The sequence below is a fragment of the Bufo bufo genome, chromosome 3 (genome assembly GCF_905171765.1).
Source record: "Bufo bufo chromosome 3, aBufBuf1.1, whole genome shotgun sequence".
NCBI lineage: Eukaryota > Metazoa > Chordata > Amphibia > Anura > Bufonidae > Bufo > Bufo bufo.
Genome location: NC_053391.1, coordinates 194,389,405 through 194,533,583, shown reverse-complemented (window position 1 = coordinate 194,533,583; position 144,179 = coordinate 194,389,405).

Below are 144,179 nucleotides of genomic sequence, written 5' to 3'. Positions count from 1 at the left end.
TTTGTTTTTAAGCAAAAATGAGGAGTGCATATTTTGTGGATTACACATAAAATACACTGTGTGAACAAGACCTAACAATTATTATAATGCAGCAAGTTTATATTCAGTTCTACAGAAGACCGTAGATAAGATGTTGTTACTTGATTCCATGCACATAGCCGTATCACCTGCACAAGACCTGTAAGGTAGCACATTGAGGTCATAAGGTCACTCTTGGTATGGTGTCTCCAACTAGTGATGGACGAACATCGGCCAGAACAATTCGCAAACACAATCAAATGTTCGTGGAATGCAAGTTCGCGGCGGGCACCATTCACTTTAATGGCAGGCGAACCTAAAAAACCTTCAAGTCATTATTGCAGCCACCAAATACTTACAAGAAGTGCACAAATCGTCCCACAACATGGACAGTGACATACCAGACATACCAGAGGGGGATCAATGGCAAAAATTCCCACAAAAAATATGTATTTTAATCATGGGCCATTTTTATGAGTCTTAAAGGGAAACTGTCAAAAATGTGGCCTGCTGTAGCCTATTAAAATTGTATTTTAGGCCACGGGAGTACAGGCCCCAAACATTAGGCATTCACCGGACAGAAAACATCAAGTGATTATGTGGCTGGAGCTATATTAGACGGTCATTGGATATCAATTTTACTGCAGACTAGTACAAATACATATCAAATACATATTTTTAAAAGAACAAAAAATATTAAATTTGATTAAAAACATGGCTAACGAAATCCCCTCTCTTAAATAAACCTCAAATGATAATAGGTGAAATTCGATAACATGTGGTCATCACAGATGTTGTATTCCTCCGAGGCCCCAACAATTAGGCATTCACCGTACAGAAAAGATCAAGTGATTATGTGGCTGGAGGTATATTAGACGGTCATTGGATATCAATTTTACTGCAGGCCATTAGACTATAGGCCCCAAAAATTATGTATTTACGGTACATAAAAGATTAAGTGATTATTTGGCTGGAGATATATTAGACGGTCAATAGATATAAATTTTACTGCAGGCCAGTGGACTATAGGCCCCAAAAATTATTCATTCACCGGACAGAAAACATCAAGTAATTATGTGGCTGGAGGTATATTAGATGGTCATTGGATATCAATTTTACTGCAGGCAGTATAAATACATGTCAAATACATATGTTTAAAAGAACTAAAAGTACAAAATTGGATTAAAAACATGGCTAATGAAATCTCCCCTCTTGAAAATATATAATGATAATAGTTGAAATTCGATAACACATGGTCATCAAAGGTGTTGAATTCCTCCGAGGTCCCAAACATCCAATACATTAAGCATTCACCGGACAGAAAAAGCCTTTTATGCCGCTGTATTTACCTAAGACAGGGACCATTCTTTGTTCTGAGTGGTGGCAGATATGTGTAGGCTGGCATGAGGAAATTTAATTAAACGTGGTCGTCACAGATGTTGAATTCCTCCGAGATCCATGCCTCATTCATTTTTAGAAATGTGATGTAGTCCACACTGTCGTGAGCTAGGCAAGTGCGCTTATCGGTCACGATCCCCCCTGCTGCGCTGAATGTCCATTCGGATAGGACACTCGATGAGGGGCAAGTCAAGAGATCCATGGCAAATTGTACCAGTTCTTGCCACAGGTCAAGCCTGCACACCCAGTAGTCAAGGGATTCCTTGCTCAGAGCGGCCGTTAACCCGATGTAGTTGGACACCTGTCGGTCTAGGCGTTCCCTCAGGCTGGATCTGGAGTGAGGCTGTTGATGGGTTGGCTGAAAGAATGATCTCATATCCGAAGTGACCAACAAATCTTCAAATCGCCCTCTTCTTGCATGCGCTGTAGGACTGGTACTCACAACTGTTTCTCTGTGGGTGTCAATTCCTCTGCCAGCGCCGGCAACAGCAGAATGCAGCATCTCTCGCAGCAAGGCCTGGAAATGCTGCATCCTGCCAGCCCTCTGTGATGCTGGTAACATGTCTGCCATTTTGTGTTTGTACCGGGGGTTTAAGTATGTTGGCACTCAGTACTGGTCCTTGTGCTTTATGCATTTTATACGGGGGTCCCTCTTCAAACACTAGAGCGGTGGAGCGGCCTGGCTCCGGCTTATCACCCATGAGTATGTAATCCTTGGTCTCCTCCCCCCATCCACGGACACCAGGGATCACCGAAAAGTTTAAAGCCTGCTCTTCTTGCTCCTCCTCCCCCCAGGCACCATCCTCCTCTGACTCCTCTTCAGACTCCTGATGACTTGTCTCAGATGGAGTAGCCCTCCCTGGGAATTCATTCAGCATTGCGACTTCCTCATCTTCCTGCTACTCGATGGTTTGATCAATGACACAATGCAATGCATGCCCCAGAAAGAAGGCGTAAGGTACAATGTCACTGATGGCGCCCTGGCTGCAACTGACTAGTTTGGTGATCTCATCAAATGGCCGCAGAAGTCTGCATGAGCAGCCACTGGCGCGGTGAAAAAAAAAACAAGCTCCCCAGAACCTGTCCTGCCGCAGAATTCGTACAGGTAGTCGTTAATGTCACGTTTTTGCTGTAGCAGCCTATCAAGAATATACAAGGTGGAGTTTCAGCACGTCGGGCAGTCACAAATCAGACATCTGAAGGGCAAATGGTGTCGCAGCTAAACATCAGCAAGGCGAGCCATGGCCGTGTAAGATCTTCTAAAATGGCCAGAGATTTTCCTGGCCTGCCGCAAGACGTCCAGGACCCCAGGGTATTTGGCAACGAATCTCTGCACGACTAAGTTCAGGACATGTGCCATGCATGGCACGTGTGTCATTTTGCCCTGTTTCAGCACGCTCAACAGATTGGCACCATTGTCGCATACGACTTTACCAACTGTTACTTTACCACCATTTTACCAACTGAGTGGGGTTAGCCACTGATCGGCCTGTGATCGCAGAGCTGAAAGCAGTGCAGGACCGGTCTGGCTCTTGGCTTCCAGACACAACAGCCACAGCACAGCATGGCAACGTCTCACTTGGCACGTCGAATAGGTTCTGGGGAGCTGCGGGGTGCAGCAGAAGAGGCGGTAGCAGTGGAAAATGAGGAGTCAGCCGAGGAGGAGATGGAGGATGGAGTAGGAGGAGGAGAAGAACAGGCAGGCCTGCATGCTGGTAACACCAAATCTACATGGGTGCCACGGGTAGCATGTTTGACAGCCATCAGAGGGTTCACCCAGTAGGTAGTAAAAGTCATGTACCTTCCCTGCCCGTGTTTTCTAGACCACGTGTCCCTGGTCAGATGCATCTTGGCAACGAGACTGTGTGCCAGAGATATATTCACTTGCCGCTGAACGTGGCAATATATCTCTGGAATAACCTTCTGGGAGAAATATTTCCTCACGGGGACCTTCCATTGCAGTGTGCCAGTGACCACAAATTTTCTAAAGGCCTCCGAGTCGACCAGTTTATATGGCAGTAGTTGGAGGGCTAACAGTTCCGACAAGCCGGCGGTTAGCCGTTGGGCAACAGGGTTAGGCTACTTTCACACTAGTGTTCGGGGCTCCGCTTGTGAGTTCCGTTTGAAGGCTCTCACAAGCGGCCCTGAACGGATCCGTCCAGCCCTAATGCATTCTGAGTGGATGCGGATCCGCTCAGAATGCATCAGTTTGGCACCGTTTGTCCTCCGCTCCGCTCAGCAGGCGGACCCCTGAACGCAGCTTGCAGCATCCGGGTGTCCGCCTGGCCGTGCGGAGGCAAACGGATCCGTCCAGACTTACAATGTAAGTCAATGGGGACGGATCCGTTTGAAGTTGACACAATATGGCTCAATTTTCAAACGGATCCGTCCCCCATTGACTTTCAATGTAAAGTCAAAACGGATCCGTTTGCATTATAATTATTTTTTTTTTTGTTCATGGTAATGCAAACGGATCCGTTCTGAACGGATCTAAGCGTTTGCATTATAGGTGCGGATCCGTCTGTGCAGATACCAGACGGATCCGCACCTAACGCAGGTGTGAAAGTAGCCTTATAGGGCGTCACCATCTTTTTACACTTGAACATTTGGGCCACGGAAGCCTGCCTTTTGCCAGATTAATGCAACGACTGCACAGTGGAAGGTGGAGTGGAGGACAAATGGGAGGAGAGAGGAGAAGGAGAAGAGGCAGGACGCAGAGCACCAGGAGTGTGTCTTTGTGGGTTCTGACAGTGTTGCTCCCACTGGGCTCAGTGATGGAAGGCCATGCACTTTCTTAAGGTGGTCGTCCCTGGGTGAGTGTTGGGCTTACCGCGACTTATGCGTTGAGAGCACAGGCTGCAGATGGCAACACTATTTTCAGCAGCAGACACGTTAAAAAAAAAAAACACACTGTGGAGCCATGTGCCAGCGTTATTGGAGTGCCAGATGTGACCGTGCATGGTGGATGGCGCGTTCCAGATTCATTAGCAGTCTGCTTTTTGCCTCCTGTGCACCGTAAGTTATGCCTGCTTTTTCTCCTTCTACTCCATACCTGCTGCTTCGTCTCTCCCTCTGAACTCCCATCCTCTTCCTCTCTTGTGGGCACCCACGTGGCTTCCATACATACGTCATCATCTTCCCCTTCACCACCACTGTCTTTGGAGATCTCGGAGTAGGCAGCAAAAGCAGGTACCACTCTCCTTGGGCTGATCTTGGTACTGTCAGACCCCTGGGTGGCGGCGGTTGCTACCTCCTCTTCCTTCCTGCGCATCAGTAAGGTCTGGGAATGGATGGGAAAATAATTCCTCTGACTCGAGTGGAGAGGCTATGTTGGTGGTGGTGGTGTCTTTGGGGGTGCACACAGCAGAGAGTGAAGAGGGTGCTAAAACAGAGGATGAGGAGGGTGCAGAAGTGGAAGGCTGAGTGAGCCACTCAACCAACTCTGGTGCATCCTTTGACATAATTGCATGCACCTTCTCCAATTTCCCAGTTAGGCTTCGGCCTGGTTCACCTTCCCGACCGCTACCACCCCTGTGGAATGGCCTGCCTCTTCCTCTGCCTGTCATTTTCAAAATGACCCTGTGACTGTTAGTCCAGCGGCCCATGCCGGTGCTGCTGCCCCTATCCTCAGGCACAGGCGCCAGGCTCCCACTTTTCCATCCTGCTGCCCAGCTGACAAACACGGGCAGCAACTAACTTAACTCTGCTACATGTGATCCATGCCAGTGTTTCCTTGCTGCTGGAGACTTGCACTGGTGCTGAAGCTTGCGTGGGTGTGTCTCTTTTTCCTATGTGGCAACACATACACGCCCTCTGTCTCAGCAGCCAATGGCCGGATTGCAGCAAGTATTTAAAGGCACTTCCTACGACAGGAAGTTGCCTGAGCAACCTCAGGTGTTTATCTTGTCTGCCTTCCTGTGTATAGAATCCTGCTATTGTAGTCCTGGACTTTGCTTTCTGCCACCTGCCTCTGACCTCGGACTTTGTTTATGGACTATGCCTGTTTGCCGCCTGCCCTTGACTTCGGATCCTGTTTGCTGACTTCGCTTGATTGCCGCCTGTCCTGACCCGTACCTCCAGGCCTTGTAAGTTCCCTTGGTGCTTGCACCGAGCACTCTGACCCCCTGGTCAGCTGCCACTGACTTGGGGACTACTCTGGAGTGGCACCTGGCAGCTACCCTACGGCCCAAGCCTATCCCCACCATCAGGGGCTCTAGTGAATACCAGGTAGCTGCTTAGTTACGCCCCTCCGTAGTATACTTAGTCAGTGGCGCAGTGGGTCTATACCCGCTTGCATAACAGTGACAAAGTCCCTATAGAAGAGCAGTATTTCCTGGAAGAAAGTATATCAAACCCCTTAATCTGTTTATTTTGGGGCAACAGGTGCAATTAGTTATTCCAATTGCATTTGTCCCTCTGTATAGCTGCTGTATCTCAGCAGAACAGCACACAAATGCTGCACAATATAAATGCACTATATAGAAAGTATATTATAGGTATATCACACCCCTACCATAATCAGGTTTTTTTGGGGGGGCAACTGGTATATCACACCAGTTGCAATTAGTTGTTATAATAGCGTTTGTCCCTCTGTATAGCTGCGGTATCTCAGCAGAACAGCACACAAATGCTGCACAATATAAATGCACTATATAGAAAGTTTCAGATTGGTAAAAGACCCTCACGGCGGATGGTATGCAGCCCGGGATTAATACTTCTGATCAGGGATGCCTGGAATCCCTCAGAAAGCCAGTAGTTAAGTAGAGAATAGGAATGTCCCACGGCGCAAAGACCACCCAGTGGTTGAATTAGATTAAGGGTTCTTTTTATTGAGCAAGCGGTACAACGCGGTTTGGGGATAAACCCCTTCTTCAGGTACAAATGACTTGGGGTATATCCCCGAAACGCGTCCTATTCTCTACTGAACATCTATCGATAGCACACCTATACCAGTCCTTAAAATGACTTTTGTGGCCCTATTAGCTAGTGTTTGGTGTCTCTAACAGTCTGTCCCTGCTCCACACAGCAACAACTCCCTACATTGGCAAAAGACTGAATGTAAAATGGCGGCCAGATCGGGTTTATTCATAGGGTAGGGGGTGTGTCCATCTGCTAAAACGTCTCAATTGGCTGTCCTGTCCCACCTGATGGATGTGTCATGGGTCAAAGTTCGGCACAATGCAAAAGAATATGGCGCTGGCGGACATGTTCGGCGAACCGCGAACGAGCAAAGTTCACTGCGAAACGACCGCCGGGTGAACCGCAAGGCAATTTCTATCTCCAACCTAACTTTTTAGAGGAGAATTTTTTGTAGTAACGGTGGTTTCAGAATATGTACATCTATTTAAAAAAAAAACTAAAAAAACTTATTTTTAATACAGCGTTTTTTCGTTTAGATTTCACATGCTAGAATAGGAAATTTCGGTATAAAACACCCTACAAAAACACAGCTTTTTTTGTAGTGGTGTTTTATGACAGTTTCCACATGGTTTTTGGATTGTGGCTCTGTTCAAGGCCTTCACTGAAGTGGCAAACAAGATTTATCCATCTATCTATCTATCTATCTATCTATCTATCTATCTATCTATCTACTGAATCTATCATCTATATATCTGTCTGTCTGTCTATCATCTATCTGTATATCATCTATCTATCTAATCTTTATCTCTCATTAAGGCCTCATGCACACGGCCGTTGTGCGGCCATTCCGTGCATTGGGGACCGCAATTTGTGGTCCCCAATGCACAGGCACCATCTGTGCGGCAGCCACAACGGATCCAGACCCATTCAACTTGAATGGATCCGTGATCAGTCCGCACTGTAAAAAAATAGAACAGATTCAATTTTTTGCAGTGCGGAGGCACGGACAGAAACACCACGGAAGGACTCCGTAGTGGTTCCATGGGATTCCGTGCCTCCGTTCCGCACTGCAGCTCTGGATTACAGACCCATTCAAGTGTATGGGTCTGCATCCGTGGTGCGGGGTGCACATGGCCGATGCCCATGTATTGTGAAACCGCTGTATGCAGTCAGCAATACAGCCACGGCTGGGAAACGGTTGAGTCCTATCTATTTGGACAGAGAAAACAAAGACAAAACAGTGTATTAGCTGGGAATTCATTGGGGAGACCTCATGGCAATACCAAGACTTATCAGCCGTTAGAAGCGCAAACCTAAAATGAACAGAATACTAATTGCAAGAAATGAATGGTTGCCTTTTGTCAAAGTCTACTTTTAGATAAACTGCTTGTTAGAACAAATTGCTTGACTTTCACATGCCTCTTGTCCACATTCACTGAAAGCATGTGGAATATATCAATATTATGCTCCAAGTCTACTATTACCAGTAATATATTCCTGATTTCTAGATCCATTTTCCAAGGAGAAGTGATAAAGAGCTAATTTCTGAGGTAGCAGAGATCCAAATCTATTCAGCCATAATTTTCGGAGCATGATCACTCCTGCAACCTTGGACAGTCTATTTAATTTTCCAATTTTTTATTGACAGTCAATAAAAGAGAAGGCATTTAGGCTAATGCTGCATGGTGATCTTGCCATGGGCACCGGTTTCATGATCATAGATAGAGTTGAGCGGACACCTGGATGTTCGGGTTCGATGGGTTCGGCCGAACATCACAAAAAAGTTCGAATTCGGGACCCGAACTTAACCCCGAACCCCACTGAAGTCAATGGGGACACGAACTAAAATGGCTCTAAAAAAGTCATGGAAAGGGCTAGAGGGCTGCAAATGGCAGCAAAATGTGGTTAAGAGCATGGCAAGTGCTCTGCAAACAAATGTGGATAGGGAAATGACTTAACCACCTCAGCTCCCCTAGCTTAAACACCCTTAATAGGGACCTGTGAAAAACATTATGGATCTTCCAAGTCTGAGGAAGATCAAGACGGAAGGCAACGGGATTGATGACGGACAAGATCTTGTAAGGCCCAATAAACTTAGGACCCAACTTCCAGGAGGGAACCTTCAGTTTGATTTTCTTTGTAGACAACCACACCAGATCTCCCACATTCAGGTCCGGACCAGGCACACGTCTCTTATCCGCCACACGCTTATATCTCTCACTCATCCTCTTCAGATTACCCTGAATCTTTTGCCAAATAAATGACAAAGACGAGGAAAATCTCTCCTCATCAGGTAAACCAGAAGACCCCTCTCCAGAGAATGTCCCAAACTGTGGATGAAACCCATATGCACCAAAAAATGGTGACTTATCAGCGGACTCCTGGCGACGGTTATTTAAAGCAATCTCAGCAAGGGACAAAAAAGAACACCAATCCTCCTGATTCTCTGCCACAAAACAGCGCAGATATGTCTCCAGATTCTGATTGACGCGTTCGGTCTGACCATTTGACTGTGGGTGAAAAGCAGAAGAGAACGACAACCGAACCCCCAAGCGAGAACAGAAGGCCTTCCAGAATCTGGAAACAAATTGTGTGCCCCTATCAGAACGATGTCTGAAGGAATGGCATGCAATTTGACAATGTGATCAACAAATGCTTGCGCCAGCGTCTTAGCATTGGGTAACCCAGGAAAGGGAATGAAATGCGCCATTTTGCTAAAATGGTCCACTACTACCAGAATCACAGTCTTCCCTGAGGAACGAGGCAGGTCCGTAATGAAGTCCATGGACAGATGCGTCCAAGGACGGGAAGGAATGGGTAACGGGAGGAGAGAACCCGATGGCCGTGAATGAGAGACCTTGATACGAGCGCAGGTCTCACAGGCTGCCACAAAACCCTCAACCGTCTTACGAAGAGCCGGGAACCGGAATCTCAGAGCAATGAGATCCACTGTAACTCTACTCCCCGGGTGCCCAGCAAGGACAGTATCGTGGTGCTCCTTAAAAACCTTGTCGTAAAGCGAGAGGCACAAACAACCTCCCAGAAGAACAAAGATTAGGAGCCTCTGCCTGGGCTGCCTGAACCTCTGCCTCCAAATCAGGATAAGGAGCAGAGACGACCACCCCTTCAGCCAAAATGGGACCCGGGTCTTAAAAGTTCCCCCCTCCAGGAAAAAAACATGACAGGGCATCAGCCTTCACATTTTTAACCCCGGGGCGGAACGTGACAACAAAATTAAACCTAGAAAAGAATAAAGACCATCTGGCCTGTTTCGGGTTCAGACGCTTGGCTGATTCCAAGTAGGCCAGATTCTTATGGTTGGTAAACACGGTAATAGGGTGTCTGGCTCCCTCTAGCCAATGGCGCCATTCCTCAAAAGCTAATTTGATGGCCAACAACTCCCTATCTCCCACATCGTAATTTCTCTCTGCGGAGGAGAGTTTCCTTGAGAAAAAGGCACACGGTCACCATTTGGCAGGAGAGGGCCCTGAGAAAAGACCGCACCCACACCCACCTCAGAAGCATCCACCTCAACAATAAAAGGTAGAGAGACATCAGGTTGTACCAAAATGGGAACGGAAGCAAAACTCTCTTTGATACAAGAAAAGGCATTAAGCGCATCTACCGACCAGGAGGAAAAATCTACCCCCTTTTTAGTCATATCAGTGAGTGGTTTAACAACAGAGGAATAATTCAAAATGAACTTTCTGTAATAATTGGCAAAACCCAAAAACCACATCAGCGCCTTCTGATTCTCAGGAAGCTCCCAATCAAGCACAGCGCGGACCTTCTCAGGGTCCATGCGAAAACCAGAAGCGGAGAGAAAACCAAGAAATGGAATCTCCGGAACTGCAAACACACATTTTTCCAGTTTAGCGTACAATTTATTCTCCCGCAGAATGAGCAAGACCTGACGTAGGTGGTCCCTATGAGTTTTGAAATCAGGAGAAAAAATCAAAATGTCATCTAGATACACCAGTACAAATTTTCCCATTAAATGATAAAAAATGCTGTTCACAAAATGTTGGAAGACGGCCGGAGCATTCATCAAACCAAAGGGCATAACCAAATTCTCTAAATGGCCCTCAGGGGTATTGAAGGCTGTCTTTCATTCGTCCCCTTCCCTGACCCTGACTAGGTTGTATGCCCCTCTTAAATCCAACTTAGAAAAAACTTTAGCCCTAACAATCTGGTTGAACAGGTCCGGGATCAGAGGAAGCGGATATGGGTCACGAATTGTGATACAGTTCAGCTCCCTGAAAATCTAGACAAGGTCTCAGGCTCTCAGAGATATAAGTCCGCATAGCGACTCTTTCAGGTTGGGAGAGATTGTATATAAACGTGATTTTGGCAGCTTGGCGCCTGGGATGAGATTAATAGGGCAATCGTACTCACGGTGAGGGGGCAGCTCCTGGACACCACTCTCGGAAAACACATCCAAAAATCCACAGAGAAATGATGGTACTTTCTTGATAGAAACCTCTGAAAGAGACGCCGTGAGGCAATTCTCTCTGCAAAAGTCACTCCAACCATTTATTTGCCTTGCTTGCCAATCAATGGTGGGGTTATGTTTAGTGAGCCAGGGTAGCCCCAACACTAGAGGAGTAGGTAATCCGCTTAGGACGAAACATGACATATCCTCAACATGAGCATTACCCATAGTCAAACGGATATTGTGAACTATGCCCTTTAACGATTTTTGAGAAAGTGGAGTGAAATCAATAGCAAAAACAGGTATATCCTTTTCCAAAGTGCATACCTGGAAACCATGTGTTATAGCAAATTGGTTATCAATGAGACAGCTGCTCCACTATCTACAAAAATCTCACAAACAATGTTCTTGCTATCTAGCGCCACCCTGGCAGGTAGGACAAAACGGGAACTACAAGCTAACGGCAAACCTTCAATGTCCGCATCAACCTTGCCAATAGTAGCAAATGGAAAGTTTTTAGAGGTTTTTTTTTTCTTTTTGTTTCTTTATTACCCTCAGAAAACTCCCTGAATCTCCTAGAGGGGCAAACATTAGCCAAATGATTTATACCCCCACAACAGAAACAAACCCTCCTCTGAGAGCTGAATCCTCTACTATCAGAGGCAAGCAAACCCAGCTGCATGGCCTCCTGCTCAGAGGGGATTGAGAGAGACTGAGGCCCCTGCGCACTGAATGAGACCGCCCCACTGTCCTTGGACTGAATATGACAGGAAGGAGTGATCTCTCCTCTCTCTCTAAGACGCCTGTCAATACGAACAGCTCGAGACATTGCAGACTCCAACGAGGCAGGTCTCTCATGAAAAGCAAATGCATCTTTCAATCCCTCCGAAAGACCATGGCAAAATTGACTTCGGAGTGCAGCATCATTCCAACCAGTATCAGCTGCCCATCTCCGAAATTCAGAACAATATATCTCTGCGGACTGTTTACTCTGGCATAAAAGACGCAGTTTAGATTCAGCCAGAGCAATACAATCCGGGTCATCATATATCTGCCCCAGGACTACAAAAAAATTAATCCACCGATCGGAGGGGCCGTGCCCCCACCGGCAGCGTAAAGGCCCAAGACTGGGCGTTATCCCTGAGCAGCGAGATGATGACCCCCAACCTCTGCTCCTCATCACCAGAGGAATGGGGAAGTAGGCGAAAATGGAGTTTGCAAGCCTCTCTAAAGCGAACAAAATTCTCACTACCCCCGGAGAACGTATCCGGGAGTGAGATCTTAGGCTCGGAACAAACTCCATGAACGCCAGCAGAACCGGTCACCTGAAACTGAGACACAGTTTTACGGAGATCTGCTACCTCCAGTGAAAGACCCTGCATGCGGTCAATCAAGGCTGAAACCGGATCCATGCTTAAGACGGTAATGGCGGTTTATAATGTCAAGGATGATGTTGCAGATAGCTGGGAGTTATGGATAAACATCCGACTGGCTTGATCCCAAACTAAGGAGCATAAAGGTGACCCCTATAAAACCCTAAGAGCTCACCCTGACTGCTAAGCACATACAAGGGTCTCAGAGGTAGATGATTGCATGCCCTCGTACCTAGACTGTGTGACACCTGAAAACCCTATAATAGTGAGGGGACACAACCACCGGCTCCCTGCACTTAATACGGAGGGAGTCAGGGTCACCTGGAATCAAGCCAGCAAGGAAACACAAAACATGAAAGGACTTATCTGAACAAGCAGTAGCAGGAGTCTCCAGCAGTGAACACTTCAATCCAGGAAGTTGTATAAACCGCAAAGTGAGGCAGTATGGGAGGGAATATAAAGGGAGGCAATTAGTGTAAATAGGTGACAGCTGGGAGAAGGAAAGGAGATGACAAAGTGAAACCAAAACAAAGAACATCATGCAAGAGGTACAGAAGAACGTCTGCCAGACCTTCTCAGAGAGCTGGCGGTGACACTGTGATGCTGGTAACATGTCCGCCATTTTGTGTTTGCACCGGGGGTCTAAGTACGTTGCCACCCAGTACTGTTCCTTGCTTTTTATGCTTTTTATATAGAGGTACCTCTTCAAGCACTGGAGCATGAAAGCCCCCATTTGCACTAAATTTGAAGTGGTGGAGCGCCCTGGCTCCTGCTCATCGCCCAGGAGAATGTCTTCCTCGGTCTCCTCCCCCCAGCCACGGACAACACCAGGGATCCCAGAAAAGTTTAAAGCATGCTCTTCTTGCTCCTCCTCATCCTCCGCCGCGGCACCATCCTCCTCTGACTCCTCTTTCGACTCCTGTTGACTTGTCTCAGATGAAGTAGCCCTCACTGGGAATTCATCCAGTATTGCGACTTCCTCAACTTCCTGCTCCTCAACAGCTTGATCAATGACACAATGCAATGAATGCCCCAGAAAGAAGGCGTAAGATATGATGTCACTGATGGCACCCTGGATGCGACTGACCAGTTTGGTGATCTCATCAAATGGCCGCAGAAGTCTGCATGCATTGCGCATGAGCAGCCACTGGCGCGGTGAAAAAAAACAAGCTCCCCAGAACCTGTCCTGCCGCAGAGTTCATACTGTTAGTCATTAACTGCACATTTCTGCTGGTATATCACACCAGTAGAAATTATTTTTTCCAATAGCGTTCGTCACTCTCTGTAGCTGCAGTAACACAGCAGAACCGCAAACAAATGCTGCACTACCCAAATATACTATATAGAAAGTATATTATTGGTATGTCACACCCCTGCCTCAATCACTTTTTTTTTTTTGGGGGGGGGGGGGGGCAACTGGTATATCACACCAGTTGAAATTATTTGTTCCAAGAGCATTTGCCCCTCTGTATAGCTGCAGTTTCACAGCAGAAACGCACACAACTTCTGCACAATACAAATGCACTATAATATTCTTTCTATGTTAGAAAGTATATTATAAGTATATCACACCCTTCTGTAAGTCACACCTATCGATAGCACACCTATATCAGTCCTTAAAAGGACTCTTGTGACTCTATTAGCTAGTATTTGGTATCCCATATGGTATCGCCATATGTTCGCCCGTTCCGCGAACCGTGAACTAGCAAAGTTCACCGTGAAACGATCGTCGGGCGAACCGCAAGGCCATCTCTACTCCTCATGCTACTGCCACCTCCAGACTATGTCACCTTGCCACTAGGTGGCCTCCTGATGCTGCCGCCACCTCCACACTATGTCACCTTGCCACTCTGTGGCCTCCTGATGCTGCCACCACCTCCACACTATGTCCCCTTGCCACTCTGTGGTCTCCTTATGCTGCTGCTGTAACGCCTTGCCACCTTTTTGCGCACTCCCCACTATCTCCTAAGGGTCATCCTGCGTCATCTTACATATTTACTTCCATGTCCTGCGCAATGTATATTTATATTCCCTTGCAAATGTTTTGTTAAAGTGTGCCTGGTTCACCAGCAAATGGCAGCATCTATTGCAGAGCAAATTTTTCTAGAGTGGAACCTGCTTTCCATTCTATCCCCCTCTGTAGAGAGGGAGGAGTGTAGTTAGTGAAAGTTAGTCGGACCTTCTCCTTGTGGAGAGGTTGTGCATAGAGTTCAGAGTACCCCCTGCAAGGGGAAGGCTGTGTTCCAGCCAGCAGAGCCCTGTCTGCTCTGCTGGGCATGGAGGCCTAAGCCTAATGCCGAGTCAAGAGAAAAGTTCCCTGAATAAAGACAGGACTAAAGAGAAAGATAAAGAGAAAGATACTGTGCAAATCAAGATCAGTGCAGTTTCTAGGTAAAATTTCTCTTAGGGTGAGTGTCAAAAAAACTCTTCCCCCCCCCAATCAAAACTGCTCGATGAAATCATATCAGAAGAGTACTTGCAACCGTCTCACCATATTTATATATTTTTTTATATTAATTGAGAGCAAAATATAATCATAAATTACTGCTTAAACTGCTAAAAGTCGCAGGCAGAGTGGTACAGGAGAACTGCAGTATAAAGGAAGGCAATACCCTTAGAAGAGTAGTCATGAAATACAATCATCAATAATGTGCAAAACCAAAAAACGGTCATGTTAGCATTTAATTAACTAAAACCCAATCACAGCAGGTATCAACTAGCACACGCAAGTAAATGTACAAAAACCAAGTAACATATAAAACCAGATTCAAAGCATAGATGGCAAGGCAGATTACTGTATACTGTACATAAAATGTATGGAGGTTACACCATGCCGGACAATATAACCTCTGTGCCATGCTTTACAATAAACAGTATAACCCCTACCCAGTATTGGCTGTATAACATAAACATACTCCACATGAAAACTTACAATCACTTGGCTTGGCCCTTGGGGATCTCGGACACCACTTCAACACTTGGCTGGGGGGCTCGGTGGAGCTGATGTTGTGCTTTATCCTAATGAGAAAGATTTCATAATAAGAATTTGGAGAAAGGGCAGAGGGATAGCAGAGCAGGGAGAGGCTGGTGCTGCTACTAGGGGGTCATACCATGGGGGAGTAATAAAGCCCACCATAATGCCGCCCCAGTAGAAATAATTCTCCTTATAATGTGCAAAACATACCCCCTTGTAATGCCCCCAGTTGAGCTAATGTTCCCATAATGTGCCAATATAAAATACCCCTTCTCAGTGCCCCCGTAGATGACCCCATAGTGCTCCTCTCCCCCCTTCCCCATAGTACCCACAATAATGTGTCCCAGTATAAAATGCCACTATACAGAGCCCCCCATATAAAATACCCCTTCTTTTTAACCTCAGTAGATGCCCCTATAGGGCCACCCAATAATGTGCCAGTAATAAGTGCCCCAATAGATGCCCCCCAATCATGTGGCAGTAAGATGTGCCCCCATAGATGCCCCCAATCATGTGCCAGTAATAAGAGCCCCCATAGATGCCCCCCAATCAAGTGCTAGTAATAATAGCCCCCCCACCATCATGTGCCAGTAGCCAGAGTGCCCCCCTATCATGTGCCAGTCGCCCCCTATCATGTGCCAGTAGTCCCCCCCTATCAAGTGTCAGTAGCCCCCCTTATGTGCCAGTAGCCCCCCTTATGTGCCACTAGCCTCCTATCATGTGCCAGTAGCCCCCCTTATGTGCCAGTAGTCCCCCTTATGTGCCAGTAGCCCCCTATCATGTGCCAGTAGCCCCCTATCATGTGCCAGTAGCCCCCTATCATGTGCCAGTAGACCCCCTTATGTGTCAGTAGCCCCCCTTATGTGCCAGTAGTCCCCCCTATCATGTGCCTGTAGCCCCCCTATCATGTGCCAGTAGTCCCCGTTATGTGCAAGTAGTCCCCCTTATGTGCCAATAGTCCCCCTTATGTCTGTGCCAGTAGCCCCCCTTATGTGCCAGTATTGTAATTTGTACATATATATAAAAAATAAATAAATTATACTTACCTCCTCCAGCGATGCGATGCAGGCCTCTTCTGGCCTGTGTCCCTCGCTGGCTCAGGCAGCGCGATGACATCATCGTGCCGCCTGCACCGGCCTCTGATAGGCTGCCAGCACTAGGCTGGCAGCCTATCAGAGGAGCAGGGAGGGGACACATCTCTCCCTCCCCTGCCTCAGCACAGACATTTGTATCGCTGTCCTGAGGACGGCAATACAGATGACTATGGAGATGAGTGAGCGCTTCCACAATGGAAGCGCAGCGCTCATCTCCTGCTGTGCCCTGCCGGCGCCCCCCTTCTGACAGCACCCCGGGCGGCCACCCGGCCCACCCGGTCCAAGAAACGGCCCTGATCAAGATAAAGACCGAGTCAGACTACAGAAAGCTAAGTTGAAGCTTACAGCAGAAAGGGAAAAGTTCCTATTTAATCCATCCAGCATAGCAGAGCTGAAAGAGAACATATGTAGCAGAGCTGATTGATTTTGCCTGCCAAAACTTATGCCAAAATTTGCTTATAACCAAGATAAAGTTTGGAAGATTGTTTCCTGATGCAAGTTTATTCAAGTAAAGCTTTTTCAACTTAAATAAAAGTCTGCAGTCCATTCATTCTTCAAATCCCTCAACTATTCACCCTATTATCACTGCCACGGACGACCACGCTTGCGTTCTGGATATCCAGGTAGGAGCACCGTAACAAGTTTAAAAGCCACACCCAAAGGCACACTATAGGCAACCGTTACACCAATCTGGCATTCCTACACCTGGGTTCCACCATCACCTTCTACATAGGGGGACTTAGTCCTTTGTTGCTGAAATGCAGCTGGTGTCACGACAAAAACTCTAAAAACTCACATAACACCTATAGAAGAGACCCCTGGCGCGGGACCTTCCTGCTGCACTGCCACCTCCACACTATGTCACCTTGCGACTCTGTGGTCTCCTCATGCTGCTGCCACCTCCACACTATATCACCTTGCCACTCTGTGGCCTCCTGATGCTTCCACCACCTCCACACTATGTTACCTTGCCACTCTGTAGTCTCCTGATGCTGCTGACTCTTCGACAATATGTCACCTTGCCACTCTGTGGCCTCCTAATGCTGCCGCCACCTCCACACTGTGTCATAGGGCCTTTCTGTGGCCTCTTCATGCTGCTGCCACCTCCATAATCTCCTGTCGTCATGCAACTCTGTGGCATCCTCATGTTGCTGACACCACCACAATCTCTCAACGTCGTGCCACTCTGTGGCCTCCTGGTGCTGCCGCCACCTCCAAACTATGTCACCTTGCCACTCTTTGGTCTCCTCATGCTGCTGCCACCTCCATATTATGTCACCTTGCCACTCTGTGGCCTCCTGATGCTGCTGCCACCTCCACATTATGTCACTTTGCCACTCTTTGGTCTCCTCATGCTGCTTCCACCTCACCACTATGTCATATAGCCACTCTGTGGACTTCTCATGCTGTTTCCACCCTCCCCACTTCATGACAGGGCCACCATTTAGCCTTTTTGGCTTGGCTGACATCATCATTATTTGACCCTTCTTCTAAACTGTCAGAAGGAAGGTAAAATGACAAGCACAAGGGATCCTCTCTATGTAACAGCTGTAAGGCCTGTATGGTCCCATCAGAATTGGCTTATGATTTGGTAGCCAAAAGCAGGAGTGATTACAAAACACAGAAGACATGCAAATATTCCATTCATGTGTCATCTCTGTTTTGGATCCACTCCTGTTTTTTTGGCTTTAGCAATACTGATGGATTACTGACCAAATGCTGACCGAATGAAAGCAGATGCTCCACAGACTGGATCCGTTTTTTGTGGGTTGCTGTTCTGATGGATCAGAGGAAGGGCAAAATAATCAGTGGCATCAACCCAAACTTACTGCTGACACCCTCTCTACTCTGTTGGGGGGGCTCTACTTGTATAAGTGTTTAATAGAACAGTTTCTGTTGACATCTATGTGGAATCATCTGATGACAGTGTAAAAGGAGTGCGCTTCTTCTTGGCGCTAACATCAACCTGTAAGGCTGAGTTCATGCTTGAGTTATTTGGTCAGTTTTGGCCCTGTGACTGCCCAAATAAGTGAAGTGTGCAGTGATTCTAAGAGTGACGCCAGTCATCTGCTTGTCGTATGGACTCACAGTATTATTTCACTACCAAAGCAGACTCCCTATGCGTGTTACTGCAAGGCACAGTGCTCTACACCACTATAAAGGCTCTCTGCAGACAGAAAATAGCTGTTTTTTACCAAAATTCTCAGCAAGTATATTCAGATCAAACCAAATTTTTCCCAAAAAATTCATCGAACCAGCAAATAGAATTTTAGAAAAATTTGTTTATATATAATATTCAGTAAAAAAATGTGTACAAACATAGGAAAAAAATAATGAGGTCACAATGTAGGTACAATGAAAACAATGATGTCACAGTGCAGGAATAATGCAGTTAGAGTATTTGTTAAGAGAATTGGAAAAGCAGCTGTAATTACAGTGTGCCGCAGCTGCAAAGGATGCAAGTAATTTTGAAGAGGAAACAGCATTTGCACAAGCATCATGACTCCTTCAAACAGCTGATCGGTGGGGATGCTGGGAGTCAGACCCCTGCAGATCTGATATCGATGACCTATTGTCACCGCCAGATCTCTGAGAAGGTCTGATAGACGTTCTTCAGTACCTCCTGCATGATGTTTTTTTGTTTTGGTTTCGCTTTGACATCTCTTCTCCCTCTCCCAGCTGTCATCTATTGGCAGTGATTGCCTCCCTATATATCTCCTCCCATACTGCTTCACTGTGCGGTTTATACTACTTCCTGGATTCTGTTCACTGCTTGAATTTGCTATTGCTGGTTCCTCAGATAAGTTGATTTCTTTATTTGTGTTTTCCTGTTGGCTTGATCCTAGGTGACCCTGACTCCCTCTGTATTAAGTGTAGGGAGCCGGTGGTCATGTCCCCTCACTATTATAGGGTGTTCAGGTGTCACACAGTCGAGCTACGTGGACATGCAACTTTCTATCATTGAGATCTTTGCATGGGCTGAGCAGCCAGGGAGAGCTCTAGGGCTTTAATAAGGCTCACCCTTTTGTTCCTTAGTTTGGGATCAAGTCAGTCGGATCTTTATTTGTTACTTCTTGTTTTCTGCAACACCATCCGTGACATTATAAACCGCCAAAACCATCTTAAGCATAAATCCGGTTTCAGCCTTGATTGACCACATGCAGGGTCTTTCACTGGAGGTAGCAGATCTCCGTAAAACTGTCTCTCAGTTTCAGGTGACTGTTTCTGCTTGCGTTCATGGAATTTGTTCTGAGACTAAAATCTTGCTTCCGGATACGTTCTCCCTCCGTTCAGTGGATGAATTTTTTGTAGCCCTGGGTCAGATATATGATGATCCGGATCGTATTGCTCTGGCTGAGTCTAAGCTGTGTCTTTTGTGCCAGGGTAAACAATCCGCAGAGATATACTGTTCAGAATTTCGGAGATGGGCAGCTAATACTGGTTGGAACAATGCTGCACTCCGAAGTTAATTTTGCCATGGTCTTTCAGAAGGATTGAAAGATGCGTTTGCCTTTCATGAGAGACCTACCTCCTTGGAGTCCGCCATGTCTCAGGCTGTTCGTATTGACAGGCGTCTTAGAGAGAGAGGAGAGATCACTCCTTCCTGTCATACTCAGTCCAAGGACAGTGGGGTGGTCTCATTCAGTGCACAGGAGCCTCAGTCTCTCTCAATCCTCTCTGAGCGGGAGCCCATGCAGCTGGTTTTGCTTGCCTCTAACAATAGAGGATTCAGCTCTCAGAGGAGGGTTTGTTTCTGTTGTGGAGGTATAAATCATTTGGCAAATGTTTGTCCCTCTAGGAGATTCAGGGAGTTTTTAGAGAATAATAAAGAAACAAAAAGAAAAAAGTCCTCTAAAAACATTCCGTCTGTTACTATTAGCAAGGTTGATGCGGAAATTGAAGGTTTTCCGTTTGCTTGTAGTTCCTGTTTTGTCCTACCTGCCAGGGTGGCGCTAGACAGCAAGAACATTGTTTGAGATTTTTGTAGATAGTGGAGCAGCTGTCAATCTCATTGATAATCAATTTGCTATAACACATGGCTTCCAGGTATGCACTTTGGGAAAGGACATACCTGTTTTTGCTATTGATTCCGCTCCACTTTCTCAAAAATCATTGAAGGGCATAGTTCACAATATCCGTTTGACTGTGGTTGATGCTCATGTTGAGGATGTGTCATGTTTTGTCCTAGGCGGGTTACCTACTCCTCTAGTGTTGGGGCTACCCTGGCTCACTAAACATAACCCCACCATTAATTGGCAAGCAAGGCAAATAAATGGTTGGAGTGACTTTTGCAGAAAGAATTGCCTCTCGACTAGGGATGAGCGAACCCTGAACCTTTCATAAAAGTCTGGGTTCGAGTTTGGTGTTCGGCGCTTTCTTGGCGCTTTTTGAAAGGCTGCAAAGCAGCCAATCAACAAGCATCATACTACTTGCCCCAAGAGGCCATCACAGCCTTGCCTACTATTGGCATGGCTGTGATTGGCCAGTGCAGCATGTGACCCAGCCTCTATATAAGCTTGGGTCACGTAGCGCTGCACGTCACTCTGCTTATACAAGTGTAGGGAGAGGTTGCAGCTGTGACGTTAGGGCGAGATTAGGCAGATTAACTCCTCCAAAAGACTTCATTCAGTGATCGATCTACAGCTGTGGATCATTGAACTGCTGCTATTCAATTGCTCAGTGTTTTTAGGCTGCCCAGAGCGTTTTTCAGTCACTTTTTTCTGGGGTGATCGGCGGCCATTTTGTGGCTTGTGGTGCGCCAGCACAAGCTGCCACCAAGTACATTTAACCATCAATAGTGTGGTTATTTTTTGCTATATCCTACATCAGGGTCAAGCTTTCATCAAGTCCATTTAACCATCAATAGTGTGGTTATTTTTTGGCCATATACTACATCAGGGGCAAGTTGAGCCTGTCACAAAGTGCATTTAACCATCAATAGTGTGGTTATTTTTTGGCCATATACTACATCAGGAGCAAGTTGAGCCTGTCACCCAGCGCCTAAAAAATAAGCCTCACATTTATATTCATCCAAATCTGTCATTACTGCTTTAGCTGGTCAAGTTATTTAGTGTCCGTCAAAGCACAGTTTTTGTTCTGGATTGAAATACAATTCCCAATTTTGCAATTCTCAAACTTAGTGGTTTCTGCTGTATCAGGCCTACTTTAAATCTATCCCTAAAAGGGTATATTAGATTCAAGGTGCTGATAGGGTAATTCTCAAGAACTTCACACACACGCTACAGTGCAGATCCAAGTCTAATTCTGTGATTAAACGTATACCTGTCACCCAGCGCCTAAAAAATAAGCCTCACATTTATATTCATCCAAATCTGTACTGTTTTAGCTGGTCAAGTTATTTTTAGTGTCCGTCAAAGCACAGTTTTTGTTCTGGGTTGAAAAACAATTCCCAAATTTGCAATTCTCAAAATTAGTGGTTTCTGCTGTATCAGGCCTACTTTAAATCTATCCCTAAAAGGGTATATTAGATTCAAGGTGCTGATAGGGTAATTCTCAAGAACTTCACACACACGCTACAGTGCAGATCCAAGTCTAATTCTGTCCGTAAACGTATACCTGTCACCCAGCGCCTAAATAATAGGCCTCAAATTTATATTCAGCTAAATCTGTCATTACTGGTGTGCCTGTATTAGTGTAATACGGTACCTAAATAGATAGCCAGACAGTGTTAGGTGTCTGTAAAAAAAGGCCTGAATTTTAATTCAATACATTGGCCTGAATAATATTTTTCTTATTGTGGTGAACGGTAACAATGAGGAAAACATCTAGTAAGGGACGCGGACGCGGACATGGTCGTGGTGGTGTTAGTGGACCCTCTGGTGCTGGGAGAGGACGTGGCCGTTCTGCCACAGCCACACGTCCTAGTGTACCAACTACCTCAGGTCCCAGTAGCCGCCAGAATTTACAGCCATATTTGGTGGGGCCCAATGCCGTTCTAAGAATGGTAAGGCCTGAGCAGGTACAGGCATTAGTCAATTGGGTGGCCGACAGTGCATCCAGCACGTTCACATTATCTCCTACCCAGTCTTCTGCAGAAAGCGCACAGATGGCGCATGAAAACCAAGCCCATCAGTCTGTCACATCACCCCCATGCATATCAGGGAAACTGTATGAGCCTCAAGTTATGCAGCAGTCTCTTATGCTGTTTGAAGACTCTGCTGGCAGGGTTTCCCAAGGGCATCCACCTAGCCCTTCCCCAGGGGTGGAAGAGATAGAATGCACTAACGCACAACCACTTATGTTTCCTGATGATGAGGACATGGGAATACCACCTCAGCACGTCTCTGATGATGACGAAACACAGGTGCCAACTGCTGTGTCTTTCTGCAGTGTGCAGACTGAACAGGAGGTCAGGGATCAAGACTGGGTGGCAGACGATTCAGGGGACGATGAGGTCCTAGACCCCACATGGAATGAAGGTCGTGCCACTGACTTTCACAGTTCGGAGGAAGAGGCAGTGGTGAGACCGAGCCAACAGCGTAGCAAAAGACAAAGAGGGAGCAGTGGGCAAAAGCAGAACACCCGCCGCCAAGAGACTCCGCCTGCTACTGACCGCCGCCATCTGGGACCGAGCACCCCAAAGGCAGCTTCAAGGAGTTCCCTGGCATGGCACTTCTTCAAACAATGTGCTGACGACAAGACCCGAGTGGTTTGCACACTGTGCCATCAGAGCCTGAAGCGAGGCATTAACGTTCTGAACCTTAGCACAACCTGCATGACCAGGCACCTGCATGCAAAGCATGAACTGCAGTGGAGTAAACACCTTAAAAACAAGGAAGTCACTCAGGCTCTCCCTGCTACCTCTTCTGCTGCTGCCGCCTCGGCCTCTTCTGCTGCTGCCGCCGCCTCGGCCTCTTCCTCCGCCTCTGGAGGAACGTTGGCACCTGCCGCCCAGCAAACATTGGATGTACCACCAACACCACCACCTGCGTCACCAAGCATCTCAACCATGTCACACGGCAGCGTTCAGCTCTCCATCTCACAAACATTTGAGAGAAAGCGTAAATTCCCACCTAGCATTTCTAAACTACTGGCCTATGAAATGCTGTCATTTAGGCTGGTGGACACAGACAGCTTCAAACAGCTCATGTCGCTTGCTGTCCCACAGTATGTTGTTCCCAGCCGCCACTACTTCTCCAAGAGAGCCGTGCCTTCCCTGCACAACCAAGTATCCGATAAAATCAAGTGTGCACTGCGCAACGCCATCTGTGGCAAGGTCCACCTAACCACAGATACGTGAACCAGTAAGCACGGCCAGGGACGCTATTTCTCCCTAACTGCACACTGGGTAAATGTAGTGGCGGCTGGGCCTCAGGCGGAGAGCTGTTTGACGCACGTCCTTCCGCCGCCAAGGATCGCAGGGCAACATTCTTTGCCTCCTGTCTCTTCCTCCTCCTACTCAGCTTCCTCCTCCTCTTCTTCCACCTGCTCATCCAGTCAGCCACACACCTTCACCACCAACTTCAGCACAGCCCGGGGTAAACGTCAGCAGGCCGTTCTGAAACACATATGTTTGGGGGACAGGCCCCACACCGCACAGGAGTTGTGGGGGGGTATAGAACAACAGACCGACGAGTGGTTGCTGCCGGTGAGCCTCAAGCCTGGCCTGGTGGTGTGCGATAATGGGCGAAATCTCGTTGCAGCTCTGGGACTAGCCGGTTTGACGCACATCCCTTGCCTGGCGCATGTGCTGAATTTGCTGGTGCAGAGGTTCATTCACAACTACCCCGACATGTCAGAGCTGCTGCATAAAGTGCGGGCCGTCTGTTCGCGCTTCCGGCGTTCACATCCTGCCGCTGCTCCCCTGTCTGCGCTACAGCGTAACTTCGGCCTTCCCGCTCACCGCCTCATATGCGACGTGCTCACCAGGTGGAACTCCACCTTGCACATGCTGGACAGACTGTGCGAGCAGCAGCAGGCCATAGTGGAGTTTCAGCTGCAGCACGCACGGGTCAGTCGCGCTGCGGATCAGCCCCACTTCACCACCAATGACTGGGCCTCGATGCGAGACATGTGTGCCCTGTTGCGCTGTTTCGAGTACTCCACCAACATGGCCAGTGGTGATGACGCCGTTATCAGCGTTACAATACCACTTCTATGTCTCCTTGGGAAAACACTTAGGGCGATGATGGAAGAGGAGGTGGCCCAGGAGGAGGAGGAGGAAGAGGGGTCATTTTTAGCACTTTCAGGCCAGTCTCTTCGAAGTGACTCAGAGGGAGGTTTTTTGCAACAGCAGAGGCCAGGTACAAATGTGGCCAGACAGGGCCCACTACTGGAGGACGAGGAGGACGAGGATGAGGAGGAGGTGGAGGAGGATGAGGATGAAGCAGGTTCACAGCGAGCTGGCACCCAACGCAGCTCGGGCCCATCACTGGTGCGTGGCTGGGGGGAAACTCAGGACGATGACGATACGAGGACGATACCTCTGGGCAGCCTGGCACACATGAGCGACTACATACTGCAGTGCCTGCGCAACGACAGCAGAGTTGCCCACATTTTAACGTGTGCGGACTACTGGGTTGCCACCCTGCTGGATCCACGGTACAAAGACAATGTGCCCACCTTACTTCATGCACTGGAGCGTGATAGTAAGATGCGCGAGTACAAGCGCACGTTGGTAGACGCGCTACTGAGAGCATTCCCAAATGTCACAGGGGAACAAGTGGAAGCCCAAGGCGAAGGCAGAGGAGGAGCAAGAGGTCGCCAACGCAGCTGTGTCACGGCCAGCTCCTCTGAGGGCAGGGTTAGCATGGCAGAGATGTGGAAAAGTTTTGTCACCACGCCACAGCTAACTGCACCACCACCTGATACGGAACGTGTTAGCAGGAGGCAACATTTCACTAACATGGTGGAACAGTACCTGTGCACACCCCTCCACGTACTGACTGATGGTTCGGCCCCATTCAACTTCTGGGTCTCCAAATTGTCCACGTGGCCAGAGCTAGCCTTTTATGCCTTGGAGGTGCTGGCCTGCCCGGCGGCCAGCGTTTTGTCTGAACGTGTATTCAGCACGGCAGGCGGCGTCATTACAGACAAACGCAGCCGCCTGTCTACAGCCAATGTGGACAAGCTGACATTCATAAAAATGAACCAGGCATGGATCCCACAGGACCTGTCCATCCCTTGTGCAGATTAGACATTAACTACCTCCCCTTAACAATATATTATTGTACTCCAGGGCACTTCCTCATTCAATCCTATTTTTATTTTCATTTTACCATTATATTGCGGGGCAACCCAAAGTTGAATGAACCTCTCCTCTGTCTGGGTGCCGGGGCCTAAAAATATCTGACAGTGGCCTGTTCCAGTGGTGGGTGACATGAAGCCTGATTCTCTGCTATGATATGAAGACTGATTCTCTGCTGACATGAAGCCTGAATCTCTGTTATGGGACCTCTCTCCTCTGCCTGGTTGCCTGGGCCTAAATATGTGACAGTGGCCTGTTCCAGTGGTGGGTGACGTGAAGCCTGATTCTCTGCTATGACATGCAGACTGATTCTCTGCTGACATGAAGCCAGATTCTCTGTTATGGGACCTCTCTCCTCTGCCTGGGTGCCTGGGCCTAAATATCTGACAATGGACTGTTCCAGTGTTGGGTGACGTGAAGCCTGATTCTCTGCTATGACATGCAGACTGATTCTCTGCTGACATGAAGCCAGATTCTCTGTTACGGGACCTCTTTCCTCTGCCTGGGTGCCTGGGCCTAAATATATGACAATGGACTGTTACAGTGGGGGGTGACGTGAAACCTGATTCTCTGCTATGACATGCAGACTGATTCTCTGCTGACATGAAGCCAGATTCTCTGTTACGGGACCTCTCTCCTCTGCCTGGGTGCCTGGGCCTAAATATCTGACAATGGACTGTTCCAGTGTTGGGTGACGTAAAGCCTGATTCTCTGCTATGACATGCAGACTGATTCTCTGCTGACATGAATTCAGATTCTCTATTACGGGACCTCTCTCCTCTGCCTGGGTGCCGGGGCCTAAATATATGACAATGGACTGTTACAGTGGTGGGTGACGTGAAGCCAGATTCTCTGCTATGGCATGAAGACTGATTCTCTGCTGACGTGAAGCCAGATTCTCTGCTATGGGACCTCACTCCAATTGATATTGGTTAATTTTTATTTATTTTATTTTTATTTTAATTCATTTCCCTATCCACATTTGTTTGCAGGGGATTTAGCTACATGTTGCTGCCTTTTGCAGCCCTCTAGCTCATTAGTGCCGAAAACTTCGGGTCCCCATTGACTTCAATGGGGTTCGGGTTCGGGACGAAGTTCGGGTCTGGTTCGGATCCCGAACCCGAACATTTCCGGGAAGTTCGGCCGAACTTCTCGAACCCGAACATCCAGGTGTTATCTCAACTCTACTCTCGACATCTCTTTCAGAGGTTTCTACTAAGACTGTACCATCTTTTCTTTCAGGATTTTCGGATGTGTTTTCTGAGAGTGGTGTTCAGGAGCTCCCCCCTCACCGGGAGTACGATTGCCCTATTAATCTCATCCCAGGCGCCAAGCTGCCTAAATCTCATTTATACAATCTCTCCCAACCTGAAAGGGTCGCTATGCGTTCTTATATCTCTGAGAGCCTGAGAAAGGGACACATACGACCCTCAAAGTCACCTGTTGCCGCTGGTTTCTTTTTTGTAAAGAAAAAAGATGGTTCTTTAAGACCATGTCTGGATTTCAGGGAGCTGAACAGTATCACAATTCGTGACCCTTATCCGCTTCCTCTGATCCCGGACCTGTTTAACCAGATTGTTGGGGCTAAAGTTTTTTCCAAGTTGGATTTAAGAGGGGCATACAACCTGGTCAGGGTCAGAGAAGGAGACGAATGGAAGACGGCCTTCAATACCCCTGAGGGCCATTTTGAGAATTTGAGTATGCCTTTTGGTTTGATGAATACTCCAGCCGTCTTCCAACATTTTGTGAACAGCATTTTTTATCATTTAATGGGGAGATTTGTACTAGTGTATCTAGATGACATTTTGATTTTTTTCTCCTGATTTCAAAACTCATAGGGGCCACCTACGTCAGGTCTTGCTCATTCTGCAGGAGAATAAATTGCACGCTAAACTGGAGAAATGTGTGTTTGCGGTTTCAGAAGTTAAATTTCTGGGTTTTCTTCTCTCCGCTTCTGGTTTTCGCATGGACCCCGAGAAGGTCCTCGCTGTGCTTGATTGGGGGCTTCCTGAGAATCAGAAGGCGCTGATGCGCTTTTTAGGTTTTGGCAATTATTACAGGAAGTTCATTTTGAATTATTCCTGTGTTGTTAAACCACTGACTGATATGACTAGAAAGGGAGTAATATTTTCCTCCTGGTCGGTAGAGGGGCGTAAGGCCTTTTCTAGTATCAAAGAGAGTTTTGCTTTCGCTCCCATCTTGGTACAACTTGATATCTTTCTGCCCTTCATTGTTGAGGTGGACGCTTCTGAGGTGGGTGTGGGTGCGGTCTTGTCTCAGGGTCCCTCTCCTGCCAAATGGCGACCGTGTGCCTTTTTCTCGAAGAAACTCTCCTCCGCAGAGAGAAATTATGATGTGGGAGATAGGGAGTTGTTGGCCATCAAGTTAGCTTTTGAGGAATGGCGCCATTGGCTAGAGGGAGCCAGACACCCTATTACCGTGTTTACCGACCATAAGAATCTGGCCTACTTGGAGTCAGCCAAGCGTCTGAACCCGAGACAGGCCAGATGGTCTTTGTTCTTTTCAAGGTTTAATTTTGTTGTCACGTTCAGGCAGCCCAGGCAGAGGCACCTGATCTTTGTCCTCCTGGGAGGTTGTTTGTGCCTCTCGCTTTACGACACAAGGTTTTTAAGGAGCACCACAATACTGTCCTTGCTGGGCACCCGGGAGGTAGAGCCACAGTGGATCTCATTGCTCAGAGATTCTGGTGGCCGGCTTTTCGTAAGTCAGTTGAGGGTTTTGTGGCAGCCTGCGAGACCTGCGCTTGTGCCAAAGTCCCTCATTCACGGCCATCAGGTTCTCTCCTTCCGTTACCCATTCCTTCCTGTCCTTGGACACATCTGTCCATGGATTTCATTACGGACCTGCATCGTTCCTGAGGGAAGACTGTGATTCTGGTGGTGGTGGACAGTTTTAGCAAAATGGCGCATTTTATTCCTTTTCCTGGGTTGCCCAATGCTAAAACGCTGGCGCAGGCATTTATTGATCACATTGTCAAATTGCATGATATTTCTTCAGACATAGTCTCTGATAGGGGCACGCAGTTTGTTTCCAGATTCTGGAAGACTTTCTGTTCTCGCTTGGGGGTTCAGTTGTCATTCTCTTCTGCTTTCCACCCGCAGTTGAATGGCCATACAGAGCGTGTCAATCAGAATCTGGAGACATAGCTGCGCTGTTTTGTGGCGGAGAATCAGGAGTATTGGTGTTCTTTTATCTCCCTTGCTGAGTTTGCTTTAAATAACCGTCGTCAGGAGTCCTCTGATAAGTCACCATTTTTTGGTGCATATGGGTTTCATCCGCAGTTTGGGACATTCTCTGGAGAGGGGGCTTCTGGTTTACCTGATGAGGAGAGATTCTCCTCATCTTTGTCATCTATTTGGCAAAAGATTCAGGATAATCTAAAGAGCATGAGTGAGAGATATAAGCGTGTGGCGGATAAGAGACGTGTGCCTGGTCCGGACCTGAATGTTGGTGATCTGGTGTGGTTGTCTAATAAGACTATCAAATTGAAGGTTCCCTCCTGGAAGTTGGGTCCTAAGTTTATTGGGCCTTACAAAATCTTGTCCGTCATCAATCCCGTTGCCTACCGTCTTGATCTTCCTCAGACTTGGAAGATCCATAATGTTTTTCACAAGTCCCTATTAAAACCTTATGTTCAACCCACTGTACCCTCCTCTTTGCCTCCTCCTCCGATTGTGGTTGATGGTAATCTTGAATTTCAGGTCTCTAGGATTGTGGACTCTCGTATTGTCCGTTGTTCTCTTCAGTACCTCGTTCATTGGGAGGGTTATGGTCCTGAGGAGAGGATGTGGGTTCCAGTGGCGGACATTAAGGCCACTCATCTTCTCAGGGCATTCCATAGGTCCCATCCTGAGAAGGTGGGCTCTGAGTGTCCGGAGTCCACTCGTAGAGGGAGGGGTACTGTCACCGTTAGATCCCTGAGAAGTTCTGATAGACGTTCTTCAGTACCTCCTGCATGATGTTCTTTTGTTTTGGTTTCGCTTTGACATCTCTTCTCCCTCTCCCAGCTGTCATCTATTGGCAGTGATTGCCTCCCTATATATCTCCTTCCATACTGCTTCACTTTGCGGTTTATACTACTTCCTGAATTCTGTTCACTGCTTGAAGTTGCTATTGCTGGTTCCTCAGATAAGTCTATTTCTTTATTTGTGTTTTCCTGTTGGCTTGGTGACCCTGACTCCCTCCGTATTAAGTGTAGGGAGCCGGTGGTCGTGTCCCCTCACTATTATAGGGTGTTCAGGTGTCACACAGTCGAGGTACGTGGACATGCAACTTTCTATCATTGAGATCTTTGAATGGGCAGCCAGGGAGAGCTCTAGGGCTTTTGTTCCTTAGTTTGGGATCAAGTCAGTCGGATCTTTATTTGTTACTTCTTGTTTTCTGCAACACCATCCGTGACACCTATCCTGAGCTGATCGGTGGGGATGCTGGGAGTCAGACCCCTGCAGATCTGATATCGATGACCTATCCTGACCTATCCTGAGGATAGGTCATCAGCATTAAGTCAGTGCACAACTCCTTTAACTCAAGTTTATTCAGTTGAGAAATATATAAGCTGTCTTGTGTTAGGCCTCTTTCACATGGGCAAGATTTCCGCGTGGGTGCAATGCGTGAGGTAAATCATTTTTTGCGGGATGAGGTGAAGGTTAGATTGGTACTACTTGGGGGGCATATGCCTTTTTGATCACTTGGTGTTGCACTTTAGGTGATGTAAGGTAAAAATTTATTTATTTTACTTTTTATTACACTTAATTTTTTGTCCCACTCTGGGACTTCAACTTTTGAAAGTCTGATCCCCTTTACAATGCATCACAATACTTCTGTATTGTGATGCATTGGCTGTAAGTGTATTATAGACTGTAATACACTTACAGCCTGTTTGCCTGTGAGATCCAGGGATTTCACCGATGCCGGAGCATGCAGCAGGGGTCCGGCTATCAGTGACTGTTGGACCCCTGCCATTGATTGGGCTGGCGCATCTCCTGCACCCGCCCAATCACAGAGCCATACATGTATGGCGCTGGTCCTTAAGTCACAGACATCTGCTCCGTACATGTACGGCGCGGGTCCTCTACGGGTTAAAAACACATTTGTGCAGCTGCTCTTCAAAGCATATCCCTGTTCACAGGCTGTGCATGGTATTTTTACTTGACACCATTCACTTCCATGGGACAGAGCTGGATCACCAGACGCAAACCAAAGATAAGTGTGGTGCTGACTGTGGAAGAAGGCAGCCATGTGTTTCCAATCCTGGACTGTGCTGTTTTTCCCCTAGCATTAGTAAATATCTAAAAAAAATATTAAAAAAAGGTCAATAATTGTGTCAATAATTACAGCAGAACCCTTACGACCATTAAACCTGGTATTACTGCCTTTGGGGCTATGGAAATATTAAGATGCCTCTTCAGTGTATCCAATTTATTAAGTTCAAGTTCCAATTTACATGGGCTGTTTAGTAGTAGAAATGTCATTTTGTTCACTATTTGTTGTACAGTTTCATGGTGTCTTCAACAAAACTCCTCTGAATTCAATAAATCAATCTTGATCAGAAATTGAAGATGATTCTCTCTGTCAGGTAGTAAAATCCCAGAGTGCTGACAGATATATTTTTATTTAATTTTGCTGCAGATCCATTAAAAGATGAAATTTATCATTTCACTTGTCAATTTAGGCATTGTAGGCTATAGTACTTTGCCCAATCTATACTATCCTCCCAGATCTGCTTCTTCATCTAATCTAACATCCCAATTATAGCATTAAGATCTCTCAAGGATCAGAGTTGAGTAGTTATCAGCCTTAAGCCCTGGCTTGGTTCAATGGAACGAATTTCAAATTGCATTGAACTGGAGCACTGTTTTAATCAGCGCTCACGTCTTGGCTCAGTATGGCGGGCATTTTTCACATACGTCAAACAGAAGCAGTGTGATATATTGAAAGCCAAATTCTTGTAACCAAGGTTGGCTTGTTTCTTCATCATATCTCTAAAATGTAAGGTAATTGTATATGTTCTAAAAAATATATTTTAATGATCATTTTAGAGGATGTGCAGTCAATGATTTTAAGTATTCACATGATGCATGCTTTTTATTAGTTATTCTTTAGTGGTATGGTATTTCTAGTTGTAAGCTGAGGGGGGAGCTGCGGTAATAGACACAGCTTAGGAAAAGGGTTGAGCGAACCAGAACTGTAAAGTTTGTACCGAACTTTAGGATTTTTGGACCCCGGACCCGAACCCGAACATTTCAGTAAAAGTTCGGGTTCGGTGATTTCTTAGTGCTTTTTGAAAGGCTTTAGAGCAGCTAATCAACAAGCGTTTAACTGTCTGACCTTAGAAGCCATCACAGCCATGCCTACTAATGGCATGGCTGTGATTGGCCAGTGTAGCATGTGACCCAGCCTCTATATAAGCTTGGGTCACGTAGCGCTGCACGTCACTCTGCTGTTACTAGTGTAGGGAGAGGATGCGGCTGCTGATTTCAGGGAGAGAATAGGAGAGAATCTTTGTTCAGAACTGGAATCTAACTCAGCAATCTACATACATTTAGTTGTGTGGGTGCAGGGCACAATCTTTTTACCCTGCCCTGAGCCCAGTGACAGAAAAAAAATAACTTTTATCCGTCTGTTAGTTAGGTGGGCGGTTGCGGCGGCCATTTTATACAAGCTCAGTGCACCAGCACTGCATCTGAGCTTTTGTGACATTCAAATCCAAGCTTGAAATACTGCACCAATAATCTGGTTTAAAAAAAATCACCTTTTTTTTTGGTAATATACAACATCTGGTGCATTTGCAGAATTAGTGTACAATTTAAACTAGAAATACAGCCATAATTTTCTGGGTTTTTAAAAACACACTTTTTTGCCAAAATACCCAATTTTACAGCCCTTGCAGCATCAGCATGTATGAAATTCAAGGGTTATATACTGCTGTCATATTCATTTATTAAACAAACACCCGTTTGGGCAAAAAACTTAAATTGCGGCCTAGTCTGGATCAGTACGTGTGAGATACAGCCTTTACATACTGTGGTTCTTTTCAGTTATTTGAAATACAGCCATTTTGGGCAAACAAATTTAATTGCGGCCTAGTCTGGATCAGTCGGTGTAAGATACACTATTTATATACTGTGGTTATATTCTTCTATTAATAAAACACCCTTTTTTGGGCAAAATACACAATTTTTCTGGCCTTTCAGCATCAGCACGTGTGAAATTCAAGGGTTATATACTGCTGTCATATTCAGTTATTAAACAAACACCCATTTTGGGCAAAAAAGTTTATTTTGCAGACTTTGTTGCATATGTCATTGTGAGATACAGCCTTTACATACTGTGGTTCTATTCAGTTATTTGAAATACATCCAGTTTGGGCAAACAAATTTAATTGCGGCCTAGTCTGGATCAGTCGGTGTGAGATACACCATTTATATACTGTAGTTCTATTCTTCTATTAATAAAACACCCTTTTTTTTGGCAAAATACTAAATTTTTCTGGCCTTGCACCATCAGCACATGTGAAATTTAAGGGTTATATATTGCTGTCATATTCAGTTATTAAAAAAACACCCAGTTTGGACAAAAAACTTAAATTGCGGCCTAGTCTGGATTAGGGCGTGTGAGATACACTCTTTACATACTGTGGTTCTATTTAGTTATTAAACAAACACCCATTTTGGGCACAAATCTTTAATTGCTGCCTAGTCTGAATCAGGGCGTGTGAGATACACCCTTTACATACTGTGGTTCTATTCTGCTATTAATAAAACACCTATTTAGGCCCAGGTCATAGTGCTGCTGGTGGAGCTCCTGTTGCAGGGAGAGGACGGGGTCGATCTGTGCCAGCTACACGCACAAGTGAAACCCCTTCCTCAGGTGCGAGTAGGCGACAGAACCTGCAACGGTATTTGGTCAGGCCTAATGCGGCTCTACTAGTGTTGAGCGAACAGTTCGAGCATAGTTCGGGTCCGTACCGAATTTTGGGGTGTTCGTGTCACGGACCCGAACCCGAACTTTTTCGTAAAAGTTCGGGTTCGGGTTCGTCGTTCGGCATGTATTTTGGCGCATTTTGAAAGGCTGCAAAGCAGCCAATCAACATGCATCATACTACTTGCCCTAAGATGCCATCGCAGCCATGCCTACTATTGGCAAGGCTGTGATTGGCCAAGTGCAGCATGTGACTCAGCCTCTTTATAAGCTTGTGCGCACGTCGGGACGTGCTCACTCCCGATGTGAATAGAACAGGGATAGACGCAGCTGATGCTAGGGCGAGAATAGGCAGGGATAATTGAATAACTGGAAGCAAATTTCTCTCCTCCACCTGTGATTCATCTGAACAACTGCAGCTGAGCTGCTTTTTTGATAGGGATTGGCTATTTTTAGAGTGGCCAGAGTGATTTTTCCATCCACATGTACCTGGGCTGACCGCCGGCCGCCATTTTGCGACTTGTAGTGCTGCAGCAGAAGCTGCCACAGTGTGCATTCCAAAGCTCCAAACAAGTCAGACATCTACACCTGGGATTCAGACCAATAGCGATTTAGCAGCACAGTCCAAGGCTATTTTTTTTAAAGGTTGTGCAGACCATTTTGTGGCACATGTTACTGGGCTGATAGGCGGCGGCCATCTTGGGACTAGTGCTGCAGCACAATCTCTCCCAACGTCCATTAATCACTTGTAATAGTGGTCTGTGCCATAGAAATCCTACATCAGGGACTTGGGTGTGCTTGTGTCACCCCTACTAATACCAGTCCACCTGTAATCCATACAGTGAAAAGCCATAAAGTATTCCAGTGAGGGAATTTTTTTTTTATTTAAAAAAGGCCAAGTTAGTTTATCTGGCGTTCAATATACTAGATACAGTTAGGCCTGCGTTTCATACATCTGGAATTAGCAAACTAATGTGCTGGGGTTGGGAAAACATATATGTACCCATACTAGAATCTGTCAAAGAAAGCGGTACTCACATATAACAGTCATTCCATCTGTAATCCATACAGTCAAAAGACTGAAAGTATTCCAGTGAGGGAATTTTTTTTATTTAAAAAAGGCCAAGTTAGTTTATCTGGCGTTCAATATACTAGATACAGTTAGGCCTGCGTTTCATACATCTGGAATTAGCAAACTAATGTGCTGGGGTTGGGAAAACATATATGTACCCATACTAGAATCTGTCAAAGAAAGCGGTACTCACATATAACAGTCATTCCATCTGTAATCCATACAGTCAAAAGACTGAAAGTATTCCAGTGAGGGAATTTTTTTTATTTAAAAAAGGCCAAGTTAGTTTATCTGGCGTTCAATATACTAGATACAGTTAGGCCTGCGTTTCATACATCTGGAATTAGCAAACTAATGTGCTGGGGTTGGGAAAACATATATGTACCCATACTAGAATCTGTCAAAGAAAGCGGTACTCACATATAACAGTCATTCCATCTGTAATCCATACAGTCAAAAGACTGAAAGTATTCCAGTGAGGGAATTTTTTTTTTTATTTAAAAAAGGCCAAGTTAGTTTATCTGGCGTTCAATATACTAGATACAGTTAGGCCTGTGTTTCATACATCTGGAATTAGCAAACTAATGTGCTGGGGTTGGGAAAACATATATGTACCCATACTAGAATCTGTCAAAGAAAGCGGTACTCACATATAACAGTCATTCCATCTGTAATCCATACAGTCAAAAGACTGAAAGTATTCCAGTGAGGGAATTTTTTTTATTTAAAAAAGGCCAAGTTAGTTTATCTGGTGTTCAATATACTAGATACAGTTAGGCCTGCGTTTCATACATCTGGAATTAGCAAACTAATGTGCTGGGGTTGGGAAAACATATATGTACCCATACTAGAATCTGTCAAAGAAAGCGGTACTCACATATAACAGTCATTCCATCTGTAATCCATACAGTCAAAAGACTGAAAGTATTCCAGTGAGGGAATTTTTTTTATTTAAAAAAGGCCAAGTTAGTTTATCTGGCGTTCAATATACTAGATACAGTTAGGCCTGCGTTTCATACATCTGGAATTAGCAAACTAATGTGCTGGGGTTGGGAAAACATATATGTACCCATACTAGAATCTGTCAAAGAAAGCGGTACTCACATATAACAGTCATTCCATCTGTAATCCATACAGTCAAAAGACTGAAAGTATTCCAGTGAGGGAATTTTTTTTTTATTTAAAAAAGGCCAAGTTAGTTTATCTGGCGTACAATATACTAGATACAGTTAGGCCTGCGTTTCATACATCTGGAATTAGCAAACTAATGTGCTGGGGTTGGGAAAACATATATGTACCCATACTAGAATCTGTCAAAGAAAGCGGTACTCACATATAACAGTCATTCCATCTGTAATCCATACAGTCAAAAGACTGAAAGTATTCCAGTGAGGGAATTTTTTTTTTATTTAAAAAAGGCCAAGTTAGTTTATCTGGCGTTCAATATACTAGATACAGTTAGGCCTGCGTTTCATACATCTGGAATTAGCAAACTAATGTGCTGGGGTTGGGAAAACATATATGTACCCATACAAGAATCTGTCAAAGAAAGCGGTACTCACATATAACAGTCATTCCATCTGTAATCCATACAGTCAAAAGACTGAAAGTATTCCAGTGAGGGAATTTTTTTTATTTAAAAAAGGCCAAGTTAGTTTATCTGGCGTTCAATATACTAGATACAGTTAGGCCTGCGTTTCATACATCTGGAATTAGCAAACTAATGTGCTGGGGTTGGGAAAACATATATGTACCCATACTAGAATCTGTCAAAGAAAGCGGTACTCACATATAACAGTCATTCCATCTGTAATCCATACAGTCAAAAGAATGAAAGTATTCCAGTGAGGGAATTTTTTTTTTATTTAAAAAAGGCCAAGTTAGTTTATCTGGCGTTCAATATACTAGATACAGTTAGGCCTGCGTTTCATACATCTGGAATTAGCAAACTAATGTGCTGGGGTTGGGAAAACATATATGTACCTATACTAGAATCTGTCAAAGAAAGCGGTACTCACATATAACAGTCATTCCATCTGTAATCCATACAGTCAAAAGACTGAAAGTATTCCAGTGAGGGGATTTTGCTTATAAAAAATAATATATTTCATTGTGGTGCGAGTTGAATCGCAACAATGAAGAAAAATACTATTAAGGGACGAGGACGCGGTCGTGGTGGTGTCCGTGGAGCCTCTGTTGCTGGTAGAGGACGTGGCCGTTCGGCCCCAGGCGCACACAGTAGGGAACGAACTCCCTCAACTAGCCGGCAGAATGTACCGCAATATCTCGTGGGGCTCAATGCCGCTCTTAGGATGGTAAGGCCTGAGCAGGTACAGGCATTAATCGATTGGGTGGCCGACAGTGCTTCCAGCACGTTCACCACATGGTCTTCCACCCAGTCTTCTGCGGAAAGTGCACAGGTGGCACCTGAAAACCAAGCCCATCAGTCTGTCACATCACCCCCAAGCATATCAGGGAAACGGTCTGAGCCACAAGTTATGCAGCAGTCTCTTCTTCTGTTTGAAGACTCTGCTTCTAGGGTTTCCCAGGGGCGTCCACCTAGCCCTTCCCCAGTGGAGGAAGACATACCATGCACTGACGCACAACCACTTATGTCTCCAGATGAAGAGGACATGGAAATACCACCACAGCAGAGTCACCGACTCTCTGATGATGACGAAACACAGGTGCCCACTGCCGCGTCTTTTTGCAGTGTGCAGACTGAACAGGAGGAGGTCAGGGAGGGAGACTGGGTGGAAGACGATGCAGAGGACGATGAGGTCTTAGACCCCACATGGACTGAAGGTCGTGGCGATGACTTTCACAGTTCAGAGGAAGAGGTAGTGGTGAGACCGAGACAACAGCGAAGCCAAAGAGGGAGCAGGGGGCCAAAGCAGACGAGCCGCCGCCCCCAGAGTTCGCCTGCTACTGGACATCGCCAACAGGGACCCAGCCCCACAAAGGCAGCTTCAAAGAGTTCCCTGGCATGGCACTTCTTTAAACAATGTCCTACCGACAAGACCCGAGTGACTTGCACGCTCTGCCATCAGAGCCTGAGGCGAGGCATTAACGTTCTAAACCTCAGCACAACCTGCATGACCAGGCATCTACATGCAAAGCATGAACTGCAGTGGGGTACACACCTTAAAAACCAGGCACTCGCTGAGGCTCCCCCTGCTCCCTCTACCGCTGCTGCCTCGGCTTCCGCCTCGAGAGGAATGTTGCCACCTGCCGAGCAGCAAACAGAGGATGTGCCACCGACACCACCACCACCGCCACCGTCAACTAGCGTCTCCACTATATCACACAGCAGCGTTCAGCTCTCAATATCTCAAACCTTAGAGAGGAAGCGCAAATTCCCCCCGAGTCACCCTCGAGCCCTTGGCCTGAACGCCAGCATTTCTAAACTGCTGGCCTTTGAAATGCTGTCATTCCGGCTGGTGGACACAGACAGCTTCAAACAGCTGATGGCCATGGCTGTCCCGCAGTATGTGGTTCCCAGCCGCCACTACTTCTCCAAGACAGCTGTGCCTTCCCTGCACATGCAAGTGTCCGATAAAATCAAGTGTGCACTGCGCAACGCCATTTGTGGCAAGGTCCACCTAACCACAGATACGTGGACCAGTAAGCACGGCCAGGGACGCTATATCTCACTAACTGCACACTGGATGAATGTAGTGGCGGCTGGACCCCCGGCGGACAGTTCCTTGGCGCACGTCTTTCCGCCCCCTAGGATCGCAGGGCATCATTCTCTGCCTCCTGTAGCCTCCTCCTCCTACTCGGCTTCCTCCTCCACTGCTTCCACCAGCTCATCCGGTCAGCCACACACCTTCACCACCAACTTCAGCACAGCCCGGGGTAAACGTCAGCAGGCCATTCTGAAACTCATATGTTTGGGGGACAGGCCCCACAGCGCAAAGGAGTTGTGGCGGGGTATTGAACAACAGACCGACGAGTGGTTTCTGCCGGTGGGCCTCAAGCCAGGCCTGGTGGTATGCGATAATGGGCGAAATCTCGTGGCAGCTCTGGGACTAGCCGGTTTGACGCACATCCCTTGCCTGGCGCATGTGCTGAACTTGGTGGTGCAGAGGTTCATTCACCACTACCCCAACATGTCAGAGCTGCTGCATAAAGTGCGGGCCGTCTGTGCGCGCTTCCGCCGTTCACATCCTGCCGCTGCTCGCCTGTCTGCGCTACAGCGGAACTTCGGCCTTCCCGCTCACCGCCTCATATGCGACGTGCCCACCCGGTGGAACTCCACCTTGCACATGCTGGAGAGACTGTGCGAGCAGCAGCAGGCCATAGTGGAGTTTCAGCTGCAGCACGCTCGCGTCAGTCGTACTGCCGAACAGCACCACTTCACCACCAATGATTGGGCCTCCATGCGAGACCTGTGTGCCCTGCTGCGCTGTTTCGAGTACTCCACCAACATGGCCAGTGGCGATGACACTGTTATCAGCGTTACAATACCACTTCTATGTCTCCTTGAGAAAACACTTAGGGCAATGATGTTAGAGGAGGTGGCCCAGGTGGAGGAGGAGGAGGAGGATGAGGGCTCGTTTCTAACACTTTCGGGCCAGTCTGTTCGAAGTGGCTCAGAGGGAGGTTTGTTTAAGCAGCAGAGGACAGGTTCACAAGTCGCCAGCCAAGGCACTGTACTGGAGGACGAGGAGGATGAGGAGGAGGAGGTGGAGGGGGACGAGGATGACGCAAGTTCACAGCGGGGTGGCAGCCCAGGCCCATCACTGGTGCGTGGCTGGGGGGATACGGTGGACGATGACGATACGCCTCCCACAGAGGACAGCTTGTCCTTACCCATGGGTAGCCTGGCCCACATGAGCGAATATATGCTCCAATGCCTGCGCAACGACAGCAGAGTTGCCCACGTTTTAACGTGTGCAGACTACTGGGTGGCCACCCTGCTGGATCCCCGGTATAAAGACAATGTGCCCACTTTAATTCCTGAACTGGAGCGCGACCGTAAGATGCGCGAGTACAAGCGCACGCTGATAGAGGCGCTCTTGAGAGCATTCCCACATGTCACAGGGGAACAGGTGGAAGGTGAAGGCAGAGGAGTGGCAAGAGGTCGCCAACGCAGCTGTGTCACGGCCAGCTCATCTGAGGGCAGGGTTAGCATGGCAGAAATGTGGAAAAGTTTTATCTCCACGCCACAGCTATCTGCACCGACACCTGATACGGAACGTGTTAGCAGGAGGCAGCATTTCACTAACATGGTTGAACAGTATGTCTGCACACCCCTCCACATCCTGACGGATGGTTCGGCCCCATTCAACTACTGGGTTTCGAAATTGTCCACGTGGCCAGAGTTAGCATGTTATGCCTTGGAGGTGCTTTCCTGCCCGGCGGCCAGCGTTTTATCTGAGCGCGTATTCAGCACGGCAGGGGGCGTCATTACTGACAAGCGCAGCCGCCTGTCCACAGCCAACGTGGACAAGCTGACCTTCATAAAGATGAACCAGGCATGGATCCCACAGGACCTGTCCCTCCCTTGTGCAGAGTAGTCCTTATTAACTGCCTAAAACATGTCTTGTTGTGCTACGGGCCACTTCTTTATTTGATACAAATTTTATGAAACCCACAGTTGAATGAAACTCTTCTCTGTCTGGGCGCCGGGGCCTAACCAGATGAAAGTGGCCGGTTAAACTAACGGGTGACATGAAGCCATAACCTCTGCCATGCTACCTCTGTCTTCTGTCTGGGTGCTGAGGCCTAAGTCAAATAAAGCGGTCTTCTGCTGTGCTGGGGGATATGAAGCTAATCTCTGACCTCTCTCCTCTGTCTGGGTCCAAAGGCCTAAATCACTGAAAGAGGCCTTCTCCTGTGGTGTGTGATATGATGCCAGAATATGTGCTGTGGGGCCTCTCTCCTCTTCCTGGGTGCAGGGGTCAAATAAACTAAATTGTGGCCTACTCCTGTGGTGGTTGATATGATGCCTGATTCTCTGATGTGGAACCTCTCTCCTCTGTTTGGGTGAAGGGGTCAAAGTAACTAAATGGTGGCTTCTCCTGTGGTGGCTGATATGATGCCAGAATATGTGCTGTGGTGCCTCTCTCCTCTTCCTGGGTGCAGGGGTCAAAGTAACTAAATGGTGGCTTCTCCTGTGGTGGCTGATATGATGCCAGAATATGTGCTGTGGGGCCTCTCTCCTCTTCCTGGGTGCAGGGGTCAAAGTAACTCAATGGTGGCTTCTCCTGTGGTGGCTGATATGATGCCAGAATATGTGCTGTGGTGCCTCTCTCCTCTGTCTGGGTCCAAAGGCCTAAATCACTGAAAGAGGCCTTCTCCTGTGGTGTGTGATATGATGCCTGAATATGTGCTGTGGTGCCTCTCTCCTCTTCCTGGGTGCGGGGGTCAAAGTAACTCAATGGTGGCTTCTCCTGTGGTGGCTGATATGATGCCAGAATATGTGCTGTGGTGCCTCTCTCCTCTTCCTGGGTGCGGGGGTCAAAGTAACTCAATGGTGGCTTCTCCTGTGGTGGCTGATATGATGCCAGAATATGTGCTGTGGGGCCTCTCTCCTCTTCCTGGGTGCAGGGGTCAAAGTAACTCAATGGTGGCTTCTCCTGTGGTGGCTGATATGATGCCAGAATATGTGCTGTGGTGCCTCTCTCCTCTGTCTGGGTCCAAAGGCCTAAATCACTGAAAGAGGCCTTCTCCTGTGGTGTGTGATATGATGCCTGAATATGTGCTGTGGTGCCTCTCTCCTCTTCCTGGGTGCGGGGGTCAAAGTAACTCAATGGTGGCTTCTCCTGTGGTGGCTGATATGATGCCAGAATATGTGCTGTGGTGCCTCTCTCCTCTTCCTGGGTGCGGGGGTCAAAGTAACTCAATGGTGGCTTCTCCTGTGGTGGCTGATATGATGCCAGAATATGTGCTGTGGGGCCTCTCTCCTCTTCCTGGGTGCAGGGGTCAAAGTAACTCAATGGTGGCTTCTCCTGTGGTGGTTAGTATGATGCCAGAATATGTGCTGTGGGGCCTCTCTCCTCTTCCTGGGTGCAGGGGTCAAAGTAACTCAATGGTGGCTTCTCCTGTGGTGGCTGATATGATGCCAGAATATGTGCTGTGGTGCCTCTCTCCTCTTCCTGGGTGCGGGGGTCAAAGTAACTCAATGGTGGCTTCTCCTGTGGTGGCTGATATGATGCCAGAATATGTGCTGTGGGGCCTCTCTCCTCTTCCTGGGTGCAAGGGTCAAAGTAACTCAATGGTGGCTTCTCCTGTGGTGGTTAGTATGATGCCAGAATATGTGCTGTGGGGCCTCTCTCCTCTTCCTGGGTGCAGGGGTCAAAGTAACTCAATGGTGGCTTCTCCTGTGGTGGCTGATATGATGCCAGAATATGTGCTGTGGTGCCTCTCTCCTCTTCCTGGGTGCGGGGGTCAAAGTAACTCAATGGTGGCTTCTCCTGTGGTGGCTGATATGATGCCAGAATATGTGCTGTGGGGCCTCTCTCCTCTTCCTGGGTGCAGGGGTCAAAGTAACTCAATGGTGGCTTCTCCTGTGGTGGTTAGTATGATGCCAGAATATGTGCTGTGGGGCCTCTCTCCTCTTCCTGGGTGCAGGGGTCAAAGTAACTCAATGGTGGCTTCTCCTGTGGTGGCTGATATGATGCCAGAATATGTGCTGTGGTGCCTCTCTCCTCTTCCTGGGTGCGGGGGTCAAAGTAACTCAATGGTGGCTTCTCCTGTGGTGGCTGATATGATGCCAGAATATGTGCTGTGGTGCCTCTCTCCTCTTCCTGGGTGCGGGGGTCAAAGTAACTCAATGGTGGCTTCTCCTGTGGTGGCTAATATGATGCCAGAATATGTGCTGTGGTGCCTCTCTCCTCTTCCTGGGTGCAGGGGTCAAAGTAACTAAATGGTGGCTTCTCCTGTGGTGGTTGATATGATGCCTGATTCTCTGCTGTGAAACCTCTCTCCTCCATCTGGGTGTAGGGGTCAAAGTCTTTCAAAGTCGCCTTCTCCTGTGCTGATTGATATAAAGCTGATGGTTGTGCCATCTGACATGGTTGCCAGGGTCTGATTCAATGGGGGCCTACTCCTGTGGTGGGTGATCTAAATGCCTATTTCTCTGCTGTGAAACCTCTCTCCTCCGTCTGGGTGTAGGGGTCAAAGTCTTTCAAAGTCGCCTTCTCCTGTGCTGATTGATATGAAGCTGATGGTTGTGCCATCTGACATGGTTGCCGGGGTCCCATTAAATTGGGGCCTACTCCTGTGGTGGGTGATCTAAATGCCTGATTCTCTGCTTTGAAACCTCTCTCCTCCGTCCGGGTGTAGGGGTCAAAGTCTGTCAAAGTCGCCTTCTCCTGTGCTGATTGATATAAAGCTTATGCTTGTGCCATCTGACATGGTTGCCGGGGTCTGATTCAATGGTGGCCTACTCCTGTGGTGGGTGATCTAAATGCCTGATTCTCTGCTGTGTAACCTCTCTCCTCCGTCTGGGTGTAGGGGTCAAAGTAACTAAATGGTGGCCTACTCCTGTGGTGGGTGATATGATGCCTGGTTCTCTGCTGTGGGACCTCTCTCCTTTGTCTGGGTGCTGTGGTCAAAATAATAGTAAGTGACCTTCTCCATTGGTGGGTGACTTGAAGCCTGATTCTGTGCTATGGGACCTCACTCCAATTAATATTGTTTAATTTTTATTTATTTTATGTTAACTCATCATTTCCCTATCTACATTTGTTTGCAGGGGATTTAACTACATTTTGCTGCCTTTTGCAGCCCTCTAGCCCTTTCCGGGTGTGTTTTACAGCCTTTTTAGTGCCCAAAAGTTCGGGTCCCCATTGACTTCTATGGGGTTCGGGTTTGGGATGAAGTTCGGGTCGAGTTCGGATCCCGAACCCGAACATTTTTCGAAAGTTCGGCCGAACTCGTCGAACCCGAACATCCAGGTGTTCGCTCAACTCTAGGCTCTACGAATGGTGAGGCCTAAACAAGTACAGGCGATAGTAGATTGGGTTGCTGACAGTGCCTCCAGTTACTTCACATTGACTCCCACACAGTCTCCTGCTGAAAGATCGGAGTTGGCACCTGCAGCCGATGTCCATCAGTTTTTCACCTCACCGCCTTGCAAATCAGCCAAGCAGTCTGAGCCCCAAGTCATGCAGCAGTCTCTTCTGCTTTTTGATAACCCTGTTAGCAGGGTTTCCCAGGGCCATCCACCTATCCCTGCCCCAGAAGTGGAAGAGAGTGCACCGATGCCCAATCACTTATGTTTCAAGATGACTACATGGGAGGACCATCGCAGCACGTCTTGGATGATGACGAAACACAGGTGCCAGCTAATGGGGCTTTCGAAAGTGTGCAGACAGACAAGGAGGGCAGGGGTAAAGGCTGGGTGGAAGATGATGTGGAGGACGATGAGGTCCTCGACCCCACATGGAATCAAGGTCATGCGAGTGACCTATGTAGTTCGGACGAAGAGGCGGTGGTCGCACAGAGCCACCAGCATAGCAGATAAGGGAGCAGGGTGCAAAATCAGAGTGGCTGTCCTCTAGACCAGGGGTGGGCAATTATTTTTTCGATGGGGCCACATGAGAAACTGAAAATATTTTGGAGGGCCGGGCCAAAAGGCTAAACTCAATACTGCATAAAATCAATTGTATTTCTTTATAAAAAGCAGTAAATATCATTGTTGGACAACTGGTACGAGTACTTGTTATAGTTAAACAATGAAAAAGTGAGGTTGCCTTACAAGAAAAAAATTTAAATTTATTAAACAAAATTTCCCAAAACAATGAACATTTTTCACTATTTGTGACTCATATTAGTGAAAATTTACAATCACGTTCACTCAAACACATTTTGAGTTTCATTTACTGTTGGAAAGAGGTTCTTAGCATTCTCAAGACATAATGCAAAGACACTCCAAATCTTAAAGGGGTAGTCCAGCCATTGTCCCCCTGTGAATCCAGCAATTGTCCCCTGTGAATCCAGCAATTGTCCCCTGTGAATCCAGCAATTGTCCCCTGTGAATCCAGCCATTGTCCCCTGTGAATCCAGCAATTGTCCCCTGTGAATCCAGCAATTGTCTCCTGTGAATCCAGCCATTGTCCCCTGTGAATCCAGCCATTGTCCCCTGTGAATCCAGCCATTGTCCCCTGTGAATCCAGCCATTGTCCCCTGTGAATCCAGCCATTGTCCCCCTGTGAATCCAGCCATTGTCCCCCTGTGAATCCAGCCATTGTCCCCCTGTGAATCCAGCCATTGTCCCCCTGTGAATCCAGCCATTGTCCCCCTGTGAATCCAGCCATTGTCCCCCTGTGAATCCAGCCATTGTCCCCCGTACCTACTGTACCTAATCACCGCGGCGGGGAATATTACAGACAGCGTTCGTTTGAACAGCTGTTTTCCCCGCTGCGCATAGACACTCCCCCTTGCTCGCGATTGGACAGATCCGTCCAAGGGGGAGTGTCTATGCGCAGCGGGGAAAACAGCTGTTCAAACGAAAGCTGTCTGTAATGTTCCCCGCGCCGCGGTGATTAACGTTGTAGCGGCGGCGTCGTTGTTGGCGGCGGCGGCGGTTTCGGCTGCGGCGGGGGGGGGATTGGGGGGAAGTATCGGGGGTATTAGCGGGAGTACGAGTACTCCCGCTAATACTCGGTATCGGTCCCGATACCGATACTGGTATCGGGACAACCCTAGTGCAGACCCCTCCCTACAATACAGACCCCCCTACAGAACCCCCCTACAATACAGACCCACCCCTACAGTTCAAACCCCCCTAAAATACAGAACACCCCCCCCCCCCACAATACAGATCCCCCAGAATACAGAATACAGAAGAATCCCCCCAGAATACAGAAGGCCCCCTCATATACAGAACCCCCCCCCCCCCCCCACAATACAGATCCCCCAGAATACAGAAGAATCCCCCCAGAATACAGAAGGCCCCCTCATATACAGAACACCCCCCCGGCCCCCCCATCATATACAGAACACCCCCCCCCCCTTACAATAGTACACACCCCTCCCCCCCCCCCTTGCCTTTAGAAACGTAATGCTCAGAGATGATCAGCCATGTGTTAGTCACACTGACTACACACAGCACAGGGGGAGGCGGCCGCAGCTTCATGCTTGTCGGCTCTGTGACTGTCAGTGTCAGACAGTCACAGCCGATACTATGAGAGCCGCGGGCGCTGCGCTGTTACAGAGAAGGGAATAATTGCGGCCGGCCGGGTCCCGGGTACGGCTCGCACGAGGCACCCCCCCCCCCTGCTGTGTCTTACCTAGACAGTACTGCCGCTGACGCTGCCTCCCTGCCACCGCGCCATGCCACACGCAGCACGCCGAGTCGGAAGTCCTCTTCATTCGCGGAGGAGGGGTATCGTTGCTTGGCACGCCTCTGGCTCCGCCCGGGGGCCGGATTAAAAGGTCCGCCGGGCCGTAGTTTGCCCAGGTCTGCTCTAGACAGTACGCCTGCTACTGCCTACCGCAGCAAGGGACCGAGCACACCAATGCAGTGGCGGCTGGGCCTGAGGCGGATAGCAGTTTGGCGCATGTCCTTCCGCCACTGAGGATTGCAGGGCGCTTCAGTTTGCCTCCTGTTGCTTCCTCCTCCTACTCCACTTCCTCATCCATCAACCGGCTTCTCATCCGTAACACCTTCACCACCAACTTCAGCACAGCCAGGGGTAAACGACAGCAGGCAGTTTTAAAACGTATCTGTTTGGGGGACAAACTCCACACCGCGCAGGAGCTGTGGACAGGCCTTGAACAACAGACCGATGAGTGGTTGGTGCCAGTGAGCCTCAAGCCCGGCCTGGTGGTGTGTGATAATGGGCGAAATCTCGTAGCAGCTCTGGGACTAGCCGGTTTGACGCACATCCCTTGCCTGGTGCATGTGCTGAATTTGGTGGTGCAGAGATCCCCGTTACAAGGACAACGTACCGTCCTTAATTCCGTCACTGGAATGTGATCGTAAGATGCGCGAGTACCAGCACACGCTGGTAGACGCGCTGCTAATGGCATTCCCACCTGACAGCGGGGGCACAGTGGAAGCACAAGGCGAAGGCAGAGGAAGAGGAAGATGTCACCAATGCAGCTGGGGCGCCGCCAGTACCTCAGAAGGCAGGGTTAGAATGGCTGAAATGTGGAAAAGCTTTGTCAGCACGCCACAACAACCAGCACCAACAGCTGATATGGAATGTCTTAGCAGGAGGCAGCATTTCACCAGGGCTGTCTTTAACGCGGGGCAAAAGGGGCAGCTGCCCTGGGCCCAGTTGCTCCTGGGGGGCCCAAGGCAGCTCCCTGTCCCGTCCCAGTCCTAATCCTATCCTTCACTATGCGAGCAGAGCGGCATGGCTCGCATAGTGAAGGACATCTTTCTTATGTGACACTGACATCACAAGCTTCCGGCACTGTTGCGCTAGTCTCACCAACCAATGTCACCATAATAATGAGAAAGTGCGGGGGGGCAGGCGGCTCGCGATGTCTGTGTAGTCAGTGCAGACAGGTCCACATTATCATCAAGTGGATGTCAGCAGCGCAGCAGGGTCACCATCAGGGCAGTAACTGAGCGCTGTTAGGGACCCTGCTGGCTGCTGCAAAGAGGCAAAATAGGGGCCACTCACAGCTGCCCCCATCGGCAGCCCATATTAAAGTTTACTGACCCCAAGAGAAGGCAGCTCCCCCTCCTCTCTGCAGTGTGATAGTCCGTGTGAGGAGGGGGCGGGGACTCCTCCCAGACCTTCAGTGACTGCAGGAAAAGATGAGAGCTGGCCTGCAGAGACTTCACCTCAGGTAACGTTAGTGCGCCTCATGTCACTGTGCGGTGCTGGAAGTTCACGTATGAAGTCCCCTCACTGGCCCCTGCTTCCTTCTTACATACAGCAGCAGGGGGGTAAGTTACTATAGGGGGCGGTCAGTCCTGAAGGTGCTGCCTATCACCTGTGTTCAAGTCCAATTCTGTGCCCCCCTGACCTTACAGAGCCCCTGCAACTCTAGTGTTCCCCTGTGTCCCTTGCCCCATCACAGATCCCTGCCCACCAACCACCTCACTTTCTGACATCACCCCCTGCCCTCTGGAGTTTATATCAGTGCTGGAGCATTATAAGAGGAGCATCTGATATCGGTCACATAGGATGTAATGTCTCTGGAAGTTATATCAGTACTGGAGCGTTATAAGAGGAGCGGCTGATATCAGTCACATATGATGTAATGTCTCTGGAGGTTATATCAGCGCTGGAGCGTTATAAGAGGAGCGGCTGATATCGGTCACATAGGATGTAATGTCTCTGGAGGTTATATCAGTAATGGAGCATTATAAGAGGAGTGACCGATATCAGTCACATGTGATGTAATGTCTCTGGAGGTTATATCAGTACTGGAGCGTTATAAGAGGAGCGGCTGATATCAGACATAGAAACATAGAATGTGTTGGCATATAAGAACCATTTGGCACATCTAGTCTGCCCAATATATGATGTAATGTCTCTGGAGGTTATATCAGTACTGGAGCGTTATAAGAGGAGCGGCTGATATCGGTCACATATGATGTAATGTCTCTGGAGGTTATATCAGCGCTGGAGCGTTATAAGAGGAGCGGCTGATATCAGTCATAGAAACATAGAAACATAGAATGTGTCGGCAGATAAGAACCATTTGGCCCATCTAGTCTGCCCAATATATGATGTAATGTCCCTGGAAGTTATATCAGTACTGGAGCGTTATAAGAGGAGCGGCTGATATCGGTCACATATGATGTAATGTTTCTGAAGGTTTCTTTTTCCCTGGCTGTGACGCTCTGGCTGTGATTGGACATCGCTACAGCCAGGGAGAAGGAGACGCAAATTGAGAAACCCTGGCATCTGCTCCCTGTTCCGATGCTAGTAATTTGCATACCAGGTGCGATAATTAAACAGGGGCACAGCGGGCGAACGGAGCCGCACCCAGGAATAATAGTAAGCTCTATTAGATCCCTGTTTGATGCCCTACCTAACGTGCCACTTATTTTATAATGTCTGGACCCATAAAAGGTCCTCTTTAAATGGGTTAAAGGGTTTGTCTCACTTCAGTAAATGGCATTTATCATGCAGTTAATAAAAGGCACTTACTAATGTATTGTGATACTCCATATTGCCTCCTTTCCATCACATTATACACAGCACGTATCCGTGGTTGTTACCATCATGTAATCCGTCAGTGGTGGCCGTGCTTACATACTATAGGGAAAGGCTGGAAGTGCTCATAGGCCAACACCTTTACCTATAGTGTGCAAGCACGGCCACCGCTGCTGGATTACACAGTGATAATAACCACGAATATGTGCTGTGTATAATGTGATGGAAAAGACATACAGACACAGAATGGACACTGAGTCTTTTTTTTTTTTTCTCAGCCCCATTGAAGTGAATTGAACGGTACAGACATGGGGAAAAAAAAAAATAAGTTAGTGTTCAGGAGCCCTAAGGTGGGCCCTAAGTACCCCAGTCCCACACTGCACAGAGGCACTGCAACGCTAGGGTGACCCGAGCCCCGGTCTCCTTCCTGAACTGCAGAGCGGTGCCCTCTTCCAGCCCTGAGCCCAGCTGCCCAGAGCACTGATCCGGAGCCGCTGGAGTCTTCAGAACTGTAAGTATTTACAGTCATTCACTGTAAGCTATATTATAGATATTACTTGTATTATGTGAGTAAGGGTGCTGGGTGGTTGGAGATGGTGGGTGGAGGAGTGGATGGAGGGGTTAGTAGTACAGTATTATCTGCACATTGTAAAAAAAAAAATACTATATATTTGTGTCAGAAGTTGTACTTTTTTAATTTTTAGAATAATGATACAGCCATATTATTTGATACTTTTGTGCTGATTCTTTCCCCCCCTCTATATTAAGGGACACTATAGTCACCAGAACCACAACAGCTAAACGTAGTAGTTCTGGTGGCTATAGCGCGTCTCTGCAAGCTTTTTAATGTAAACACTGCCTTTTCAGAAAAAAAGGCAGTATTTACATTACTGCCAAGGAACACATCTAGTGGCCACTCATCAGACGGACACTAGAGGTGCTTCCTAGCCCAGTGCTGCACAACGTCCAACACTGGCATTCACGCTAAACACTCCTCATAGAAATGCATTGCTTCAAAGCATCTCTATGAAGCCACGCATGCGCAATAGCCTCCCAATGCTTCCCTATGGGAAAGCAGTGGGTTGGCAATGATATACTCACACACTGCACATTCCTGTGCATTGTATTGATGAGGTTGTATGTGTGTCGTGGTGGAGGGTGTGATTGCCTGCTAGGGTGTGGGAAGGTGGGATCCAGGGGGCCCAAGTAAATTCTTGCCCAGGGTACAATCAATATTAAAGACGGCCCTGCATTTCACCAACATGTTGGAGCAGTATTGTGTGCACACGCCTACTCGTACTGAATGACTGCCCCCTTCAACTTCTGGTTCTCCAAATTGGGCACATGGCCTGAGCTTGCCCTTTACGCCTTGGAGGTGCTGGCCTGCCCTGCAGCCAGTGTATTATCTGAACGTGTGTTTAGCACGGCAGGGGGCGTCATCACAGACAAGCGCAGCCGCCTGTCCACAGCCAATGTGGACAAGCTCACGTTCATTAAAATGAACCAGGCATGGATCCCTCAGGTCTTGTCCTTACCTTGTGCAGAATAGACATGTGTACCGGCATTAACCAGTCATTGTTATACTGCAGCGCAATTGCTCATTCTTGCATTTTGGATATTTCACACTCTTTTAGAGTGTACCCTAATTTTAAAAAATAAAATTTAAACCAATAACCTGTGTTGGTTATCTCGTCCTCCTCCACCGCCGCTTCCACCTACACCACTACGTCCACCGCCTCCTCAAACTCCTACTCCATATGGAACTCCACCTCATAAATCAATTTTTTTTTTATTTGTACATATTTTATTTTATATCATTTCACTACATTTACATTTTCAGGTGAAATTCACCAATTTTTGGGTGTATAGTACCACTGCTATACCTAGTAGACAGGTTAAGGCCTCCTGCACACGACCGTTGTGTGCACCCGTGGCCGTTGTGCCGTTTTCCGCTTTTTTTCGCGGACCCATTGACTTTCAATGGGTCCGTGGAAAAATCCGAAAATGCACCGTTTTGCAGCCGCATCCGTGATCCGTGTTTACTGGCCGTGAAAAAAATATGACCTGTCCTATTTTTTTCACGGCCAACGGTTCACGGACCCATTCAAGTCAATGGGTCCGTGAAAGAACACGGATGCACACAAGATTGGCATCCGTGTCCGTGATCCGTGGCCGTAGGTTAGTTTTTATACAGACGGATCCGAAGATCCGTCTGCATAAAAGCTTTTTCAAAGCTGAGTTTTCACTTCGTGAAAACTCAGAACCGACAGTATATTCTAACACAGAAGCGTTCCCATGGTGATGGAGACGCTTCTAGTTAGAATACACTACAAACTTTGTACAAGACTGCCCCCTGCTGCCTGGCAGCACCCGATCTCTTACAGGGGGCCGTGATCAGCACAATTAACCCCTTCAGGTGCGGCACCTGAAGGGGTTAATTGTGCTGATCACGGCCCCCTATAAGAGATCAGGGCTGCCAGGCAGCAGGGGGCAGACCCTCCCCCCCCCTCCCCAGTTTAAATATCATTGGGGGCCAGTGCGGCCCCCCCCCCCCTCCCTCTATTGTAATTATTCGTTGGTGGCACAGTGTGCGCCCCCCCCCCCTTCCTCCCTCTATTGTAATAATTAGTTGGTGGCACAGTGTGCGCCCCCCATCGGCCCCCCCTCCCTCCATAGCATTAACAACATTGGTGGCCAGTGTGCGGCCTCCCATCTCCCCCCCCCCCCCATCATTGGTGGCAGCGGAGTTCCGATCGGAGTCCCAGTTTAATCGCTGGGGTTCCGATCGGTAACCATGGCAACCAGGACGCTGGTTGCCATGGTTACTTAGCAATAGTACAATAGTAGAAGATTAATACTTACCGGCTGCTGCGATGTTCGTGTCCGGCCGGGAGCTCCACCTACTGGTAAGTGTCATTGCTAAATGAACTGTCACTTACCAGTAGGGGGAGCTCCCGGCCGGAAGCAGACATCGCAGCTCCCAGGTAAGTATGAATCACTACTGCTAGTAACCCGCTGCCACCAATGATGGGGGGGGGGGCTAGATGGGAGGCCGCACACTGGCCACCAATGTTGTTAATGCTATAGAGGGAGGGGGGCCAATGGGGAGCGCACACTGTGCCACCAACGATTACAATAGAGGGAGGAAGGGGGGGGGGCGCACACTGTGCCACCAACGAATTATTACAATAGAGGGAGGAAGGGGGGGGGTGCACACTGTGCCACCAACGATTTATTACAATAGAGGGAGGAAGGGGGGGGGGGGGCGGGGGGGCGCACACTGTGCCACCAAGGAATTATTACAATAGAGGGAGGAAGGGGGGGCCGCTCTGGCCACCAATGATATTCAAACTGGGGAGGGGGGAGGGGGGGGGGGTCTGCCCCCTGCTGCCTGGCAGCCCTGATCTCTTACAGGGGGATATGATAGCACAATTAACCCCTTCAGGTGCGGCACCTGAAGGGTTAATTGTGCTGATCACAGCCCCCTGTAAGAGATCGGATGCTGCTAGGCAGCAGGGGGCAGTCATGTACACAGTTTGTAGTATATTCTAACTAGAAGCGTCCCCATCACCATGGGAACGCCTCTGTGTTAGAATATACTGTCGGAAATGAGGTTTCACGATCTAACTCATATCCGACAGTATATTCTAACATAGAGGCGTTCCCATGGTGATGGGGACGCTTCAAGTTAAAATATACCATCGGATTGGAGAAAACTCCGATCCAATGGTATAAAAGGGACTCCAGACTTTACATTGAAAGTCAATGGGGACGGATCCGTTTGAAATGGCGCCATATTGTGTCAACGTCAAACGGATCCGTCCCCATTGACTTGCATTGTAATTCAGGACGGATCCGTTTGGCTCCGCACGGCCAGGCGGACACCAAAACGACTTTTTTTTCATGTCCGTGGATCCTCCAAAAATCAAGGAAGACCCACGGACGAAAAAATGGTCACGGATCACGGAAAAACGGGACCCGTTTTTGCGGACCGCAAAAAAATACGTTCGTGTGCAGGAGGCCTAAACAAAAAGAAATTGTCACTTACATTTTCGGGTGAAATTCACAAATTTTTTGGTGTGATGTACCACTGCTATACCTAGTAGACAGGAAAAAAAAAAACACATTTTACATTTTAGGGTCAAATTCACCAATTTTTGGGTGTAATATACCCCTCCTCTACCTAGTTAACAGCTTAATAAATTTTAATCATTTTTCTTTTACATTTCGGGTGACAATAAACAATTTTTTTCTGTCATAGACCTCTGCTCTACCAAGTAGACAGGTTAATACATTTCTGTAATTTTTCTGTTACATTCTTGGGTTGACATTATACAATTTTAGACGTGAATAAACCCCTGCTCTGCATAGTTGACAGGGAATAAAATTTCTGAAATGTTTCTTTAATTGATGCGCGCCACCTCCTTTGATTCAATGCTTAAACTTAAACAAGTTGTACCACATTTGCACTACAATAATTTGTCCCACATTTCCATTATACTCTTTTGGCCAACAATAGCGCCTCAATAGCTTTTCCCACATTTCCGCTTGACTCTTTTGGCCCACATTTGGGCTTCTGTAATCGGTACAACATTTGTGCCTTAATAGCTTTTCCCACATTTCCGCTTGACTCTTTTGGCCCACATTTGGGCTTCTGTATTTTGTCCCACATTTGCGCCTTAATAGCTTTTCCCACATTTCCGCTCGATCCCAATTTTTTAAAATAAATTTATCTCCCTTAAATTTGGTCTCTTTTTCTCACGCTCCCTCTCTGGTGTGGAACCCTGATTCGCCGATAACCGTGATCAACATGGTAGGCTCAGAAAAGAACATCGAAAGTTGATAGAGAAGATATCCAAATGGATGGTGGATGTCACTGGGGCACCTCTACATAGGTGACAGGAACATAAATTTAAAAAAATCGTCAATTACATTGTCAGGTGACATTTTTCTAATTTTGCCGGATAGAAACCCCTGCTCTGCATAGGTGACAGGGAATAAAATTTAATACATTTTTCAGTAATTAATGCGCGCCACATCCTTTTATTCAATGCTTAAACTTTAAAAAGTTGTCACACTTTTATGCTTTAATAATTTGTCCCATAATTCAACTCTATAATTTTAAATTTGAAAAAATGAATCCTCCCTTGGATGTGGTCTCTCTTTCTCACGCTCCCTCTCCGGCGTGGAACCTTGATTCCCCGCCACCCGTGATCACCATGGTAGTCGCAGAAAAGAACATCGAAAGTTGATAGAGCAGATATTAAATTGGATCGTGAACATCGCGAGGAAGTGCGACATGGTGGGGCAGTAAGTTTGCACACGCCTACACGAACTGACTGACAGGGGTCAGCCCCTGCAACTTCTGGGTCTCCAAATTGGGCACATGGCCTGAGCTTGCCCTTTACCTTTTGGAGGTGCTGGCCTGCCCTGCAGCCAGTGTATTGTCTGAACGTGTGTTTAGCACGACTTCAGGGGGTTATCACAGGTTATATTTCCCAATGTTTTGGGGTGTACCCTAATTTAAAAAAATAAAAATAAATTTAAAACCAAAATAGCAGTGTAGGCTACCTCCTCCTCCTCCACCGCCGCTTCCACCTACACCGCCACATCTACCACCTCCTCAACCTCCTACTCCATATGGACCTCGTCCTCCTAGATCAAGATTATTATTTTTAATTTTTACGTTTTTTATATTATTTAAAATCAATTCCCTATCCACATTTGTTTGAAGAGCACTTGCCATGCTCTTAACCACATTTTGATGCCATTTGCAGCCCTCTAGCCCTTTCCATGACATTTCTACAGCCATTTTAGTGCTCAAAAGTTCGGGTCCCCATTAACTTCAATGGGGTTCGAGTTCGGGGTCAAGTTCGGGTCCCGAACTAGAACTTTTTTCCAAAGTTCGGCCGAACCCGTCGAACCCGAACATCCAGTTGTCCGCTCAACTCTACTTATTTGCCGTTCAGCGGTGCAGTTATATGTTAGAAATCCTTTTTTGGCGTGCATAAGTCTGGAAAAAAAAGGTCTTATTAGCCGTTGTGTGGTGAAGTGAAAAAATTACAGCCCTTTTTGGAGTGTATTAGTGGCAAAAAAAAGTATTATTTGTAGTGTTGGTCGAGCACCAAAGTAAAGTCCCCGTTTGCTTGGGTGCTCAAGTAGAACACTTCGGGACGTTCGGGTGCTCTACCGAGCACAATGGAAGTCAATGGGAGAACCCGAGCATTAAACCAGGCACCCTCTGTTCTGAAGAGTGGAGGGTTGTCTGGTTCACAGGAAAAGGTCAGAAATTTATGGAAACACCACTAAAATGGTTCGGGAACAGCATGAAGAGGATGTCTGGAGGCATCTTGTACTCCCAGGTCGCTGCTGGGAAAGATGTTGTCCGAGTAGTACGCCACTTTTACAGACTGTTAAAGGGGATATTAATTATTGATATTTATGCAAATCTCAAAAACTAATATTCATAAATAGGCGTAAATCATATAATGACGACTCCGCCTATTTATGCCTAAATCATAATATAACTAACCTATCTAGGTTAACTAGCTAACTACCTCTGTTACCTATACACTCCACTGAACTACCTGCGGCTATTGCTGCGGCGCCTTACTACTACAAAAGACTACACACTGTGCTTCAATAAGGTATTTATTAACAAACTATACGTAACAGTCTAATATTTGCTTATAATTATAGATATCTATATCAATGGAATAGATATATATATTTATAGCAGCACACAGCAATATAAGTAAACACACTATAACAACACACTAATACGGTTCTAACTACACTAACACAGTCCCAAGTCCTCCCCAGGATCTAACTACAATTACAATAATACACTTACATACACACAAATATCAGTAAACCACCCGCCTGGCTACTCACTGTCCCTACGGGGTACAAGGGGTTTAATCACACAATTGTGGCACTGCAGGAGTTAATACATACAGGCCAGGGAACACGGGGTAGTAACTATACAGGGGTAACCCAAGAAAGGTTTAACAAGGCAGCAGCAGTAAAGGGGCTACTGCTGGGGCTACACACAGGGTAATGCGGGGGTTAATGCTCTGCAGGGACTTGCAGGGCAGAGCAGGGCTGAGGCAGGGCAGCATGTAGTGAAGGGGTTAATGGTCAGGGACAATATTACAAGTCTAATTATACGCTATATCTATATATATTTATAGATCAATGGTTAGAAATATATATACATATAGACGCACACACCACAATACAAACCTAACTACACTAGACAATGCACAATTCCACCCCCCACTCTAACTATACAATACACTTACATACATTCCTTAGCAGCCCACCCAACCTGGCTCTAAGCTATCCCTATGGGAGCAAAGGAACATACACTCAGCTGCTACTGGGGTAAGCAGGCAGCAGTGAAGGGGTAGGATTGCAGGGCAGCTACAGGGGTAACTGGGGCTGCCTCAAGGGTACGGGCTCATCAAGGATTAGTGCTGAGGTAGGGCAGTTCAGCAGCCAGGGTTAGGGGATGGTCGGTGGAATAGGGGTAAATCAGGGCAGGAGTATTAGGGATCTGGAGGGAAAGGGTTACTCAGCCATCTCCAGGGGCATGTGGCCTCTCTTCCTTCAGGGAGCTGTTCCCATGTGTGTCTGATTGTAGTCTGGTTCCAAGAGGCCGCACCTCTGTCCTGCTTGGGCTAATATAGCCCAAAAGCAGCCCCCTCCTCCTTCTTCAACAGGAGGGTGATGACATCATCGTGGGCGTGTGATGGAATGCTTGAACTGAAGCAAAGGACTTCCTGCTCAAGCTGTAAATGAAAGCCTCCCCCCCAGCTGCTACACCATAACATCACACACTCGCACGTCATAACAGAACCAGGCTGATCAATATATATACAGTACAGACCAAAAGTTTGGATACACCTTCTCATTCAAAGAGTTTTCTTTATTTTCATGACTATGAAGGCATCAAAACTATGAATTAACACATGTGGAATCATATACATAACAAACAAGTGTGAAACAACTGAAAATATGTCATATTCTAGGTTCTTCAAAGTAGCCACCTTTTTCTTTGATTACTGCTTTGCACACTCTTGGCATTCTCTTGATGAGCTTCAAGAGGTAGCCCCCTGAAATGGTCTTCCAACAGTCTTGAAGGAGTTCCCAGAGATGCTTAGCACTTGTTGGCCATTTTGCCTTTACTCTGCGGTCCAGCTTACCCCAAACCATCTCGATTGGGTTCAGGTCCGGTGACTGTGGAGGCCAGGTCATCTGGCGCAGCACCCCATCACTCTCCTTCATGGTCAAATAGCCCTTACTTTCAAAGTTTTCCCAATTTTTCGGCTGACTGACTGACCTTCATTTCTTAAAGTAATGATGGCCACTCGTTTTGCTTTACTTAGCTGCTTTTTTCTTGCCATAATACAAATTCTAACAGTCTATTCAGTAGGACTATCAGCTGTGTATCCACTTGACTTCTCCTCAACGCAACTGATGGTCCCAACCCCATTTATAAGGCAAGAAATACCACTTATTAAACCTGACAGGGCACACCTGTGAAGTGAAAACCATTTCAGGGGACTACCTCTTGAAGCTCATCAAGAGAATGCCAAGAGTGTGCAAAGCAGTAATCAAAGCAAAAGGTGGCTACTTTGAAGAACCTAGAATATGACATATTTTCAGTTGTTTCACACTTGTTTGTTATGTATATAATTCCACATGTGTGAATTCATAGTTTTGATGCCTTTAGCGTGAATCTACAATTTTCATAGTCATGAAAATAAAGAAAACTCTTTGAATGAGAAGGTGTGTCCAAACTTTTGGTCTGTACTGTATATGCACACATACACACACTACACAACCTGGGGATCATATATATCGACCCAACCTGGGGGCACTTAGGTATATACATCCATATAGATGTTTGGGGCACATCCACATGCATATACATATACACAATATCATAAATGGGTAGTAATAAGCCCACCTGCATATGGATATATTATACATAGAGATGTATGCTGACAAGGGGGCATACATCTCCATGTATACACCCATACCACCTGGACCTGCCCATGCAAAAGGGCCATAATATATGCATATATGTAAGGGCATACATACATATATATTTAAATCCAACACTTCCCTCAACACAGACTGACAATAATACGCACAAAACCAAAGATAAAATCCATTTTAGAGGAAACATTGTCAGGAAACCTTCTTTCCTGTATATTTGCTTGTATATAAAGTGCAAGTGCTGGCAAAAATTACAAGGAAGAGACACTCCGATACAACCTGTATATCACATAAAGGAGGGCCCCATTCACATTGTGGTACATTTGTTCAGGTAGTGGGACTCCTACACTCATAAAGCCTATGCACTAAGTGAAAGGGCTGCCAAAAATTACAAGGAACCAGCACTAAAATACACCCTTTATTGCACATAAAGGAGGGCATCATACACACCCTTGAAAAATGATGATTGATGGCCTGCTGGTGACCCTCAAAAACATTAGGAGCAAGGGCCTGCTGATCTGACCATCTAAAACATTAGGGGTGAGGGTCTGCTGCTGAGCTGACCATCTAAAACATTAGGGGTGAGGGTCTGCTGCTGAGCGGACCCTCTAAAACATTAGGAGCGAGTGCCTGCTTCTGATCTGACCATCTAAAACATTAGGACCGGGGGCCAGCTGCTGAGTTGACCATCTAAACATTATGGGTGAAGGTCTGCTGCTGAGATGACCATCTAAAACATTAGAGGTGAGGGTCTGCTGCTGAGCTGACGCTCTAAAACATTAGGTGGCGAGTGCCTGCTGCTGATCTGAACATCTAAAACATTAGGGGTGAGGGCCTGCTGGTGACCCTCTAAAACATTATGGGCGAGGGCCTGCTGGTGACCCTCTAGAACATTATGGGTGAGGGTCTGCTGCTGAGATGACCCTCTAAAACATTAGGAGCGATGGCAGCCTAATAAGCATGTTGATATGATGGAGGAGGAGGATGAGAAAGGGAGATTAAACCATATACCCTTTTTAGTAGTGGAAGGGGTGCATGGGAATACAGTGTATTCAATACATCATAAAAACCACATTTAGAGTGCCTTCATGTTCAGCCGCTTTCCTCTGGTGGAGTAGAGAAGTCGGGGCAATCAAGGCGGATGCGCTTATCAGTTATAATGCCCCCAGCAGCACTAAATACACTCTCTGACAAAACGCTGGCGGCGGGGCAGGACAGCACCTCCAAGGCGTAAAGTGCCAGTTCGTGCCACGTGTTCAGCTTGGACACCCAATTATTGTAAGGCACAGAGGGATCACTGAGGACATTGAGATGGTCTGCTACGTACTCCTTCACCATCTTCCAAAATGTTTCCCTCCTTGTGACACTAGGCGGCGCATCAGGTTGAGGGTGCTTGCGGAGAGTCATAAAACTGTCCCGAGCCTTGGAGAGTGTGGCCCTGCCTCTGTTTGAAATGTTGTGTGTTCCCCTCATCTCCCCTCCACAGTTAGCCAAGGAACTACGTACTCAGCTGAAAATTTTTGGAGCAATTTTTCCACAAGGACCTTCTGGTATTGCACCATTTTGTTCGACCTCTCCACCACAGGAATGAGAGATGAGAAGTTCTCTTTGTAGCCGGGGTCGAGAAGGGTGAACAACCAGTAATCGGTGTTGGCCAAAATGCGTACAAAGTGAGGGTCATGGGAAAGGCTGCCTAACATAAAGTCAGCCATGTGTGCCAGAGTCCCAACAGACAAGACTTTGCTGTCCTCATCAGGAGGATGACTTTCAATCTCCTCATCCTCTTCCTCCTCTCCTACCCATCCACGCTGAACAGATGGAATAAAACTTCCATGGGTACTACCCTCTGTAGAGGAGGCAACCGTCTCCTGCTCCTCCTCCTCATCATCATCCAATTCGCGCTGAGAAGACAAACTGAGGGTGGTCTGGCTATCACCCGGTGTACTTTCTTCCCCCATTTCCTCTTCCACATGCAAAGTGTCCGCCTTAATTGTGAGCAGCGAGCGTTTGAGTAGACACAGAAGTGGGATGGTTACGCTGATAATAGCATTATCGCCACTCACCATCTTTGTTGATTCCTCAAAGTTGCTTAAAACCTCACAGAGGTTAGATATTAATGCCCACTCGTCGCTTGTGAAGAGCGGAAGCCGACTGGAAAGGCGTCAACCATGTTGCAGCTGGTATTCCACTACTGCCCTCTGCTGCTCGTAAAGCCTAGCCAACATGTGGAACATAGATTTCCAGCGCGTGTTCACTTTGCACAACCGGCTGAAGCTGTCGATGACTTGCGGAAATGGGCATACACGCGGCGCTCCTTCACCAGTTCAGGCAATTTGGGGTAGGTTTTGAGAAACCGCTGAACCACTAGGTTTAACATGTGGGGTAAGCATGGTATGTGTGTGAGCTTGCCGAGCTCCAAAGCCGCCACCAAGTTACGGCCATTATCAGACACAACAATGCCTGGTTGAAGGTTGAGTGGCGAGAGCCACAGATCAGTCTGGTCCTTTATCCCCTGCCACAGCTCTGCGGCAGTGTGCTGTTTGTCACCTAAGCAGATCAGTTTAAGCACGGCCTGTTGCCGCTTCCCCACTGCAGTGCTACACTGCTTCCAGCTACTGACGGATGTCTGACTGGTGCTTCAAGATGATAATTCAGAGGTGGAAGTGGAGGAGGAGGCGGAGGAGGAGAAGGGGGGGTTGCAGCCACTAATGCAAACCCTGAAGGAAGTAGGGCCCGCAATCCTTGGCGTCGGTAGTACCTGTGCCATCCCCGGGTACGACTCACTTACGGCCTCCACAACATTCACCCAGTGTGCCGACAGGGAAATGTAGCGTCCCTGGACCTTTGCAATAACTGCGTTGGTCAGGGCACGGGTGATGTTATGGGACACATGCTGGTGTAAAGCTGGGACTGCACACCGTGAAAAATATTGGCGGCTTGGGACAGAGTAACGCAGGGCAGCAACTAGGGATGGACGAACATCTGCCGGGGCGGTTCGCGAACGCGATCAAATGTTCGCGAACCACAATATCGCTGCTGGTCCCATTCATTTTAATGGCAGGCGAACCTGAAAAACCTTCAGCTCATATTTGCAGCCAAGAAATAATTACTTGAAGTGCACAAATAGTCCCACAACATGGACAGTGACATACCAGATGTATTATTCAAATTTGCGATTTCCATTCATTTTTGTTTTCAATGCAAAATATCGGCAATATCATTTTCGCGTACGCGCATGCGCAAATGCACTATACAGTACCCCAATGCACTATATTGGTATATAACACCCCGCTTCAATCTGTTTTTTGGGGGGGACAACTGGTATATCACACCAGTAGAAATTATTTGTTCCAATAATGCTTGTCCTTCTATATACCTGAAGTATCGCAGCAGAACCGCACACAACTGCCGCACAATACAAATGCACTATAATATACTTTCTAACATAGAAAGTATATTATAACATTGTACAAGGAAGGCAATCCATTAGAATATACATGAAGATAAAACGTAACCTTTAATAAATTTACTATGAGGGTCCATTCACGCGTCCATAAGTGTTTTGCGGATCCGCAAAACACGGACACCGGCAATGTGTATTCCTCAATTTGTGGACCGCACATCGCCGGCACTATAATAGAAAATGCCTAATCTTGTCTGCAATTGCGGACAAGAATAGGACATGTTCTATTTTTTGGCGGAAACGGAAGCACAGATGCGGAAGTGCGGATCCGCGGACAGCATATTCCGGCTCCATTGAAAATTAATGGCGCTGCACTCGTTCCACAAAATTGTGGAATGGATGCGGACCCATTTTACGGACGTGTGAATGGAAAAGATATCCTTCAAAATGAAAAGAAATGAAATTATTAAAGTTAACCAAAAAGCATAGATGTGGTAGGCAATAACAAGTGCTCGGTGGCACTAAATCAGGTGCTTGGAGGCACCAAATCAGAAACCATATGTCCTACCACAATCCGGGGGGTTCCAGTGCACATCGATGAATCCAGGAGGGAAAGCAAAAAAACATCCATCCCTGGGCTAGATGATGATGTGGTATTGAAGGACAGGGTGGGCAAAGAACTGTCCCTGATATTGCCCTACAGGGGGGTGCTATTCTGGCCCTGATAGCCTAACCACAGACCACCCGCCCTGATAAGAGCAACCCCGTCCGGAACCTTACCCTATATAAAAATGGCCCTAATAAGCCCCTAGGCCCCTGACTTCCAGGTGATCACTATATAGATCTATGTGTTTTTGACTCATTATAAAAGTATATTATAAGTATATCGCACCCGTCTGTGTATCACACATATCGATAGCACACCTATACTAGTGCTTAAAAGCTATTAGCTAGCGTTTGGTGTCCCTAACAGCCTATCCCTGCTCCACACAGCAACCTCTCCCTACACTGGCAAAACACTGAATGTAAAATGGCGGCCAGATCAGGTTTGTTTCTAAGGTAGGGGGTATGTCCATGTGCTGAAATGTCTCAATTGGCTGTCATGTACCACCTGATAGATGTGTCATGGGTCAAAGTTCTTCACAATGTAAAAGAATATGGCGGGCGCAAATTTCTCCATATGTTCGCATGTTCGGCGAATTGCGAACACGCAAAGTTCGCCGCGAACCGCAAGGCCATCTCTAGCAGCCACTGCCATCAGACTGCGGAAAGCTTTAGTATCCACAAGCCTAAATGGCAACATTTCCAGGGCCAGCAATTTGGAAAGGTGAGCATTTAGTGCTGTGGCCTGTGGGTGGGTGGCTGGATATTTGCGCTTTTGTTAAAAAGTCTGTGGTATAGACATCTGTATGCTGTGCTGGGACAGAGAAGTGGATGTGCTAGCTGATGGTGCTTGTGGAGATCCAGATGCATGGCAGGAGGCATCCGGGCTTGCGTCTTGGACAGGGGATTGGCCAGCACGTAACACAGGGGAAGAGGAGGCAGTGGTGTGACCCGCAGACACTGATTGCGGACCCAGGCGTTCGGCCCACCTATTAGGGTGCTTTGATTCCATGTAGCGGATCATGCTGGTGGTGGTGAGGTTGCTAGTGTTCATGCCCCTGCTCATTTTCGTATGGCACAGGTTGCAAATTACAATTCTTTTATCGTCCACACTTTCCTCAAAAAAGCGCCAGACTGCGGAACACCTACCCCTTGGCAAGGGAGATTGCCGCAAGGGGGTGCTCCGGGTAACAGGACCCAGCCTGTTTGGTGTGGCCTGCCTTCTCTCTTTTGCCACCCCACTGCCTTTTACAGCCTGTTGCGGTGCTGAGGATCCCTCCCCCTCTGTACTACTGTCCTCACTCGGCTTGCCACCTTCCCAGGTTGGGTCAGTGACTTCATCGTCCACCACCTCCTCTTCCACTTTCTCACTCTGGTTATCCTCCTGACTCCAGGTATCGTGGATGAGTGTGTTTCTTGTGCTCTAGCAGAAGGCAGTTTCACCGCACCCAGGGCCACGGCCTCTGCGCACACCATCAGCTGCACGGCCACTTCCCCCTCCCTTACTGTTTGCCTTGCGCATATTAATTGGTATATATGCTTGCAAGTATGTCACACATACAGTAGCACAGGTTTTGTAAGTGTATGCGCAAATAAAGTACACAGAATGTCACTGATATGTTTAGGATGTGCGTACGATAAACAGGAGATGTAGCACAGATAATGTCGCTGTTCGCAGCGTCTATGAAAAAAGTACACTGAATGTCACAAATAATTTTAGGATGCGCAAATGTTATACAGGAGGTATAGCACAAGTAATGTCGCTGTCACCAGCGACTAATAAAAAATTACACTGAATTAATGTCACTGATATTTAGGACGCGCAAACATTATACAGGAGGTATAGTGCAAGTAATGTTGCTAATTAAAAATTACACTGAATTGTGAAGTTAGAAAATTACAGCCCTTTTTGGTGTGTATTAGTGGCAAAAAAAAAGTATTATTTTCTGTTCAGCGGTGCAGTTATATGTTGTAAAGCCTTTTTTGTTGTGTATTAGTGGGGGAAAAAAGGGCTTATTATCCGTTGTGTGGTGAAGTGAGAAAATTACAACCCTTGTTGGCGTGTATTAGTGGCAAAAAAAAGTATTATTTGCCGTCCAGCTGTGCAGTTATATGTTCTAAAGCCTTTTTTGATGTGTATTTGTGGGAAAACAAAGTATTATTTGCTGTTGTGTGGTGAAGTGACAAAATTACAGCCTTTTTTGGGGTTTCTTCATCTCTTTTTTATTTACCTATTTGATCTAACAGTATGTCCGACAGAGAAGTGACAGGCTTTGCTCAGGGGAGGGGCAGAGGCCTAAATGTTTCTGGCGCAGGCACAGGTCGCAACAGAGTAAGGGGGTGTGGCATCAGGGGTAATTTCCAGAGGCCTGAGCGTCCAGTGTCAGCTAGCGGTCATGTTTTGACCAGCAACCCAGAGGTTCTTGAATGGTTGACTCGGTCATCCACTTCGTCCCAAGTCACATCAGACATTCCCAGCCAAGAGTCGATGGGTTCGTCAGACATGTTGGCATGGCCCGGGAGCAGGCCCTGTGCCTTCACCTGTCCTCATTCTGCCTCTGTCCTTTTCTGATCCCTCATCCAGAGAAGTATTATATGCTGTGGGCTCAGCTCCACTATACAGTGAGGCCAATCTACTAGAGGACAGTCAGCAGCTACTGCCCAGCCAAGATGTGAAGGAGACATCCGCCGCTTCCTCCGGTAGGCGGGCCAGTAGTGATGAGGAGAGTGGTATGGGAGCTGGTGTTGTGAGAGGTCAGGCTCCTGGCTCAGAAACTGTTGATGAGGACATCAGTGACGTGCAGACAGTACTTGATAATGATGTAGCCGATCGCAATTGGGAGCCGGGTGATAAAGGGGCTTCATCATCATCGGGAGAAGAGGGTGGCAGCTTGCGTGTAAGGGACCGGCAGAGCCAGCAAGTTGTAGTGTGGCCGGGAGTCAGCAGGGTGGCAGCAGTGTAATGTTGGGAGCCAAACGTGCCCTGGGTAGACCACCTGCTTCGCAGGAGCTTACCTGCCCAGAAAGTAGTGGTGCAGGGGTTCACAGAGGCAGTGGTAGTAGCAGTCAGTCAGTGCAGAGTGTTGGGGGTAAAATCACCTACTCGGCGTTGTGGCAGTTTTTTCTTAAGCCGCTGGAGGAGGTGAACATGGCCATTTTCCGAATCTGTGGCAGAAGGTGAAGCGTGGCCAGGGTGCCAATGTTGGCACCACGACCCTGCATTAACATATGCAGCGTCACCATAAAGTGGCCTGGGAGAACCGTGGCTCAAATATGTTGGTCCAGCCTGCAACCGCTGCATCACCCAGTGGAATGCACCCGATTTAAGGCAGTCAAGGCTCCACCACCTCAGCCGAAATGAGCTGTCTGTCCTTCCCATCATCTACCGGTCTTGATGCTCCTGCTCCTCGCCCTCCTACTCCTCATTAGTCATTCTGTCAGTAATCGATCACCGAAGCGATTTCCAAGAGAAAACAGTATGCGTGCACTCATCCAACGACGCAGAAGCTAAACATGCTCCTGGCCAAGTTGCTGGTGATGGAGTCCTTCCCTTTCCAAGTGGTGGACTTTGCACCTTTCAGAGAACTGATGGCTTGTGCCAGGCTGAGGTGGAGAGTCCCAAGCCTTAATTTCTTTACCAAAAAGGAAGTACCAGCCCTGCACAAATATGTTGAACAGAATTTGGGCCAGTCCTTGATGTGGAGCTGTAACTACGGTCAGGGACAATACATATCCTTTACGGCCCACTGGGTGAATGTGGTTCCTGCCCAGCCAAGCCATCAACTTGGCCAGGTGACACTGCTTCCGCCTCCACGTTCTCATGCTATTGATCCTGCGACAATGTCCGCCTCTGCCTCCTCATCCTCCACCATGTCCTCAGCCTCCAATGCAGGGACAATTCACAGTGCTCCTCCAGCATACCACATGTGTAGGGCACGCGGTGTCACGCTGTTCTACACCTTGTTTGCTTGGGCGAACTGAGTCACAGGGGAGGAACTGCTCAGTGTCAAGAAATTGAATCCTGGCTTTCTCTGCGACAACTAAAAATCAGAACCATGTTGACCGACAATGGCAAGAACATGGTGTCGGCGCTGCGTCAAGGAGGGCTTAGCCATGCGCCCTACATGGCGCACATGTTCAATCTGGTTGTCAAGCAGTTCCTGAAGTCTTCCACCCACCTGCAAGACATCCTAAAAAAGGCCAGCAAACTTTGCATGCACTTTAGCCACTTGTACACCGCCATTTATTTTTATTTGGGACAACCCTGGGTAAGGTTATTTAACTATACTATTTACAGATGCCCAACTAGGCAGTAGAACCTGTCTTGACCCAGGTACAAATTAATACTTCACTTTTATTATAATTCGCTAAAAATTAAACTGTACTGAACATGTGTGCAATTATATTCTTTAATTGAAATAGGACAAGACCAAAAAATTATAAATTAAAAACACAATGCACCTCTGCACTGTAAGTGGCATGCAGTGCACGGTGAAAGTGTGAGAGATGTGCACTATCTCCCACCTTGTGTGGTTATGCACAATTTGCTACTGGTGACTACACCGAGAAATTGACACTACCACAGCACCATGTGTGGCTCAATTGTAACAAACAGTATAGTTGTAATGACAACTTTATGAACTAGTAGGGGAGTAGTGATTAATCCCTCTACACACACAGGGCTTTGCTGATAGGAGGAGGCAGCAACGTTGGAAACCGTTACAGCCAACTTAGTGACCAGCAAATAGTCGCCCTGTTAGTTTAACAGTGAGACCGACACAACACCATCAATGTCTGGCCGCTAGGTGCTGATACAGTGGAGAGGCGCAGAGCAATTTAAAATCTACAGCTGTCCCCCGACATGTTTCGCCAGTCTTCTGGCTTCTTCAGGGGCAATGGACAGCATTGCTGTCCATTGCCCCTGAAGAAGCCAGAAGACTGGCGAAACATGTCGGGGGACAGCTGTAGATTTTAAATTGCTCTGCGCCTCTCCACTGTATCAGCACCTAGCGGCCAGACATTGATGGTGTTGTGTCGGTCTCACTGTTAAACTAACAGGGCGACTATTTGCTGGTCACTAAGTTGGCTGTAACGGTTTCCAACGTTGCTGCCTCCTCCTATCAGCAAAGCCCTGTGTGTGTAGAGGGATTAATCACTACTCCCCTACTAGTTCATAAAGTTGTCATTACAACTATACTGTTTGTTACAATTGAGCCACACATGGTGCTGTGGTAGTGTCAATTTCTCGGTGTAGTCACCAGTAGCAAATTGTGCATAACCACACAAGGTGGGAGATAGTGCACATCTCTCACACTTTCACTGTGCACTGCATGCCACTTACAGTGCAGAGGTGCATTGTGTTTTTAATTTATAATTTTTTGGTCTTGTCCTATTTCAATTAAAGAATATAATTGCACACATGTTCAGTACAGTTTAATTTTTAGCGAATTATAATAAAAGTGAAGTATTAATTTGTACCTGGGTCAAGACAGGTTCTACTGCCTAGTTGGGCATCTGTAAATAGTATTGTACACCGCCAAGCACACCCTCCTTGAGCTGCAGCAGCAGAACGGCGTCCCCCAACATAGGCTAATATGCAAAGTTTCCACCTTTTGGAATTCCACCTTCCATATGTTGGACCTACTGTATGAACAGAGAAAGGCCATCAACGATTTCTTGATGATCCTATGACACCTGCCATTTGCTTGTGCCCTTTGAGCAGTGGCTCACCTACAGGGGGGGTCCAGCAGGTCTGGACCCTCTAGAACAACCAGCCAATATTATTATTTTTTTTATCCCTCAGGGCCGAACTGCCGATCACCACAGGCGGCGTGGCCCTGGTTATAGTTGTCGGCGGTGGTGGTGGTGGGGGCAATAGGTGATGAGCGCTTCCACTGTGGAAGCGCTCATATCCATATTAATTTGTATCGCCATCATCAGGACAGCGATACAAATGACTGGACTGCGACGGGGAGGGAGAGGCGTCTCCCTTCCCTGTTCTTCTGATAGGCCGCAGGCATTCTTATTATAGCGCCGCCTGAGCCAGGCAGCACACAGCAGGGACACAGGCCGGAAGAGGCCTGCATCGCATCACTGCTGATGAAGGTAAGTATTATTTTTTGTTTTTGTTTTTTGGGGGGAGCTGTCTGCATCTGGCATTTCTTACAGCCCCATTTTTTTTTTGGGGGGGGGAACTATGGGGGCATTTCTTACTGGCACATTATGGGGGGGGGCACCATGGGGGAGAGGAGCACTATGGGGGCATCTAGGGGCTTTAAAGGGGCTTTTTCTTTTGAGACACATTATGAGGGGCATTATGGCATCTGGTGGCAATAAGGGGGGGGAGGCACTATAGGGGAGAGCGGCATTATGGGGCATTATTTGTGGCCACTATGGGAGAGTGGAGCACTATTTGGGCATCTGGTGGCACTAAGAAGGGCATTTTTTACTGGCACATTATGGGGGAGAGGAGCACTTTAGGGGCATCTGCTGGGGGCAGTAAGAAGGGGCATTTTTTTACTGGCATATTATGGGGGACATTATGGGGAAGGGGGAGAGGAGCCTCCTCATGCTGCTGTTACCTCCACACTATATCACCTTGACACTCTGTGGTCTCTTCATGCTGCTATTAACTCAAAACTATGTCACTGGGCCACTCTGTGGCTTCCTCATGCTGCTTCCACCTCAACACTATGTAAATGGGCCACTCTGTGGTCTCATCATGCTGCTGCTGCTTCCACCTCCCCACTATGTCACTGGGCCACTCTGTGGTCTCCTCATGCTGCTGCTACCTCAACACTATGTCATTGGGACACTCTGTGGACTTCTCAAGCTGTTCTCCCACCCTGCCAAATCCATTACTGGGCCACTATTTTGCCTTTTTGGCCTGGTTGACATCATCATTTATTTGACCCTTCTTCTGATCTGTCAGACGGAAGTAAAAATAAGACACACAACGGATCCTGTCTGTGTAGCAGCTGTAAGGCCTGTATGGTCCCATCAGAATTGGCTTTTGATTTGGTAGCCAAAAGCAGCAGTGGGTACAAAACACAGAAAACATACAAATATTCCATTCATGTGTCATCTCTGTTTTGGATCCACTCCTGTTTTCTTTGGCTTTAGCAATACTGATGGATTACTGACCAAATGCTGACCGAGTGAAGGCGGATGCTCAACAGACAGGATCCTTTTTTGGGGGGGCTATTGTTCTGACGGATCAGAGGAAGGACAAAATAATCAGTGACGTCAACTCAAAGTTACTGCTGACACCCTCTCCACTCTGTCAGGGGGCTCTACTTGTATACGCGTTTAATAGAACAGCTTCTGTAGACATCTATGTGAAATCAGTTGACGACGGTGTAAAAGAAGTGCGCTCTTTCACGCTACAGTAAGATCTTGGGTGTCTGCACGGTTCTTTATACCTGGTGCTAACATCGACCTGTAAGGGTCTATTCACACGTCCGTTTTTTCTTTCCTGATCTGTTCCGTTTTTTGCTGAACAGATCTGGACCAGATCTGGACCCATTCATTTTCAATGGGTCCTGGAAAAAAACGGACAGCTCAATGTCTGATTTTTTTCAGGACCCATTGAAAATTAATGGGTCCAGATCTGGTCCAGATCTGTTCAGCAAAAAACTGAACAGATCAGGAAAGAAACAACGGACGTGTGAATGGACCCTTAGGCCTATTGCACACGACCGTATGGCTTTTTCAGTGTTTTGCGATCCGTTTTTCACGGATCCGTTGTTCCGTTTTTTGTTTCCGTTGTGTTTCCGTTTCTGTTCCGTTTTTCCGTTCCGTTTTTCCGTATGGCATATACAGTATACAGTAATTACATAGATAAAATTGGGCTGGGCATAACATTTTCAATAGATGGTTCAGCAAAAAACGGAACGGAAACGGAAGACATACGGATGCATTTCCGTATGTGTTCCGTTTTTTTGCGGACCCATTGACTTGAATGGAGCCACGGACTGTGATTTGCGGGCAATAATAGGACATGTTCTATGTTAAAACGGAACGGAAAAACGGAAATACGGAAACGGAATGCATACGGAGTACATTCCGTTTTTTTTGCGGACCCATTGAAATGAATGGTTCCGTATACGGACCGTATACGGAACGCAAAAAACGGCCAGTAAACGGGGAAAAAAAACGTCCGTGTGCAATAGGCCTTAGGCTGAGTTCACACTTGAGTTATTTGGTCAATTTTAGCCCCGTAACTGCCCAAATAAGTGAAGTGTGCAGTGATTCTAAGAGCGACGCCTGTCATGTGCGTGTCATACTGACTCACAGTATTGTTTCACTACCACAGCAGACTCACTATGCATGTTTGCATGTTACTGCAAGGCACAGTGTTATACACCACTATACAGGCTCTCTGCAACAAGGAAATAGCTGTTTTTAAAGCTATTCGCCACAAATAAATTCGGATTGAATCAAATCTTTTCGGAAAATTTGGCGAAGCGGGCAAATCAAATTTTTTAGAAATTCGCTCATCTCTAATTACCATCTATTGAAGAGCAGTGTAGAGAGCTCCGCCCCCTCACCACCTAAGACAGCTCTGCAAGTGGTGGCAACCAGTCCTGCTCACATTCAAGGCCAGGTTGTTGGCAGACATTTTAAATAATTCCTGGAGAACCTCTTTAACCAGCCTTTTCAGTAACTGGGCCTGCAATTAGGTGCCCCTGATTCCCTTTCTTCTTAGGAAAGCTCCACTGGAATGTCCATATATGAACAATGAACATGACCCAGCCGACTTATGCTATCTCATGTCAGTGTTTCCAAATCTTTTATTTATTTATTTATTTTATGCACTTTTATTTTATACTACTATATTCCGCAGCGCTTTACAGACATTAGCATCACCATTAGCAACCAAATGTCCCCAATGGGGCTCACAATCTAAGGATTGCAAATTTGTCATATATATTATATTATGTATTATTGGTGCAATTTGCCTTTACGAAGAAACTGGTCTGATTCTGTATACTTGCAAGTAGTAATATACATCAAGTTACTTGTGTGAAGCTTCTACACCAATGCTTTAAGAATCCCATTGTTTGGTTTGAGGCCAAAAGGACATTCATTTTTGCCTCCATCTGGCACTGGAAGCCAATGCCCACGTTTAGGCCTTATGCACACAAACATATCTTCTTTCCATGTCCGTTCAGTACTTTTTTGCGGACCGTATACGGAACCATTCATTTCAATGGGTCCGCAAAAAAAAAAAAAAAACGGAAGTTACTCCGTGTGCATTCCGTTTCCGTATGTCCGTCCGCATTTCCGTTCCGCAAAACAATAGAACATGTCCTATTATTGTCCACATTACGGACAAGGATAGTACTGTTCTATTAGGGGCCAGCTGTTCCGTTCAGCAAAATATGGAATGCACACGGACGTCATACGTATTTTTTTGGGGATCCGTTTTTGGTGGACCGCAAAATATATATGGTCATGTGTATGAGGCCTTAGCATGTATGTCAGAACATTTTTGTATATGCTAAATGTGTAAGAAAAACCTACTATGTATAGAGCTTTAGCTTTCTGAGGGGAACTGTCTTAAAAAAGGGTAATCTCTTTGCTGAACAGCTAGCTTTTCGGAAACGGATAAAACTTTGTTCTAATACTGTACCACTTGGAACCGAACCTGAGTTCAGGAACTGGTTATTTACAGTACAAATTAATTTATGAAGTTATTGCACGAAGTAATGTGAAACTTCGCAAAGCAATAACTTCAGCTCATCGGAGCCAATACATCCTAATACTGTACGGAGCTCCTGCTCTGTACAGTATTAGAAGTAAGTTTTATGCGAATTGACTTCGGATGTTTCATCCAAAGTCGATTGGCTCATCTCTATTGTCAACACATAATAAAGTGACTATCTATCTAATTTGTTAACATTAACATTTAGTGTATCTCTTAATGCGCTTTTTATCTAACAGCTGTGCATTAGGAGTAGAACAGCCGGCTTTTACAAGTTTACAAATTAAATCTCATTAGAAACTGATTCAGCCAGATTTATGTTAAGTCGTTTAATTTTACATCACATTTTTAGTTTTTCATTGAACAATAGCCGATAAAAAAGCAGATGTAAAGCAAACACAAACACACACAAAACCTGGCAAGTGGGAAGTCGGCTTAAGGTGTATTTAAAAGCTTCCAAGCAAACTCAGAAATCAATAGCATAATCAATATCAATCAAATTTTGTGGTTCTCCAGTCATTTTGTGTTCAATGTTTAACCAGTACTATTCTGAGTTTTCTCCTTGGCGCTTTTTGTGCAATGAGACTCTAATGGACCACTGTATGGATCATTTATCTGTGATCTTCAATTGCGATGCAGTAAAAATAATTGCTATCACTGGCATGGTTGATAAATGTAAATGCCATTCATAGTGACATTTAAACAACACAGACAGGTCCTGATGTTCAGTGATTTGGATTGTGCCCCCCAAGACTCATGTGCTTTATTGACCCTACCCCCAAATATTAATAGCTACCATCGCTAGATATTACCATCATACGGTGATTAGATAATATCATACCATCAGCCTTTACATGGCTGTATAACACCACTATACCATGATTGTATAACATCACCATACCATGACTAGCTAAAACCACCATACAGTGACTGGATATTACCACCTTACCATGGCTGTATAACACCACTGTACCATGATTAAATAACCCCACCATACAATGACTCAGGGGCTTTGCTAGAGTCTTAAAAGATCCAGGGCTTAAGCTACAATGCATATGTGCCACATGTGTATCCGTCCACACACACACACACACGCCCTAGCATTAAAAACTGATTTTACTTGCTAGATGAACAGTACATTCAGAACTACCAAACAAACAGGACTATCCAGCACCACATACCTCTTATATCCAGTGTTTCAAAAGTGATGTCTCCTAGATTTTCATATTTTCTTTTTCCTAACACCCCCACAGCGGCACGACAGGAGGATACCCCGCCTCCCCAGGGACAGGAAACAACGTGGAGATCTTTAAATACTCCCCTCCCCTTACCTGCTCCAGTTGTTTCCTGTCCCTCTGGGAGCAAGATGTGGAGTTTTCTTTCGCTGGTGGGATTTCTTCACCCATCAGCAGGATCGCCGGCAGATCGTTAGGGGAGCAGGATCGCGGAACTGCGGTGCGGTTCTCCCTGTCTCCCAGGCACAAGTCCTCCGGTGGAGGCAGCCCCAGGCAGCGCTTCCTCGCTGGTATCGCGAGAAGGAAGCACAGGATCGCGGGTCACTTGAGCGGAGCTCACAGGCGCCGGAGTCTGACGTCACTTCCCTGCTCAATTTCAAAAAAGCGGCGGGAATCGGCGACGTCTGGAACAGCATGTCGGCATCAGGAGAGGACGCGATGCGCAGACCCTCGGATCCTTCCAAGACCGGCAGCCCGGTAAGCTACCCTCCTCTGGAGGTGAATGATAGATGTCTATATTGCTGTGATTCACTGTGGGTTTAGGTTTCTGACCTCTGCACTGGATAAGGGACTATACCTCTCCCTTTCTACAGACTAGACAGCCCCCCTTATTTTATTAAACAAGTTTTTTGACTTATATCTAATATAGGTCAGGGAAGTTCAGAAGTCAGAGGCCCAGCGTGTCAAAAAATGTTCCATCTGTAAAAAGGCCTTACCGTCAGGATATAAAAAAGCCCTTTGTGCCAAGTGTTTGGAAAAGATTGTGGCAGAAGAGTCCCCTTCCTTATTGGATAATATTAGGAATATTATTAAGGATGAAGTAACCAGCGCTGTGGATCAAAGGCTAGCCGCTACGTCCCAGAAGCCTTCTACTTCTATGACGGAGATACCCGCGACTTTAGAGTCGGAATACCAGGAAGAGGACTTTGATGAAGGGGAGCTCTCAGAGTCTGAACCCCTTTCCTCTGAAGATGAGTCCGGGAAACCTCTTTGTTCCATTGAGGAGACCGAAGTATTATTGAAGACCATTAGGGCAACTCTAGACCTAGAGGAGTCTAAACAGTCCAAAACTATTCAGGATTTAATGTTTAAGGGCTTAGGAGAAAAAATGAAGAGGGTGTTCCCCCTCCACTCTAATATTATAAAGTTAATTAACAAGGAGTGGACCGATGTGGAAAAAAGACCTAGCGTATCTAGGGTCCTAAAAAGAAAATATCCCTTTGCTGAGGAAGATACGTCCTCTTGGGACAAATGTCCTAAGGTGGATGCCCCCGTAGCAAAAATTACGAAAAAGTCAGCCTTACCCTTTGAGGATTTAGGTCTCCTAAAGGACCCAATGGATAAGAGAAGTGAAGCTCTACTAAAAAAATCTTGGGAGGCTTCCATGTCTATCCTTAGACCTAGCGTAGCCGCAACATATACAGCCAGATCCATGTCTATCTGGTTAAGTCAGCTGGAGGAGCACCTGGTATCAGGAACCCCTAGAGAGGATATTTTAGCTTCTCTTCCAGTTCTTAAACAGGCAGCAAATTTTTTGGCCGATGCTTCGGTCCACTCTATTAAGTTAGCAGCCAGGTCTGCGGCCCTCTCAAACTCTACCAGAAGGGCGGTGTGGCTTAGGTCCTGGTCAGGTGATGCGGCATCCAAAAACAAACTCTGCGGCATCCCCTGCGAAGGTGATAGGGTGTTCGGATCAGTTCTGGATGACATCCTTGAAAAAGCCACAGACAGAAAGAAAGGGTTTCCCTCAGAACAAAAGAATTTTCGTCAGAGACGGTTTTTTCCCACATCTAGGGGCAGGCAAGATCAAAAGAGAAAGGATTTTTCCCTCCGGTGGCGCTCGGGAAGAGGAAGAGGTCGAGGTTTTTTATTCAACCCCTCTGACTCCTCCCAAAGGTCATCAAAGCAATGACACCAGATGCAGGGTAGGAGGAAGGCTGAAGTACTTCCTTCCAGCCTGGGAGAATATCTCCAATTCCCCCTGGGTTTTGGACGTAGTCTCATCAGGCCTAAAGCTGGAGTTTTGCACCCTTCCCCAGGAGGTGTTCCACATCACCAGAAAAGCCGATCCAGTCCAAGCTCTAATACTAGATCAGGTAAAAATCCTGTTACAAAAAGAAGCTATAGTGTCAGTTCCCCTAGCAGAACAGGGAACAGGTTATTATTCCCCCTTATTTTTAGTCAAAAAACCGAACGGCTCATACAGAGCCATTATAAATTTAAAGGGACTGAACCAACATCTACTCTACAAACGGTTCAAGATGGAGAGCATAAAATCCACCATAAGTCTGTTACAGAGAAACACCTTTATGGCAACCCTGGACCTTACCGACGCGTATTACCACGTTCCAATCTGCAGAGAGCATCAGAAGTTCCTAAGATTTTCAGTACAACAGGGTTCGGTGGTACTCCACTATCAATTCCAGGTCCTTCCTTTCGGCATTACGTCAGCACCAAGAGTCTTCTCCAAAGTGATGGCAGAGGTGATAGCGGATCTTCATCTAAGGGGCATATTAGTTGTGCCGTACTTAGACGACTTCCTTATAGCAGCTGCATCGGAAAGTCTCCTATTAGAACAAATAGAGATAGTGAAGCAAAGCCTAACAGATCTGGGGTGGCTAATAAACATAGAAAAGTCAGACCTCCAGCCCGAAAAAAGGAAGATCTTTTTAGGAATGCTACTGGATTCAAGCCTCATGAGGACCTTCCTCCCACAGGAAAAAGTCCAGACCATCAAACAGGAATTTACGCTGTTCCGCAGCAAATCAAGAGTGACAATGAGATCAATAATGAAAATCTTGGGTCTAATGTCCTCAGCTATCCCAGCAGTAAAGTGGGCTCAGGCTCACTCAAGAACCCTCCAGGCTTTCATGCTCAGAGAATGGGACAAGAGCAAAGCTTCTCTAGAACGGAGAGTAAGAGTCCCTCAATACGTAAAGGACTCTGTAAATTGGTGGTTGATCAACCAAAACCTAAACACAGGCGTCCCGTGGCAGCAAACAGACATAGTCACCATCACTACAGACGCCAGCAAGAACGGTTGACAGGTCCGTAATACAAGGGGGCTGGCAGGAAAATCAGATCCTAGCCTCTTCCAACCTAAAGGAGTTAAGGGCAGTATGGGAGGCCTTGAAGGCCCTTCACTCAGAAGTCCACGGGAAAGAAGTGAGAATACTCTCAGACAACACCACAGCGGTGGCCTATCTGAACAGACAGGGGGGCACGAGAAGCCCATCCTTGGCAAGGGTCTCAAAAGAGATTTTCCAGTGGGCAGAAAGGAACATACTATCAATATCGGCAGTTCACATAAGGGGAGAAGACAATACAGTGGCGGATTTTCTCAGCAGAGATGTCTTGAAAGAAGGGGAATGGTCCTTAAACCCAAGGATATTCCATCAGATAGCACAAACATGGTTCCTTCCAGAAATAGATCTGTTCGCCACGCGTCAAAACAGACAAGTAGAGCAGTTCGGCTCTCTGGCTTATTCAGATCACCCTCTTATAGTGGACTCTCTCTCCCACCCGTGGCAAGAGTAAACTTGTACGCCTTCCCTCCCTTTGCGTTAATCCCCAAGGTGCTGCAAAAGGTACTACAGGAGAACCACAATCTGATCCTGATTGTTCCTTACTGGCCCAAGAGGTCATGGTTCCCTCTCCTAGTGAGAATGTCAGCAGGAGACGTGTGGCATCTACCAAACATCCCGGATCTCCTTCACCAGGGCCCAGTATGGCATCCCAAGACAACACAACTTCAGTTGACAGCTTGGAGACTGAGCGGGAAATATTAAAGGGAAAGGGCCTCTCGGACGCGGTAATTTCCACAATTCTTTTTAGCCGCAAGAAGGTGACTTCTAAGATCTATGACAGGATCTGGCAGTCTTTCAGAAGATTTACAGGGGGGGATACCAGAGGTCCCCTTATTGTCACTAACGTCCTAGAGTTCCTCCAGTCAGGTCTTCAGAAGGGGCTAAGAGTAAGCACTATAAAAGTCCATATATCAGCCTTGAGTGCCTTACTTGATATAAAATTAGCAGACTTAGACCTTGTTAGGAGATTCGTGAAAGGAGTTCGGAGAAAGCAGCCAATAGTGAGGTCCACTGTCCCTCCTTGGGACTTAAATCTAGTCTTAGCAGCCTTATCAGACAGCCCTTTTGAACCCCTATCTGAGATATCTCTAAAGATGCTTACCTTTAAAACGGTTTTCTTAATAGCCATCACCTCGGCTAGGAGGGTGGGGGAGATACAGGCTTTCTCGTGCAGGCCCCCGTACTTGTCCTTTAAGGATGATAGGATAGTACTGAGACATTCTCCCTCTTTTTTACCCAAGGTGGTCTCTAAGTTCCATTGTCTTCAGGAAGTGTCCCTCCCTTCCTTTGGATCCCCATCAGGCAGTCAGGAGCAGAGACGCTTCCATAACCTGGATGTAAGAAGAGCTGTTCTTACTTACCTAAAGGCTACAGAAGACCTCAGGAAGACGGACAGACTGTTTGTTCAGTTTGCAGGCCCAACTAGGGGAAACGCGGCAAGCAAAGCATCCGTTAGTCGATGGATTAGATCGACAATCCTGACTTGTTATGACTTAAGGGAGGTTCCTCCCCCGGCAGGCTTAAAGGCCCATTCAACCCGATCTGTAGCAACTTCTTGGGCTGAATCAGCGGAGGTTCCGTTGGAACAGATTTGCCAGGCAGCCACCTGGTCGTCACCTTCTACTTTCTTTAGACATTATCAGTTAGATGTGTTGAAGAACAGGGAATTATCATTTGCTCGCAGAGTGTTATCTGCGGTTGTCCCCCCCTGATATGGGATTCCTATGTTATTCCTCCTGTCGTGCCGCTGTGGGGGTGTTAGGAAAGATTGCAATTACTTACCGGTAATTGGTTTTTCCTCTAGCCCCCACAGCGGCACGGGGAATTTCCCTCCCTATGATTATTCTAACTTTTACTTAAAAAAAAAAAAAAAGGATGAAAGAAGGAAAAAGTTGTTTTGTCTTTCTTGGAGAGTATCCTTGTTTATTTTGCAATAACACATAAAGATTAATTTTGTTGCATCCATTCCAGAGTTTCTCGGTTATTTACTGGAGCAGGTAAGGGGAGGGGAGTATTTAAAGATCTCCACGTTGTTTCCTGTCCCTGGGGAGGCGGGGTATCCTCCTGTCGTGCCGCTGTGGGGGCTAGAGGAAAAACCAATTACCGGTAAGTAATTGCAATCTTCTCATCTTCTCCATTCCACCCATGACAATTTCTTTCAGCTGTGTCTCATCTCAGCAGAGTTTGCCAAACAGACATCTTAGAGCTGTGCTCCCCAATGCACTCAAACACTCTACTGCAGAATTTATACTGCCATACAGATAGTCCCCCATAGTAATATAAATGTCCTACCAATAGCAATCATTTTCTCCCAGCGAGCCCTCATTAGTAATAGTGCCCCCTACAATGCCCCCAAAAATGATACTGTTCCACAAAACTGCCCCTGTTAGTAATAGTGCCCTCCATATTAGACCCAAAAATAATGTCGCCATACTGCACCCAGAAGTAATAAGGTATTAATAAGGCCCCCCACTAGTACCTCCAGTAGTTACTGTCTAATGACCCTCTATAGCACCTATCTATAGTTATAATGTCCCCATGCAGTGTCTTAGTAGTTAAAATGTCACCTTATAGCGCCCCACTAGTTATAATGCCCCTATTTGTGTCCTGGTTGTTACAATGTCTCCTTATAGTGGCCCAGTAGTTATTGTGTGCCCTGTAGGGGCCCCACTAGTTTAAATGCCCTACTATAGTGCCTCAGTAATTAAAATGCCCCCTATAGTGCCTCAGTAGCTTTAATGCCCCAGTAGTCAGGGCCGGTTTTAAACAAAATGTGGCCCCTGACAAAATCAAAAGTGGGGCCCCAAATCTTGTAATAATGTACTAACAACATAGTTATATTCTGTTGATTCCAGCCCTCCCTCACAGATTTACACCCCATAAAACTCCTCACACAGATCTGCACCCTCATGGCCCCAGAATATGCCACGTTCTCCCGTCCCCTCACAGCAATGAGTTCCCCTCACTCACGGCATGTGTGTTAAAAACCGGAAGCGCGGGCTTACTCTTCAGGCGCACTTTCCCCCAGAGAAGAGTGGGTTAAGCACCCTGTTCTAAAAATGAGCCGCAGCCTGTACTAGGCTTCCAGGCTCATTATTATTATATCTCAGTTCAGGCCACTAGATGGCAGCACTGAACTGTGATATAGTGATTTCTATAAAGAATAATGGAGCAATTTCCATCTCATGATTGCAAGTTGTGGTCCACTTTGGGAATTAACAAAAAGTAATAAAAAAAAAGTAAAAAAAAAAAGCTTTGAAATTATAAACTTAATTAAAAAAAAAGAAAAAAAAAAAGAAAATAACATTTTGGGCATATGGTGAATGGCTTAACAGAATTAATTTTATTTTCTTTTAAAAAGGCTGATTCAACGTTTTCTCATCACTTTATCTCCCAATAAAATTTTATAAAAAGTGATCATCATACACACCCCAAAATGGTCAAAAACTACAGATCATTCCGCAAAAAATAATCCCACACACATCTTTGTAAACATAATTATAAAAAGTTATGAGGGTCAAAATATCTCTATGATAAGAAGAAAAAAAAAAGAAAAAACTGAGTCCTGATGAGGCTTACTGAGGCTGGGCTTGCTGCAGTAAGTGGGCCTATAGAGGTCCTGAGTGGGGGTGCTGCTAGGGTTGCCACCTTTCCCAACAAAAATTACTGGTTGAAGTTAAAAAGATTGGCGTGGATTAATGCAGGTGTCATTTGAAAATATTTAACGTTTTGCTCCATTTGTTTTTTCACGGTTGGGGGACACCCTGAGAATTTAATTTTCATTTATCCTCTATTTTTGAAATGCTTCTGTGGGTATTTGAACTCACAACCAGCTACATTAATTGTAAGAACCTTAACAACTGAGCTATAGAGCTCCATGCTAAATCACTGTAACTATGTTGACTAAAAACCCTCATATTAGTTTGCCATGCATCATGGATTCATACATATCAAGTACGATTTTATATATTTTATTTGCAATTACAAATTTAGTTTGTGCCATACTTTTTTTTACAATTACTAAAAAAAATATAAAATAGAAACAGAAACATAGAATGTGTCGGCAGATAAGAACCATTTGGCCCATCTAGTCTGCCCAATATACTGAGTACTATGAATAGCCCCAGGCCCTATCTTATATGAAGGATGGCCTTATGCCTATCCCATGCATGCTTAAACTCCTTCACTGTATTTGCAGCTACCACTTCTGCAGGAAGGCTATTCCATGCATCCACTACTGTCATGGTCTTACCTTCTTGCTGTTCTCCTTCGTTTGACATGTGCTGGCGGCCATCTTGGTTTCTGGGTTTCTTGTAGCCTCCCACCCTGCGGCTCCTCCTTCCCACTGGGAGGAGCTGGATGCCCAGCTCATATATATAGGAGGTCTGTGGCTTCAGTTCCTTGCTTGGTCCTCCTGTGTTCACATGCTTCTAGACTGCTGCTGCTTCTGGTTCCTGATCCTGGTTTCGTCCGACTACCCTGCTGGTTCGTGATCCTGGTTTCGTCCGACTACCCTGCTGGTTCCTGATCCTGGCTTCGTCTGACTACCCTGCTGGTTCCTGATCCTGGCTTCGTCTGACTACCCTTCTGGTTCCTGACCTCTGGCTTCGCAAAGACTCTGCTTCGGTTTCGCCATCCGTTTGGACTTTTGCTTTACAGCTTTATTTTCAATAAAGCCTTCTTATTTTCACTTATCCCTTGTTGTACGCTCTGGTTCATGGTTCCGTGACATTAGGACCAAGCCATGAATTCTGACGGTACAGGGCCATCCTCGCTACCCACGCTGGTTGCCAGACTTGATCAGCAGGATCACCTGTTGGGTCGGTTCGCTGTGGCGTTGCAAACCCTGCTTGAACGCACGGCTCATTTCGCTCCCGTTGCCGATGGGTCGGTTGTCGCTCCTGGGCCCGCTCCTACTGCCGCTCCGGTTGTTGCGCCAGAGTCTACCCCGACACCTGTTGTTGCGCCTGCGGTGTTTCGGGGTATGATCGGTTCTGCCCCTCTTCCACAGCGCTTTGGGGGAGAGCCAACTCAGTGCCGAGGTTTCCTTAACCAGGTGGGCATTTATTTTGAGTTGCTGCCACATGCCTTTCCCACTGAGAGATCAAAGGTGGACTTCTTGATCTCGCTGCTCTCGGACAAGGCCTTGGCCTGGGCCAGCCCTTTATGGGAGAACAACAATCCGGTGGTTGCCGAGTTTTCCGGTTTTGTTGCTTCTCTTCGGAAGGTATTCGATGTGCCGGCTCGTGCTGCCTCTGCTGCGAAGCTCCTTATGTCCATCAGACAGGGTTCACGATCCGTAGCTGAATACGCCATTGAGTTTCGTACCCTGGCAGCAGAGGTGGGCTGGAATAATTCGGCTCTGGTCGCTGCTTTCTCTCATGGTCTCTCGGATGCCTTGAAGGATGAGGTTGCAGCTAAGGACCTACCAGTGGAGCTCGAGTCTCTTATTTCTTTCCTGATGTTGATTGACACCAGACTCAGGGAGAGACCTTCCTTTAAGGAGAGCCTGCGGAGGTTTTCTAACAGATTGGCGCCTACGTTTGCTGTCCCACCCGTGCCTCCCTCTCCTCCCACGCCTCCTGGGGATGACTTGTCTGGGGGTGAACCCATGCAGCTGGGGTTTGCTCGCCTGTCCGAGGGGGAGAGGGTACTCCGGAGACGCGAGGGCCGATGCATGTACTGTGGTCTCGGTGGGCATTTTCGGTTGGCATGTCCGAACCGTCCGGGAGACGCTCGCACCTGAGATCCTGTCGGGGGCAGATCTTGGGTGGAGTCTCCTCGTCCCCGGTTTCCCGTGTTGACAAACCACTGATCACTGTTGTCCTCTCCTGGGTCGGGGGCTCGGTGACGACCCAGGCGTTGGTGGACTCTGGTGCTGGTGGTTTGTTCATTGATAATGTGTTCGCTGCCGCCAATTCCATTCCTCTGCAGGCTCGAGGTTCCCCACTGGCTCTTGAGGCGATAGACGGCAGACCCCTTCTGCCGCCACACGTGACTCATGAGACCCTTCCAGTGGGGATAGCCATTGGTGCCGTTCACAGAGAGTCGGTCTGCCTCCAGGTTATTTCGTCTCCACACTACTCGGTGGTCTTGGGGTACCCCTGGCTCCGGAAGCATAATCCGACTTTCGATTGGAGATCGGCCGAGATCCTCTCGTGGTCACCGCAGTGTGGGGCTAGTTGCATCCATGGGTCTGTCAAGTTGCTGTGTACTTCCTCGGACTCTCTGTTGCCTCCTGAATACGAGGAGTACCGGGATGTATTCGATAAGGTGCGCGCGGTTTCCCTACCTCCGCACCGCCCATACGATTGTGCCATAGAGTTACAATCTGGTGCCGTTCCTCCTCGTGGCAAAGTCTATCCACTGTCGGTAGCGGAGAATGAGGCCATGGAGGAGTACGTGAGGGAGGCGCTTTCACGCGGACACATTCGCAAATCCTCGTCCCCGGCAGGGGCTGGATTTTTCTTTGTGAAAAAGAAGGGCGGTGAGTTGAGGCCTTGCATCGATTACAGGGGTCTCAATCGCATCACGATCAAGAACGCTTACCCGATACCCTTGATTTCCGAGCTGTTAGATCGCCTTAAAGGGGCCACGGTCTTTACCAAACTCGACCTGAGGGCGGCATATAACCTGGTAAGGATCAATGTGGGCGATGAGTGGAAGACCGCGTTTAACACCAGGACCGGTCATTATGAATCCTTGGTTATGCCCTTTGGGTTGTGCAATGCGCCCGCAGTCTTTCAGGAATTCATCAACGATGTTTTCCGTGACCTGTTGCAGCAGTGTGTGGTGGTCTATTTGGATGACATCTTGGTATATTCTGAATCCATGGAGGCCCACATTCTGGATGTCAGACGAGTGTTGCAACGGTTACGAGAGAACAAGCTGTTCGGTAAGCTTGAGAAATGCGAATTTCACCGATCCCAGGTAACCTTCTTAGGTTACATCATTTCCGCTGAGGGGTTCTCCATGGATCCTGAGAAGGTTTCGGCTTTCTTACAGTGGCCCCAGCCCAGTGGTCTTCGTTCCCTGCAGCGCTTTTTGGGCTTCGCCAATTATTATCGGAAGTTCATCAGGGACTTTTCCATGCTAGCCAAGCCTCTCACGGATCTGACTAGGAAGGGCAGTAATTCCCAGGTCTGGCCGCTCGAGGCCATCCGAGCTTTTGAGGCTCTAAAGTCCGCCTTTGTGTCGGCTCCGATTCTGTCGCATCCCAACCCTGGGTTGCCCTTTGTCCTCGAGGTGGACGCGTCTGAGACGGGAGTAGGCGCCCTTCTGTCTCAGCGTAGAACACCAGAGGGTCCTCTGCTTCCTTGTGGGTTTTACTCCCGGAAACTGTCTTCCGCGGAGTGCAACTATCAGATTGGTGACAGGGAGTTATTGGCCATCGTGCAGGCCCTTAAAGAATGGAGGCACTTGCTCGAGGGTTCGGTGGTTCCGGTCCTCATCCTGACGGACCACAAGAATCTGACCTACCTTTCTGAGGCCAAGAGATTGACACCACGTCAGGCCAGATGGGCTCTGTTCTTGTCTCGTTTTAATTACGTGGTCTCCTACCTACCCGGTTACAAGAACATCAGGGCGGATGCCTTATCACGGCAGTACTCCGAGCTGTCCAGGGAGGAGTCGATTCCGACTTCGGTCATACCTCCGAATCAGATCTTGGCCGCCATTCGCACCAGCCTGACCTCTCCCCTGGGTGAGCAGATTTTGGCGGCTCAATCTGGTGCTCCCTCTGGGAGACCCAACGGCAGATGTTTTGTGCCTGAGGAGTTGCGCACTCGGTTGTTGCGAACCTACCATAACTCCAAGACCGCGGGGCATCCTGGAAAGAATCAGCTGTCCTGGGCTGTTTCACGTCTGTTCTGGTGGCCTTCCCTACGTTCCGACATCGCCGCATATGTAGCGGCATGCTCCGTTTGTGCCCAGAGTAAGTCCCCTCGGCACCTTCCGTTGGGCCTTCTGCAACCCATAGCCACCGGGGAGCGCCCATGGTCACACCTGGGGATGGATTTCATTGTGGACCTCCCTGCATCCCGAGGCCATACGGTCATTCTCATGATTGTGGATCGGTTTTCCAAAATGTGCCACTGTGTTCCTCTCAAGAAGTTACCCTCTGCATAAGAGTTGGCCACGATTTTTGCCAGGGAGGTCTTCCGGTTGCACGGTTTGCCCAAGGAGATTGTGTCGGATCGGGGGAGTCAGTTTGTGTCCAGGTTCTGGCGCGCCTTTTGCTCCCAGTTGGGGATTCATCTCTCCTTCTCCTCGGCCTACCACCCTCAGTCCAATGGGGCCGCAGAACGATCCAATCAGGCCTTGGAGCAATTCCTTCGTTGCTATGTCTCCGATCACCAAGACAATTGGGTTGACCTCCTGCCTTGGGCTGAGTTTGCCAGGAACACGGCGGTGAACTCTTCCTCTGGGACGTCTACCTTCATGGCCAATTATGGGTTCCAACCTGCCGTGTTACCGGAGGCATTCTCTCCCCAGGATATTCCGGCTGTGGAGGATCACCTTTCCGTCCTACGTGCTTCTTGGGTACTGATCCAGAAGTCCCTTGAGGTCTCTGCGCAGCGCCAGAGACTCCAGGCTGATCGCAGACGAGCGCCTGCTCCTTCCTACCAGGTCGGAGACCGTGTATGGTTGTCCACCCGCAACCTCAACCTTCGAGTGCCCACTCCCAAGCTTGCGCCTCGCTTTGTTGGTCCCTTCCGAGTGCTTCGCAGGGTAAACCCGGTAGCCTATGCCCTTGCGCTTCCTCCTGGCATGCAGATCTCCAACGTGTTTCATGTCTCCCTGTTGAAGCCACTGGTGTGTAATCGTTTCACTTCCTCGGTTCCTCGGCCTCGTCCGGTCCAAGTGGGTAATCGTGAGGAGTATGAGGTGAGCAATATCCTGGACTCACGCCTGGTCCGCGGTCGGGTGCAGTTTTTGGTCCATTGGCGTGGTTATGGTCCAGAGGAGCGTTCCTGGGTTCCCTCCGCAGATGTCCATGCTCCTGCCTTGCTCCGAGCCTTCCACGCACGCTTCCCTCAGAAACCGTTCTTTACTCCGCGGAGGAGGGGCCCTTGAGGGGGAGGTACTGTCATGGTCTTACCTTCTTGCTGTTCTCCTTCGTTTAACATGTGCTGGCGGCCATCTTGGTTTCTGGGTTTCTTGTAGCCTCCCACCCTGCGGCTCCTCCTTCCCACTGGGAGGAGCTGGATGCCCAGCTCATATATATAGGAGGTCTGTGGCTTCAGTTCCTTGCTTGGTCCTCCTGTGTTCACATGCTTCTAGACTGCTGCTGCTTCTGGTTCCTGATCCTGGTTTCGTCCGACTACCCTGCTGGTTCCTGATCCTGGTTTCGTCCGACTACCCTGCTGGTTCCTGATCCTGGCTTCGTCTGACTACCCTGCTGGTTCCTGATCCTGGCTTCGTCTGACTACCCTTCTGGTTCCTGACCTCTGGCTTCGCAAAGACTCTGCTTCGGTTTCGCCATCCGTTTGGACTTTTGCTTTACAGCTTTATTTTCAATAAAGCCTTCTTATTTTCACTTATCCCTTGTTGTACGTCTGGTTCATGGTTCCGTGACAACTACTCTCTCAGTAAAGTAATACTTCCTGATATTACTTTTAAACCTTTGCCCCTCTAATTTAATACTATGTCCTCTTGTAGCAGTTTTTCTTCTTTTAAATATTCTCTCCTCTTTTACCTTGTTGATTCCCTTTATGTATTTAAAAGTTTGTATCATATCCCCCCTGTCTCGTCTTTCTTCCAAGCTGTTAAGGTCCTTTAATCTTTCCTGGTAAATTTTATCCTGCAATCCATGTACTAGTTTAGTAGCTCTTCTCTGAACTCTCTCCAAAGTATCAATATCCTTCTGGAGATATGGTCTCTAGTACTGCGCACAATACTCCAAATAAGGTCTCACTAGTGCTCTGTAGAGCGGCATGAGCATCTCCCTCTTTCTACTAGTAATACCTCTCCCTATACACCCAAGCATTCTGCTAGCATTTCCTGCTGCTCTATGACATTGTCTGCCTACCTTTAAGTCTTCTGAAATAATGACCCCTAAATCCCTTTCCTCAGATACTGAGGTTAGGACTGTATCACTGATTTTATATTCTGCTCTTGGGTTTTTACGCCCCAGGTGTATTATCTTGCACTTATCAACATTACATTTTAGTTGCCAGATTTTCGACCATTCCTCTAGTTTTCCTAAATCTTTTTCCATTTGGTGTATCCCTCCAGGAACATCAACCCTGTTACAAATCTTTGGGTAATCAGCAAAAAGACACACCTTACCATCGAGGCCTTCTGCAATTTCGCTGATAAAGATATTAAACAATATGGGTCCCAGAACAGATCCCTGAGGTACCCCACTGGTAACAAGACCATGGTCTGAATATACTCCATTGACTAAGACCCGCTGTTGTCTGTCCCTCAGCCACTGCCTAATCCATTCAACAATATGGGAGTCCAAGCCCAAAGACTGCAATTTATTGATAAGCCTTCTATGTGGGACAGTATCAAAAGCCTTACTAAAGTCTATATAAGCGATGTCTACTGCACCTCCGCCATCTATTATTTTAGTCACCCAATCAAAAAAATCAATAAGATTAGTTTGGCATGATCTCCCTGAAGTAAACCCATGCTGTTTTTCATCTTTCAATCCATGGGATTTTAGATGTTCCACAATCCTCTCCTTAAGTATGGTTTCCATTAATTTCCCCACTATTGATGTCAGGCTTACTGGCCTATAGTTGCCCGATTCCTCCCTACTACCTTTCTTGTGAATGGGCACAACATTTGCCAATTTCCAATCTTCTGGGACAACTCCTGAAACGTGCACCACCAGCCCATTTACCATGTGCTTTTAATCAGATAGCTTGTACAGCTGTATTCTACCCAGCCCATACTGTAGGCTCACAGCCTGGGAGAGGCATGCGTGGGATACAGCTTGGTACTACTTTGCCCAGATTGTAGGCTGTAAGCCCAGGAGAGGCATGTTAGAGTAGGACCCATCTGATTAGAAGCTACCTTGATGACCGGTAGATGGGCCCGAAATATTTTTGATCAATTATATTCGCAAAGAGCTTCTAGCTGCATTTGCAGTAAGTATGACCACCAAGCATTTATTCTTTCAGTGTTTGCTTATATCTTTGTGCAATTGACTAGCAGAGTGCTGTTACCTGTAGTTCTACTAATCCAAGTGTGTTTTAGCCAAGGTAGCGTGCACCTGCATTCTCATATTCACTTATTGTGGAGGTGCTGGTTCGTTTATTTTTTCCCCAACTCCTGTTACCAGTGATTGGTTAAATAAATCTGTTAATGGTTTTGCTAGTTCACCACTGAGCTCTTTTAATAGCTTTGGGTGTATCCCATCAGGCCCCTGTGACTTATTTGTATTAATTTTAGACAGCTGACTTAGAACCTCTTCCTCTGTAAAGACACATGCATCAAAAGATTCATTAGTCTTCCTTCCTAACTGAGGTCCTTTTCCTTCATTTTCCTTTGTAAAAACTGAACAGAAATATTCATTGAGGCAGTCAGCTAGTTCTTTATCTTCTTCCATATACCTTCCTTCTTTTGTTTTTAATTTGGTAATTCCTTGTTTTAGTTTCCTTTTTTCATTTATGTATCTGAAGAATGTCTTATTGCCTTTTTTCACTGACTGAGCTAATTTCTCTTCTGCCTGTGCTTTAGAAGCTCTTATAACTTGTTTGGCCTCTCTGTGCCTAATCTTATAAATTTGCCTGTCATCCTCGTTTTGTTTTTTTTTTAAATATAATTACTAAATGCTATCTTTTTGTTTTTAATGATTTTGGCCACTTTTGCTGAGTACCACAGTTCCCTTTTTTGCTTTTACTGACAAGCCTAATGCAATTTTCTGTTGCCTTCAATAGTGCCACTTTTAAGTAGTCCCATTTCTCCTGGACTCAATTGAAACTGTTCCAATCTGATAGGGACTCGTATACCACTAATCTAATTTTAGAAAATTTCAGTTTTTCTAAAATCTAAAACTTTTGTTTTTGTGTGGTGTGAATCAGTCACTGTACTTATCGTAAACCACACTGACTGGTGATCACTAGATCCCAAGCTTTCCCCTACAGTAATATCAGATACCAAATTCATATTTGTGAATACTAAATCTAAAATGGCCTCCTTTCGGGTTGGCTCCTCAACTACTTGCTGTAGTGATAATCTTAGTAGGGAATTTAGAATATCTGTACTCCTGGCAGAACTAGCTATTTTGGTTTTCCAGTTTACATCAGGAAGATTAAAGTCTCCCATAATGATAACTTCCCCCTTCAATGTCATTTTAGCTATTTCCTCAACTAGTAGATCATCTAATTCTTTGACTTGGCTAGGTGGTCTATATATCACACCTACACGAGTTACCTTATGATTATCAAGCTGCAAGGTAACCCAAACTGACTCTAAATTGGTCTCGCTAACTTGTATTAAATTAGATTTTATGCTATCTTTCACATAAAGGGCCACCCTTCCCCCTTCTTGCCTTCTCTGTCTGTCCTATATAGAGAGAATCCTGGTATTGTTATATCCCAGTCATTACTCCCATTGAACCACGTCTCAGTAACAGCCACTAAATCTATATTCTCAGATGCCATTATAGCCTCAAGTTCATTGATCTTATTCCCTAAACTGCGAGCATTTGTAGACAAGACTCTGAGCTTGTCATTTCTTAACCTATGTGCTACTGGCAACTTATGGCATTGTTCCGGGAGGCAGTCGGACTGCTGGATTATCACTCTTTTGCCCCCCTTTTCTAATTTAAATGCTCCTTAGCAAATACTTGGAACTGTTCACTGAGGACATTCGTTCCCTTGAGAGAGAGATGCAAACCATCTTTCTTGTACAGTTCTTTTCCATTCCAACAAGAGCTAACATGAGACACAAAGCCAAACCCTTGGTTCAGACACCATTCACCAAGCCATACATTGAATTCCTTAATGTGCATCTTCCTGTCATGCTGAAGGTTATGCACAGGCAAAATTGCAGGGAATGAAACAGTTGATGCAACCTCCCGTATTTCATCACAAGTGTGTGAAAAGCTTCCTTCACCTTTGAAACCTCATTGCAAGCCAGATTATTTGTCCCAAGATGGACAATAACATCCACCTCCCTTTCCTGCTTTGCTTGCCTAACAATATTAAGGATACATCGTCTATATCTGCTAGAGGTAGCCCCAAGGAGACATCTCACAACACAATTTTCCTCAAACTAAATACTTCTGATGTATATGAATACCTAATACAAGATAAAATTCTATAAGGTTTTTCAGCAATAGTTTAGGGTTGAGCTCTATAGTATACTGACAATGCTTGGTAATACCCCCTTCATGTTGATAGCACTGGCTCCATATATGGAGACAGCCATATATGGAGTCAGAGCAGGGATTCCTAAGCTGGGAAGTCCCCCACTCTGGAGTCCCTACTGTTCAGCAATCTAAAGCAGGGGGCCCCTTAGAGGATTGGAGCCATGGGCAATTGCCCTGTTTGCCCCAAACAAAAAAAAAGGCCCAGCCAGTAGTTATAAAGCCCCCAATAGTTCTAATGCTCCCTTTTAGTGCACCAGTAGTTTAATACCCTCATGCCCATATTAGTTTTAATTCCCCACTATAGTGCCCCAGTAATTAAAATGCCCACTATACTGCCACAGTAGCTTTAATACCCCCATAATGCCCCAATAGATATAATGCCCTCCATAGTGCCCCAATAGTTATAATGCACCCCTGTAGTGCCCTAGTAGTTTAATGCTCCACTGCAGTGCCCCAATAGATATAATGTCTTCTTGTAGTTCCCCAGTAGTAAAAGAGCTCTCCTGTGGTGCCCCCTAATGTTATATCAGTACTTATATTACCTTCATTGTAGTGCCCGCAATACTTATAGCACACCCTATAGTTATAATGCCCCCACACATTGCTCTTAGTATGCATGGTGCCCCTTCATTGCCACAGTACTTGCAGTTCCTTTGCAGTTATAACCTCCTTATAGTGCCTCCAGCAGGTATAATGCCCTCCACTGTAGTTAAACAGAACCCCCTCCCTCACACAAACATTCCCCCAAGGTCAGGAAAAGAAATAAAACAACAAAAATACACATATGACTTCTCATCACCTGAGAACGAAGTTGCAGGCTTCTGGATTCAGGGGGTCACTTTGGAGTCACCACAACATCATCATGCTGCATCCGACCCAGCACAGGCAGTTGCTTGGCGACTGCCTGTGCCATTCTCTGAGTGAGTGGCGATAGTAATCCAACTTTAATTCAACTCTATCACCATAACATTTGGGGCCCTGACTCAAGCCCCAAATGTTTGACCTTGCGATGCCCCTGCTATGACTAAATAAAAGCAATATACAGTGACTGGATAACACCACCTTACCACGGCTTTATAACACCATTATGCCATGATTAAATTACCCTACTATACCATGACCAGCTAAACCCACTGTACAGTGACTGACTAATACCTACCATGGCTGTATAACACCACTGTACCATGATTGGATAACAGCGCACCATACTATGACTAGATAAACCCACTATACAGTGACAGGATAATACCACCATACCATGACTGAATAACACAACTTTACCAGGATAGCACACATATTGTAACTGGCCGAAGTGATAATCTTCAAATAGAACAAATATAGGATGTATCATATGTTATTATGTGATTTACCCCCAAAAAAATGTACATTCTATTTATGCCACCATACAGACTACATGTGGTGCATTATTGGTATGATTGTGATTTTAAATGATGATCAGATTTGTTAACCCCTTAGGGACCGGACTCATTTTCACCTTAAGGACCAGGCCATTTTTTGCAAATCTGACCAGTGTCATTTTAAGTGGTGATAACTTTAAAACACTTTGACTTATCCAGGCCATTCTGAGAATGTTTTTTCGTCACATATTATACTTCATGACACTGGTAAAATGGAGTCAAATAAATTAATTTTTATTTATAAAAAAATACCAACATTACCCAAAATTTTGAAAAATTAGCAAATTTCCAAGTTTCAATTTCTCTACTTCTATAATACATAGTAATACCTACAAAAATAGTTATTAATTTACAGACCCCATATGTCTACTTCATGTTTGGATCATTTTGGGAATGCCATTTAATTTTTTGGGGACGTTACAAGGCTTAGAAGTTTAGAAGCAAATCTTGAAATTTTTCAGAAATTTTCAAAAACCCACTTTTTAAGGACCAGTTCAGGTCTGAAGTCACTTTGTGAGGCTTACATAATAGAAACCACCCAAAAATGACCTCATTCTAGAAACTAAACCCCTCACGGTATTCAAAACTGACTTTACTAACTTTATTAACCCTTTAGGTGTTCCACAAGAATTAATGGAAAATAGAGATACAATTTCAAAATGTCACTTTTTTGGCAGATTGAAAATTTTAATATTTTTTTTCCAGTTACAAAGCAAGGGTTAACAGCCAAACAAAACTCAATATTTATGGCTCTGAGGAAAAAAGACAAAAGGAGACAGGAGGCCGCGCCTCGTGTGTGTGGCTGTATTACAGTCTGAATGCACTTTATACAAGATGCGCTTACCACGTGATGTTGTGTGGAGCCACAACAACTTTATAAAGCTTGTGCCGGTATTCTCCCGTCCAGCATGCGGGTTCCTGTACTTCTGCCAAAGGTTCCTTTTCTCTGCCCCAGTTGTGGCAAGAGAGGTAAAATATTAGAGATAAAAAGGAAATTTTTCTGAACCTTTTTCTGGTGCTGAACACAGGAGGCTTATATAAAGTATACTTTTTATTGTCCTGATGAAGAGGGCTGTACGCCCTTGAAACGCGTTGACAAAAATAAAAAAACAACTTTCTTTTTAAAAAAGAAGCATCTACGCCTCCTGTGTTCAGCGCCAGAAAAAGGTTCAGAAAAATTTCCTTTTTATCTCTATTTATGGCTCTGATTCTGTAGTTTACAGAAACACCCCATATGTGGTCGTAAACTGCTGTACGGGCACACGGCAGGGCGCAGAAGGAAAGGAATGCCATACGGTTTTTGGAAGGCAGATTTTGCTGGACTGGTTTTTTGACACCATGTCCCATTTGAAGCCCCCCTGATGCACCCCTAGAGTAGAAACTCCAAAAAAAGTGACCCTATTTTAGAAACTACGGGATAGGGTTGCAGTTTTGTTGGTACTAGTTTAGGGTACATATGATTTTTGGTTGCCCTATATTACACTTTTTGTGAGGTAAGGTAACAAGAAATAGCTGTTTTGGCACCGTTTTTATTTTTTGTTATTTACAACATTCATCTGACAGGTTAGATCATGTGGTATTTTTATAGACCAGGTTGTCACGGACGTGGTGTACCTAATATGTATACAATTTTTTTATTTATGTAAGTTTTACACAATAATATCATTTAAAAAAAAAAAAAATCATGTTTTAGTGTTTCCATAGTCTGAGAGCCATAGTTTTTTCAGTTTTTGGGCGAATATCTTGGGTAGGGTATGATTTTTGCGGGATGAGATGACGGTTTGATTGGCACTATTTTGGGGTGTGTATGACTTTTTAATCGATTGCTATTACACTTTTTGTGATGTAAGGTGACAAAAAATGGCTTTTTTTACACCTTTTTTTTTTTTTACGGTATTCACCTAAGGGGTTAGATCATGTGATATTTTTATAGAGCAGGTAATTATGGACGCGGCGATACCTAATATGTATACTTTTTTTATTTATGTAAGTTTTACACAATAATATAATTTTTGAAACAAAAAAATAATATCATGTTTTAGTGTCTCCATATTCTGAGAGCCATAGTTTTTTTCAAGGTAGGGTCTCATTTTTTGTAGGAGTACACAGTTTTTATTTTTATTTTTTTTACAGTGTTAACCTGAGGGGTTAGGTCATGTTATATTTTTTTTAGAGCAGGTTATACGGAAGTGGCGATACCTAATATGTATACTTTTTTAATTTACTTAAGTTTTACACAATAACAGCTTTTATAAAACAAAAAAATTATGTTTTAGTGTCTCCATATTATGAGGCATAGTTTTTTTTATTTTTTGGGCGATTGTCTCAGGTAGGGGCTAATTGGGGTGACGGTTAGATTGGTACTATTTTGGTACTATTTTGGTGGGCATATGCCTTTTTGATCGCTTGCTGTTGCACTTTTTGTGATGTAAGGTGACAAAAAAAATGGCTTATTTAGCGCAGTTTTTATTTTTTACGGTGTTCATCTGAGGGGTTAGGTCATGTGATATGTTAATAGAGCCGGTCGATACGGACGCGGCGATACCGAATATGTCTATTTTTTTCCCCCTATTTATTACCTTTTTTTTTTTTTACTTTATTTGGGGAAAATGTTTATTTTTACTTGAAACTTAAAATTTTTGGGGGAGAAAACTTTATTCTTTTTTTTTTCACTTAATTTTTTGTCCCACTTTGGGACTTCAACTTTTGGGGTCTAATCCCCTTTACAATGCATTCAAATACTTCTGTATTGGAATGCATTGGCTGTATGAGTAATACAGTGTGTATTACTCATACAGCTTCCTGCCTGTGAGATCCAGGGGGCTGGGTCTCACAGGCTCGTCACCGGAAGGCAGCGCCGATGCCTAAGGAAGGCATCGCGCTGCCTTCCATGCCATCGGGTCCCCCTTACAGCCGCACGGGGACCCGATTGCACCTCCGACCGCCCGCCGCAACTCCTTTAAAAGCCGCAAACCGCAGGACCCCCCCGCGCATTGTCCCAGGGTGCTTGCTCAATGATTTGAGCAGGCACCTTGTTCCGATCACCGCCCACCGGGCAGCGGTGATCGGAACTACACATGACATACCGGTATGTCATGTGTCCTTAACCACCTCAGCCCCCAGTGCTTAAACACCCTGAAAGACCAGGCCACTTTTTACACTTCTGACCTACACTACTTTCACCGTTTATTGCTCGGTCATGCAACTTACCACCCAAATGAATTTTACCTCCTTTTCTTCTCACTAATAGAGCTTTCATTTGGTGGTATGTCATTGCTGCTGCCATTTTTACTTTTTTTGTTATTAATCGAAATTTAACGATTTTTTTGCAAAAAAATGACATTTTTCACTTTCAGTTGTAAAATTTTGCAAAAAAAACTAGATCCATATATAAATTTTGCTCTAAATTTATTGTTCTACATGTCTTTGATAAAAAAAAATGTTTGGGTAAAAAAAAAAATGGTTTGGGTAAAAGTTATAGCGTTTACAAACTATGGTACAAAAATGTGAATTTCCGCTTTTTGAAGCAGCTCTGACTTTCTGAGCACCTGTCATGTTTCCTGAGGTTCTACAATGCCCAGACAGTACAAACACCCCACAAATGACCCCATTTCGGAAAGTAGACACACTAAGGTATTCGCTGATGGGCATAGTGAGTTCATAGAACTTTTTATTTTTTGTCACAAGTTAGCGGAAAATGATGATTTTTTTATTTATTTTTTTCTTACAAAGTCTCATATTCCACTAACTTGTGACAAAAAATAAAAACTTCCATGAACTCACTATGCCCATCAGCGAATACCTTGGGGTGTCTTCTTTCCAAAATGGGGTCACTTGTGGGGTAGTTATACTGCCCTGGTATTCTCGGGGCCCAAATGTGTGGTAAAGAGTTTGAAATCAAATTCTGTAAAAAATGACCAGTGAAATCCGAAAGGTGCTCTTTGGAATATGGGCCCCTTTGCCCACCTAGGTTGCAAAAAAGTGCCACACATCTGGTATCTCCGTATTCAGGAGAAGTTGGGGAATGTGTTTTGGGGTGTCATTTTAAATATACCCATGCTGGGTGAGAGAAATATCTTGGCAAAAGACAACTTTTCCCATTTTTTTATACAAAGTTGGCATTTGACCAAGATATTTCTCTCACCCAGCATGGGTATATGTAAAATGACACCCCAAAACACATTGCCCAACTTCTCCTGAATACGGAGATACCAGATGTGTGGCACTTTTTTGCAATCTAGGTGGGCAAAGGGGCCCATATTCCAAAGAGCACCTTTCGGATTTCACTGGTCATTTTTTACAGAATTTGATTTCAAACTCCTTACCACACATTTGGGCCCCTAGAATGCCAGGGCAGTATAACTACCCCACAAGTGACCCCATTTTGGAAAGAAGACACCCCAAGGTATTCGCTGATGGGCATAGTAAGTTCATGGAAGTTTTTATTTTTTGTCACAAGTTAGTGGAATATGAGACTTTGTAAGAAAGAAAAAAAAAAAAAGAATCATCATTTTCCACTAACTTGTGACAAAAAATAAAAAATTCTAGGAACTTGCCATGCCCCTCACGGAATACCTTGGGGTGTCTTCTTTCCAAAATGGGGTCACTTGTGGGGTAGTTATACTGCCCTGGCATTTTCCAGGGGCCCTAATTTGTGGTAAGTAGGTAAATGACCTGTGAAATCCGAAAGGTGCTCTTTGGAATGTGGGCCCCTTTGCCCACCTAGGCTGCAAAAAAGTGTCACACATGTGGTATCTCCGTATTCAGGAGAAGTTGGGGAATGTGTTTTGTGGTTTCATTTTACATATACCCATGCTGGGTGAGAGAAATATCTTGGCAAAAGACAACTTTTCCCATTTTTTTATACAAAGTTGGCATTTGACCAAGATATTTCTCTCACCCAGCATGGGTATATGTAAAATGACACCCCAAAACACATTGCCCAACTTCTCCTGAATACGGAGATACCAGATGTGTGACACTTTTTTGCAGCCTAGGTGGGCAAAGGGGCCCAAATTCCTTTTAGAAGGGCATTTTTAGACATTTGGATACCAGACTTCTTCTCACGCTTTGGGGCCCCCAAAATGCCAGGGCAGTATAAATACCCCACATGTGACCCCATTTTGGAAAGAAGACACCCCAAGGTATTCAATGAGGGGCATGGTGAGTTCATATAAAAAAAAAATTTGGGCACAAGTTAGCGGAAATTGATTGTTTTGATTTTTTTTCTCACAAAGTCTCCCTTTCCGCTAACTTGGGACAAAAATTTCAATCTTTCATGGACTCAATATGCCCCTCAGCGAATACCTTGGGGTGTCTTCTTTCCAAAATGGTGTTATTTGTGGGGTGTTTGTACTGCCCTGGCATTTGAGGGTCTCCGCAATCATTACATGTATGGCCAGCATTAGGAGTTTCTGCTATTCTCCTTATATTGAGCATACGGGTAATGAGATTTTTTTTTTCCGTTCAGCCTCTGAGCTGAAAGAAAAAAATGAACGGCACAGATTTCTTCATTCGCATCAATCAATGTGGATGAAAAAATCTCTGCCAAAAAAAGAAAAAGGAGGGGAAAGGCGTCTGCCAGGACATTGGAGCTCCGCCCAACATCCATACCCACTTAGCTCGTATGCCCTGGCAAACCAGATTTCTCCATTCACATCAATCGATGTGGATGAATAAATCATTGCCGGGATTTTTTTTTTTTTTATATACAAAGTGTTTGCCAAAGTATATGAACACCGCCACCTCCTCAGCTCATATACCTCGGCAAACGTATCTTTTACTGCAGAGGAGAAATCTCGTCTTGCAGCGCCGCATACACCGACTTGCGTGTAATCTGACAGCAGCGCAATGCTTCTGTCCGAATGCACATCAGTGCTGCAGCTAGTCGATCGGTTGGTCCACCTGGAAGGTAAAAAAAAAAAAAAAAAAAAACCAGGCCGCAATGCAATAACTTTATTAACTTTTGAACAGAACATATTAACTTTTTTTAAACTTTTTTAACTTTTTTACTTACCGGTATTTATTTTTTTGTTTAGTTTTTTTACCTTTATAGAACAAACCTCTCCTTCCCCATGGGACAATGTGCAAAGCGCAAATAGCCCAAAGATGTGGCGAAGTACGTTATGCACTTTATCCCAGGTGAAAGGAGAGGTTTGCAGCAGCTGTGAGTAAAAGGGCCCTAATAGCCCTGTGTGCCTGTCCTGTGAGATGCAATCCCTATGCTAAGTGTACCTGTGTGTGGTACTTCCGGAAACACTCTCCATAGCATAGGGCAGGGTGGTCAGGACAGTCAGGACAGAAATAGCGGGTGTCACGCCTTATTCCACTCCTGCTACAGACACGACATCTTTTTCGGGGTGACGGTTGGGTTGAGGTACCAGGAACGACACTGGGGAAATGTCGCTCGTGTAGACGGCTAACTACACTGGTGGATGGGGCCACGGAACCTCCTGGATACAGGAGGTTCTCGATGATCTCTTCCTGGAATTTGAGGAAGGATCGTGTTCTCCCAGCCTTACTGTAGAGAACAAAACTATTATACAGCGCCAATTGAATTAAATATACAGACACCTTCTTATACCAGTGTCTGGTTCTGCGGGAAACTAAATACGGAGACAACATCTGGTCATTGAAGTCCACCCCTCCCATGAGCGCATTATAGTCGTGGACACAGAGGGGCTTTTCAATGACACGGGTTGCTCGCTCAATTTGTAAATTTGTATTGTCGTGTCTGCATGAATGGAGGAGAGCATGTAAACGTCACGCTTGTCTCTCCATTTCACCGCGAGCAGTTCTTCGTTACACAAGGCAGCCCTCTCCCCCCTTGCAAGACGGGTGGTTACAAGCCGTTGGGGGAAGCCCACGCGACTAGTTCGCGTGGTGCCACAGGCGCAAATCCGTTCTAGAAACAAATGCCTAAAGAGGGCCACACTTGTGTAGAAATTGTCCACATAAAGGGACTCGTCTACGCAGATGTTTTGTTCAGGGGTATACAAATCTGCAAATTTCTGGTTGAAATGGTCTATGAGGGGCCGAATTTTGTGGAGCCGGTCAAAAGCAGGGTGGCCTCTGGGACGGGAGGTGGTGTTGTCGCTAAAATGCAGAAAACGCAGGATGGTCTCAAATCGTGTCCTGGACATAGCAGCAGAGAACATGGGCATGTGATGAATCGGGTTCGTGGACCAATATGACCGCAATTCATGCTTTTTAGTTAGACCCATGTTGAGGAGAAGGCCCAGAAAAATTTTAAGTTCGGAAACTTGGACTGGTTTCCACCGGAAAGGCTGGGCATAATAGCTTCCCGGGTTTGCGGTTATAAATTGTGTGGCATACCGGTTTGTCTCTGCCACGACTAAGTTCAAGAGCTCTGCAGTCAAGAACAGCTCAAAAAATCCCAGGGCCGAACCGATTTGAGCCGTCTCAACCCGAACTCCAGACTGGGCGGTGAAAGGGGGAACTACTGGTGCGGCGGAAGTTGGTGACTGCCAATCAGGGTTTGCCAGCACCTCAGGGATTCTAGGGGCTCTACGGGCCTGTCTGTGCGGTGGCTGCGACGGGGTAACTATTGCACGTGCCACCGTACCAGCTTCAACTGCCCTTCTGGTGCTCGCTACTTCACCAGGTTGTACGGCAGTGCTGGTACTAGGTCCAGGAAGGGCTGCGCTGCTGGTGTATGCCTCACCACGTGATCCGGCAGCAACAGCCCCACTCTGCTGCTCCTGAAGCGGATCCTGCGCAACCTGTGGTCTAGCGACACGGGGCCGGGTACGCCTGGTGCTATCAGGGACCTCAGCCTCCTCGTCCGAACTTTGGGTCAGAGAGCCACTGCTTTCTACAGGTTCATATTCTGACCCGCTAGATTCGTCAGATGAGGGTTCCCATTCCTCATCCGACTGGGTCAGAATCCTGTAGGCCTCTTCAGAAGAATACCCCCTGTTTGACATTTTGGACTACTAAATTTAGGGGTATTCCCTGAGACTACCCAAGAAAAAAAGCAAGCCTGTCTTACAAAGGGGAGGCTAGCGAAGTACCGGAGGCCGCTGCGGTTGATAAAAAATATCAAAACTGATTTTTTTATCGCCGCAGTGCGTGTAAAGTGAATGTGCAGTGATCAAAAAATAATAATTTTTTGTCACTGCGGTGGGGCGAGCGTGGGTGAACGCACGTGTGGGCGACCGATCAGGCCTGATCGGGCAAACACTGCGTTTTGGGTGGAGGGCGAGCTAAGGTGACACTAATACAATTATAGATCTGACCGTGATCAGTTTTGATCACTTACAGATACTATAAAAGTACAAATGCTGATTAGCGATACGCTAATCAGCGAATAAAAGTGACTGCGGTGCGGTGGGGTGGGCGCTAACTGACGCTAACTACCTAACCAAGGGGCCTAAACTATCCCTAAAACCTAACAGCCAATACTAGTGGGAAAAAAAAGTGACAGTTTACACTGATCACTTTTTGTCTTTCACTAGTGATTGACAGGGGCGATCAAAGGGGTGATCAAAGGGTTAATTGGGGTGCAGGGGGGTGATCTGGGGCTACAGTGAAGTGTTTGGTGCTACTCACAGTTCAGTCTGCTCCTCTGCTGGATCCAACCGACGAAAAGGACCAGCAGAGGAGCAGAGAAGCCATATAACAGATCATATTTACTATGCATCAGACTTCGTCTTAACCAGTGATGGATGAACATCGGCCGTTACGGTTCGCGAACGCGATCGCATGTTTGGGGACCGCAAGTTCGCGGCGGGCCCCATTCACTTTAATGGCAGGCGACCCTGAAAAACCTTCAGCTCATACTTGCAGCCACCAAATACTTAGTAGAAGTGTAAAAATAGTCCCACAACATGGACAGTGACATACTAGAGGGGGGTCAATGACAAAAATTCCAACAAAAAATAAGGAGACATTTTTATGCGTCTTAAAGGGAAATTCTCTGAAATGTGCCCTGTTAGAGCCTAGAAAATTTTTATTTTAGGCCACAGGAGTACAGGCCTTAAAAATTAAGCATTCACCTGACATAAAAGAAATTCTGCTTATGTGGCTCGAGGTACATTATGCGGTCAATGGATACAAATTTTACTGTAGGCCACTGGACTACAGGCCCCAAACATTAGGCATTCACCGGACAGAAAAGATCAAGTGATTAGGTGGCCGGATGTATATTACACTGTCAATGGATATAAATTTTACTGCAGGCCAACACATATGTTTAAAAGAACTACAAATATTAAATTAGATTAAAAACATGGCTAACAAAATCCCCCCTCTTGAAAAAAAACCCTAATGATAATAGTTGAAATTCGATAACACGTGGTCGTCACTGGTGTTGAATTCCTCCGAGGCCCCAACAATTATTCATTCACCGTACAGAAAATAACAAGTAAGTATGTGGCTGGAGGTAGATTACACGGTCATTGGATATCAATTTTACAGCAGGCCAGTGGACTACAGGCCCCAAAAAATATGCATTTAGCGTACAGAAAAGAACAAGTAAGTATGTGGCTGGAGGTAGATTACACGGTCATTGGATATCAATTTTACAGCAGGCCAGTGGACTACAGGCCCCAAAAATTATGCAATATAAAATAAAAATAGAAAGTGTCAGTCCCGTGTCCCAAAACAAGGACAGTTACTTGCGCTGCTGGTTCCGGTGTAGTGTGGTGGGTAGTTCACACAGGGTAATCATATAGTAAAAGTTTGAAACCGCGCTGCTTGAGATTATGTCATCCGATACACAGGTGAATGAATCAGGGTATTAACCTCTATCTTCCTCTCTCAAAGGGTTCGATCCTCCTCAGACCGCCTTCTCTGCAGGGTTAGAAGAAGTACCCTCTTAGTAGTTAGTATAAAAAGGTTTTATTCTACTCACAGACAATGGTAGACAATAGGCATATCACATTGATAAAATCCGTAACGTTCCTGCCCGACCCGGGTTTCGCTCTCTGGCTTCCTCAGGGGCGACAACGATTCATTCACCTGTGTATCGGATGACATAATCTCAAGCAGCGCGGTTTCAAACTTTTACCCAAAAATTATGCATTCAGCAGAAAGAAAAGAACAAGTAAGTATGTGCCTGGAGGTAGATTTCACGGTCATTGGATATCAATTTTACAGCAGGCCAGTGGACTACATGCCTCAAAAACTATGCATCAGCGTACAGAAAAGAAAAATTAACATGTGGCTAGAGGTAGATTACACGGTCATTGGATATCAATTTTACAGCAGGCCAGTGGACTACATGCCCCAAAAATTATGCATTTAGGGTACAGAAAAGAACAAGTAAGTATGAGGCTGGAGGTATATTCAACGGTCATTAAATATCAATTTTTCAGCAGGCCAGTGGACTACAGGCCCCAAGTGATTATGTGGCTGGAGGTCTATTAGACGGTCAATGGATATAAATTTTACTGAAGGCCAGTACAAATACAGGTCAAATACATATGTTTAAAAGAATTAAAAATATTAAATTGGATTAAAAACATGGCTAACGAAATCCTTCTGTCATGCCGTGCTCAGGCTATGTGTGGAGGTCTGTCAGATTAGCAACACGTGTCTAGCCTTTTGTTTTGTTTTGGAGTCAAGCTAGATACGCCTCCCTTCAGGTGCACTGGGTGGTGTCGTTGGTTTCAGTTTAAATCACACCCACTCCCAGTGTTACCTGCGGGTTATAGCTTCTGTCTGGCTCTGTGTTTGCAAGGAAGGAAGGATTGGCTGTTCCTGCTCATAAGATAAGTTGGTTTTTGTTCTCTTGTGGTTTGCTGTCTAGGTTGTTAGAGAGACGCCTGCCCCTCCAGGTTTGGAGGGAGCAGACTGCCTCTATTCCCCTTTCATCATTTTAGGGATTTTTAGGGTATTCTCAGCCCAGGCACGAGGACACGTTATTCCCACCTTAAGGGTCTAAACGTGGGCTTAGCAGTATAGGGAGAGCTGGTAGGGATTTATCAGGAGGTGACCTTGATCCCCAGCTTCTCGCCTAGAAACTTGTTTGTTTATTTATATGTGTTTCTGTGTTTCCTGTTTGCCGTGACACCTCCCTCTTGAAAAAAAAACTAATGATAATAGTTGATACACGTGGTCGTCACAGGTGTTGAATTTCTCCGAGGTCCAAAACATTAGGCATTCAAAAGAATTGCCTAATTATTTACATAAGACAGGGTTCATTCTTTGCTCTTGGTGTTGTAGGATATGTGTGGGATGCCGTGAGGAAATTCAATTATACGTGGTCATCACTGGTGTTGAATTGCTCCGAGATACAGGCCTCATTCATTTTTTTAAATGTGAGGTAGTCCACACTGTCGTGAGCTAGGGGAGTGTGCTTATCGGTCACGATCCCCCCTGCTGCACTGAACGTCCTTTCTAACAGGACACTGGACGAGGGGCAAGCCAAGAGTTCCTTGGAAAATTGTGCCAGCTCTGGCCACAGATCAAGCCTAGACACCCAGTAGTCCAGGGGTTCCTCGCTTCTCAGAGCATCCACATCGGCTGTTAACCCTATGTAGTCGGACACCTGTCGGTCTAGGCTTTCCCTGAGGCTGGATCTGGAGGGCAGCTGTCGATGGGTTGGCTGCAAGAATGATCTCATATCCGAAGTGACCAACACATTTTCAAACCGCCTTCTTGCATGCGCTGTTGGATTGTTACCCGCAACTGTTTCTCTGTGAGTAGAAATGCCTCTTCCAGCGCCCGCAAAAGCAGAAAGCAGGATTTCTCGAAGCAAGGCCTGGAAGTGCTGCATTCTGACAGCCCTCCGTGAGGCTGGTAACATGTTTGCCATTTTGTGTTTGTACCAGGGGTCCAAGTACGTTGCCACCCAGTACTGGTCATTGCCCTTTATGCTTTTTATACGGGGGTCCCTCATTTAGCATTACAACTTCCTCATCTACCTGCTCCTGCTCCTAGACGGCTTGATCAATGACACAATGCAATACATGCTCTAGAAAAAAGGCATAAGGTACAATGTCGCTGATGGCGCCCTGGCTGCGACTGACCGGTTTGGTGATCTCCTCAAATGGCTGCAGAAGTCTGCATGGTTTTACAGTATTAGAGATTTTGTAATGAGATAAATTGTCACCAAAGTTTTTGTAGAAAGAGGCATAAGTGAAAAAAAGGGTGACTTGTTAAAAATACCTTTAATAAATAATCAAGAGGGTATAGGTATAAATATACCAACTGTGAAGGGGCTACGTTGGCCGAGAGAACTCAGTGAGGGAGTAGCAATCCCTTGGACAAAAAAACAAACATAAAGACACCGTAAGCACAGGGGTTATAAGGGTAAACAGAGAAAAAAGGATAAATAATTACTAATAGCCCGGAGATGCAGGGCTAAAAATAGGCACTAACTACCCCTAGAGTCCCTAGAGGTCTGCTGTGCCCAGGGCGACCCCCTAAGGGTGGAGGTTCCCTGTCCCCGTACCTAGTGCTAACAGGTCCCTGGAATTCCCTAGTTACAAAAGGTTCCAGGAAGGACTTTAAATACAAAGACGAATAAATGGTGCTCTATATAGATGAATGTCACCATTATTCTCAGGTGAGCAAAATCCGCTGGTCACTATATTGTTCCCAACAGGAAGGTGGTGACCACCTTCCTGTTGGGAACAATATAGTGACCAGCGGATTTTGCTCACCTGAGAATAATGGTGACATTCATCTATATAGAGCACCATTTATTCGTCTTTGTATTTAAAGTCCTTCCTGGAACCTTTTGTAACTAGGGAATTCCAGGGACCTGTTAGCACTAGGTACGGGGACAGGGAACCTCCACCCTTAGGGGGTCGCCCTGGGCACAGCAGACCTCTAGGGACTCTAGGGGTAGAAGTCTGCATGGGTTGCGCATGAGCAGCCACTGGCGTGGTGAAAAAAAAAACAAGCTCCCCAGAACCTGTCCTGCCGCAGAGTTCGTATAGGTAGTAGTTAACTGCACATTTCTGCTTGAGCACCCTATCAAGCATTTACAAGGTGAATTTCCATCGCATTGGGCACTCACAAATCAGACGTCTAATGGGCAGGTGGTGTCACCGCTGAACGTCAGCAAGGCGAGCCATGGCCGTGTAAGATCTTCTAAATTTTCCTGGCCTGCCGCAAGACATCCTGGACCCCAGAGTATTTGGCAACGAATCGCTGCCCGACTAAGTTCAGGATGTGTGCCATGCACGGCATGTGTGTCATTTTGCCCTGTTTCAGCACACTCTGCAGATTGGCACCTTTGTCGCACACCACTTTACCAACTGTCAAATTGAGCTGGGTTAGCCACTAATCGGCCTGTGACCGCAAAGCTGAAAGGAGTGCAGGACCGGTGTGGCTCTTGGCTTCAAGACACAACAGCCGCAGCACAGCATGGCAACGTCTCACCTGGCATGTCGAATAGGTTCTGGGGAGCTTGCGGGGCGCAGCGGAAGAGCGGTAGCAGTGGAAAAGAAGTCAGCCGAGGAGGAGACGGAGGATGGAGGAGGAGAAGAAGAGTCAGGCCTGCAAGCAATCCGTGGTGGTATCACCAAATCCACATGGGTGCCACGGGTTGCTTGTTTGACAGCCGTCAGAAGGTTCACCCAGTGGGCAGTAAAAGTTATGTACCTTCCCTGCCCGTGTTTGCTAGACCACGTGTCTGTGGTCAGATGTATCTTGGCACCGACACTGTGTGCCAGAGATACATTCACTTGCCGCTGAACGTGGCCGACATACCTCTGGATTGCCCTTCTGGAAGAAATATTTCCTTCAGGGACCTTCCATTGCGGTTTGCCAGTGGCCACAAATTTTCTACAGGCCTCCGAGTCCACCAGTTTATATGGCAGTAGTTGGCGGGCTAGCAGTTCCGACAAGTCGGCAGTCAGCCGTTGGGCAAGAGGGTTATCCGGCATCATCATCGTTTTACGCTCAAACGAAAGCCTGCCTTTTGCCAGATGAATGCGACGACGGCACGGTGGAAGGTTGAGTGGAGGACAAATGAGAGGAAAAAAACCTTGGAACTGTGGTCGTCCCTGTGCGCCAAAGAGGTACCTTATCGTGTGTTTTCACACACAAATCATTCAAATGAGAGGAAGAGAAGAAGGAAAAAAGGCAGGACGTGGAGTGGCGGGAGTGTGGCTTTGTGGGTTCTGACGGTGTTGCTCCCACTGGGCTCAGTGATGGGCGGCCAGGTGCCTTCTTAAGGCGGTTGTCCCTAGGTGAGTGTTGTGCTTACAGCGACTTATGTGTTGACAGCACAGGCTGCAGATGGCATCACTATTGTCAGCAGCGGACACGTTAAAAAAATCCCTCACTGCGGAGCAATGTGCCGGCGCCCTGGGAGCGCCAGATGTGACCGTGCATGGTGGATGGCTCATTCCAGATACAGTGTGTATAAAAAAATCTACACACCCCTGTTAAAATGTCACTTTTCTGTGATGTAAAAAAATTAGACAAAGATAAATCATTTCAGAACTTTTTCCACCTTTAATGTGACCTATAAACTGTACCACTCAATTGAAAAACAAACTGAAATCTTTTAGGTGGAGGGTAGAAAACTAAAAAAAATTAAAATAATGTGGTTGCATAAGTGTGCACACCCTCTTATAACTGGATGTAGCTGTGTTCAGAATTAAGCAATCACATTTAAAATCATGTTAAATAGGAGTCAGCATACACCTTCCATCATTTAAAGTGCCTCTGATTAACCCCAAATAAAGTCCAGCTGCTTTAGTTGGCCTTTCCTAAAATTTTCTTAGTCGCATCCCACAGCAAAAGCCATGGTCCACAGAGAGCTTCCAAAGCATCAGAGGGATCTCATTGTTAAAAGGTATCAGTTAGGATAAGGGTACAAAAGAATTTCCAAGGCATTAGATATACCATGGAACACAGTGAAGACAGTCATCATCAAGTGGAGAAAATATGGCATTACCAAGAACTGGACGTCCCTCCAAAATTGATAAAAAAGACGAGAAGAAAACTGGTCTGGAAGGCTACCAAGAGGCCTACAGCAACATTAAAGGAGCTGCAGGAATATCTGGAAAGTACTGGCTGTGTGGTACATGTGACAACAATCTCCCATATTCTTCATATGTCTGGGCTATGGGGTAGAGTAACAAGATGAAAGCCTTTTCTCACGAAGAAAAACATTCAAGCCAGGCTACATAACATTTTGCAAAAACACATCTGAAGTCTCCCAAAAGCACGTGGGAAAAGGTGTTATGGTCTGATGAAACCAAGGTTTACTTTTTGGCCATAATTCCAAAAGATACAGTGGGATGCAAAAGTTTGGGCAACCTTGTTAATCGTCATGATTTTCCTGTATAAATCGTTGGTTGATACGATAAAAAATGTCAGTTAAATATATCATATAGGAGACACAGACAGTGATATTTGAGAAGTGAAATGAAGTTTATTGGATTTACAGAAAGTGTGCTATAATCGTTTAACCAAAATTTGGCAGGTGCATAAATTTGGGCACTGTTGTCATTTTATTGATTCCAAAACCTTTAGAACTAATTATTAGAACTCAAATTGGCTTGGTAAGCTCAGTGACCCCTGGCCTACATACACAGGTGAATCCAATTATGAGAAAGAGTATTTAAGGGGGTCAATTGTAAGTTTCCCTCCTCTTTTAATTTTCTCTGAAGAGTAGCAACATGGGGGTCTCAAAACAACCCTCAAATGACCTGAAGACAAAGATTGTTCACCATCATGGTTTAGGGGAAGGATACAGAAAGCTGTCTCAGAGATTTCAGCTGTCTGTTTCCACAGTTAGGAACATATTGAGGAAATGGAAGACCACAGGCTCAGTTCAAGTTAAGGCTCGAAGTGGCAGACCACGAAAAATCTCAGATAGACAGAAGCGACGAATGGTGAGAACAGTCAGAGTCAACCCACAGACCAGCACCAAAGACCTACAACATCATCTTGCTGCAGATGGAGTCACTGTGCATCGTTCAACCATTCGGCGCACTTTACACAAGGAGATTCTGTATGCGAGAGTGATGCAGAGGAAGCCTTTTCTCCACCCACAGCACAAAAAGTGCCGCTTGAGGTGGGATAAAGCACATTTGGATAAGCCAGCTTCATTTTGGAATAAGGTGCTGTGGACTGATGAAACTAAAATTGAGTTATTTAGCCATTACAAGGGGCGTTATGCATGGAGGAAAAAGAACACAGCATTCCAAGAAAAACACCTGCTACCTACAGTAAAATATGGTGGTGGTTCCATCATGATGTGGGGCTGTGTGGCCAGTGCAGGGACTGGGAATCTTGTCAAAGTTGAGGGACGCATGGATTCCACTCAGTATCAGCAGATTCTGGAGACTAATGTCCAGGAATCAGTGACAAAGCTGAACCTGCGCCGGGGCTGGATCTTTCAACAAGACATCGACCCTAAACACTGCTCAAAATCCACTAAGGCATTTATGCAGAGGAACAAGTACAACGTTCTGGAATGGCCATCTCAGTCCCCAGACCTGAATATAATTGAAAATCTGTGGTGTGACTTAAAGAGAGCTGTCCATGCTCAGAAGCCATCAAACCTGAATGAACTAAAGATGTTTTGTAAAGAGGAATGGTCCAAAATACCTTCAACCAGAATCCAGACTCTCATTGGAACCTACAGGAAGCGTTTAGAGGCTGTAATTTCTGCAAAAGGAGGATCTACTAAATATTGATTTCATTTATTTTTTGTGGTGCCCAAATTTATGCACCTGCCTAATTTTTTTAAACAATTATTGCACACTTTCTGTAAATCCAATAAACTTCATTTCACTTCTCAAATATCACTGTGTGTGTCTCCTATATGATATATTTAACTGACATTTTTTATCGTAACAACCAACGATTTATACAGGAAAATCATGACGATTAACAAGGTTGCCCAAACTTTTGCATCCCACTGTATGTTTGGCCCAAAAACAACATATATTCTATTACACCAGTAGAAATTATTTGTTCCAATAACGTTTGTCACTCTGTGTAGCTGCGGTAACGCAGCAGAACCGCAAACAAATGCTGCACTACCCAAATGTACTTTATAGAAAGTATATTATTGGTATATAACACCCCTGCTTCAACCAGTTTTTTTTGGGGGGAACTGGTATATCACACCAGTTGAAATTATTTGTTCCAATAGCGTTTGTCACTTTGTGTAGCTGTGATAACGCAGCAGAACCGCACACAAATGCTGCACTACCCAAATGCACTATATAGAAAGTATATTATTGGTATATAACACCCCTGCTTCAATCAGTTTTTTTGGGGGGAACTGGTATATCACACCAGTTGAAATTATTTGTTCCAATAGCGTTTGTCACTCTGTGTAGCTGCGGTAATGCAGCAGAACAGCAAACAAATGCTGCACAATACAAATGCACTATAATATGCTTTCTATGTAAGAAAGTATATTATAAGTATATCACACCCCTCTGTAAGTCACACCTATCGATAACACACCTATACCAGTCCTTATAAGGACTTTTTTGGCTCTATTAGCTAGCGTTAGGGACACCAAACAGTTTGTTCCTACTCCACACAGCAACCTCTCCCTACACTGGCAAAAGACTGAATTTAAAATGGCGGCCAGATCGGGTTTATTTATAAGGTAGGGGGTATGTCCATCTGCTAAAAAGTCTCAATTGGCTGTCCTGTACCACCTGATGGATGTGTAATGGTTCAAAGTTCTTCACAATGTAAAAGAATATGGCGGAGATCGCCATATGTTCGCCCGTTTGCCGCGAAACGACCGCCAGGTAAACCGCAAGGTCGTCTCTAGTCTCAACTAGAGGTCTAATAATTTGGTGTGTTTACCTAGCTCATCTGCTGCACCATTTATACTTAATCTGTTATGTTATACATAGACTTACTGTACATTAGACTCATTGTCAACAGGCGGTCTAATATATAGGACACAGCCTTATTTCACCTTAAGGACCAAGCCATTTTTTGCAAATATGACCAGTGTCACTTTAAGTGGTGATAACTTTAAAACTCTTTGACTTATCCAGGCCATTCTGAGATTGTTTTTTCGTCACATATTGTACTTCATGACACTGGTAAAATGAAGTAAAAAAAAAATCTTTTTTATTTATAAAAAAAATACCAAATTTACCAAATTTTTTTTTTAAATAGCAAATTTCCAAGTTTCAATTTCTCTACTTCTATAATACATAGTAATATCTACAAAAATAGTTATTACTTTACATTCCCCATATGTCTACTACATGTTTGGATCATTTTGGGAATGACATTTTATTTTTTGGGGATGTTACAAGGCTTAGAAGTTTAAAAACCCACTTTTCAAAAACCCACTTTTTAAGGATCAGTTCAGGTCGGAAGTCACTTTGTGAGGCTTACATAATAGAAACCACACAAAAATGACCCCATTCTAGAAACTACACTACTAAAACAGATTTTATAAACTTTGTAAACCCTTTAGGTGTTCCACAAGAATTAATAGAAAATAGAGATACAATTTAAAAATTTCACTTTTTTGGCAGATTTTCAATTTTAATATTTTTTTTTCCAGTTACAAAACAAGGTTTAACAGCCAAACAAAACTTAATATTTATGGCTCTGATTCTGTAGTTTACAGAAACACCCCATATGTGGTCGTAAACCGCTGTACGGGCACGCGGCAGGGTGCAGAAGGAAAGGTCATACGGTTTTTGGAAGGCAAATTTTGTTGGACTGGTTTTTTCACACCATGTTCCATTTGAAGCCCCCATGATGCACCCCTAGAGTAGAAACTCCCAAAAAAGTGACCCTATTCTAGAAACTACACCCCTCAAGGTATTCAAAACTGATTTTACAAACTTTTTTAACCCTTTAGGTGTTCCACAAGAATTAATGGAAAATAGAGATACAATTTCAAAATTTCACTTTTTTGGCAGATTTTCCATTTTAATAATTTTTTTTCCAGTTACAAAGCAAGGGTTAACAGCCAAACAAAACTCAATATTTATGGCTCTGATTCTGTAGTTTACAGAAACACCCCATATGTGGTCGTGAACCGCTGTACGGGCACACGGCAGGGCGCAGAAGGAAAGGAATGCTATACGGATTTTGGAAGGCAGATTTTGCTGGACTGGTTTTTTGACACCATGTCCCATTTGACGCCCCCCTGATGCACCCCTAGAGTAGAAACTCCAAAAAAGTGACCCCATTTTAGAAACTACACCCTCAAGGTATTCAAAACAGATTTTACAAACTTTGTTAACCCTTTAGGTGTTCCTCAACAGTTTATGGCAAATGGAGATGAAATTTCAGAATTTCACATTTTGGTAACCTTGCCTCACAAAAATGTAATATAGGATAAGATAAACCAAAAATCATATGTACCCTAAAAATAGTCCCAACAAAACTGCCACCTTATCCCGTAGTTTACAAAATGGGGTCACTTTTATGGAGTTTCTACTCTGGGGTGCATCAGGGGGGCTTCAAATGGGACATGGTGTAAATAAATGTAATGATGTAAGGACCTTGCAGTGCAAATGTAGTGTGGTATAATGATGAGACTAGTATTGGTATAACAAATCCACAGCACCACAGTACTTTACTGAAGCCGGTCGGCAGGTGATCCACACAAGCACTATTCACATTAAATGCAGTCTGTACAGTGGATTAAAGTAGTTCCCAAAGGTTGTATATGGAGGCTAGCTTCTCTCTCTCTCTCAATCAGACTGGTCAAATTCTCCTTTTCCCATGCGGACTCCTGGCAGCAGCTTCGTTGAACGAAGTGGGCATGCGCTGGCCTGATGCGCACTTCGCTCAACCCTGATATGACCTGCAGATTGGCTGAGCCTAGTGCGCAGGCGCGGGATCTATCAGAGGGACGGGAAGGATTGCGGAGGCGGCACTGAGCTGTAGAAGGTGGTGCTGAAGACAGGGAAGGCGTCGCTGAAGACAGGGAAGGCGGCTCTGGGCACCGGACGGCGATGAGTGCGGCCGGGCACCCTGTATTAACGGACCTCCCCTTGTGCACCTTAAGTAAGTGATTGACATGTTATAAAAACCAGTTTGTTGGGCAAATAGAGCCACAGTGAGGTTTAATAAGGCCAGCTTAGGATTCTTCTTATTAGTCTGGACATGAGCATATGTTTAGGTTAGAGGGGTAAAATCTGATGACAGAATCCCTTTAAGGACCAGGCCATTTTTTGCAAATCTGACCAGTGTCCCTTTATGTGCGAATAACTTTAAAATGCTTTGACTTATTCAGGCCATTCTGAGATAGTTTTTTTTGTCACATATTGTACTTCATGACAGTGGTAAAATGGAGTAAAAAAAAAATCATTTTTATTTATAAAAAATACCAAATTTACCAAAAATTTTGAAAAATTTGCAAATTTCCAAGTTTAAATTTCTCTACTTCTATAATACATAGTAATACCTCCATTCCCCATATGTCTACCTCATGTTTGAATAATTTTGGGAACGCAATTTAATTTTTTGGGGATTTTACAAGGCTTAGAAGTTTAGAAGCAAATCTTTTTCAGAAATTTTCTAAAACCCACTTTTTAAGGACCAGTTCAGGTCTGAAGTCACTTTGTGAGGCTTACATAATAGAAACTACACCCCTCAAAGTATTCAAAACTGATTTTACAAACGTCGCTAACCCTTTAGGTGTTCCACAAGAGTTAATGGCAAATGGAGATAAAATTTCAGAATTTTAATTTTTGGGAAAATTTTCCATTTTAATCAATTTTTTCCAGTAACAAAGCAAGGGTTAACAGCCATACAAAACTCAATATTTACTGTTCTGATTCTGTCGTTTTCAAAAACACCCCATATGTGGTCGTAAACTACTGTACGGGCACACGGTAGGGCGTAGAGGGAAAGGAGCGCCATGTGGTTTTTGGACCGCAGATTTTGCTGGACTGGTTTATTTACACCATGTCCCATTTGAAGCCCCCTGATGCACCCCTAGAATAAAAAGTCCATAAAAGTGACCCCATCTAAGAAACAATACCCCTCAAGGTATTCAAAACTGATTTTACAAACTTTTTTAACCCTTTAGGTATTCCACAAGAGTTATTGGCAAATGGAGATGAAATTTAAGAATTTAAATTTTTTGCCAAATTTTCCATTTTAATCCATTTTTTCCAGTAACAAAGCAAGGGTTAAAAGCCAAAAAAACTCAATATTTATTGCCCTGATTCAGTAGTTTTCAGAAACACCCCATATGTGGTTGTAAACTACTGTACGGGCACACGGCAAGGCGTAGAGTGAAAGGAGCGCTGTGTGGTTTTTGGAAGGCAGATTTTGCTGGACTGGTTTATTTACACCATGTCCCATTTGAAGCTCCCCAGATGCACCCCCTAAAAACTCCATAAAAGTGACCCCATTTTGGAAACTACGGGATAAGGTGGCAGTTTTGTTGGGACTGATTTTAGGGTACATATGATTTTTGGTTGCTCTATATTACATTTTTGTGAGGCAAGGTTACCAAAAATAGAATCTCCGAAATGTCATCTTCATTTGCCATAAACTGTTGAGGAACACCTAAAGGGTTAATAAAGTTTGTAAAATCTGTTTTAAATACCTTAAGGGGTGTCATTTTTTATATGGGGTCAGTTTTATGGAGTTTCTACTCTAGGAGTGCATCAGGGGTTCTTCAAATAGGACATGGTGCCAAAAAAAAGGCTATTAAAATCTGCCTTCCAGAAAACATATGGTGTTCCTTTCCTTCTGCGCCCTGCCGTTTGGTCATACAGCAGTTTACGACCACATATGGGGTGTTTCTGTAAACTGCAGAATCAGGGAAATAAATATTAAGTTTTGTTTGGCTGTTAACCCTTGCTTTGTTACTGGAAAAAATTTATTAAAATGGAAAATTTTGCAAAAAATGTTGGCACCGTTTTTATTTAATTTTTTTGACCGTGTTCATCTGAGGGGTTAGATCATGTGGTATTTTTATAGAGCATATTCTTACGGACGCGGAAATTCCTAATATGTCTACTTTTTTTAAATTTATTTAGGTTTTACAGTATATTATCCTTTTTTAAACATAAAAAAACATTTTAGTGTCTCCATAGTCTACGAGTCAGTTTTTTTTTTTTTTTTTTTAGCCAATTGTCTAAGGTAGCAACTAATTTTTTGCGGGATGAGAGGACGGTTTTATTGGCCCTATTTTGGGGGGCATATGACTTTTTTGATCGCTTGCTATTACACTTTTTGTGATGTAAGTTGACAAAAAAATACCTTTTTTTGCACTGTATTAATTTTATTTTTTTGACCGTGTTCATCTGAGTGGTTAGGTCATGGGGTATTTTTATAGAGCAGATTCTTACGGATGCGGCGATACCTAATATGTCTACTTTTATTACATTTATTTAGATTTTACACTATATAATCCTTTTTTTAGCAAAAAAAAAAAACATTTTTGTATCTCCATAGTCTAAGAGTCAGTTTTTTTTTTTTTCGTTTTTAGCCGATTGTCTTAGGTAGGTGCTAATTTTTTGCAGGGTGAGATGACGGTTTTATTGGCATTATTTTGGGGGGGCATATGACTTTTTGATCGCTTGCTATTACACTTTTTGTGATATAAGGTAACAAAAAAATACCTTTTTTTGCACCGTTTTTATTATCTTTTTTTTGACCGTGTTCATCTGAGGGGTTAGGTCATGAGGTATTTTTATAGAGCAGATTCTTATGAACGCGGCGATACCTAATATGTCAACTTTTTTTTTTATTTTAGTTTTACAAAATATCATTTTTGAAAAAAAAAATATTTTTTGGTGTCTCAAGTCTGAGAACCATAGTTTTTTTTCGATTGTCAGTGGCTAAATAAAATTAAGATTGGGGAAGGGGATTATAAATTTACTACTCCATGGAAGTGTGGTACTCCCTGAAGCAACCGTCAATGATGAGGCCTGAATGATCGGGGCACGTGTCACACTGACTGGTGGTGTCCTTCCATATCCCTCTCCTGTGACACACTCTGCACTTTTTTTGGGACCATCCCTTGTTTCCATTATGGGGGACCACACCTGGAAAGTGTTGGCCAGGGACGATCCGGGCACCTCCAGTTCCCGAGGTACTCCAGCCTGCTCTTTCCCAGTCAGAAAAGATCAGGGCCTTGAGGACTGCCTAACTAGAGGAATTTCCCTGTGTTGCCAGCGCTCCGGGACAGCACAAAAGAGTTGTACAAGGCAACCTGTACCAAGTAGACCGCAACTTTTTTGTACGATGCCCGGGTTCTGCTCATGGAGTTATATGGCTTGAGGACTTTATCAGAGTGATCAACTCCTCCCATAGACCGATTGTAGTCGACGATACAATCGGGCTTGAGGACCGTTGCCGTGGTACCTCGCACAGGTGACCAGCAACAGGTTTCCACTGGTAAGGGCATGGGTCTCACCCCTGGGGATAGGTACCTGGAGAGGGTGGGTAGGGAGGCTGCGTTGATTTTTCTGCACGGTCCCACAAGCGGACGTGGATTTGGCGGCGAGGGAATAGAACAAGAGGATACTAGTATAAAAGTTATCCATGTACAGGTGGTAACCCTTATCTAGCAGTGGGTGCATAAGGTCCCACACAAGTTTCCCGCTAACACCCAGAGTGGGGGGACATTCTGGGGGTTCAATACGGGAATCTCGCCTCTCGTACACACGAAACTTGTAAGTGTACCCTGAGGTACTCTCACAAAGTTTGTACAGCTTCACGCCATACCTCACCCGCTTAGAGGGAACATACTGGCGGGAAATGAGTCTCTCCTTGAAAGCAATGAGAGACTCATCAACCTCGACCTCCCTTCCAGGTACATAGGCCTCCAAAAATTTGGCCCCAAAGTGATCGATGACCGGCCTGATCGATGACCGGCCCCAAAGTGATCGATGACCGGCCCACCTTGGTGGGACATGCTGCATTATCTACATAATGGAGGCATTTCCGAATGGCCTCAAAAGAGGAGACTGTCATGGCCGTATTGTAAAGTGGGGTCTGGTAAAAGACATCCCCACTCCAGTACAGCCTGACACTGGGTTTTTTGTCTAGGCCCATGTGCAGCACGAGGCCCCAAAATGTCCTTATCTCGGCTGCACTGACCGGAGTCCAGCCACCGGACCTAGCCAAAATGGAGCCCAGGTGTTGGGTGAACAAGTTTGTTGGCTCCACCATCAGATTCACAAAGTGGTCACTAAAAAAAAAAAAAATAGTCATATTAGGTGAAGCCCACTGTGGGAATCTGGATTCCTGATTGGCCAACAAAATCAGGAATCACGGGCTCAAAATCCTCTGGGGTACACCAGACAAGTTCACCGGTAGGGGGCTCAGGTGGACTTATCTGGTGGGCCGGAAAACTAGTACGAGCCCCAGAGCTGCTCGTACTAGTGTGGGCCACAGGGTCCCTGGCATGGCGGTCCCCTTGCACCGCCTGGCGGCGTCTCCGCCGCCTTGGGGGCTCATCATCATCGCTAGATGATGAGGAGGACGCGGATGACAAGATGAAAGTGGGGTCATACTCGTACTCAGTGGGGCTCTCTGAGTCGGAGGCAAGCAGGACGTATGCCTCCTTGGCCGAGAACATCTGGCGGGCCATAGGGGAGTGTGTGTGTGCGTGTGTGGAAAACGTTATTTAGTGTGCATGGGTGTTCGGGAACTTATCGCTAAAACTAACAGAAAAAAAAACTAAATAAAAAAAGCCCCAAAAATGTAAAAAAATTAATAAAAAAGATTCAAACTCGCTGATCAGCGGCCCGAAGCTGATCAGGGGTGGTTTGGGTGATGCGCTAACAGTGGCCGGAAATACACAGGGCATAAAGGTACGCCCTGTGTCTAGAGATGTCGCAAACATAAATTTTCCGTTCGCGAATGGGGAACGCGAATTTCCACAAATGTTCGCGAACGGGCGAACCGCCATAGACTTCAGTAGGCAGGAGAATTTTAAAACCCACAGGGACTCTTTCTGGCCACAATAGTGATGGAAAAGTGGTTTCAAGGGGACTAACACCTGGACTGTGTCATGCCGGAGGGGGATCCATGGCAAAATTCCCATGGAAAATGACGTAGTTGACGCAGAGTCGGGTTTTAATCCATGAAGGGCATAAATCACCTAACATTCCTAAATTGTTTGGAATAACGTGCTTTAAAACATCAGGTATGATGTTGTATCGATCAGGTAGTGTAAGGGTTACGCCCGCTTCACATTGACAGAACAACCTCCCCGTTTAACACACCGCAAACAACCGCAAACAGTCAATTTGCACAACCGCAAACTCCCCATTTGCACAAGGTTGGATACCAAGCTAGCCATGTCCCGTTCCTTGTCCTCACTGACGTCATTGAAGGTCTCTTCCTCCACCCAGCCATGTACAACATCAAGGGTCCCTGAAAAGTGACAACAAGCCCCCTGGGACGCCTGCTGTGGTTGGTCTTCCACCTCCTCAAAGCCACCTTCCTTCTCTGACTCCTCTTCTTCAGACTTCTCTCTCTGCGTTGCCGCAGGTCCAGCAATCGACGACGACAAGGCTGATTCTGGTAGTGATGGTGACCACAGCTCTTCCTCTTCATGCTCATCTACGGCCTGATCCAGCACTCTTCGCAGGGCACGCTCCAGAAAAAACGCATATGGTATAAGGTCGATGATGTTGCCTTGGGTTTGACTGACCAGGTTTGTCACCTCCTCAAAAGGACGCATGAGCCTACAGCCATTGTGCATGAGCGTTCAGTAACGCGGCCAAAAAATACCCAGCTCCGCAGAGGCTGTCCTCTTTTTTTATTATTAAAAAAATCTGTTCTTACCAGTTTAATCTCTGTTTTGTCCCCCATCAGGGGCCGGTGTGGTGTATGGAATAGATTTTAGGAACCTGGAGATGGAAAAAGATGCTTGGTCAGTCCTCTTACTTCCAATTTGGGGCACTGCGCGTGCGCCGTGCAATGTACTATGCAATCCCAATATGAGTGGTATGTTCAGTAGTACTATTCCTATCAGTTTAATCCCTGTTACGTCCCCTATCAGGGGCCGGTGTACGGAATAGATTTTAGGAACCGGGAGATGGAAAAAGATGCTTGGTTGGTCCTCTTACTTCCAATTTGGGGCACTGCGTGTGCGCCGTGCAATTTACTGTGCTACCAGATATGAGTGGTATGTTAAGTAGTACTATTCCTATCAGTTTAATTCCTGTTATATCCCCTATCAGGGGACGTGTATGGAATAGATTTTAGGAACCGAGAGATGGAAAAAGATGCTTGGTTGGTCCTCTTACTTCCAATTTGGGGCACTACACGTGCGCCGTGCAATGTACTATGCAATCCCAATATGAGTGGTATGTTAATTAGTACTATTCCTATCAGTTTAATTCCTGTTATATCCCCTATCAGGGGATGTGTATGGAATAGAGTTTAGACAACCGCAAAGAGTTGTCAATAGTTGACACACTCATGACATAAATATTATTCCTCTATGCGTCAATCTTGGTGTAGTGATGACTGTGCTCGTGCGCACTTTTGGCAGATTGCAGGTGATGGCGGTTTTTCAAAGCCTATGGTCATGCTGAGGTAGTTCAGTGACAGTTATGTGACCCAGAAAACAATGATTCTGCAGTGTGGGCCCATTGTTCGCCTAGTAGGCTTTAATGATCACCTTAGATGATCACAAAGAAAATTAATGTTTTTTCTATGCAAAATTATCCAGCCGATCGCTTTTGGTCTGTTCACAATGAAGCAACGACCTTATCTCATCTGGGGTGTGCCAACATTGCCATTGCCAACACACTCATAGAGGTGATCGCTTCATTGTGATACGCAAGCCCCTTCACCACAACAAGGTAACGATCACGAAGGGGAATTGACACATGTATGTGCCTTTTTTTTTGTTTTTGCAGCCACAGTGCAGCATCAGAGGCCAGAAAAATTAGGCATGTACACATGCCTGAAAAATCAGGTATTGTTGCAGCCGCTGCTGTAGCAGCGGCGGGTAAAATTGATGTTTTCCAGGCAGAAAGTGCACTAAAATTTTTTGGCTTGAACCCTAGTTGGTGGCGGAGAAGTCACGCAAGTCATCCGGCATGCAGAGATAAAATACAGCAGCGTGTGGACCATTTTTAGCCCAAGGCAGCTCATCTCATCACCAGGCCTTTTTTATTCAAATTTATCGCCCACTGTCAGTCCCTTCGGGATCCATGCCTCATTCATCTTAATAAAGGTGAGGTAATCTAGACTTTTTTGACCTAGGCGACTTCTCTTCTCAGTGACAATACCTCCTGCTGCACTGAAGGTCCTTTATGACAGGACACTTGAAGCGGGGCAGGCCAGAAGTTCTATCGCAAATTAAATAGCTCAGGCCACAGGTCAAGCCTGCACACCCAGTAGTCAAGGGGTTCATCGCTTCTCAGAGTGTCAATATCTGCAGTTAAGGCGAGGTAGTCTGCTACCTGTCGGTCGAGTCGTTCTTTGAGGGTGGACCCCGAAGGGCTGTGGTGATGCGTAGGACTTAAAAAGCTCTGCATGTCCTCCATCGACAACACGTCTGTAAAGCGTCCTGTCCTTGCCGGCGTGGTTGTGGTAGGAGGAGGATTACTTTCACCTCTTTCCCTGTTAGATTCCCGTTGTGCTGTGACATCACCCTTATACGCTGTGTAAAGCATACTTTTTAACTTGGTAATTCGGTAACATTTCAGGCACTTTCTGCTTATACTGGGGGTCTAGTAGCATGGCCACCCAGTACAGGTCGTTCTCCTTCAGCCTTTTTATACAAGGGTCCCTCAACAGGCACGACAGCAAGAAAGACCCCATTTGCACAAGGTTGAATGCCGAGCTACTCATGTCCCGTTCCTCGTCCTCACTGATCTCATTGAAGGTCTGTTCTTCTCACCAGCCACGTACAACACCAGGGGTACTAGATAGGTGACAACGAGCACCCTGGGATGCCTGTTGTGGTTGGTCTCCTCCGCCTCAAAGCCACATTTCTCCTATGACTCCTCTTCCTCAGACTCCTCTTCCAGCGTTGCCGCAGGTCCAGCAAGCGATGATGATAAGGCTGTTTCTGGTGGTGATGGTGACCACAACTCTTCCTCTTCACGCTCATCTACGGCCTGATCCAGCACTCTTCGCAGGGCACGCTCCAGGAAGAAAACAAATGGGATGATGTCGCTGATGGGGCCTTCGGTGCGACTGACTAGGTTTGTCACCTTCTCAAAAGGACGCATGAGCCTACAGGCATTGCGCATGAGTGTCCAGTAACGTGGCAAAAAAATTCCCAGCTCCGCAGAGGCTGTCCTAGCACCCCGGTCATACAAACACTCGTTGACGGCTTTTTCTGCTGGAGCAGGCGGTTGAACATTAGGCGTGTTGAATTCCAACGTGTCGGGCTGTCGCAAATCAAGCGCCTCACTGGCATGTTGTTTCGCCGCTGAATATCTGAAAAGTGCGCCATGGCCGTGTAGGAACGCCTGAAATGGCCACACACCTTCCTGGCCTGCTTAAGGACGTCCTGTAAGCCTGGGTACTTATGCACAAAGCGTTGTACGATCAGATTCAACACATGTGCCATGCACGGCACATGTGTCAACTTGCCCAAATTCAATGCCGCCAACAAATTGCTTCCGTTGTCACACACCACTTTGCTGATATCCAGTTGGTGTCGGAGTCAGCCACTGATCCACCTGTGTGTTCAGGGCGGACAGGAGTGCTGGTCCGGTGTGACTCTATGCTTTCAGGCAAGTCAACTGCAAGACGGCGTGACACTGTCGTATCCGGGATGTGGAATAGCCCCTGGGGAGCTGGGGTGGTGCAGTTGATGTGGAGCAAGATGCAGCAGCAGAAGAGGACTCAGCCAAGGAGGTTAGCGAAGAGGATGGAGTAGGAGGAGTAGAGGAGGTGGCAGCAGGCCTGCCTGCAAGTCGTGGCGGTGTCACCAACTCCTCTGCAGAGCCACGCATTCCATGCTTGGCAGCCGTCAGCAGGTTTACCCAATGCGCAGTGTACGTGATATACCTGCCCTGACCGTGCTTTGCAGACCAGGCATCAGTGGTCAGATGGACCCTTGCCCCAACACTGTGTGCCAGACATGCCATGACTTCCTTTTCCACAATAGAGTACAGGTTGTGGATTGCCTTTTGTGAAAATAAATTTCGGCCGGGTACCTTCCACTGCGGCAGGGCTGGGACAAGGTCAACCACCAACAGAGGCTGAGCTTCCCAAGTGCGCCCCCCTCCCCCCCCCCATCAACTTGTGGAGTCTTTACTAAATACTTACTGTTGTAATCACACATAAGTATGCGCAGTTTAATGATTATGTACCAATTAACTATAGCTGTAAACAAATGCACAACCTCTTTAGATCCATATAAATATAGAATCTAACAGGAATGACCCCCGCATAGTGACTGGATACTAACACCACACTGTAACTAGATTAAAACCAATATGACAATATAGTGGAAAATACTAGCACTACACAGATTCTGCAAACCATAAGTGATTAAAAGTACATAAATATTGACTCACAGGGCGACTCAAGGGTGAATCAAAGGTGACGTCTTCTTTGATTGGAATCAGTCTTTTTCTGGCCACCACTCGTCTCCGCAGAATCTGCAAAACTAATAGTTTAGGCTTCTCATTCCATGATTCCAGCACCATCCCCACCTCTGTACAAACTCCCAATGCGTATTGCCCCACACAGTAATAAAGCCCACTAAACATGGCAACACAGAGAAAAGGAATCTGTACTATATGACAGCACAGATGGGGGAGCCTGTACTATATGGGAGCTGTGCTATATTGGGGCACAGAGGAGGGAAATGAAAATAAATGCAGACTTGTATGACTTTAAAGGAGTTGTCCTGTTATTTAAAATGTATCCCCCATCCACAGGATGGGACTCCCTGAGCGATCTCCAGATCGGGCAGGTCTGTGGATGACAACACTGTTATGTGGGATCTGTGGATGGCACCATTATGGGGGGATCTTTCGATGACACTTATGGAGGATGTGTGGATGACACTGCTATGGGGGATCTGTGGTGGATGACACTGCTATGGGGGATCTGTGGTGGATGACACTGCTATGGGGGATCTGTGGTGGATGACACTGCTATGGGGGATCTGTGGTGGAGGACACTGCTATGGGGGATCTGTGGTGGAGGACACTGCTATGGGGGGATCTGTGGTGGAGGACACTGCTATGGGGGATCTGTGGTGGATTGGATGACACTGCTATGGGGGGATCTGTGGTGGAGGACACTGCTATGGGGGATCTGTGGTGGAGGACACTGCTATGGGGGGATCTGTGGTGGAGGACACTGCTATGGGGGGATCTGTGGTGGATGACACTGCTATGGGGGGATCTGTGGTGGAAGACACTGCTATGGGGGATCTGTGGTGGATGACACTGCTATGGGGGATCTGTGCTGGATGACACTGCTATGGGGGGGATCTGTGGTGGATGACACTGTTATGGGGGGATCTGTAGTGGTTGACACTGTTATGGGGGGATCTGTGGTGGATGACACTGCTATGGGGGATCTGTGGTGGAGGACACTGCTATGGGGGGATCTGTGGTGGATGACACTGTTATGGGGGGATCTGTAGTGGTTGACACTGTTATGGGGGGATCTGTGGTGGATGACACTGCTATTGGGGGGATCTGAGGATGACACTGTTATTGGGGGAATCCCCCCCATAACAGGGTCCGTGTAGGAATGACCCCCAAATACAAGGGGTGAGGCTGTGGTGCTGTATCTGCTTTTATGATGACAGCGCTAGCGGGGCCCGGTTATATAGTTAATAAGTATATATCCAGTGAGCGGGGGGGTGTAGTAGAATACAGTCACATTGCACGGGCCCTGCTGTCATTATGAGAGCAAATGCGACCCCACACCTCTTTTATTGGTGGTCAGTAAATGGGTCTGTCACAGACCCATTTACTGACCACCAATAAAAGAGGTGTGGGCCGGGTCGCATTTGCTTTCATAATGACAGCAGGGCCCGTCGCCCGTGCAATGTGACTGTATTCTACTACTATAAAAGCAAAGCTCTGCAGATGTGACTGTATTGGGTCAGTCAATCACTAAATGAACCCTGTTATGGGGAGAAACTGTGGATGACACTATTTGTCATACACAGACCGTCTGTGTATGACAAATAGTGTCATCCACAGTTTCTCCCCATAACAGGGTTCATTTAGTGATTGACTGACCCAATACAGTCACATCTGCAGAGCTTTGCTTTTATGCCTCATATGCATCCATCCATCCATCCCCCCCCCCCCCTCCCAGCAGGCACTGTAAAAATCACATATTTTTTTTTCAAACTGTCTCCCTCCCTGAGATTTTGGCGCCGCCTACTACTTACAAGTTATACAGAGGCAGGGCACTTTATTACTGGAGGCAAGACAAGTGGTGTAGTACTGTACAACAGACTGAGTCTACTCTGAGACTACAGTCCACACCAGGACAGCTGGGCACAGTGGGCAGGCTGCCTGGCCCTGAGCTGAGGCGGGAGAACTTGGAGAAGGCAGCAGGCGCAGGAGTCGGGAGAAGAATTCAGTCAGTGGGCGGGCTCTGCCTAGCGCAGCGTGACATCAGAGTGACACATCACGCTCTGGGCCCGCCCACCGTTCTCCTGCCGCTGCTGGCTCCCTCCTGGGTCCTTTGAATCACCGGCTGTAATGCATGATGTCTCTGTCTTTTAAGTACCGCACTCGGCGAGTCGGCACTCGCGCGGCGCACTGCTGTCACATCACAACTCAAGCGGCAGCAAGCGCTCGCCTGCCGCCGGCTCGCCACTGTCTGGCCTGCCGCCTGGGGGACTTAAAGTGTGTGACTCCGGCGGTGACCGGTCTCCGGCCCCTGCTGCGCCCTGAGGCTGGAGCCTCCCCAGCCTCTGTGTCGGCCCGGCCCTGCACTGCGGTGTACCAATAGCTATAAATTTTTTGAAGGCCTCAGACTCCACCAGCTTGTATGGTAAAATCTGGCGGGCTAAGAGTTCCGACAAACCAGCTGTCAGATGCCGGGCAAGGGGGTGACTCTGTGACATTGGCTTCTTACGCTCAAACATTTCCTTGACAGACACCTGACTGTGGGCAGATGAGCAGGAACTGCTGAAGGCGAGAGGCGGAGTGGCGGATGGTTGAGAGGGGGCAAGGAGGACAGCAGTGGTTGACGTGGCTGAAGATGCTGGACCAGGAGGAGGATGGCGGCTTTGAGTTTCTGTGCTGCTTGTAATCATGCGTTGATCCCATAGGCATTTGTGATTTGAGATCATGTGCCTTCGCAAAGCACTTGTACCTAGGTGGGTGTTGGACTTCCCACGACTCAGTTTCTTTTGGCACAGGTTGCAAATGGCATCGCTGTTATCAGAGGCAGACACACAAAAAAATGCCACACTGCTGAGCTTTGCAATGACGGCATTCTGGTGGTGGCAACAGCATGCGTTGATTGGCGTGCTGTCTAGCTGACCCCGGGTGCCGATACATGCTGTCTGACTGTGCCACTAGCTCCTTGCGACGAACTCCCCCTGCTTCCAACTCGTCTCTTCCTCGTCTCTGTCTCCCCATCTGAACTTTCCCCCTGTTCTTCTTCTCTTCGAGCGGGCACCCACGTGACATCCACGGACACATCGTATCTGACAACTCAGCAAAGGAAGCAGCAGCGGGTACAACATCATAATCATCACACCGTACGACCATGTATGTAATGCTGCCTGACTGAGACATATCCCTGTTATCTACATCCTCTGGCAATAATGTTTGCGCATCACTTATTTCTTCCAACTGATGTGTAAATAACTCCTCTGACAGATCAAGTGAAGCAGCTGTGGTGCTAGTGTTGGTGGTGGCGGCAGGTGGGCGAGTGGTAACTTGAGAGGTGCCCGAAGCTGAGCTGGAGGAGGATGGTGCGTCAAGGTTCCAAGCGGAAGCTGTAGAAGATTGGGTGTCCTGTGTTAGCCAGTCAACTATGTCCTCAGAACTTTTTGAGTACAGGGTACGTGGCCTCTGAACACTGGGCATTATTCTAGGGCCAAAGGGAATCACAGCACCACGACCACGACGGCCCCTGCGGGGTGGCCTGCCTCTGCCTGTCATTTTTTTTTTAGATTAGTTGTACTATGCGTGCAAGCTACTGTGACACCAGATATGAGTGGTGGCACTGTGCACTGGCAGTAGTTGGCACAGTACACACTGTAGGCCTAACACACACGCTTGCAGGCAACTAACTGCAATTATATTACAGTCAAAAAAGTGTTGTTGTTTTTTTTTATGTAATCTACTGTGACACCAGATATTGGTGGCACTGTGCACTGGCAGTAGTTGGCACAGTACACACTGTAGGCCTAAAACACACACTTGCAGGCAACTAACTGCAATTATATTACAGTCAAAAAAGTGTTTTGTTTTTTTAAATGTAATCTACTATGACACCAGATATGAGTGGCACTAGTGGCACTGTGCACTGGCAGTAGTTGGCACAGTACACACTGTAGGCCTAACACACATGCTTGCAGGCAACTAACTGCAATTATATTACAGTCAAAAAAGTGTGTTTTAAAAAAAAAAAGTAATCTACTGTGACACCAGATATGAGTGGCACTGGTGGCACTGTGCACTGGCAGTAGTTGGCACAGTACACACTGTAGGCCCAACACACACGCTTGCAGGCAACTAACTGCAATTATATTACAGTCAAAAAAGTGTTTTGTTTTTTTAAATGTAATCTACTGTGACACCAGATATGAGTGTGCACTGGCAGTAGTTGGCACAGTCCTGACACACACGCTTGCAGGCAACTAACTGCAATTATATTACAGTCAAAAAGTTTTTTTTTTTTTTATTGTAATCTACTGTGACACCAGATATGAGTGGCACTGGTGGCACTGTGCACTGGCAGTAGTTGGCACAGTACACACTGTAGGCCTAACACACACGTTTGCAGGCAACTAACTGCAATTATATTACAGTCAAAAAATATTATTTTTTTTTTATGCCAGCTACTGCGACACCAGATATGAGTGGTGGCACTGGGCAAGTGGGCACAGTATACGCTGTGCCTGACACACACGCTGGCAGGCAACTGCAATTAGATTACAGAGGAAAAAGAAAAAAAAAGCAGACTGATGTACTAGCTTTAAAAAGGGCTTTTTGGGGTGCTGTCAGGATGCTGTCCTCACTAAGACTGCAGCTTCCGAATGGATCTAAGATGGATGCTGTCCTTGCTTTTTGCTAGGAGGTGGGAGGGTCTGGGAGGGAGGGTATGCTGCTGATTGGCTGGAATGTGTCTCCTGACTGTGAGGTACAGGGTCAAAGTTTGCTCAATGATGACGTATAGGGGGCGGACCGAACATCGCATATGTTCGCCCGCCACGGCGAACGCGAACAAGCGATGTTCGCCGGGAACTGTTCGCCGGCAAATCGTTCGGGACATCTCTACCTGTGTCCCCAACAGGTTAAGTTTATGTCGGGCGTTTCAGCCATGGAAGGTGGATCAAGAATAGCAAATCAATTTTAAAAATATCTTCTTTTATAAGCAATACTGTGGGCTCCGCACTTACCACAAATTTGTATAGATCAATTCACAATATAATCTACACTCTTTTTTAAAAATATGTCCTAAGAAGTTTTTTTCCTTTTAACATTAGAAAAATAATACAATACAAGTCTATACTACAGGGCGAGTCAAAATTCTCAGGACACCCTTTTATTTCAGAAACAAAAGGGAAAATGAAATATCTGAATACCCCAGTGAGTAATGGTTGAGGGTATGGAATATGGCTGCCATCTTGAAAGGTGCCATATTGGATCAAGGGCAAATTTTTCCAATGGGAAGGAGGTCATATAGCATATCAAAACAGACCAGAATGTTCTTAGAAATCAATTGCCGCAATCACATATGCAATGTCTCTTGTGGTTCAAAAGTTATCAACACAGAAACTATTAAACTTCAAAGTACAAAGTTCTGTGTTCAGCACCAGGGACAGCACATTGAATATATCAAATAGTTGTGCATCACAGGGAACTTCCCAGTTGTTGCAAATTTCTGTGTTGATAACTTTTGCAATCGATTTCTGAGACAATTCTGGTCTTCTTTGATATGCTACCCCCACCCTCTTGCCACTGAAAAGAAATTGGCCTTGATCCAATATGGCAGCTTTCAAGATTGCGGCCATGATAGGCCCCCTCACCCATTTCTTTCCTGGAGTATTAAGATATAAAATTTTTCCTTTAGTTTCTGAAATCAAAGGTTGCCCTGAGACTTTTGACTCACCCTGTACATGTTCGTACATTTTAATGCCATAAATATAATTAAACATTCCCTATTAAACAGCCTTTCATGCCAAAATATAGCCAAGTAACCAACAGAATTCTTCAGCTAGTTGCTAGTAAATAAATCCTGTTATCACAATGATATATTACAAAAGGATAAGAGCATCAATCCAGCAAACAAATTGCTTCAAAGTATCCATAACACTTTCTAACAGTAACTATTATGTTTAACAGATAAGAGCTTGCGCAAAATAACTAAGCTAAATTATGAGCGCATTAAAGGGTAATATAATTACTATATTGATTATAATGGAGCTCCATTTTCATATTGTTTTATTTTCCATGATCTTTTTCACGGCTAATATATGCATAGTTGCATGTGGGAGCTGTATAAGAAAAGATGCATAATGCAGTGAAAATGAGAGTTACTTAGTTTGCTGTCAACATGACTGCTAGTTTATACTCCGGATAGGAAAGGATTGAAATGCATTAACCTTGCATATTTCTTAAGTAATACACTTCTGTGTTCACTTAATTGCAATAGCTTATACCCATTAATACTGTCTTAACTCGGTTAGGAGAAAAGTCACAGGTTGCAGTGGTTTACATTTGCAACAAACCTAAAGAGCTTTTTGACTGTGTGTCTGCATGTATGACTGGAATATATTATGAACCCCATTGGGACAGAGATTGATGTGGGTGAATTTAACAAGCAATGTCATATAATGTCGTTGTGCAGGAAATAAATAACAATAAATCTCAGTAAGGTCTAAACTATCTCCCTGTTACTCCTCTGCCTCTCCCTTATGCCAATCCCTTCACTGGCTCCCCATTTCCCAGTGAAGACAGTTTAAATTACTAACAAATACATATAAGGCCGTCCACAAGCTGTCCCCTTAATACATCTCTGAGCTACTTTCCCTTTACAACCCCACACGTAATCTCCAATCCTCACAAGACCTGCTTCTCTCCTCTCATCTTATTACCTTTTCCCACAACCGCCTCCAAGATTTTTCCCATGCACCCCCTATACACTGGAACTATCTACACCAACATATCAGACTCTCACAGTGGAAACCTTCAGAAGAAACCTGAAAGAAAAAAAACCTTCTTCAAACAAGCCTACAACCTACGGTAACCCTGCTGCTGCAATACCGTCATGACCAGTTTTACCCTCACCTACTGTATCTTTACCCCATCCCTTCTAGATTGTAATCCCTCGTACCAGTTTGTAACTTATCTTGTTCTATATGAATCCCTTTTCATATGTATGTCCACCCTTTTTCATATGTTGTCGGGGATATAAAGCAAATGGCTTCATATAAAAGAAAGCATCAAAGGAAAAATCTCAAAGGGTATTAATCCTCGAGGTGGACATATAAAACCCCTCAAAAAGAGATTGTTGTTAATTTAATTATGTTGTAAATCATGGTACAAGCGTCTATGCAAAAAATAAATGATTTATTATACCATTATTCAGAATACAAATGAAACTTAATGAATATAAAAGTCAATAAAATGAAATAACACAAAGTGATATGCAGTACCCTAAATTCACCACTAGGTGGCTTTAACACCATGACCAACGTATACACGATACCTCTCAAACATAAAAATGTAATACAACCGTCTCGACAACAATTATTAGATATAAAACAATGATAAGGACAGTAGTATTGCTATACAACTTATAAATTATCAAGCTTGATATGGCTATGGAATGAGTATTCCAATCAGAGATTCCCTCTGATATTAAAATTAGGTCTCTTATTCAGTAATATGCATCTTTACTGAATAGTGATAATATTGATGTAGCACATCTAACATCCATCTGCAATAAAGTGGGATTTTCCTAAATATCAGACTAATTAATTCAATCAATACTACATATAATGAAATTATAAGTTACCCGAGAGTGCAGTTAATATGCAGAGTCTAAGGGGAGTCAGCTTTGTTTCTCAGTGTTTCTGTCATCTGTTGCTCCCTGTTGTTCTTTCCTGTTGCTCTTTTTTCTTGTTGTTCCCCTTTCCCTCGTGTGTGTGGTTTATGATCACAAACTTATTAGGCTAGGCATGTACATATGATAATGACTGTGACATCACTGTATTACCCAAAATGCATTTCTGCTGTTGGTGTAATGTTACTCATTTAACCCTAGTGACACTATTACCTAAGCTTTTAGCATAATTCTGGTAAGGGTTAAATATCCAAGTATGACTTTATCTCACATTCTATACACATGACCTTTGGAACCTTAAATTAGAGCTGAGGGATACATTTTGACAATATGCCAATTAAAACACAGACTTTTGGGCACCATTTAGACTTTTCCCATACTTTTAGATTTATGATAAATAATATAATGAACACTGTACTCTTACAGATATCTGTGCCTCCTCTGCCTCTTCAATGGGTGATTGATGGTTAGTTAAAATAACACATCTTACCCTAGACAGAGACACATTAACAAAGTCCACACTTTAAATTTGTGCTTTAGGAGTATATGAGTTTCTAGTGATAAATATATATATGATGACAAATACATAAATGTCCTTAATAATACGTAACAATATAAAACAATACATACTGTAGGTCCTATTGATTTTCTTATACAAACAAAATTAAGGTTGATTATACATATAAATATACATCACAGATTTTCTGCTTCATTAATAGATACCAAACTGTAGAGGTAATTAGTACCAGCTACTTCTAAGGAATATCCTTATCTAAGTCATAAATCCATAATGAGACAAGAATGCCTCTTCCCAGACTGGTACATGAACTGTCCTTTCCATGAACCTCTCTCGGCCATCTTTGATATACATAACATATAACTATATGGCCTCTTATGGGTCTAATCAAATCCACTGTAATTAGGATATTTTGATATAAATGTTATATACTTTTGGAAAAGCACAACAATGTACAACATCATTGAATGAATGGCACTTTAATAAAAAAATAAAAATAAAAGTTGTTTTAACTGGTTAAAGGAGTTGTTCATCCCTGGAGACCTTTTCTTTACCTGCTGTACCTGCATTATTTTTACCATATCTACACTGCTGTGTTCTGGCTCCATTACTTTACCTTGGGCCCCACAAGTCTTGGGTCTCCCCATGTCAACAACTGGTGTGATGTGGGTCATTGGACACATCATGTGACCATTGCAATGACTGGCTGCAGCGGTTATGTGTCACCCATGTATCAGGTTATTGGATCACATGAAAGATCACCTTGACAGTCAATTCTTGGCTGCAGCAGCTGCATGACCCGTGTCAAACCAGATGTTGCCTCAGAAGGAGCCATCTGGGTACTAATTATCTGCATGTGCTTTAAGTCATAGGTAGAGTAACTACTAGAGCAGGATTTTGATGCAGTTGCAGATCATTGACTAAGTAACAGCATGTCATGTCTTCTAAAAGCAGCCATGTACATTCAATAGCTGAGGGGCCCAAAAGTTTTTTAGCCAACCGCTATTTCCCCCAAATCTCTTTAGCTAGGCAGAACTTGTATGTGTGTTCAATAAGGAGAGTGGGGAAAACCGCTGCCATACAGCTCTGACCTCAGCTTATCGCTAGAGAGAATAAAAGGATTGAACGAAAACATTCACTTCACCCGATCCTTCTCTCCCCTAACATCATCTGTTGGTGGAGAGTGAAGAGCTCTCCAAACACATTGCACTGTTGACCAATCAACCCTTATGAGCAGGTTCAGTCAACAATACACCAATGTGTATGGGTGGCCTTAAGACCAGCAGAGTATGTTGTGCCTTAAAAGAGATATGGACTTATGGGACAGGATCATGACTGCAGAGTTGTGGAATAGTCACCTCAGAAGCTGATTTTAGTAATAATTGGTGGATTCAAGAAAGGTTTAGATAATTATAACATAAACACTTATGTATATGCGCTGTATAAAACTCTTGTTTTTACGTTGATCCAGTCTGATCATCACTTGGGATTAAAAATGTTATATTTCTTTTTAGTTTTTAGGGAAGGTTGGCTCATGCCTCATATATTACCAATGTACATTTGTAAGAAAAAGTAACTGAACATTTTAGTATTACCTGGATTTCTGTATTGATTACTGATGGATCATTGCAACAACAAAATGACTCAAACACACAATTAAGCAAACTAAAGAATGGTGGAAAACGAAGAATGGCCAAGTCACAATCCTGACCTTAACCCTATCGAGATGCTGTGGTGTGATCTTAAGAGGAATGTGTATGCAAGAGGTCTTAAATATTGATAAACTGAAAAACCTTTGCAGGGAGGAATAGAACAAAAATGTCTTTGATGTTGTGCAAATCTTTATTGCAGCTTCAAGAAACGCTTGGTGGAGGTGATTGGTGCTAAAGGGGATCTACATCATGTTAAATTCAAGGGTATACTTACTTTTTCTCCGTATACTGTTGCAGTTTACTCAATGCACTCCACAAAAGAGATGAATGGCACAACTGTTTGTGTGTTATTATTGATTGTCTATAATTGTGATTTAGATAAAAATAAGACCCAGGAGCGTACACAGATCTCATAGGACCCTATATCAAAACTTAGTATGGACCCCTTGAATCTAGTTTCCATATGTACATGCATCAATCACTCCCAGACAATGCAGAACTTGCTCAATGCCCCTGATTTCTTAAATTTACATTGTTTTTTATTTTATTTTTTATAATCAAGTTAACAAGACAGGCATAGCAAAGCTGGAGGACGGCAACTAAAGTAATACCTGGAATGGGTGGACTACAGTATCCAGAAAGATTATCAAAATTGTCGTTATTCAGTGTAGAAAAAAGACTATTAAGGGGAGATCTAATAACTATGTATAAATATATCAGGGTTCAGTGCAGAGATCTCTCCCATCATCTATTTATCCACAGGACTGTGACTGTAACGAAGGGACATCCTCAGCGTCTGGAGGAAAGAAGGTTTGTACACAAACATAGAAGAGGATTCTTTACGGTAAGAGCAGTGAGACTATGGAACTCTCTGCCTGAGGAGGTGGTGATGGTGAGTTCACTAAAGGAGTTCAAGAGGGGCCTGGATGTATTTCTGGAGTGTAATAATATTACACTTACAGCTATTAGATTTCTGGAGAGGTTGTTGATACAGGGAGTATTCTGACTGTCTGATTGGAGTTAGGAAGGATTTTTTTCCCCTAAAATGAGAAAAATTGGCTTCTACCTCACAGGATTTTTTAAACGTCCCCTGAATCAACTTGCAGGATAACAGACTGAACTGGATGGACAGATGTACAGGGTATTTTTTCAGCTTTACAAACTATGTAAGTGGAAGAAATTTTAATAAATACAAACTATAATAAAACAAAAGGTTGCATTTGGCTTCACCCACTTTATCTGACTTTTATGTTGGAAAAAGTGAAACAGGTGCTTCAAATACAGTGGGGAAAATAAGTATTTGATACACTGGCAATTTTGCAAGTTTTGCCACTTACACAAAATGGAGAGGTCTGTAATTTTTATTGTAGGTACACTTCAACTGTGAGAGACAGAATGTAAAAAAAAATCCAGAAAATCACATTGAATGATTTTTAAATAATTTATTTTCTGTTGAATAGACAGGAATGTATAATGATTGCGATAGGAGATTACAATGCGGTCATGGATCCACTCAGAGACAGAATGTCTAGCGGTGGGGGAAGAATACAAAATGTAGATTTGTTTAAAATGGCCTTGGAACTTAACTGGATTGACGTTTGGCGCTATTTAAATCCAGAACAAACAATGTACTCTTGTTACTCTAAAACACACCAAACGTGGTCAAGAATAGATATGGTTCTAGGAAATAAAAACTTAATGACCCAGAGTAAGATTAAGATAAAGTACATGCCTATGGCTCTATTCGATCACAGTGCAGTGGTAATGGATCTGGACCTGAATAAGAAGCAATATCCGCCTCTGTTTAAATTTAATCCCTACTGGTTATCACTTATCCCTGATAAAGAGAGTATAGTGTTGGAGTTAAAAACTTTTTTTGAGGAGAATAACGGCTCTACCACTAGACATATAGTATGGACACCGCTAAGGCATATTTGAGAGGATGCTTGTTTAAAAGGGTGAACTACCATAAAAAAATTACTAAAGGAAAACGGGAATTATTGGAAAAAAGTTAGAAGAGGCAAGACTCAAATGTATAGCGAATCCCACAGGGAATAATAAAAAGAAATGGGAAGAGGAAGACGAAAAGTTAAAAATACACTATATGGATAAAACAAGGAAGGAACTATTCTTTCAAGGGTTTCAGTTAGCATCAGAGGGAGAAAAGGTTGGAAAAATTTTAGCAGGAATAGTGAAAAATCAGAGAGGGAGATCATGGATAGGGGCAATTAGGGATAAAAGAGGTGAAATAACTAGCTCACCTGATGGAATGAAAAAGGTCCTTGAGGATTATTTTGAGGAACTTTATAGGTCCAGGGTGCAATATACAAAAAAAGACCTTGATGATTTTTTTAGACCATATTGCGTTAATAGAGATAACTAAAGCACAAAAAGGATTATTTGGATAAAGAAATATCCAGCTTAGAAATAATAGAGGTTTTAGGTCAAGTGAAACCTGTAAAATCCCCGGGGAGCGATGGACTCCCCTTTGAAATATATCAGAGTTTTTCGCAGGTGCTAATACCAGAATTAAGAGCGACATTGTTTGAGGCTCAAAAAACAGGTGAGTTACCAGAGTCAATGAAAGAGGCAATTATAACCTTAATTCCAAAAAAGGGTAAAGATCAATTAGATCCTGCCTCATATAGACCAATATCCTTGCTGGACACGGACGTTAAAATTCTGGCAAAGGCTTTGGCAGGTAGGCTCGCTAAAGTAATTAATGGCATAATACAAGAAGATCAGACAGGTTTTATACCCGGAAGATCAATATACTCAAATATCAGAAGATTGTACCTTAACATTGAAGATAATAAAACAGAACTTGATGAAAAAGCAATACTCTCACTGGATGCGCAAAAGGCTTTTGATTGCATTGAATGGGACTATTTATGGGCAGTTCTAAAAAGGGTTGGTATAGGGGAGGGATTTATAGCATGGATTCAACTCATGTGGAAAAAATGTCCAGAATAGAATCGAGATGGATTTTTGAACTGGACAATCTTATACCACACGGCCTAAATGCCGAATTAGATATTTTTGGCTTTCTGTAAAATATGAGTGCTCTGGGGTGGATGCCTCCCACCGATGCGTGGTCGGGTTGTATATTAGCTACGTACGTCCGACCGCGCCTCGGTGGAAGGCACCCACTTTTATTCAACCACAACCTCACATCCATCCAACCTTACAAGTTTCTCCTTTTAGACTTATCTACTTCGTCTCATCTACTGCTATATGTCTATAAATAAACTAAAATGTAGTGATTATCACTTTTTAAGAAGTAATTTTTATATTCATTTATATATTTTAACTTAAGTGAATTTTAATGGTATAAGGAAAGCAAATAATATCAAATCCTTCACCCAAAAGATTAAGGGTGAATTTTCAGCAGCTTTTCTGAAAAAAAACATAGGTACACAAAAAACGCATGAAAACCGCACCTGCGTTTTTTTTTTTTTCAGAAACAGTAAGATTTTTGATGTAGTATACCTATGGAAGAAACGGAAGTGCCATTTTCTGATTAATTTCATTTTAATTCTATTTTTTATTGATTTAATTGATTATACCACATTGTTATACTCCAGACCAGATCTTGGACACTGTGAAATTTGAATCCCAGTCCAGGACTGGTTTTTGGGACATCTGGAACCAATTAGGAAAGAGGATATAAAAAGGTGGTTTAGTGGGAGCCAGGTCACCACTGAGGAAGAAGTCAGTACCTTTTGGGACTTCGAAACGCGTCTGGATGGAATCTGGACCCCACATTACCACCTTTCCGGCGTACGCAAGGACACTTACAACTCTACCTCCGTTTTAACCTCTCAAGTGACTGATCCGTCCTATATAAAGACTTATGCTTGATAGCTTCCTGGAATGACACAGTTCCACTCTTCACCTAAATTGAAGCTAAGGAGAAGCTGAACACGTGGGACGCTGAAGGAACGGCGACCAAAAGGAAAAAGCCGCACTCAGAGGTTGGAGGTAAGGGAATAAGGCAGCTCGATAATAGGTGGGACGCCACCCAGAGCTAATAATTCCCGAATTTCTACAATTCTACAATTTGACAAATTTAAGAATTGTGTTTCATAAAGTCTAACATTGCGTTATAACATCAAGAATCGCTTATTATTTTACTGACTGAAGAATTGGTGACTATCGAATATCTCAGAGAATTACTAACAAACAGCCTATATAGTGCTGATAACCAATTTTTCTGTGGTGAACTAATCAGAAATTCAGAAAGCACCTACAAGCTGTCTGACATACACATTTATACCTCAAGTGATTTTTATCTTATCGTCATTTGTGATGTTTTATCCTTTTGTTATTTAATTTTTGTACAACTTACGTATCTTGTATGATATTTTAAATCTTTTAACAATTGAGAACTGTTATAGTAGTAGTAATAATAAAGTAATTTGCTTTGAGCAGTCCTCCAGATATTGAGTGCCATATCTTTATTTATTTTCTACAATTTATTAACCTCTTGGTGTTTTTGGAGTTAACACTTAGATAGTGAGCACCTTTTCTATCCTACGGATTGGTAGAGCCACCCCATTCTGTGAACATTGGATTCAACTTATATATTCTAAGCCAACATCCAGGGTGATGGTGGATGGGAGCTTGTCCCTGCCTTTTGCCCTTTACAGGGGCACTAGGCAGGGATGCCCTCTCTCCCTGTTACTATTTGCTATTGCAATAGAACCCTTGGCATGTATGATAAGAAATAGTGGGGACTGTAGGGGGTTCGAATATAGGGACGGAAATGAGAAATTAATAATGTACGCCAATGATATTTTATTGTTTTTACACAACACTGGGGATGAGTTTAACACTGTAATAGATATAATAGAAAAGTTTTTTTTTTTTTCAGGTTTAAAGATAAATTGGGGGAAATCCAACATGATGCTATTAGGGAAAGGGATATCACAGAATGCTTCAAGGGTGCATGTGCTTGGGCAACACAAGAGTTTTAAATATCTCTGTATTCAGATTTCGAGAAATATACAAGATTATGAAAAATTAAATGTAGTCCCTTTAATAAAAGAACTTAGAACCAAAATACATATCTGGAAAAAACTACCAATGTCAATTCAGGGCCGGGGGAATTTAATAAAAATGATCTTTTTACCAAAAATACTGTATGTAGTACAAAATGCCCCAATATGGTTGTCTAAAACTTTTAGGTTGCTGGACAGTCTAATGGGGGAATTTGTTTGGAAAGGTGAGACTCCAAGGCTAAGGTGAGAAGTCCTTCAACTCCCAGTAAAAGAAGGTGGATTAGCAGTGCCCAATTGGTTTTTCTATTACTTAATATCACAATATAGTCAGATAAAAGGAAGTTTAGAGGGAGTAACAAGGAGGGAGGAATTATTAAAGATGGGGTGGATTGGGGACACAAATTACTTAGAGGTGTTGGAATCAGGAACATTGGGGAAAAATAATACAGGAAATAGGATAATGAATTTAATGGAATGTATATGGGTGGAACTTAAAACAATAATGGAAATCAAAGGGTATTTGCAGTATACACCCATTTGGAAAAATATGAATTTAAAGGAAATTCAAAGGATTAGGCCTTATATAGACTGGGAAAAAAAGGGGATAAAATACCTGGCTCAAATATTTGAAGGACATAAACTGAAGGACTTAGTTACCTTGGTAAAGGAGTTTGGGATCCACCAAAAGGAAAGCTACAAATATTTACAACTTAAAAATGCCATAAGATCATCAGTCAATCCAAATATATATATCAAAGAACATTCAAATAAAATACATAAATTTACTAATGGAGTGCTTAAAAATTGAATTACGGGAAAAAGATATAGAATTCTGATGGAGATGAAGAAAGAACGGATTATAATATCAGCTAGAGGAAAGTGGGAAAAAGAGATTTTATCTTTCACGGAAGAAAAATGGACTGATGCCCTTGGAAGTTATTTTAAGGTGTCAGAAAGGGCCTCACATAAAATCTCCCAGTTTTTTATCGTCCACAGGTTACATCGATCTCCTTGGGCGTTAAAGAAAATGGGGGTTAGAGTCTCAGATAAGTGTCCAAGATGTATGGGTGAGAGGGCAGACCTTATGCATTGTTTTTGGAGATGTCCTAAATTATTGAGGTATTGGAAAGATATTGTAGACATAACATCAGCATCTTTGGGTATTCAAGTTCCGGAAGACCCTGTCGTCTGTATCTTGGGGGCCGCAGTACATCTTAAACTAAAAAGAGAGGTACAAACGGTATTATGTAAAGTACTGTTTCAGGCTAGACTGCTTATACTCCGAAGATGGGTAAATAAAGATCCTCCTACAGTAGGACAGTGGCAGGAAACAGTACTTAACCTGATTAAACTGGAACAGGCGGCCGAGAGATATAGGGATAGAGACGAAAAAGTTGATAAAATTTGGAGGAAATGGTTGAACCAGGGCCAAGGTGTTTGAGTTTTTGTTTTTGTTTTTCTCTCCCCTCTCTCTCCCTCTCTCTCTCCTCAACTGGGTGGGGTTAAAATGTTAATATGTGAATGATTATTGTGATGACCCGTTGGACGGTCTGATATTGTATATTGTATGTGTTTTCTATAACAATAAACAAAGTTAAAAAAAATAATAATTTTTTTTTCATTTTATTGCATGACATAAGTATTTGATCACCTGCCAACCAGCAAGAATTCAGTTTTTTTTTTAGATTCTGTCTCTCACAGTTGAAGTGTACCTATGGTACACATGACAGACCTCTCCATTCTTTGTAGGTGGGAAAACTTGCAAAATCGCCAGTGTATCAAATACTAATTTTCCCCACTGTATATGGTGCTCATTCAGAACAATGTATTTCTCAATGTATTTACAATGTATTTGATAAATCTCCTGCTTTTTTTCTATTACAAAGCTACGGTATCTGGCTGCCTATTGCCAACACTAGGGGGAGGCACAATGAATAGGAATTAATACAACTACCATGGAAGCTATAATAATATTTTTGCATTGAGCTCCCCCTAATGGTGACTGTGTGAAAATACAGTGTTTACACCCAGAGAAGAGAAGAACAAGTTCTGTGCTGGAGCCTCTCCCCCCGGGCCGCTTAGCAGTTGTGTTGTCTGCCTCTATGGCAGGTATGCCATTGAACTGACCACATTTTATAAGTGATCAATGCAGAAATCCAAGAAATTCCAAAGAGTTCATTAACTTTTTCTTGCAACTGTAAATATACATGTAACTGGACTTAATTTTATGTGAGAGCAATAAGATGTGTTATTTTTTACACTATCTTTGCTCTGATATACTAAATATCAATTTATCTTTTCATATTGCTTGTTTAATTTACACACATTAAATGTTGCCACCTGGTTTCAGGGAGAGATTTGCTTCCTAGAGTCCCCTTGTTAATAACAACTGTATCCATTATTTGAGTGTTACTTATAAGTTAACAGAGATCATTTTCCATTATCTAAATAGCAATGTTTAACAACCTCCGGACCGCCTAATGCACGGATGCGTCCGGAAGGTGGTTGATTCATTCCTCCTGGACGCATCCGTGCGTCATCTCGCGAGACGCGAGATTTCGGTCAGAGCCGGCCCGCGCATGCGCATCGCGGGCCGGCAAAAGTTAAAGTACAAGTTCGTCACCAGCCTGCCAGCAACGATCATTGGCTGGCAGGCTGGCGATTTTCAAAAAAACGAATCACAAGCCGTATAACAGATCATATTAGTAAATATGATCTGTTATATGGGTTGTCTGCTCCTCTGCTGGTCCTTTTCGTCGGTTGGATCCAGCAGAGGAGCAGAGATCACAGTGAGTAGCACCAACACTACACTTTAGCCCCAGATCACCCCCTGCACCCCAATTAACCCTTTGATCACCCCTTTGATCGCCCCTGTCAATCACTAGTGAAAGGAAAAAAGTGATCAGTGTAAACTGTCACTTTTTTTTTTCACTGGTATTGACTGTTAGGTTTTAGGGATAGTTTAGGCCCCTTGGTTAGGTAGTTTAGGGATCATTTAGCGCCCAGCCCACCGCACCGCAGTCACTTATTCGCTGTATAGCGTATCGCTAATCAGCATTTGTACTTTTATAGTATCTGTAAGTGATCAAAACTGATCACGGTCAGATCTATAATAGTATTAGTGTCACCTTAGCTCGCCCTCCACCCAAAACGCAGTGTTTGCCCGATCAGGCCTGATCGGTCGCCCACACGTGCGTTCACCCACGCCCGCCCCACCGCAGTGACAAAAAATATATATTTTTTGATCACTACACATTCACTTTACACGCGCTGCGGCGATAAAAAAAATCAGTTTTGATATTTTTTATCACCCGCAGCGGCCTCCGGTACTTCGCTAGCCTCCCATTTGTAAGACAGGCTTGCTTTTTTTCTTGGGTAGTCTCAGGGAATACCCCTAAATTTAGTTGCCCAAATGTCAAACAGGGGGTATTCTTCTGAAGAGGCCTACAGGATTCTGACCCAGTCGGATGAGGAGTGGGAACCCTCATCTGACGAATCTAGCGGGTCAGAATATGAACCTGTAGAAAGCAGTGGCTCTCTGACCCAAAGTTCGGACGAGGAGGCTGAGGTCCCTGATAGCACCAGGCGTACCCGGCCCCGTGTCGCTAGACCACAGGTTGCGCAGGATCCGCTTCAAGAGCAGCAGAGTGGGGCTGGCGCTGTCGGATCACGTGGTGAGGCATACACCAGCAGCGCAGCCGTTCCTGGACCTAGTACCAGCACTGCCGTACAACATGGTGAAGTAGCGAGCACCAGAAGGGCAGTTGAAGCTGGTACGGTGGCACGTGCAGTAGTTACCCCGTCGCAGCCACCCCACAGACAGGCCCATAGAGCCCCTTGAATCCCTGAGGTGCTGGCAAACCCTGATTGGCAGTCACCAACTTCAGCCGCACCATTAGTTCCCCCTTTCACCGCCCAGTCTGTAGTTCGGGTTGAGACGGCTCAGATCGGTTCGGCCCTGGGATTTTTTGAGCTGTTCTTGACTGCGGAGCTCTTAGACTTAGTTGTGGCAGAAACAAATCGGTATGCCACACATTTTATAACCGCCAACCCGGGAAGCTTTTATGCCCAGCCTTTCCGGTGGAAACCAGTCCAAGTTTCCAAAATTAAAATTTTTCTGGGCCTTCTCCTCAACATGGGTCTAACTAAAAAGCATGAATTGCGGTCATATTGGTCCACGAACCCAATTCATCACATGCCCATGTTCTCTGCTGCTATGTCCAGGACACGAATTGAGACCATCCTGCGTTTCCTGCATTTTAGCGACAACACCACCTCCTGTCCCAGAGGCCACCCTGCTTTTGACCGGCTCCACAAAATTCGGCCCCTCATAGACCATTTCAACCAGAAATTTGCAGATTTGTATACCCCAGAGCAAAAAACATCTGCATAGACGAGTCCCTAATACATTTTACCGGGCGCCTTGGCTTCAAACAATACATCCCAAGCAAGCGCGCCCGGTATGGGGTCAAATTGTATAAGCTCTGTGAAAGGGCCACAGGCTATACCCACAAATTTCGTGTCTATGAGGGAAAAGATCAGACCCTGGAGCCGGTCGGTTGCCCTGACTACCTGGGGAGCAGTGGGAAGACAGTCTGGGACTTGGTGTCACCCTTATTCGGCAAGGGGTACCATCTTTATGTGGACAATTTCTACACAAGTGTGGCCCTCTTTAGGCATTTGTTTCTAGAACAGATTTGCGCCTGTGGCACCGTGCGACCTAGTCGCCGGGGCTTCCCCCAACGGCTCGTTACCACCCGTCTTGCAAGGGGGGAGAGGGCTGCCTTGTATAACAAAGAACTGCTCGCGGTGAAATGGAGAGACAAGCGTGACGTTTACATGCTCTCCTTCATTCACGCAGACACGACAATCCAAATTGAGCGAGCAACCCGTGTCATTGAAAAGCCCCTCTCAGTCCACGACTATAATGCGCTCATGGGAGGGGTGGACTTCAATGACCAGATGTTGTCTCCGTATTTAGTGTCCCGCAGAACCAGACACTGGTATAAGAAGGTGTCTGTATATTTGATTCAATTGGCTCTGTATAATAGTTTTGTTCTCTACAGTAAGGCTGGGAGAACACGATCCTTCCTCAAATTCCAGGAAGAGATCATCGAGAACCTCCTGTATCCAGAAGGTTCCGTGGCCCCATCCACCAGTGTAGTTAGCCGTCTACACGAGCGACATTTCCCCAATATCGTTGCCAGTACCTCAACCCAACCGTCACCCCGAAAAAGATGTCGTGTCTGTAGCAGGAGTGGAATAAGGCGTGACACCCGCTATTTCTGTCCTGACTGTCCTGACCACATCTGATTAGGGATCACATCTCACCAGGACAGGCACACAGGGCTATTAGGGCCCATTCACTCACAGCTGCTGCAAACGTCTCCTTTTACCTGGGACAAAGTGCATAATGCACTTCGCCACATCTTTGGGCGATTTGCGCTTTGCACATTGACCCATGGGGAAGGAGAGGTTTGTTCTATAAAGGTAAAATAAAACCAAAAAATAAATAAACACCAGTAAGCAAAAAGGTTAATGTTCAGAAACAAAGTAAAAGTTTATATGTAGTGTTCAAAGTTAATAAAATTATTGAGTTGCGGCCTGGTTTTTTCTTTTTTTTTTTTTTACCTTCCAGGTGGACCAACCGATCGACTAGCTGCAGCACTGATGTGCATTCTGACAGAAGCATTGCGCTGCTGTCAGATTACACGCAAGTCGGTGTATGCGGCGCTGCAAGACGAGATTTCTCCTCTGCAGTAAAAGATACGTTTGCCAAGGCATATGAGCTGAGGAGGTGGCGGTGTTCCTATGCTTTGGCAAACACTTTGTATATAAAAAAAAATAATAAAAAATCCCGGCAATGATTTATTCATCCACATCGATTGATGTGAATGGAGAAATCTGGTTTGCCAGGGCATACGGGCTAAGTGGGTATGGATGTTGGGCGGAGCTCCTATGTCCTGGCAGACGCCTTTCCCCTCCTTTTTTTTTTTGGCAGAGATTTTTTCATCCACATTGATCGATGCGAATGAAGAAATCTGTGCCGTTCATTTTTTTCTTTCAGCCCAGAGGCTGAACGAAAAAAAAAAATCTCATTACCTGTATGCTCAATATAAGGAGAATAGCAGAAACTCCTAATGCTGGCCATACATGTAATGATTGCGGAGACCCTCAAATGCCAGGGCAGTACAAACACCCCACAACTGACCCCATTTTGGAAAGAAGACACCCCAAGGTATTCGCTGAGGGGCATATTGAGTCCATGAAAGATTTATATTTTTGTCCCAAGTTAGCGGAAAGTGAGACTTTGTGAGAAAAAAATAAAATATCAATTTCCGCTAACTTATGGCCAAAATTTTTTTTTCTATGAACTCGCCAGGCCCCTCATTGAATACCTTGGGGTGTCTTCTTTCCAAAATGGGGTCACATGTGGGGTATTTATACTGCCCTGGCTTTTTAGGGGCCCTAAAGCATGAGAAGAAGTCTGGGATCCAAATGTCTAAAAATGCCCTCCTAAAAAGAATTTGGGCACCTTTGCGCATCTAGGCTGCAAAAAAGTGTCGCACATGTGGTATCGCCGTACTCAGGAGAAGTTGGGGAATGTGTTTTGGGTTGTCATTTTACATATACCCATGCTGGGTGAGAGAAATATCTTGGTCAAATGCCAACTTTGTATAAAAAAAATGGGAAAAGTTCCCAAAAACTTCTTACCACACATTTGGGCCCCTAGAATGCCAGGGCAGTATAACTACCCCACAAGTGACCCCATTTTGGAAAGAAGACACCCCAAGGTATTCGCTGATGGGCATAGTGAGTTCATGGAAGTTTTTATTTTTTGTCACAAGTTAGTGGAATATGAGACTTTGTAAGAAAAAAAAAAATCATCATTTTCCGCTAACTTGTGACAAAAAATAAAAACTTCTAGGAACTCGCCATGCCCCTCACAGAATACCTTGGGGTGTCTTCTTTCCAAAATGGGGTCACTTGTGGGGTAGTTATACTGCCCTGGCATTCTAGGGGCTCAAATGTGTGGTAAGAAGTTTGAAATCAAAATGTGTAAAAAATGACCGGTAAAATCCAAAAGGTGCTCTTTGAAATGTGGGCACCTTTACCCACCTAGGCTGCAAAAAAGTGTCACACATCTGGTATCCCCGTACTCAGGAGAAGTTGGACAATGTGTTTTGGTGTGTCATTTTACATATACCCATGCTGGGTGAGAGAAATATCTTGGCAAAAGACAACTTTTCCAATTTTTTTTATACAAAGTTGGCATTTGACCAAGATATTTATCTCACCCAGCATGGGTATATGTAAAATGACACCCCAAAACACATTGCCCAACTTCTCCTGAGTACGGCAATACCACATGTGTGACACTTTTTTGCTGCCTAGGTGGGCAAAGGGGCCTACATTCCAAAGAGCACCTTTCGGATTTCACCGGTCATTTTTTACACATTTTGATTTCAAACTTCTTACCACACATTTGGGCCCCTAGAATGCCACAAGTGACCCCATTTTGGAAAGAAGACACCCCAAGGTATTTGCTGATGGGCATAGTGAGTTCATGGAAGTTTTTATTTTTTGTCACAAGTTAGTGGAATATGAGACTTTGTAAGAAAAAAATAAATAAAAAAAAATCATCATTTTCCACTAACTTGTGACAAAAAATAAAAAGTTCTATGAACTCACTATGCCCATCAGCGAATACCTTAGGGTGTCTACTTTCCGAAATGGGGTCATTTGTGGGGTGTTTGTACTGTCTGGGCATTGTAGAACCTCAGGAAACATGACAGGTGCTCAGAAAGTCAGAGCTGCTTCAAAAAGCAGAAATTCACATTTTTGTACCATAGTTTGTAAACGCTATAACTTTTACCCAAACCATTTTTTTTTTTACCCAAACATTTTCTTTTTATCAAAGACATGTAGAACAAAAAATTTAGAGAAAAATTTATATATGGATGTCATTTTTTTTGCTAAATTTTACAACTGAAAGTGAAAAATGTCATTTTTTTGCAAAAAAATCGTTAAATTTTGATTAATAACAAAAAAAGTAAAAATGTCAGCAGCAATGAAATACCACCAAATGAAAGCTCTATTAGTGAGAAGAAAAGGAGGTAAAATTCATTTGGGTGGTAAGTTGCATGACCGAGCAATAAACGGTCAAAGTAGTGTAGGTCAGAAGTGTAAAAAGTGGCCTGGTCATTAAGGGTGTTTAAGCTATAGGGGCTGAGGTGGTTAAATGTCCCTTACTTCCAGATACTAAACAACTGAAATTGCCCTAAAAAGGCTAGCCACTAGATTTATTGTCCTCAAAGGGATATAAATGTTTTTTTCTCTCTCTATAAGCAATCCTTATGCTACGTCTGCAGTACGGCTCCCTAGCTTAATCACAAATTATGTTTTCTAAAACTTGGGTGGAGCGAGCAATAGTTAGGTTGTCTAACGCGCCTATACGCGGTCCTAGCCATTTTCAGATCAAACTTTGCATTCTACAAACCATAGGAACAGGGTTTAGTCAGGAGTAATTTACAATACTTTATATATTTCCATCACTGTACAGAGTTTTGTATTGTATGTTTTGCACCGTGGCAGTAAAGCAGAGCAAATGGAGAAAACCCACACGAACATAGGGACAACACACAAACTTCATGTAGATGTTGCCATTGGTTAGATTTAAACCCAGTTGGAAAGAAAAATTCCTAACCACTGGGCCACCATGCTACCCAATAGTCTATAACTTCTGTAAAGTGGGCAATATAAAAGACTTAGGCTACTTTCACACTAGCGTTCGGGGCTCCGCTTGTGAGTTCCGTTTGAAGGCTCTCACAAGCGGCCCCGAACTGATCCGTCCAGCCCTAATGCATTCTGAGTGAATGCGGATCCGCTCAGAATGCATCAGTCTGGCACCGTTTGTCCTCCGCTCCGCTCAGCAGGCGGACCCCTGAACGCAGCTTGCAGCGTTCGGGTGTCCGCCTGGCCGTGCGGAGGCAAACGGATCCGTCCAGACTTAGGCTACTTTCACACTTGCGCTTGATCGGATCCGTTCTGAACGGATCCGATCATATTAATGCAGACGGAGGCTCCGTTCAGTACGGATCCGTCTGCATTAATAACTTAGAAAAATTTCTAAGTGGGAAAGTAGCCTGAGCGGATCCGTTCAGACTTTCAATGTAAAGTCAATGGGGGACGGATCCGCTTGAAGATTGAGCCATATGGTGTCATCTTCAAGCGGATCCGTTCCCATTGACTTACATTGTAAGTCTGGACGGATCCGCACGCCTCCGCACGGCCAGGCGGACACCCGAACGCTGCAAGCAGCGTTCAGCTGTCCGCCTGGCCGTGCGGAGGCGAGCGGAGCGGAGGCTGAACGCCGCCAGACTGATGCAGTCTGAGCGGATCCGCATCCATTCAGACTGCATCAGGGCTGGACGGAAGCGTTCTGCTCCGCTCGTGAGCCCCTTCAAACGGAGCTCACGAGCGGACAGCAGAACGCTAGTGTGAAAGTAGCCTTACAATTAGGCTACTTTCACACTAGCGTTCGGAGTGGATCCGTCTGATGTTTCATCAGACGGATAAGCTCCGATAATGCAGACGTTCGCATCCGTTCAGAACGGATGCGTCTGCATTAAAACTTAGAAAATTTTCTAAGTGTGAAAGTTGTCTGAGCGGATCCG